At 32.2% G+C, this 102768-nt stretch overlaps 8 protein-coding genes and 1 long non-coding RNA gene across 9 annotated transcripts; 5 read left to right on the plus strand and 4 right to left on the minus strand.

Annotated features, from left to right (window-relative positions):
• The first annotated feature begins 10053 nt into the window (after positions 1-10053).
• On the plus strand, positions 10054-11595 carry LOC112327349 (uncharacterized). The gene is made up of 2 exons (XM_052447661.1): positions 10054-10357; positions 10589-11595. Exons 1-2 carry the CDS (start codon positions 10177-10179, stop codon positions 11461-11463), a joined length of 1056 nt encoding a protein of 351 aa, XP_052303621.1. The 5' UTR covers positions 10054-10176; the 3' UTR covers positions 11464-11595.
• A 204-nt stretch (positions 11596-11799) lies between these two features.
• On the minus strand, positions 11800-12913 carry LOC127904401 (glutathione S-transferase T3-like). Its single transcript, XM_052447703.1, has 2 exons — positions 12501-12913; positions 11800-12417 (listed from the first exon to the last, which is right to left on the minus strand). Exons 1-2 carry the CDS (start codon positions 12879-12881, stop codon positions 11857-11859), a joined length of 942 nt encoding a protein of 313 aa, XP_052303663.1. The 5' UTR covers positions 12882-12913; the 3' UTR covers positions 11800-11856.
• A 1328-nt stretch (positions 12914-14241) lies between these two features.
• LOC7457595 (protein COBRA) lies at positions 14242-17371 on the plus strand. The gene is made up of 6 exons (XM_002321750.4): positions 14242-14466; positions 14929-15008; positions 15164-15620; positions 16033-16195; positions 16323-16600; positions 16694-17371. The coding sequence occupies exons 1-6, from the start codon at positions 14364-14366 to the stop codon at positions 16984-16986; spliced, it is 1374 nt and encodes a 457-aa protein (XP_002321786.2). The 5' UTR covers positions 14242-14363; the 3' UTR covers positions 16987-17371.
• A 115-nt stretch (positions 17372-17486) lies between these two features.
• Positions 17487-20313, minus strand: LOC18105767 (COBRA-like protein 4). Its single transcript, XM_006374367.3, has 6 exons — positions 20047-20313; positions 19842-19921; positions 18822-19278; positions 18583-18730; positions 18127-18404; positions 17487-18023 (listed from the first exon to the last, which is right to left on the minus strand). The coding sequence occupies exons 1-6, from the start codon at positions 20159-20161 to the stop codon at positions 17740-17742; spliced, it is 1362 nt and encodes a 453-aa protein (XP_006374429.3). The 5' UTR covers positions 20162-20313; the 3' UTR covers positions 17487-17739.
• A 127-nt stretch (positions 20314-20440) lies between these two features.
• Positions 20441-21448, plus strand: LOC112324267 (uncharacterized). Its single transcript, XR_002978012.2, has 2 exons — positions 20441-20847; positions 21297-21448. It is a non-coding gene; the product is annotated as an uncharacterized LOC112324267 (long non-coding RNA).
• LOC18105768 (COBRA-like protein 4) lies at positions 21390-24297 on the minus strand. Its single transcript, XM_006374368.3, has 6 exons — positions 23941-24297; positions 23772-23851; positions 23174-23630; positions 22759-22906; positions 22173-22450; positions 21390-21891 (listed from the first exon to the last, which is right to left on the minus strand). The coding sequence occupies exons 1-6, from the start codon at positions 24008-24010 to the stop codon at positions 21605-21607; spliced, it is 1320 nt and encodes a 439-aa protein (XP_006374430.2). The 5' UTR covers positions 24011-24297; the 3' UTR covers positions 21390-21604.
• Positions 24298-44990: 20693 nt separating this feature from the next.
• On the plus strand, positions 44991-47301 carry LOC18105769 (probable UDP-arabinopyranose mutase 1). Its single transcript, XM_006374369.3, has 4 exons — positions 44991-45376; positions 46105-46355; positions 46437-46605; positions 46762-47301. Exons 1-4 carry the CDS (start codon positions 45053-45055, stop codon positions 47098-47100), a joined length of 1083 nt encoding a protein of 360 aa, XP_006374431.2. The 5' UTR covers positions 44991-45052; the 3' UTR covers positions 47101-47301.
• Positions 47302-58808: 11507 nt separating this feature from the next.
• LOC18105770 (squamosa promoter-binding-like protein 18) lies at positions 58809-63446 on the minus strand. Its single transcript, XM_006374370.3, has 4 exons — positions 63298-63446; positions 62097-63009; positions 61618-61754; positions 58809-59918 (listed from the first exon to the last, which is right to left on the minus strand). The coding sequence occupies exons 2-4, from the start codon at positions 62759-62761 to the stop codon at positions 59035-59037; spliced, it is 1686 nt and encodes a 561-aa protein (XP_006374432.1). The 5' UTR covers positions 62762-63009; positions 63298-63446; the 3' UTR covers positions 58809-59034.
• Positions 63447-100560: 37114 nt separating this feature from the next.
• LOC18105771 (late embryogenesis abundant protein ECP63) lies at positions 100561-102468 on the plus strand. Its single transcript, XM_006374371.3, has 3 exons — positions 100561-101676; positions 101767-101885; positions 101963-102468. Exons 1-3 carry the CDS (start codon positions 100906-100908, stop codon positions 102297-102299), a joined length of 1227 nt encoding a protein of 408 aa, XP_006374433.3. The 5' UTR covers positions 100561-100905; the 3' UTR covers positions 102300-102468.
• The last annotated feature ends 300 nt before the right edge of the window (positions 102469-102768 follow it).

The raw sequence follows: 102768 nt of genomic DNA on the forward strand, positions 1-102768 counted from the left end.
GTTCAATATGAAAATGGTCTTCAACAGAACATACCTGCAAGCAATGGAGAAAAAGGGCAAAGAATTAGTGAAAGAAAATACTTAATATTGGTAAAAAATTGTAATTCGGATCCAACCCCCTCTCCTAGAAAAAGAGTTGGTAACTCTCATTATCAACACTTTTAAAAGCTCATTATATGAGTACCTATTGGGAAATAGGTTTGCAAGTTTTATAAACATTGTGCCTGTGGCTGAACGAGTATAATAGGCCATCAAAACTGAAAGAGTACATGAAGCAACTGAATCTAAAAAGGCATAGATCTTTGCCAAGAAAAAAAATGCAAAGGTGCATTAGGTGGATTATTACACTTATTATCCAAATAATTATAAAAATAATCAAAATAGGCCTTTTCGCCCCTAGTTTGCCTAAAATGAAATTAACAAACAATCATGTCTAGCCATTGTATCTACCATCATATCCCATATATTATTTAATCACCATAAAAAAAAAAAAACTAATTGCAACTATGTCTGGCACATTCTCTTAAACCTTACAATTTCTAAAATACCAAAACACCCAACCTTTTGATCATTACCAATAACGACCCTACCACCAAAATACCCAATTTGCATTGTATATAGGACATTTATTCAAGTTTCACCAAAGTTTGGGGCACCATATTAATGATTGCAACGAGTTCCACTAAGATGTTGAGACCTTAATAATTCCTAGCATCCTCAAAGTTTTAAAATTATAAAGAAGCACGAGAAATTAATTTGTAGCTGCTGAAAAGGTTGAGTTTGCTTTTTATTAATACCAATTTTTGTGAGGATAGGTCACCCAAGTTGATTTTAAAGAAGTTAATATCTCATAATTTTGACATCTATCAAGCACTCCTTCATGATTATAGATATCATTTTCACACAAGATAGTCCCCTATGATCATGTAAACTTACATGGTCAAAATAAAGGATGTCATAATCTAATTTTTTACCCCTATTTTTTTATAAAAAAAAAACAAAAATTTTCATTTCAATAAATTTAGTTAATTTTAGTCATTTCATTATTTTTCATTATTTAGTTTTATGTTTCAAATTAAATTAGAAATAATCATAAAAAAGCATTATATATATATATATATATATATATATATATATATATATATTTAAAGAAGAGAAGAAAAACATATAGTTGGGGATTTGATCAGACAAATAAATGAATTTGACTACCCCAAGACTAAGTGCAAGAAAGAAAAAAATATAGGAATAATTTTGGGTGTGATTGGGGACTCAATTGAAAAGTAATTAAGAAAAAGGTTAATTTGGATTTAATTATAAGAATTAAAGGACCTAGGACTTAATTGGAGAAAAAAGCCAAATTAAAGGGTTAAATCAATTAAGGGTAAAATTTAAGAGAAAACGTGAGAATTGAGTCAAAATTGCATAATTTTAGAAACTAAGAACTAAATTGAAACAAATAGTCAAATTAAAGAGTTTTATTAATTCAATCAGTGATGAAATTGAAAAAGAAACCAAAAATGAAAAAATTGACCAACAATGTATAAATTTAAAAACCAATGATTAAATTGAAAAAAAAAGAGACAAAATTAAAAGGTTCAATTAATTCATTTAATGGTGAAATTGAAAAGAAAATCCAAGATTAAAACCCTAATTAAATGAAAATTGAAATATCAAAAAGAGAAGTACTATAATAAAAAAAAATAGAGAAACTCAAGGATCAATTTGGATTCTCAACCTTTTCCCCGAAACAATGTTGTTGTTTTTGTTTTTTGTTTTTTGTTTTTTTTTTCATTTGAGATACTAGAATTTCAACACGGATAAACCATCCGACTTTGATTATTTCTCATAATTAAATCCAAGAATTAATTCCTATAATTCTAGTCCTAAAAATACAGCAATCTTTTATTGATTCTTAGAATTAAATCCAAGAATTTCATCGTAGAAAATTCAGCAATTTGTTATTGATTCTCATAATTAAATCCTAAAAATTAATCTCATTGTCATAACCCAATTCTGGGTTATTCTCTAAAAATCAATTTTTTTTTTCAAAATAAAAATAAAAAAAATAAAATGGCTGGTAACGTGGAGAAAGCAGACCGGGAAATCAAGCTGCAATTTTTGAAGGAAATTCAAGGCCTAATTGTACTCCATTGTACCAAAAAATAGAGAAAAGAAATGCAAATTCAAGGTTAAATTAAATGATTATTGGACGAATTTACATAAAAATTAAGTCCAATGACATAATTAAATTTTTAATAGGCCAATTTGATTTGATCATGGGCCAAATTGAATTTTCATTATGTTTAAAAATTAATTTGGGTCCAATTGAAGGATTTAATTAAGTGCAAGGACTTAATTATACTTTAAATGGATCAAATTAATTTTATTTGAGACTTAATTGGTGAAAAATTAAGTTTGGGAGCCTAATTTAGGCTTAATTGAGAAGATTGGAATTTTAAAAGACCAAATTTAATTTTTATCAAGTTAATTGATTGAAAATAGGGGTAAAATTGCAAGAACATTGAAGTTTTGGGGTCAATTAGGGGCTAAATTGAAGAAATCCGAGACCGATGACCATATCGCAATAGGCGCATAACTTCGGGGCTCAAATTGAAGTTCATCAGGGGCTTAGTTGCAAAATTTTAGGGTCAATTAGAGGTTCAATTGATAGTAATTTAAAGAGGGAGGACTGAAATGAACTTTGGCTAAAATAAGAACTTTGGTACTGTTCATCTTCTTCTTTAAATCTCTGAAATAACTGCTAAGGTTACCTACTTTGCAGGTGCATTTAATGCACCTAACTTCCACCAAATTTAACCAAACATGCACGAAAATGATCCTCTATAGTTCCTCTACAGCTCCATGCTAATAGTTCAGTGTGAATGACAATTAATCGGCGCCGGCGTCGGCCTAAACATGCTAACTCATGTAGCTTTTTCTGCAGATTTGACAGTGCACCGTGCCTACTTTGAGCCAACGGATGGGATCCTTCCCAACAGAATCAAGGGCTCAAATTTTACCCTGGTGTAGACGAGATTACCCTCTTCCACCGCCTATAAATAGAGGCTCCATTGGTGACCTGATGGAGGAGAAAATCGGGTCCAAAATCAGCCAAAAAACCAGCCATTTTCCTTGTTTCTGCAATTTTTCTCTCTTTCCCCTCCCTCTCCTCTCCACCATGGCCTTCAGCCACCACCACTCTCATCACCGGTCTTCCCACCATCAGCTCCACCATAGGAAGCCAACACAACCACCAACCGACCACCAAGAGCCACCGTCGGTTTCTCTCTCCTCTCTACAGCCCCTCCCGTTTTCTTCTTCTTCTTTTGCTTCCTCTGCCACCGACCTCCACCGCCACAACTAGCTTTACCACCGTCATTTCCATCAACCCAGCTCCTCACTAGTGGTAGAGCAGCGACCGTGACCTTCTCTCTCTTCTCCTTCCAGCCTTTCTCTCTTCTCTGCAACTTTTTTCTTCTTCCTCCCACAGCCGACTTCGGCCACCATCACCTCAGCCGACACCTCCTGAGCCACCGGCCGAACCACCTCATCATGTCCAAGACCCCCACGCCAGGCAACTTCCTTCTCCCTGCTTTGCCTCTTGCTTCCTCGGCGTGGCCGCTGCATGCAGAATTCATTTCTGCATACAGCAGCTAATTAATTATTGGGTCGGGCCAGTTATGCCCCGCCCAAGTGGCTGGGTCTAGCCCGGCCCCCATTTAAAAAAAATCCAAAATTTTTTCAAAAATCATTTTAAAAAAATTTGTGATTTTTCTCGCATATTTTCCTACCAATTATGCATAATATCGGGTTGTATATTTACAATGTAAAATACAAATCCGGTATTAAAATACTCGGTTTTCTCCGAAATATTTCAAAAAAATAATAATAATATTTCAAAACATTTTCAAAAAGAAAAAAATATTTTGTTGCATACGGCCAAATCTTAAAATTTTTCCAAGCATATTTTTCATAAAAAACAAAAATTGCATCTTTTTCATGTTTAAAAAAAAATAAAAAATGAATATCGTAACCAGTTTATGATTATCCATTAGGATTTGGCCAACATGTCAAAAATCTTTTTCCAATTTTTTTTTAGGATCTAGATGTAGACTTTAATATTTGTGGGGTGTAAAATTACACAATAAAGCACACCCTCAGGTATTAAAGATACAAAGTGTAAATAAATGCGATGTTAAAATTCAAACTTTAGAAAGGTTAGGATTTAACCCAATAAGGTAGAGACTCTCTCATGAAGAGAAATCTGCCTTGAGCCTTAGAAAAGACCAACGAATAGAAATCCGACTTAGAAAAAACAATCAAATAACAATGCAGCTTACCTTAGATAGGGTGAACTAGGGGTGATGCGTTTTTCCCTTACACAACCAGTCCCTTACCCAAACTCTCGCATACCATAGGTTCCTAGTGACTATAATACTAGGTGGCGACTCCTGAACCTTAATCATAATTTTATGATTAAATACAAAAACTCTTCCCAACACAACACCTCACATAGGAGGCGCGACGAAAGCCTCCGTCGTCGCCAGACGACGTCGCCCTGTGACACCCATGATTCCAACCATTCATACACCTATAAATAACAGAGATTAGGAGACAAAAGAGAAAAAAAGAGAGAGCATAAAACACAGAAAAACTTTAATTTTTTCATATTGTATGATAAAAAATAAACACGTCGGTAACAACCTAGAATTTTTCATTATGTTTTTCTTAATTTTGGTTGTTTTACATCTACAACATCAATTTGCTAAAGTTATACGAGTATGTGAACTTTGTGGATATAAAGATTCAAAAATCTATAATCAAATTTACTCTTTCCAAAAAAGCTAAATTCAATCTTATAATTAAGTTTGACACAATTATGATCTATACCGAGATACCAAGATTATAGAAATTGAACTCCCACCTAACATCTATGAAGAGATGCAAACAAGAAGTATGAAAGACACCACGAAACTTGAGTAATTTTTTGATAAGTTAAAGCATTTCAATGAAGAACCAAATTAAGAGAATTTTTTCTCTCACATAATAAATTGTGACAATAATGTTCAACTTCATAAAAAAATATTATCTTACAAAATAATATTTATACTTGAAAAAAATAAACTTTAGTTGACCTAAAGAGCTAACATTAATCCAAATTAAAATAAGGCCCAAAACATAAAAAATAATAAAAATAATAATTCTAAAAAATTATTCTAAGTTGCCGCACTTGATAGATTAAAAAGAAACAATTATTGAATAAAATTCTTGCTTAACAAGACCTTTTAGCAAAAAATGTGTTATTGTCGCCCCTTGGAACCCAAAACAAACAAGGAAATAATTTTTTTCATTAGCCTTCTATGTTCTAACATATAATAAGGAATCCTCTCATTGTTTGGAATCCATAAAATACATGGAAACAAATAAACCTTTAGCTGCCAAAATTAATTAGTCCATGAAGTAGTGGATCAAACTCCTCTTATACGTAGATTAAGATTTGATCATCACTTGTTGAAGATGTAGCCTCTTTGAAACTCACTTTGGCCCCAAATACTCTAAATAAGCCAATTAAATACATCATTGTTCTTGATCATTTGGGGTAGTTTGGATTGAATTATTCTCTCTCTCTTTAAAAAGATTTGACCTTAAATCATCATTAACATCAAATAAAAAGAGATCAAATACATTAAAAGTAGCATTAACATCATACTCATATGATAGATCCACTTTAAAGGCATTATCATTAATTCTTTCTAAGATTTTGAGTGGATCATCTTCTCTTGGCATCAACTTAGATCTTCCTATATGCACTCAAACCCAATCAACGGTTCAAAGATAATCCATTTGCATCTCTTATTAGCTTTAAATGTATATTGCTCATTCTTTTTGTGTATTTGTCTTCGTACACTCTCATAAAGAGTCTTCACTGCCTATGATTTTATATTGTCATTAAGACTAACCCTTTTTATCAACAGGTAAATGAATCAAATCTAAAGAAGTTAAAGGATTAAAGTCATAAACAATTTCAAAAAATGAATAATCAATATTAAAATGCACACTCCTATTATAAGCAAATTCAACAAATAACAGGCAATCTTCCCAATTCTTCAATTTTTTTCAATTATAGTTCTTAACAATGTAATCAAAGTTTTATTAATTATTTTAGTTTGACTATCTATTTGTGGATGACAAGTGGTAGAAAATTACAATTTAGTTCCTATCTTACCCCACAAAACCCTTCAAAAATAGTAAAAAAATTTAGTATCATGATAAAAAAAAAATGCTTCTAAGAACCCTATGAAGCTAAACTATCTCCCTAAAGAATAGGTCCACTATGTTAGTTGCATCATCAGTTTTATGACAAAATATAAAATGTGTCATCTTAGAAAACCTATTTACAACCACTAAATTAGAATCTCTACCCCTTTTTGAACTAGGCAAACATATAATAAAATCCATAGATATATCAACTCAAGGTTCTTTAGGTACTTTTAAAGAAGTATACAAACCATGAGGTAAAACATTAGACTTGGTGTGTCTAAAAGTTATGCACCTATAATAAATTATTTGCACATTTTAGGCCAGTAAAAGTTCTCATGCAAAATTTCTAAAGTATTAGCAAACCAAAAGTTTTCTATTAAACCGTCCTTATGAGCTCCACGAATAAGCAATTCATGTATAGAACAATTAGGTACACATAGTTTTTTAAAAAAAAACAAATAACCATTAAACCTATAAAATTTATTGAGGCCATGTTTGTTTCCCGGAAAGTAGTTTCCGGGAAACCACTTTCTAAATTTTCCTGTGTTTGTTTGCCATTAGAAAAGTTGGTCAACGGAAACACTTTCCGATCAACGGAAAACACTTTCCAGTCAAAGAAAAATTTGGTTTGGTTTCCAGGAAAGTGTTTTCCCTTTTGGCTGTGTTTGTTTTCCGGAAAGTGGTTTCCGGGAAACCACTTTCTAAACTTTCTTTTGTTTGTTTGCCATTAGAAAAGATGGTCAACGGAAAACACTTTCCAGTCAAAGGAAAATTTGGCTTGGTTTTCAGGAAAGTGTTTTCCTGGAAAATTTAGGCGGAAAACACTTTCCGGAAGTTGTGAAAAATTTAGAAATGTCATTATTTGCTGATTATATCAAATTTGATCCTCAAACTTTTGATTGCTATATATAATTTGTTTTGAATATTTATTTTTCAATTTCATCTCTTAAAATTTAATTTTATATTAATTTTGGTCCTTATTTTTATAATTGCTATTTGCTTTTTCCTTATCATTTTTTTATTGAAATTTTTTATCTATCAAATTTAGTCCTCATTCTTTTAATTGTTATTTTATTTGAAATAATTTATGAAATGTTAATTATTATTATTTTAATTTCTTCATCTTTTATTTTTTAAAATTTTTTAGATTTGATCTCTATTATTTTGATTATTATTTATTTTATCTGAGATAATTTATGAAATTATATTTTTTTTCAATTTCATTCTCATTCAACTTTTTAATTTGTAAGATTTGTTCCTCATTATTTTAATAAACTTGAGAAAAATAAAACATTAATAAGTTATTTTCCAGCTCATTTTCCATGACATAACCAAACACTGGAAAGTGTTTACCAACTTATTTTTCATTACACTACCAAACATCGAAAAATACTTTCCCGGGATTCACTTTCCCCGGAATTCACTTTCTAAAAGGAAACTACTTTCCAGCAAATAACGGGGCCTGAATATTGAATTCTCACATGCTTAATAAACTTGGTTGAAATCAACATTTTTATCATATAAATCATTTACATATTCAAATCCTAATAATTTAGCATTTAAAATTGAAAGAAGTACATACCTTCATGATAGTGCATCAACCACTATATTCTCCTTACCTTACATGTATTTTATTATATATCGGAACATTTCTATGAACTTGACCCACTTGGCATGCCTACAATCCAACTTTCTTTGGCCCTTTAGATGTTTCAATGATTCATGATATGAATGGATCATAAACTATTTCGGCCACAAGTAATGTTGCCAAGTCTCAAATTCCCTCAACAAAACATAAAAATCCTTGTCATAAGTAGGATAATTCAATGATGCACCATTGAGTTTTTTTTTTTTTTTGCTAAAATAAGCTATAATCCATTTTTTTCTGTATTAAAACAACTCCAATACCTATTCTTGAGACACCATATTCAATTTCAAAAGTTTTTGTAAAGTTAGGTAATGATAAAAATAGAGCAAAATCAAGTTTTCCTTTAACAAATTAAATGAATGCTCTTACTCTTTACCTTATTTAAATTCTATTGACTTTCCAACTATTTTAATCAAATGAGGGGCTAGAATATTGAATTTTTTAACAAATCTTTTATTAAAGATAGCCTAACCATAAAAACTTCTTACCTTTATGATCAAAATAGATGTAAGCTATTATTAGATAGCCCTTATCTTTTTTATCACAAGCCATTATTGGATAGCCCTTATCTTTTTCTCACCCATCTTAATACCTTTTACATTAACAACATAACCAAGAAAGATAATTTTATTAATGCAACACGTTACTTTTTTAAAAATTGATTTTTTCCAGTTTTAACCTTTAATATTGAGTTGTTTATTGAGCTCCTTTGGTTTATTCAACTTGCTTTTAATATTGGGAATACCCCGATATCACGACCAAAACACAAATTTGGCATACTAACCCAGATGGGTCAGGTTGTTTTTTTACCTCTTTTTTTTTTCAATTTCTTTATTGTCATTATATTTTTTATTCATATTATTGAAATTATGTGAACTTATTAAACATAATCAAGTCAATGACTCAAATCTTTTTTTTTTTTGGAGAAACCTCACTGTCATTTTTTTCACAATGTAAACAATTTGGGTTGACTCACGATGTAGTACGATTTGCTTATTTAATTGATACTATAAAGCATAGTTTTTAAACTCGGCCTCGTGACCGGCCCGGTCCCAGGCTCTCGAGATATTGACATGATTGTAGATTTTTGTAGGCATCAATTCTTCTTCGCTGGAGTGCAATACAGCTCATTTCAGCTGTCCATAATTTTGTAAGAAAACTTGGCATAAGTGAGTGAAGGTCACTGCAATACGTTTAATTATTAAAATTATTGTCGGCACAGATTTATTTCATCACATTGTTCATTAAGAAAATTCATTATTGTTAAATAGCAATTAAAAGGATGCACGAAGAAGACCAATTAATTAATTAATTAAGGCTTAAAATAAAATAATACGGTGGTTAGAGAAAAGATTGAGACAATCAACGAAGACACACAAACTTCGTTTTCCCAGCTCAACAAGCCATCGATCTCTCTGTCCACCGACAGAGAGGGAGTAGGAGAGTATGCGCGCACACATGGGCCACAGCCGTTGCTGTCGGTGACTATTATTCTCAGTCTTTTTTATGGCTTAAGAGCATCTCCAATGCAAAAAGCCAAATTGAGAAGCTAAATTTAAAAAATGGCTTTTTGAATAGTATAAATATAGCTTTTTTGATTATATGCATTCCAATGGTAAAAAGCTATTTAGAAAAGCCATTTATATTTTAATATATTTCATGTTAAATTCATTTTTATATAATTATATAACTAATTTAGATATTTTATATATAATATAATTATGATGTTATTAATTATATAATAAATATGAGTAATTTATAAAAATAATATAAAATTTAATGAAATAATATGAAATTTAAAAGATATAACTTAAAATTAAACTTAAAATTTATTTATATGAATATTTTTAATTTTCAGTTTTATATGTTACTGTTAAAAATTTAATTTTTTAAAAGTAAATTCAAATTCAAACTTTGAAAAAACCATCAATATTTTAAAATTTGATTTTCAATTTTTTTTTAAAAAATTCATGCTTTGAAAAAATGACCGCCACAATTTTAAATTTTAAATTTTAAAATTTCAAATTTTGAAAAAATGACCGCCACAATTTTAAATTTTAAATTTTAAAATTTCAAATTTTGAAAAAATGACCGCCACCATTTTAAATTTTAAAATTTCAAATTTTGAAAAAATTACCGCCAACGTTCTAATATTTCAAAATTTTAAAAAATAATCCATCTATAAATATTCTCATATACCTTAACATTTTTTCTCATCATTCCATTGTTTTCTCTCCAATCAAAAATATATTTCATTAAAATTCATCATGAATCATTCTAATTTTAATTTTTATGATGCTTTTGATTTTGATGATGACACTCCTGTGTTTGCTTTTCAAGTTGCTGCTGCTGTGGTTGCTGAAGAAGAATCGAATAATCAAGGGTGGAGAACAGGGTATCGTGGCTCTATTCTTGGCCACAATATTGTCAATCGTAATAGAAAGGAAGGTGAGTTGAGGTTATATAATGATTATTTTGCTGAAAATCCTAAATTCACTGAAACTCAATTTCGAAGAAGATTTAGGATGAGTCGTCGTCTTTTTCTTCGGATTGCAAATGCAGTGGAAGCTCATAATCCATATTTCAAACAAAGGACAGATGCTCTCGGTGTTCTTGGTTTATCTTGTCTTCAAAAGGTAACTGCAGCTCACAGAATACTTGCATATGGTATTCCTGCAGATCTTACTGATGAATATCTTCAAATTGGAGAAAGCACTGCGATAGAAAGTCTTAGAGCTTTCGTCAAAGCAATCGTAGAAGTTTTTGGTGATTGGTATCTAAGAGCACCAAACGAGGCCGATGTTTGTCGATTATTATCAATTGGAGAGCAGCGTGGATTTCCAGGGATGTTAGGGAGCATTGATTGTATGCATTGGAAATGGGAGAAATGCCCAATTGCATGGCATGGGATGTATACTGGTCATTGTCGTGAACCAACTATAATTCTAGAGGCGGTGGCTTCACAAGATCTTTGGATATGGCATGCCTTTTTTGGAATGCCTGGATCATTAAATGATATTAATGTTCTTGATCGGTCACCTATCTTCGCTGCACTTGCTGAAGGTCGTACTGCTCCTGTCAATTATACAATTAATGGGCATGAATATACAATGGGATACTATTTAGCAGATGAGATTTATCCTAATTGGTCAACTTTTGTTAAGACAATCCCAAGGCCATTAGGAGCAAAGAGAAAATATTTTGCAAGTAAGCAAGAGTCTGCAAGAAAGGATGTAGAGCGGGCATTTGGAGTGCTCCAATCTCGTTTTGCAATTGTACGTGGACCTGTTCGATACTGGGATGAAGAAACGCTTGCAAATATTATGAAAGCTTGCATAATAATGCATAATATGATTATTGAAGATGAAGGAGCAATGAACCTTGGATTTGACCATGAACGTGAAGTCAATTCTTTTATATCAGTGTCACATGGTGAAATACCAGAACTACATGATTTTCTTCAAACTCATAATCGAATCAGGGATAGAGCAACTAGCTCTCAACTACAAGAAGATTTGGTTGAACATTTATGGGAACAATATGGTAACGAGTAGAATCATTAGCTTTGAACTTCTTATGTCATCATAATTTTCAAGTTTTTTATGTTTTTTTTTCATTATGGTTGTTGTCTTTTAAGTTAATTAATCCTACTTATTGTTGTTAAGTTTTTTATGTTTTTTTTTTCATTATGGTTGTTGTCTTTTAAGTTAATTAATCCTACTTATTGTTGTTAAGTGTTAGAAGAACTTCAAAAAAGTATTATGAATTAATACCACTTTTATAACAATATATTTAAAATAACCAATAAATTTCTAAATATTTAATTAAAAATACATTACATTAAACAATAAATAAATCTAGTTAATTAAAAATACATTACATTAAACAATAAATAAATCTAGTTAATTAAAAATACATTACATTAAACAATAAATAAATCTAGTTAATTAATAATTAAAACCCCTCTTTTGCATAATTTCTAACTTTCTATTTTGAAAATACGCTGCAGAAATTGGATCCAAATTAGAAATATCCATTTTCATAATTTGTTCTTCTTTCTCAATCCTGTCCAATTCTTGTTTCTCTTGACTTTGTTGAATCATCATAGCTTGTTGCTCTAACATAATTTTTCTGTCTTGTTTCTTTTGATCCTCAATTTCAACTAGAGTATCCCTGAATTGTTGTAAGATATTTGTTACAGTTGTCTCCCCAACTTTATCTTTTCCTTGTTTACGTTTAAGTCGTTCCTTTGCAGCCTTCTGACCAATTGGTCTATCTTGATAAATCAATGGTTCACTGTCTTCTCCTAAATTAACAGAATCAGGGGTAGATGGAGCTGATGAAGTCGAACTTGCATTGACATGACTTTTTTGTTTCTTGTTTGACCTTTGATGTTGACTTGCACGCTCAAATTGCCATTTGGGTTCTTTTCTTAGGATAACCCAACAATGTTCTAGTTGAAATCGTTTGCCAACGCAAGAAGCATACATTTGTCGAGCATCATTAATCTGGTAAGTAAAAAATTAGAAAAATTAAATAATGTTAAAATATATGTTAAACAATTTAACATGAAAACGAATATTAAAATTACCCTTGATTCTTCGGTCATTCCACTTTGCTGACGATTTTCAATTTGAGTAACAAATCCAACAAATTTACCGACTTCTCTATTTATTTCTTGCCATCTATTTGAGATGCTTATTTGAGAACGATTATTCAAGTTTCCTCCATTCTCTACAAAGTAAGCATGTACTCGAGCCCAGAACTGCTTTGTTTGTTGTTCAACTCCTGTAATTGGATCTTTGCTTGTATTTAGCCATGCAGAGACAAGTAAACAATCTTCCTCTGGTGAGAAGTTTTTACTTCTTTGTGACTTTTTTGTTGTATGGACATTTAAATTCGAGTATGTTAAGTCATCAATTAATTGATTAGAATCACTTGGTTGAGAGAGAATATCTTCTGACTCACTCATAAGAAAGTTGGTGAAAGAGCTTGGAAAATTTGAATCCATCTACATTAAAAAAACCTCAAGTTAAAACCTTGTAGGAGAGTATAAAAGAAGCGCACATTCAATGTCTAGCAATTTTGTAGTTTACATACATGTGAATTAATAACAAGCATTGCATTCTACTTGTTCTAACATTACAATTTGACTATTTTTTTTGAAACTAAGAGAGGATTGATATACTGGTTTAATTGCATTTTCAACAAGACAAAATATAATTAACCTCAAATTAAAACAGACAATCAAAAATAAATTTTAAATATGTCACTCTATATTTTTATCAATATTAGCTACCATTATTACTTCCTCTTAATTTTGTCAAAGATAACAACATAAATAAAAGATTGTTTTCCTTAACCCATATCAAAAACATAAAATTACAAAGAAATAAAAATCATCATAAATATCAAATTAACAACAAAAAATCTACAAAATCAAGAGATATTAAAGAGAAAATATAAAAAGCTTTTAAATAAACATACCTTTTAATTTCAGCTAATTAACACAACCGATGCTATTAATTAACCAGAGAATAATTGATTCTTGTTTTTCTAAATTTGAGAGAAGATTGAGGCACAATACAAGATTTTTAAAACAAAAACAAGTTCCTTTCCTTGCTTTTAAAGCAAAATAAAATACTGTTGACCAACGGCTATTTTTATAGCCGTTGGCAACGTTAATATGTTTTTGGCTATTTCTACAGTAAACTGTAGAAATAGCTCTTCCTAATTTAAACAGCCATTTTGGCTTCTCGGTTGGCTGCTGCATTGGAATGACAAATTAAAGGAACAAAAGCTAAAAGAACAGGTTTTTAACTTTGCCTCCTCATTTGCCTCTCCGGTTGGAGATGCTCTAATATTTAAACTTTTGTGTGTTTTTATTACCTGTTGATTTACATGAGAGGACAGAGATCTACGTCTCCTGCCGAGGTTTTTTTTTAATGTAAGAATATATTTTCAAATTAGGTGGTATTTTATATATAGTTTGTGTTAATTAAAATTAATTTCTTAAATAATCTTCTTTATAATATGAAATGGGTATACCAAACTTGAAAAACAAGCAATGCGGATCAATCTTACTTTCTTAGCTAACCTTTATTTTTACCCAAATTAAGAAAGTGACTTTCTTTTTTAATAGCTCGGAGAAAGGGAAAAATGCTTGTTAATTAAGTGCTTTGAGGATCGTATAATTAGTCCATTAATTGAACTTATCTTTCTTTAATATGGTAATTTTCGTTAATGGTAATTCAAGCTTGGAATTCTTTAACGAACTACAGTTAGTCCCCTCCCTTCCCTTGACAGCCAATAATTAAGTATTTAACCTCTCTCGGATTTTTTATACTCCTACTTGTCTTCCACAGTCGTCTCTTTCTCTCTCCCTCTCTCTGCTTTCATGCAGATCTTGAGCTGAACCAGAGGCATAAGCATCCCATTTTCAACACATCAAGAAATGGAGCCTTCTTCCTCATTAGTCACTGTATCCGTTACCAAGATTTCCGCTTTTACCATTTTGCTTCTTTTCTTGATTTCGTGCTCAACTCTCACTTCTACAGGTCAGTTTTCTTCTTTTGCTTCACTTTCTTGTTTCTTTAATTGGAAATGCTCGCTTTTCGTTCTTTTTTACTTAATTATTTGGGTTTTGCTTATCTTGCTAGGAATTATTGGTAAAATTTGAAAGACTGCAATCTTATGTCTAAGAAGCACAAATCTGTGGTTCTATTCATACATTCAACTTAAAGATCTTGGAGTTTCCTTATGTATACCGTCTTTAACACATAAGATATGGTTGCTGGTGACGTAGTTCATTAAATATTAGTCTTTTGTAATTCTAATTTCTAAAAGATGCACAAGAAACTAAAATAATCTTTGTCTTGGACCTGGATGTCTTTTAGATTGCTCTCTTGCCATCATTTTTCTCTCTTCCACTGCAATTCAGATTTTGATCTACTTTTTATACAGTATCTAATGAGAATCTTAAGGGCTAAAGTTCTCATCTTTGCTTGATGTACTTGCAGAAGCGTATGACGCTCTTGATCCAAATGGGAATATCACTATCAAATGGGACGTAATACAGTGGACTCCAGATGGCTATGTTGTAAGTGCTAGCTATTACATGATGCAATATCACATTTAGTGGATTTTTGGATAACAGAATCAAGCACTCCAATGATTTACCCTTTCTAGTCTATTGAAGTTCATCCCCGGAATCTTTTCCCTGGACTTTCTCATCTCTGTTGTTCTCATTTGCAGGCAGTTGTTACAATGTATAACTTCCAGCAATATCGCCACATTCAGGCGCCGGGTTGGACTTTGGGGTGGACATGGGCAAAGAAGGAAGTGATCTGGAACATGATGGGAGCCCAAACCACCGAACAAGGCGATTGTTCAAAATTCAAGGGAAACATACCGCATTGCTGTAAGAAGGATCCAACTGTTGTGGATTTGTTGCCAGGAACCCCTTACAACCAGCAGATTGCCAATTGCTGTAAAGGGGGAGTGATAAATTCGTGGGCACAGGACCCAGCCAATGCGGTGAGTTCCTTTCAAATTAGTGTTGGTGCAGCTGGAACCACTAACAAAACTGTTAGGGTGCCAAAGAACATCACCTTGAAAGCACCAGGGCCTGGATATACTTGTGGGCCGGCAAAGATTGTGAGACCAACTAAATTTATATCGGCTGACAAAAGGAGAATCACTCAAGCTTTAAGTAAGTTATTGTCTCAATTCTTCTAGAGTGATTTAGGGATTCATTACTTTGAATGTATTTTCTGGTGTGGACAACTGATCTAGTACCAAGATAATGCCTTGTTTTAGCGTGTGATGTTAATATAGTGACCCGTGATTATCAGAAACGTTCCCACAAATCTCTAGTTTTGGATTTTCTTAGCTTCGAAACATCATGTGATACTAGCATAGTATCTGTTTGCCAAAACATTTCTTGATTGTAGTTAGTCCCCAGAAATAAGCCTGCGTTGTTATAGTGATAATTAAGCTTGACATGGACTAGAAGTTGGAAGTATGGTGTCACTACTATGAACCATCACACTCATATAATTAATATAATTCTCAGGGTGGAAGAATAACAACCTAAGTTTATCTAACATTGTATGTTATTGCAGTGACCTGGAACATTACTTGCACTTATTCACAATTCCTTGCTCAAAAGACACCTACCTGTTGTGTTTCTCTCTCCTCCTTTTATAATGACACAATAGTAAGCTGCCCTACTTGTGCTTGTGGCTGTCAAAATACTACTGGAGCTGGGAGTGGAACTTGTGTGCAGTAAGTTTCCTCATTTGTCAGTTTATTGAAAACTTGAATTCCTGTTTTCTCTGTCGAATTTTTCAACTTAGTTCTGCTCTGCACATTCTTTTTCCCCTGATATTTTTCTCTTCATGTGTTTTTTCAGCCCGGACACTCCACACTTAGCCTCAGTTATTTCACCTCCTGGAAAATCTGACAATACACCTCTGGTCCAGTGTACCAGCCATATGTGTCCAATCCGAGTCCACTGGCATGTTAAACTCAATTACAAGGAGTATTGGCGGGTGAAGGTTACAGTCACCAATTTCAATTACCGAATGAACTACTCACTGTGGAATATGGTTGTGCAACACCCCAACTTTGATAACCTCACCAAGATTTTTAGCTTTCAGTACAAGTCACTAACTCCTTACGAAGGGCTAAGTAAGTCACCAAACTTTCTCTGCCTTTGTGTAAACTTGTATGGTTCTCTTGTTTCTTGTGTCTGAGATGTATCTATATGATTTTATTTTGCAGATGATACAGCCATGTTATGGGGTGTCAAGTTCTACAATGATTTTCTCTCACAAGCTGGTCCTCTCGGGAATGTTCAGTCAGAGCTACTGTTCCGAAAGGACAAATCAACTTTCACTTTTGAAAAGGGATGGGCTTTCCCTAGGAGGATTTACTTCAATGGTGATAATTGTGTCATGCCACCCCCAGATGCCTACCCATGGTTACCAAATGATAGTTCTCGCCCAGTTATCTCTCTACTTCTTCCAGTCATGACATTATTTTTGTCTATGGCATTCCTATTTGCTCATGTGTGATGAATCATGTCTATGCCAGTCTTTAAACTATCTGTTGTTCTAGCAATCAAGAAATCCCATCTTGTTTGAGTTACATTGCTGGGATTTAAGGGAATCCAGTCAAAGGCTTGAATGTGTAAGATCAGCAAGTTATGGCAATGCAAGTGGATTTGGAGCACCATAACCATGTTACCACCAATATGTTAATTGGCAATTAGAAATCTTTTGTCACGTTCTCTTTTTTATATTGGGAATTAGTGGTTCTTCTACATGTTTATTTATGTTGTACACTCGATCATTTTGTTTGTGGAATATCAACATATTATTTGTTCGTATCCTTGTAATAAGGAACTCCACGAAGAATTTACAGCTGATAAATGGATTTTTATTCGTAGTTTTTTTTGAAGTCCTTGTGCATATTTGCATATTTATTGTCATTGCTGTATGCCAAACACGAATGATATGCTAAAAGTTTGAGTGGTAATAAACATGTTCAGACAGAAAAGTAAGAAAGGAAACGATTTGGTTTGAGAACACCAAAAATCTTTATGTTTTGAGTGAAATATAGCTCTAGTTTGTTCATCACAAGTTCAATCACTCGTACAAAAGAATAGTACAGCTGAATGTTCCCACACCTGATTATAACTTATAGTTCACAGGTGAGGGTTAATGATGATAAATGTACCTGTTACAAAAAAGTTGTCTGGCTTTCAAAACCACAATGTATATGATCTGCTGCAAGAACATCTGAAAGTTATAATTTTCCTCTGCTGGTCACCCCATTGACAGCAATATCAGGAGCAATGAAGCTGCCATTGACAGAATTGAAGTTGGATTTGCATATGCGGAATTAGGCAGATATGGATAAGTGTCAGGTGGGGGAAGCATGCATTCATCACCGTTGAAGTAGACCTTCCTTGGAAATGCCCATCCCTGCTTCAGGCTAAAAGTGTTCTTGTCCTTCTGAAGAAGCACCTCAGATTGGACATTTCCAAAAGGGCCAGCTTCCATTAGAAGGTCATTGTAGAACTTCATGCCATAGAACATACCAGTATCATCTGCACAAAATCAGTTCCATGTGAATATCAACTTCATTCTGGAGTTTCAAAATCAGAAGAACTTCATAAGCTTTTTATCTGAACTTTAATTTTATGCACCTACTTATGGATTCATAAGGTACGAGAGGCTTGTAATCAAAGCTGAAGACTTGAGTGACATTGTTGAGATTTGGATGCTGAACAACAAGAGTCCACTCTGTGTAGTTCATCCGGTAGTTGAAATTAGTTACCGCAACCTTTGCGCGCCAATAGTCTCTGTAATTGACCTTCACATGCCAGTGCACTCGAATAGGGCACATATGATGTGTGCATTGTAGCAATGGTGTGTTGTCCTTCTTTGGCGTGTTTATCCCCTTTTTGTGGGATTCCTTCGAGTTACTCCTGCATTTTTTATATCCAGCAGCAAATTTACATTTCAAATAATGAACACATACCAGCCTTCATAATTAGCTCTATTATCATGCAGCTATACTTGTATTTACACACAACTATATCAGTTAATGTCATTGTGCAACTAGAGACGAGAGGGACGCGGAGAAACAAAATCTGTAAGCCTTACTTGACACAGCTGTTCTTGTTCTGGCAACCGCAAGCACAGGTTGGGCAAGGAGTGATTGTTTCATTGTAGAAAGATGAGAATGAAACGCAGCAGGTTGGATTTTTGGAGGCTAGAAACTGTGAGTAGGTGCAGGTGACATTCCATGTCACTGCATAAAGAAAAGTTACACTTGTAATGCGGAAATTGCAACAAACTAAAACATAAGATGTTCAGAACAAGCTTGGAGGAAATAAACTTACTGAGGGCCTGGGTTTTTCGTCTACGGTCAGGTGTTAGGAAGACCGTAGATGGCACTACCTTTGCAGGTCCACAAGTATACCCTGGTCCTGGACCAAGCAAAGTGAAGTTCTTGGGCAGTTTCACTGTTTTATTTGATGTTCCGGCAAGTCCAACGCTCACCTGAAAGGCTGAGACTGAAGCTGTAGGATCCTGGCCCCATGCCGCCATCACACCGCCCTTACAACAATTGGAGAATTGCTGGTTGTAAGGGACTCCAGGTAGCAGGTCGACAACCGTGGGGGTCTTTTTACAGCAATGCGGTATGTTTCCCTTGAACTTAGAACAGTCTCCTTGCTCTGTAGTTTGAGCCCCCACCATTGACCATAGCACTTCTTTCTTAGCCCATGACCATGATAGAGTCCAGCCAGGGCTTATAATGTGCCGGTACATTTGGAAGTTGCTCATGGTTACTGTAGCCTGTGAAAGAAAACATGATTGTGAGTTATTTTCATTCAGTTTTTGTGACACCCATGAAATATCTTAATGGTTTCTTGAAGTCACATCTTTATCTAAGAAAGAGTGAGCTTGCATCTGGATCTCCGAAAGAGTGAGGAAAATAAATGTCGACAAATACTCAAGCAACGTCCTTTCATTTTTTCTGTGATCAACGAAAGCAAGGTAATAGGGAAAGGGAATGAGATCCTGAAGGTGGTGCATGCTCTTGTTTGATTTCTATTGTTGATGGCTGGAGAGCATAGGAGACAAAATCAAAACTTGAAACCTAATTCAGGCCAGGTTTCAAAACTTAAGCAAGGCTGGCTTATTATTGTTCTGGATTTGTTCTGTTTCCTTGATCAAGTCTTTTTGAGATATTTGGGTAATATGGTTTGTGAGATATGAGAAATTAATGAAATTGAAGCAGAGGAGAATTTAGTGCTACTGTCACTTGATCAGTCAAATATATACATATGCAGAGTGTTCTTATAAGAAAAAAAAAAAAAAAAAACACACACACACACAGAGAAAGAGATGATACTCACCACATAACCGTCTGGTGTCCAGGACATTACATCCCATTTGATTGTTATGTTTCCATTTGGATCCAATGGGTCGTATGCAGCTGCAATCATGACAACAAAGCGAGACAGAAAATGAATATAGATCAGGACTTGATGTCATGAAAAACTGTGAAGAAAATCCATTTTTCGAGTTTATTATCCCGAGAAAGAAGCCTGGAGTCTATACCTGCATGAGGAACTATCATGAAAACTAGAGCAATCAAGAATATGAACTTCATTTCAGCCAACAAGGAGCGTTGCAGGGATTGATAACAATCCTTGGCAGACTTATCGAATTCCATGGTGTCAAGGTCACCTGACCAGTCGTAGCTCTTCACCAATGATTTAAAAGGCACGAGAATAAGATGAACTTCATAACAGCATTATGTTTAAAAGGAAAATTGTAGGCTTTCAAAAATGAAAATGAATGCTTTGCTTCTTGATGTCTCACCTACTGGTTGTTAGGCCATTCAGCAGATACATACACCACACCTTTTCTACACTAGGTTTCCTGAATCTCGAAGCAAAGCTTTGGTGAGAAAATGATGGAAAAGCTGGCGCGAGAGATTTTAAGAGGTTTGAACACAACAGCTCAACGGTTCTTCCCTTTCAAAGTACTACTGTTCACATACTTGCATGTTTGGGCTGCTTTGAAAACAAGTCTTCTCTTCCAGTGACTTTTTACCATTTCTCTCCTGGGTCTTCTTCACATGGTGACTTTCATACCGCCTTCACCACTCTGGATCTTTTGGGTCTCCAATTTTGTTGTTTGAGTAACCTCTACTACACGCAGGCAAGGTTTACCCATCCATGCCAATGAAATTAATAGGACCAAGCTGGTTGCTTGTTTCCAACGAATACCAAGGAGTCATACATATATATATTGCCACCGCATTAAGATTTTTGTGGAAACAAGATGCACCAGAACTTGTAATCAGATCTATCATACATACGTATATCTGCTAGGGTTCATCACGCATGGTATCAGGTTGGCCTAGTAGCATTAGCTTCTTTATTATTATTGAAATGTGCCTTACTCTCTGATTGAGTTCTTCTACTCTTCATCATATTTCACTACTGTTTCTCCGTTGTAACACGCTGTAGTTTATATGTCTGTCTGTCAAAACCTCATCCTAAATGCACAGCACTTGCTATATATAGAGAGACTTAACCAATACAAAAAGAATATGAGGGTCCAATCAAAATAATTCAAGAAGTACAAGGACCATATAAATGGGCAAAACCCCTCTTGAAATGCATGCAATAACACCAAACTGCAATATGGGATCAATTTAGGCCATCTAATCAAATACCAGAGGGGAAAACTGCAAGAAATTAACTTCTAAGCAGCCTAAATTATGCTTGTATATGCAAGGGATTTTCCATTCCATGAATTTGAATCTTTCAGCTGCCAATCACGAAATCTCAACTTTGCAGAGGAATTTGGAATGCAGCACATCTTTTTCAAGAGAATTGGATTTCTGAATATTGATGTGTACTTGTACGTTCCCATTTTGGAAGGTAGAAAGATTGTTTCCAGAGAACAGTGGATTCCATTGTAGAAAAGGAAAAACGAGTCTTAAATTCTCTATACAAGGTGCATTTTACAAACTTGTTAACAACTAGTTGCATCCTCTAGTTCCCACCTCCCAGAAGAGCACAGCACGGCACGGGCACATATCTGTTGGCGAAATAGCCTCGAACATTCAACCTGTTTACTCGAATTAATTGTTACGGTTCAATGATCACCAAAAGGCTAGCAACTCTAGAAGGAAAAATGCAGAAATAACAAATGATAACCCAATCACATTTTTTGGGGCAGAATTAGGTAAGTATGGGTAATCGTCAGGAAGGGGCATCATGCATTCATCCCCATTGAAGTAGACTTTTCTTGGGAAAGCCCATCCCTTGTTCAGTGTAAATGTGTTCTTATCCTTCTGCAGAATCAACTCTGTCTGGATATTTCCATCTGGGCCGGCTTCCATTAGGATATCATTGAAAAACTTTACACCATAAAACATTCCAGAGTCATCTGCATAAATATCATCATACAGCAACACTCAGCCTAACTTCAACAAATACCAAGTAAATAAAGAAGGAAAATTACAAGTCAGAAGAAGCACTACAAGTAAGATGGTTAGATTGCTGCTAACTTTTTCACTAAAATTTCGCTTACTTGCTGCAGGTACCATGCTAGTTTTCACTGAAATGTTTTGCATTTCCTAGTTTATGCATGGTGTCATAAGCATAATAATTCTAGTAGTGAAAAAGCTTTTCAAAGCCTTGTTCAAGTGTTATTATATATGGACTTACTTGCTGATTTATATGGCAAGAGTGGCTTGTAGGCAAAGCTAAAAACTTGAGTGATATTGTTAAGATTTGGATGCTGAGCGACAAGTGTCCACTGTGTGTAGTTCAGGCGGTAGTTGAAATTGGTGATGGAAATTTTCACTCGCCAATACTCCTTGTAGTTCAACTTCACATGCCAATGCACACGGATAGGGCAATTGTGTTTCGTGCATTGCACTAATGGGGTATTATCTTTCGTTGGTGTGTTTAGTCCTACAACGCTTTGAATCATCGAATCACTCCTGCATTATGTGAGAGTTCTTTATTATGAAGATATCCTAAAATATCAATGCAAATGTTCATGAGTCTTCAGGAAATTAATAACATCGAATTGCCAATATCTTCTTCACATTAACTAGTGGTTGCAGACATGCGATTTGGTGTGTAGAGTCAGAACACTGCAAAACCATGTAGCAGATTCCGAGGAACGCACATATATATGGACAAAGATACAGTATACATATGCAAAAAAATAGTATTTAGTAGATGGAATGTAAATGAGACTCAGTAATGCAGCTTGTTGTGTATTGATGGTTTGAAAGAGTCTTACGGAACACAAGTGCTGTTGTTCTGGCAGCCACAAGCACAAGTTCGACAAGGAGTGATGGTAGAGTTGTAAAAAGATGACATCGATACGCAACAGGTTGGATTCTTAGACGCCAACATTTGCGAGTATGTGCATGTCACATTCCATGTCACTGGAAATAACAAACGAAGGATTAAAATGATGGTAATTGTGAAAGCTACTGTAACTGCTTTGGCGTTTAGGCAATTGAAATGTTTTGATTTCAAGGTTTTTCATTAAGAAAGTGTAACACAACAGTAGCTGATTGAGTTTCCCAACTTGAATTGATCATCAACCAACACTTTCATCATTAACAACAACGAATCTTCTGGTTTGTAATGAAAATAGATTAGTGTTTTTGGTTGTCGATAAAACTTCTTTTCCCGAGAAGCAGACTTACTCATTGCTTGAGTTTTTCGACGGCCATCGGAAGTTAGAAAGACAGTGGATGGAACAATTTTTGCTTGGCTGCAAGAGTAGCCTAGTCCAGGACCGAGCAAAGTGAAGTTCTTCGGCAATCTTACTGTTTTATTAGTAGTACCAGAACGTCCAACACTCAACTGAAAAGAAGAAACTGCTGCTGAAGGGTCCTGTCCCCATGACGATACCACACCACCTTTGCAGCAATTGGCAATTTGTTGGTTGTAAGGCACCCCTGGAAGCATGTCAACGACAGTAGGATTCTTCATACAACAGTGCGGGATGTTCATTCTGAACTTGGAACAGTCTCCTTGCTCAGTGGCTTGAGCTCCCACCATTGACCAGATAACTTCTTTCTTAGCCCATGTCCATCCTACGGTCCAGCCAGGACTCATGATGTGACGATACATTTGGAAGTTGGTCATTGTCACCACTGCCTGAAAAGTCACGCAAGTAATTTTAAATCTTCTCAAGCATTTATATCAGTGCAATCTGTCGAGCAATTCTGTTCATTAATTTCCTAATCTGCAGCTATTTTAATAAGCATTAAGAAATGTTAATGAAAGATGGTTACTTACCACATAACCATCTGGAGTCCATGAGATGACGTCCCATTTGAGCGTTATGTTCCCAGTTGGGTCCAGATAGTCATATGCCTCTGAAATTGTAAATAAATTACAGTTCAAAAAATTAGTAGTACATCAGAGCTTGAATAGAGTTGAAAACCCTGAGCAGAGGCTATAGTACCTGCACGAGAGAATACCAGAATAAAGCAAACAGCAGAGAAAAATGGGGATGAAAATCTATCAAAATCCATGCCGCAAGTTCTCTAGTATCAGAAACCTTTACGCCGAAGATACAAGGGAAGGGGAATTAGCATCAAGCTGATGAAGGCTTGAACCAGTTCATTCTCATGAACTCCTTATATCAAACTCTCACCAACCAGCCTTGTTGCAAGTTCATGTCATTATCTTGACAAGTTTACTTTTGTACATTATGCGCGTGTCCATCCAGGTCTGTTACAGAAAATCTTTGTTTAGGATTGACCAAACCTCATCTGATGTAACCCTCCAATGGCCATTGCATAGCTGAAATTACATGGATACCAGTTCGTAGCTCAGACGGCAGGCAAGGATGGATGTAGGGGAAGGACATTGTTGTCAATGAATGATCAGGAGAAGCATTCAAAACTGCAAGATTAATTTTAAAAATGATTTCCGCCATTTATTTATTTAAACTCCTGTTTGTTTAGTTTTGTCTGTAAGAGGGGGCTAAAGATCTTGGTAGGAGCTGGAACAAGCAGTCAACTCCCCTCATGAGAATGACTTGTCAACAGTTCTCTCAGGCCACATTATTTCAACAGAGATATAGTTTGTTTATTTAGGCCTCTTTAGAGGTTGGTCTCTCTATATCACCACACCGCAGTCAGGCCTCTGTATCACTTTCCAATTTCAGCCAGTCAACGGACCACACGGGGGTTAAACTCTTTGCAAATTCATGCTCAATCGGATGAGATTATCAAGTTATGTAAAACATACTGTTGTTTTTAAATTGATTTTAATTCAAAATTATTTATGGTAAATAACTTCTTGTAAAAATAATTATGTTAAACGAAACAAATGACTCAAAGTAACTACTTTTAAGAGAATGGGAGGTCATATAAGTTGAAATCAATAAAGCCATTTTAGATGGTCTAACATTTTCATGTCAAGAATAGAATAGCTTTCTCAAATAAAAAAACTTCTAATTAAATATATATAAATGTTCGGTAGTTGATCAATTAAGGAACATCGAATGATACTTCCTATCTAACTCAGTTGAAAACTAAAAGATTGAGAATGAATAGAATCAATCAATCAATAATGAATGATTCTTGTTCTTCAGGAGCTGGAAAACGTGCCCTTTGATGCTTTTGATCTTGAAGAGGAGTTGTTTTCTAATTCAATGGTGGTAGTTGAGCCCATGAAATGCTTGAAAATGTCATATTTATTCGTTTAAAAATGATATCTCGATCAACTTTTGTCTACTGAAAAAGATAATAGACAGTGATGAAACGACATGTCATTCAATATCTTTATTAAAAAAACATTATCTATTTAAGCTTTTGAAATTATAGTTTTCAATTAGGATTTTGGAAAATTTTAATTTGCTTTCTATCTTTCTAATTTCAGCATATGTCTTTAATTAACCCTGAAACTTCTTAATTTTTACAATTGCACACCTGAAACCTTGATTTAAATTCTTTAATTTGAGCACCTTTTACAAATTAGTCTTTGATTTCTAGAGTATGCAATTTAACCCTTATCAACCATCAAACTTTAAATTTCTTTCAAATTGACCCTTGATTTAATTAATTTCAGTCCTCAAACTCATATACCTTTTACACTTTGTCTTGGTCTTGACAATCTTTAATTTTACTCTCAATCAACCTTCAAATTTCTTTCAATTGAACCCTGGATTGCACCAATTTAGCCTTTGAAAGTTTCAATAATGTCCCTAATCTTTTTATCTTTACGAATTGCTCCAAATTAAGCCTCCAAATTTGATTCTTCTTCATTTGAGTACTTGATTGAATCCACAAAACCCATTAGAAATTTAATTAAATCCTTAAACTTAATTAATTCTTTCTGTTTTTTCCCAATTAACTTTCAAACTTAATTTTCCTTCAATTATATCCTTAAATAAGTCAATTAAACCGGTTAGAAGTTTAATACAAAAATTGATCGCTAGAATCAATCAAATATAACATGGCAAATGATATTGTTATCCCAAAAACTGTTGACCATAGTTTTAAAAATGTTTAACGTGTTCATCGTTTCAACCAATCATTTTAATTTTAAAATAGTGTGTGCTCTGAATTTTAGATATGATGTTAAGGTTTCTCAAAACACTCCCAATACTTTATCTTCTACATAGAAGTCCTTAATCTCTTTCTCAGAGTCTTAGATATTTTCTTATAGAGATTCAAACAAGAACCCTAAATACTTTTATTCCATGCTAAGATTAAAATGACAAACTCAAGCTCTTTCCACCTAAACCTATGATCATCTCACATATCAAAACTTTATTGACTACATGCCTAATGTGAACTGATCTACAAACAGTATTTATAGGAACTTGCAGGGGAGGAACTTGTAGGGGAAATTCTAGGACCATTCTATAAAAAGGTATCTAAAGAAAAATAAGACTAATATCTTACCATAGACATCAAGAAAGAAATATTTCCCTTTTAGGGATGATCATGTAAGTCTAAATGACTAGAAAAAAAAATCCCCAATAGTCTAGTGGTGCTATAGTTAAGTATCTCAAATGGTTAGATAAAATGTAACACTATTTTAGCAACCAATGGAGGTGTCAAAATATTTTTGACATAATCTATCTATCTAAACTCTTTTCCAAATCCAATAGAGAAACTCTTAACAATATTCACCCTATTTTGGCTAAAGTTTAACAATGTGTTTATATATTCAAGTATGGAGTTTAAACCATTACTTTATATAATTTAGCCATAATAGATGATCTTTATCTAGTGAAAAGGAACTTTGTGCCTCCACATAGATTCATATTAGTTTTTTTAGGATTCTATAATACGTGCACCTGAATTTAGTATTGTTAAATAGAGAAAGAAAGAACTTGACTTTTTACCTTCAAATAGCATGTAGGTACTATATTAAATATGCAAACACCTTATAAGCTCTAATTCCAAAAAGCCTATCGAATCATACCTCAAAATGGTTGTAGCAGGGTAGGTCTATAGTTATAGGCCTCTCTGTACTAAGCTATATTTATAGCATTTTAGGAGAGTGTAATGCTAGATAAAAAAAAAAAACACCTTTTATAATGAAATACAATATCTATAGAGCGTTATGGTGTGTTCAAATATAGGTAATTATCTATTTTTTAAGGTTTAGTAATATAAGAATAAACCTTGACCCAAAATCAATCTTTTTAGGGTGTAGCTTGCTATGATCTTCATTCCAAGATTTGTCTTTCAAGGAATGTAAAAAGACTTTACTTAATTTGATATATTTGAGTGATATAGGATTATTGTCTTTATAATCAATGGGTCCAAGACCTCAATGGATTTCACTTACCCAACATTAAAGAACAAAATTTGAAAGAAAAAGATTTTATAGCATAGAGAAGCATCATAACCTATAGAGATCTATAGTGTAGGGTAATGATTAACCCTATTCCAAAGAATAACTATTGTTCTTGTGAACACTACAATCCTTTCTTTGTATTCATACAGTTAAGGTTCCTCCAATGCATAGCTTTTTCCATGCTTTATTGAGAGATTACTTGTATTTACAGAAAAACTATAATGGTAGTTGTGTAAACGATCTTTAGACTTAATTACCAAGTTATCTTATATAGAGAATGCTATGTTTTGATTCTAACTACACATTGCCTTAATCAAAGGTAATAAATGAAAAGATATTGTGTATAACATAAATTATATAAAGGTATTTAAGTGATTAAAAGATGATTTATCATCCTAGATGAATTAGAAAAAATGTTTCATATGTTATCAAATAATATTTATTGAGAAATTCATGTATAAGGTAGAATGAGATTTGAAAAAAAAGGTTTTAAATCTTCTCCAAATGATTAATGACTATGATGTTAAGAACATATATGATTTATTGAAACATAGCATATGACTTTTCTAATATTTGAGAAATCATGACACATTGTTAGACAATACTCTTGATCTTCAAGTATAAATCAATCAATTTATTGTATTGATAATAAGTTAAATTATTTAATTTATTTAATCATGTTTTATTAGGATTCTGATTTATATTTGAGTCAATATATTAAAAAATCAATGAGTCACACACATTAAAAATCATTAACAATAAATTAAACTAGGATAATAAATTAAGTATGAATTAATTATAACTAAGTTTTAGAAAATAAGGACTAAATGTAATTAATATACAAAATTATAATTCTAGATCTATAAAAATGAAGTAGAGAATTAATTGTATTAATTTATAATAATTATCCTTAATAAAATATGCTATATTTTTCAAAGCACACAAAGTGATATTTTCCTATTAATAGTTTCACAACCCAATTTGTGACCTTCTTTTCAAAATATTTGTTTAAAAATGAAAAAAATAAAAACAAATCCAAAAAAATAAATTTTTGATGTATTCATGTTATTTTTGTCATTTTCAACGTCTTTTCAAAAGAATCTGAAATTTAAAAATTTATTTTCAATGCGTTTATTTCAAAATCTTTAATTAATTTTTCTCATTGAGTTTATAGTGCCTTTAACAAAAAAAAATACTAAAAAATAAGAAAAATATAAAAATATAAAAATAGACAAAGCTAGGACTAAAAACGCAAAGAAAAAGAAATGAAAAAACCAAAATAAAATTAAGTTACTTGATGACCAAGCAATTAAAAAAAATTACTTTACCTATATAAAAAAAAAACCACAAGGGGGCATTTTTTATAAAATAAAAGCCACATACTTAGTTATCATATCAAACTCTCTTCAGAAAAATCACTAAAAGAGCGTTTGGAAACGCAGTGACACCCGTATTTTCAAAAAATTAAATTTTGTTTTGCTAAAAATTAATTTTTTTTATATGTTTTGGATCGTTTTGATACGCTGATCTCAAAAATAATTTTTTAAAAATAAAAAAAGATATTATTTTAATATATTTCAGCATAAAAAACACTTTAAAAAACAACCACAACCACAACCAAAATCACACTCCAATCACGTAAACAGTTGCCTATTCTTAGAAAAGGAGATGAAAAACGTGACCTCACTCTCCCTCATCTTCTCGAACAATAACTACACAAAAAAACACCATTACAGCTCTCTTTTCTCACATTTCTCTCACTCTCATCTTCCCCAAAAAAACCACGCCAGACGAAGCACTACCCACTACCACTTCTCTTGTCCCTGGTTCCTCCTCCTTAAACCACTCACAGACCCATCTTCCCTCTAACTATCATCATCGATTGGTTACCATCAATATCGCCATCCAATGACCCATCATCTCCATTGTCAAGTCTTAAAAACAACAGTACACAAAAACCATCAAATTTTCCTGACCTCTCAGAGCCTCCACACCAAGGATAGCTTTCTCCCTCTCTCGACTAGTAGTAGCATCAAAAATCCACCTTTGATACCTACCATCGACCATACCTTCCAACTAGTCACCAGCCCAACCAAAATCACCCTCCCACCTTCCCTCTATGACCTGAAATCTCCATCAGCCGTGTAATGACAACCATCACAACTAGCCTTATGGCTCTCCACTTTCCACGATAGCCATACGGCCCTTACTATCTTTTTCAGCCATGGTAGTAAACACTAGCAGTAGGAGCAGCGGGACCAATGAGGCTTCATTTGGCATTGTGATCAACTGTTGTTTTTTTTAATTTTAAAAATTTTTAGTTTTAAAATATTTATTTATATTTTTAAATTGATGTGATAATATTAAAAATAAATTTTAAAAAATAAAAAATATTATTTTAATATATTTTTAAATAAAAAATATTTTGAAAAATAACTTTTACTATTATTTAAAAATTTTAAAAACTTTTTGAGGGCTCTGAGACGGGGCTACAGGCAACAGTAGACTATACCACCGAACAAGCTCAAAGAAGAGTAGCTCATGATCCGCGAACACACGCGCCATTTAATTTCATCGGCAAGTGATGTTCATGCATTAGGGCTTTGGCAATGTACTATACGTGCCACACACGCCATATCATATGCCATTGCACTTCCATTAGCTCTCAACAGCTTCTAAAAACACCTAACCATATCCAGAAGGTCAATAATCGAGTCCAAACCTGAACATTATTTAACATGTCTTAGAATATGTTTGGGAAAATTTAAATTTTTTTTTTTTGCTAAAATTTAATATAGTTTGTACGTTTTGGATCGTTTTGATGTGCTGATGACAAAAATAATTTTTAAAAAATAAAAAAAAAATTATTGGCATACATTTCGGCACAAAAAGTTATTTGAAAAGCAATCGCTATCACACTGTCAAGCACCCTTTTAGATTAGAATGAGTGTGAAGTGATTTGTTGGATTTTGACCAGAATTGTATCATTAATTGCTTTATTGTGATGACGATTATAATGTTTTGTTGTTAAATGTTACAAATCCTGAACTAGTAATGCTTTTCTAATGCTTTTCAAAGTCTTAAAGTTGAAGTCTCATACTCAAGGTTTACTAATTATGTTTAATTTTATCTGTTTATATATTTTAATATGGATATGATTTGGATATGTTTAGCTAATAATTTTGAAGAAGGTTTTTTGTTCTTGAAAAGTCATAAATTAAGTTAGAGAATTGGGAACATTGTTGATTTGAAATTATTTTTTGTTGAACTTGTGATATGGTTTCTGGTTTACATGATTTATGATTTATCTTCTCATCTATAGTCAAGATATGCCTGGAGAATATGGAGAAATAATGATATGAATCGTGGGCAAAGTTTCTTGTTTTTCACTACTTTGATCTATCACAAGAAAATTTTGTCACGTGGTTCGTGTTGTTGGATTATGCTTTATTGACTTTGAAAGATTTGGGTCATGCTTATTATTTAATCCCAGGATTCCCAGCCATTTTTTGGGTCACTTTTTATGTTGTGAGCTGATCCTTTTTGCTCAAGCCTTTTTTTTTTTTTTTTTTTGTATATATATATATATATATATGGATTAAATTCATGTGGGCTTTCAGATACATGGGTTGATATTAAGGTTTAGGTCTTTAATCTGGTTTGTGTTTGAATGCTAATGATGGGCTCATGAATATGAATTTTGCATGTACTTTGATTTATTTTTTTATTTTTTATTTTTTTGGCATATGGTCAAATTCAAAAATACTTTTCATGCATATTTTTTGTAAAATAAAAACATATTTTTCTTTATATTTTTTAAGAAAAAGAAATTAATGGATTTTACCAATAATTTATAAATATTCATTAAAACTTTACCTACATTTTAAAAACACAAAAAATAATTATTTATTTTTAATGTCAAGATTTATGAACTTATATATCAGATATATTTATAATATTAAGAAAGGAAAGTTAAAACCATAATAAATAAAATAAACTTTTTTCCCTCTTTTTGTTTAATTTTAATATTTGAGAATTATGTCAATTTTCAAATCAATCTTATTAAACACACAAGATTTATACAACTCATTAAGAATATTAACAAGTCGAGGGATAAGATGTTTATACTTTAACATAATATTATTGATTGCACCTTTTATCAATGACAAACCATTATGGATCTTATCAAAAAATACATAGAACATTATGGACAATAACTTCAACTCTTTATTAGAAAGCCTTACAAAACTTCAATCATTTTGAAATTTTAACTCAAGATAAAAAAAAAATATCTAAAAACTTCTAGCAAAAGGTCAGCTTAATCCAAAGGTTAGATAAAATATCATGTTTGTTGGTATAAAGTTATGTAGTAGGATTAAATTAAAATCTGAATTTGATTGTCCTATACAATCCTCAAATTTCTGTAACAAAGATATAGCAACACTAAAAATAAAAGAATCAAGATTGTTAGTGTTAAAATATGTTTTCTTATACATAAGTAAAATCATAGACATGTCAGAAAAACAAGCACTCTTGATCTCGCTTTTTGTTTTTGTATAGAAACTCAAGCGTTTACCTATATGTTCTACGCTCTCTTCTTTTCTCCTCCTTATTTTCTTCTCTCTATTTTTGGCTTCTATTAACCTTTTTTTTCTCCATTAACCAAATCTAAGCCTTTTCTCTCCTTTCTTATTCTTTCCTTAAGACTTACTATATTTTCAATCTTTAAACTCACGATTTCACATTATTTATTTGTTTAATTGACTTTGCTTTCTCTTTTCAGCTTTAATTGGTCTTGTTTAAGCCTTCAAGACTTTCTTTTTATGAACTTTTACCTTCAATAACATTGTATAAAAATAATAGCTGATAATAATTTTAGATAAGCATACCTTACTAACCACTTTCGTATATATTTTTGAATGATAACCACGACTTCACATTGTTATATTACCATTTCAACTTCACTTTTCTTTTTCAATTTCAATTGGTCTTTATAAACCTGTCTAGGTGACAATGATGCAAGTGTTTATGTCCTTCCATCATTTTCAAGAAAATACCTATTTTTAAGTTCATCACACTTGTCCTTCCTATCAAATTGACAATGTCTCCCTAACAGTAAATGACTAGCATGCATTGGAATCATGTCACACAAAACATCATCCTTATACTTTCAATCAAAAAAGAAATCAAAACATGTTTAATCATCATAACTTCACCACATTCATTCAATTATTGAAGCTTATAAGGTCTATTATGCTTAACAATTCTCATATTCAATTTCTTAACAATTATAGTACTAGCAACGTTAGCACAACTTTCACTATTAATAATCTTACAACACACCTTGTTACTAATGTGACATCTAATATAAAATATGTTCTCTTTGTGTTGCTCCTTTACCAATTTCATAGCAACTTTCTAATCATCAACCTTTGAAAACTTATTTTCTTTATCTTTAGCTTTAGAAGGTTGAATTTTAATTTTTCTTCCCTTCTGCATCAAGAACGGTTTGGATTTGTTCCTTTTGCAATTTAGCATCTCTTTTATCTATAAGATTAAGACCATCACGTAAACTAGCAATAAAAGTCTATTGTATATCCATTATGTTCATGACCTCCTCAAATCTTAAGGCTATCATATCCAATTTCCTTTCTATAGCCTTGTTACCCTTTAGTGATGAACCATTTTTGGCGGATATTTTAATTTTTAAAAATAAACATTAGCAACAAAGATATATATATATATATTCTAACACACTCTCTCACGTGTTTACTCTCAAATTAATGTCTCTCCTATCGTGTTTCACAAAATTTTTATAGGTTTTTCACTCAAATATACTCACTACCCTTTTACCTCTCAATCCCCAACTTTCAATCCTTAAAAGTAACTAGCACAATAATCAAATAAATCAACTAACCAAAGTATCAGTTTCTAATTAATTATTGACTCAAGAAGAAAATATTTAACTAACAACTAGCAAATTGACAAAACTAAGAATGTGAATTTTACAAGTAACAATGTAAATTTCATGCGAGATATATGACGATATGAAGACACAAATAAAATTATAAAATCAAGAAAAATCAACAAACTAAAGATTTTTTTAATACTAACCCAATAAAATTTCAAGAATCAAATCAAAATAACTCAAAGATCAAAAAAAAAAAATTCTCTTAAACTTTTGGCCAAATTAGCAAATTTCAATTTCTCTTCCTTTGTTTTTAATTAAGCAAACTCAATATAATATAAGATCCAACTTTTTTATATATATACATTTCCTCTAGTAATCAAAAATCCATAAAACTCAAACTAAGTTTTTTTTTTTATGCTAACAATATGCAAATTAAGAAAATATAAGAATTTTTTTAAAAAATAAAAACTAGTCGAAACTAAGACATAGAGAATCAAGAAAAATAATATGAAATAAAAGAACATGAATTGAAAAGATATAACTTGAAATTAAAGCAAGCTCTTATACTAATTGATGCAGGTTGAAGCTAAAGACAGCAACAAATAAAGAGCTTAAAGTCTTTTTTGAGCAAACGGTGTTGCAGATGTAAATCCTAAATGCGTAGGTTTATTCTCTCTAAAATAATAATATTAAATTTTTCCTTCTTAGGAGATTTACAAAGCCTTTTGGTCCAAGCTTCTACTATAAAGAAAAAATATAAAATATAATAAAATTTTATTTGACTTTAGAATGGTTAGGCTTGACCTATAAAGCCATGATTCACCTTACTGAGGTGGATCCATTTTAACTAATAGATCCTTAGTAATAATCAGACAAATAAACAATATAATTTATCTTAGGTAAAGTGTATTAAGAATGATATTATCATCCCTATATACAATTAGTTCTATTATCTAGACTCTATAAACCAATTAAGGTTCCTAGTAGGTGACGATTCCAAACCTTTAAACCATGAAATAACAAAAATTACTTGTTCTTTCCACACCTACAAATCCTAATTCCAAAGAATGATTGTCACGACACCCTAGATATACGAAAAATAAGGTTATAAGATTTTTCTTATAAATAAATTATTATACCTCATATTATTATAAAGTATAATACAACATACAAGAAAGAAAAATAAAAGATCTAAGACAAGGCATAATAATCCATCTTGTTTAAAAGAGTTTAAAATATTTTTTTTATCTAATAATTCATGTGGATTACTTATAGGTCAGATATTTGGATGGTTTGTGGCTTGTGACAACTCAACCTTGAAAAATTAATCAAACACTAGAAGAAAGAATTGATATTCAAGTAATCTTTACACAAATCCCAAACAACGTTGTATTTTCTAACAGGATCCAAGAGACTCATAAAAAATTAAAAATACTATTTTTTTTTGTTCATGTCTTTTAAGAAACCCAACAAGTACACCTTCCTTTTAATTTGGTCAGTATTGGGGATGATATAAATTATACATTAGTTGGTTGAAAATTTCCTCATTTCTTTTGATCTTTAAAAAGTATTTGTGTTTTCTTCAACCACTTTGGTAGCTTTTATATCTTTATTATCACTTCAACAACTTCTATAGGCTTTCTTGATCTCGTGATCTCAAATAGTCTCCATTCTTTCATTTTTCCAACTAGGTATGTTTCCCTAAATGGTTTTTCTCTACTCATTATGCCAATATCTTCTTATAAAGAGCATCTTCTCCAAAATGATTTTAATGCATTTTTGCTCTATTATAGTTATGGATTCTTTTGCACTAATTAGGAAATTTGTGTATTAAGGGCTATCATGCCCAAGTTGGGTTGTTGGTATTATGTCTGATATATTGGTATATTTCCTAACACATGGGGCATAATAGTTTCAAAAATAAAAAAACTTTAGTTTTGGGACTTGCCGCTAAGTGTATAGGCCTATGGTACTTCATACCTGTTTTGTTGCAATTTATTATTGATTAGACTCAATTAATAAAAAATAGTTAACATATTTTTATTGATTATCACAATATTGTTATGGTACGTCATGTTTGTTATGTTCTTCATCTTTGTCTGGATAGCCCTTATATATGCATTAAAAATATTTAAAGGCCAAAAGAAGGATGCCTTTTCAAGAGCTACATGGTTGGATGGATGATACTCGTTACTGTTGGTTATGACTACCTTATAATGCCATCTGACCCATAAAAAAAGGATATGCATGGCTATGTTTAAGGCATAAATACACCTAAATAGGAACCTATAGTTAATGGTGATGACATAGTTGGAAGAGGTGGAAATAATAATGACTACTTGGGGACAATAAGGTTATGTTCAGATGTAGTTCTATATTGTAGGGATGAGATAGATCCCTATCACATTACATCTAAAACTAGTTAATCCATATGAATATATAGTGATAAAGGAATACCAGGTTCCTAACTACCAAGAAATTGGCCCTTCTATATTACTTTTACTAATTGTTCATCAAGTGTAGCAATAACTAGTTTACCTGTATTATTATTTGGTGGCATATCTACTAGTTAATAGAAGAAATATTGGATCTTTCTCACTAGCCATGTTATTCTATTGATCATAGATACAGATGCTTGTAAATCAATCACGTTACATATTCTTTGTTTCTTCCTTATAACAAGGACAAACTATAATTGGAAACTTAATATTGAACAATAGGTAATCGCCTTATAAAATCAAACAAAGTGTAGGTATATCAAACTTTGAACCTTAATATCTTAATGACCCATCCTCTTTCCTAAAAAGAAAGGCTCTTTGGTTTTAAAAGGGGGGAAAAGGTCTAAGACTTATGTGATATATGAAGGAGTCGCCACCTAGTATTATGATCACTAGAAACCCTAACTGGTTTTTCAGAGTTCTAAGATGAGGGACTAGTTATGTTAAAAAGAATATACTATTACTCTAAAGTATCCTACTTGAGGTAAGCTCTTCTATTTGTAATTGGTATGTTGTGCCTAATTTACTAATAATCTATCTATATGGATCGAAATAGGTCTACTACAATAAGTTAAAATGCTTGGTGGATGGTTGGAGTAATTCTATCCTTTCTAAAATCCATGTGATCTTTTCCACTCCTAATTGCTACTACAATGATTATCGATGTTGGCTTCACTAATTTTAATAATAGTTAGTGAATTAACCTATTTACAACCAATTACTTATGATCAAGACCTATGACTAGTAATGGTCTACCAAGTGAAGTCAGTGAATAATTAGATGTGCCTATATTGGGCTCAATGAACCTGACTCTAAACCTAGGAAGAGTTATCGCTAAATACTTTGTTTCTACAAGTATGGTCCATGGACAACAACAAATGAAAGTTCATTTATCCTATGGTATTGAATTCATCATATTTTAATAAATGAGGTTTTATACTCGAGGCCTAAATATCAAAACAATAACCATTATAGGTTCATCTATTTAGAGATAGGATTTAGTGGTATGAATGTTCTTTTTGGATTAACTTTGGATAATAACTCTATGGATTCATTTGTCTTAAAGTGTGTTTTGATGTTTAACAATCACATTGGTATCTTATTTTTAAAGAATTGCGCTGAATCAATATTTTTTTCATATCAATTGAGAAGACTCATCTATTGATTATTGGTATGCATTTGGCGACTCATTAAGAAACTTAGTGCCCCCAATTAACACTTAGGTGCTTATTTAAGTTCAACAACATATTGTTTTTGAGTTTTTTTTTTTAAGAAGACATCAACATGAAAAAAAAATCATAAAATAGGTGTGCGAATGAAAAATAATGTTCTTTTTAAAAAACAAATTGCTTTTTTTTTTTGAAAAATATTTTGGAAATGAAGGTTGAAATTAGGTTACGACAATATTCGTTACATAATTTTATATTTATTCTTTATAATTCTTTTCTTGCATCAAAATGAGCTACTTGTTTTTGCAATTTCAAGTGTTAATAAAAGAGCTACAACTTTCAAATAAAGGTAACAATCAAACATCATCTAGACCTTAAGTAATATAGTTGGGCCTATGATAAGAAGTGATTTTGAGCAGTCAGATGTGGATCTGTCACAACTATATGAAGATTTGCTCCAATCAGATTACATGAATAGCCTAACAAATACATTTATGAACTAGTGGAATAGGTTAGATCCAAGAGGAGATCTGGTCACGCCACAACATAATAACATCTCAAAAGGACAATAGCTTTTGATCCGATCGTTGGATCATGTTTAAATTTTTTTCAGGACTTTTTGGAAATTGTTTTCTCTATAGTAACCACTATGTTGCTATGCGGATCGTTAGATTTTTAGATATTAAAAATCTTGTTGAGGTCCTTGGTTTGGAAAGTTTTGTGATTTTCCTTGTTATTTTTTGATTTCGTGCTTATTTAGGATTTTATGCTTCTTTCCTTTGTAATTTTGGATTTTGTTTTGTTTTCTAGTTTAGGTGGAGTTTCTGGCCTGTTTAAGGCTTTCTAAACCTCCTAAGGAAGAAAACTTCATTATTAGTATTTAGAGAGAATAAACTTGCGAATTTAGGGCTCATATCTGCAGCCCTTTTCATCCATAAAAATATTATGTGTTTTTTGTTTAATTGTTGTTTTTAGTTGAAGCTTGCATCATTGACCTAGGAATTCATGTGATCATGTGTTAGAAAATAATATAAATCATATCCTGGGACCTCACCTAACAGTTTAAGTTATTGGGTTGAATTGGTTCTTTGACATGGTATCAGAGCCTTGAAGACCAAGCAGTCATGAGTTCAAATCTCACCATCCTCATTTATTTGATAAAAATCAAGCACAAGGTAATGTAGGTTTATGCAAGTTTCAAGCCCAAAGGGCTTTCACTTGAGGGGGCATGTTAGAGAATAATATAAATCATATCTTAGGACCTCACCTAACAGTTTAAGCTATTATGTTGAGATGGTTCTTTGACATCATGAATGTTGTTTCAGCTCTCTCTTACTCAGATTCATGTTTCCTATATTAAAATCATTGTTTCTAAATTTTATCGATGTATATACTTTGTTTGCAATAGAGGAGATAATCGAGTTTTGTTTCACGAACGCATGCAGAGAGATGCAACTATATTCCTTAATACAAATTAAATAGCATGGTGATGTATGATTAATTGACGATAAGTTCTTCAAGATGCATGAAAGCAAAAGGCTGTAATGAGCTTTAATAATCGCTTAGCTGACAAAGTTTATTGACCGATTATAATGATAGCATTACTTCATTTGATAAAACATCCATTTATCGTCTTTTGAAGTGATTGGGTAGGGAGAGGGGGGGAGGTAAAGTGTCCTATAGTTAATACTTGGTGCAATAAGCTTCCTTGAACGATAAAGTCTGCCTCTTAAGATCATATCCCTATCAAGAAGTTCACTTCCTACATGTTACCATAGACTGCACAGTCAGATGCAAATGCAAAAGAAAAGCAAATAACATCCTCAACCATTTTAATAAAGGTCTGCAAAGAATTCAGTTTCACGTCTGCATCGGTAAAGTGCATTGTGATAATGGGAATGTTGAGATGATTTTTAGCATTGTAGCAAAGACTTAGTTCTTAAATAAGGTGATCAATCGGTTTCAAACGCATGAATTTGAACGATCCTCTGGCAGATATGTTAATGTGGTTCTCGAATCAATGATAATGTTGTCATTTGTAAATGCTGTGCGAAAAATTTCTGCTAGATTCTATTCTCTTTCCTTCTACACTAATCCCTTCTAGTGTAAGGAAGTAGTATGAATCTGTGTCTCCTGAAATTGCTGGTGTAGAAACCGCTCCAGGTCTTGAAACCACACATTTTCCACCAAAATTCAACTTGTTAGGGGTGCTTGATCTATCAAATTATTCATTCTAGTAACTAAGGAAACTGCTGCTCCACATCCAAGGCCAACTACGCCAGTTCCATCAAAATTTATTATAGGGAACTCAATTCAAAAGGTCATGGAGGACAACCACCAATCATTGATTGGAAACCACCAACTATAGCCACCGACCACTTAGATACTGCCACTTACCATTATCTTTCACACATGGAACTTTATTTTTCATTATTTTATTTTGTGTATAAATAGGTAACAAAGTTTATGTTATTGAGTGTGGAAAATAAAATAGAGAAACACTAGAGAGAAAGAGAGGGTGAGAGTTTAAGAGTTTGTAATTTTATCTAAGCTTGTTATTTATGAAATAAAACATATTTTTATCTCCTTTGAGTAATTCAAAACCACCATCAGTTGTCTCTCCGACCAATAATTATTATCAGAGCATTGTTCGTCACATAGGAGTTTTTGAAATGCGCTTGAATTTTCAATGTTGTCAAAAACATATTTTTATCTTTCCATAGTGTAATTCTTTAATACAAACTCAACGATGCAAAAATTAGCCTTATCGAAGCAAGGGGTACACTACACGCGCCACCTGAAGACACTACTTCTATCAACCACGTGCATCCCACATGTGCCATATTTGAGCCAAGTTGAGCCACTTAAGCCAATCCATAAGCCGAGCCTCCAAGCCATTTAGGCGAGCCGTGATTTGTGCAGAGCCAAGCCATCAAACCATTGACTGAATAATATTCCTAGGATATTCCCAGTTCAACCCTAACGAACCGACCGATGTTCAGAATCGGTTTTTTGACTAGTTTAACCTATTTTTAACTCATTTTCAACCAATTCAGACTATTCTGGATTCATACGCAGTATCTGTTTTGTCAAATTCATCTTCAATCATCTCAAAGCTAACCAAAGATAATTATGATAAATGATGTACCAAACTGAAGGCATTTCTTGGCTCACAAAAATGTATAGAGATTGTGGAATATGGTAATGATGAACCGGATACCAAAGAAATAAAAGATTCTCTACAAGAGGCACAAAAGCAAGTTCTCAAAGCCAATATAAAAAAGACAACAAAGCCAAGACCATTATTTATCAAGGTCTCGATGAAGTCACATTTGAGATCATCGCTTTCACATAAACCTCAAAGGAAATATGAGAGGCTCTCCAAACAAAATACAAAGGTGCTGACAGAATAAAAAAGATTCATCTCCAATCTTTGTGAGGTGAATTTAAATCATTGAAAATGAAGTTCTCAGAATCTATTTCTGATTATCACTCAAGAATTATGGTGATAATTAATCAGATGAGTTGAAATTAATAATCCTTCACAAATTCTCAGGTTACTAATAAACTTTTAAGATCCCTAGATCTAAGATTTGATTATGTTGTTGTTACTATTAAAGAGTCTAAAAAAGTGGACAAGTTGGTGGTGGATGAGCTTATGGGTCTTTATAAGCTCATAAACAAAAGATTGTGAAAAGAAATGGAGATAAGACAATAAAGCATGTCTTGTAATCAAAACTATCCCTCAAAGAAGATAAATACGAGTAAAGAGGGACTTCAACAAGTGGATTTACCACTTGAGGAAGAGGTGAACAAAAACAAGAAGGATTTCACTGATTTCAAGGAAAAGGATCTTGGGATATAAGATCAAGAGGTAGAAATGTTAAAAACAACACTAAAAGAGGATGAGGACAACAAACATTTACTCATAGAGGAAGAGGAGGCGATTACAATAACCATGACAAGAGGAATATCTAGTGTTATAGCTGCAATCAGTTTGGGCACTATAGCACTGAATGTTAAAGGAAAGCTCTATTAGATGTACATGAACAACTCAATTATACAAAGGAAAATACCACCATAAAAGGATCACCTACATTATTTATCCAAAATGGAATCGATAAGAATCAAGAGAATTTCAGTATCTAGATTATGGAGCTAGCAATCGTATATGTGAACAATGAGACCTGTTTGGTGCTCTAAATGAGACTATACAAGGACAAGTCACTTTTGGAGATACCTCAAAAATTTTAGTAGAAGGTAAAGGCAACATCCCAATCATGTTAAAGAATGAAAATCATAACTACATCACAAATGTTTATTATATTCCAGCCATAAAGCACAACATGCTGAGTGTAAGCCAACTTATAGAAAAAGATTATTCTTTTTTCATGAAGGATTATAATCTTACATTCAAAGACTACAATGAGAGATTAATTTCCTTTATGAAGATGTCTAAGAATAAGATGTTTTCTCTAAACATCTATATGATGCAACAATGTGTTTGATTATCATCACTAACCATAAAAAGTGGCTCTAGCACTTAAGGCTTTGATATATCAATTTTACAAATATGAAGATGCTAGCAAGCAAGGAGATGATCAACACATAAAAGTGAGTCATTTCATCACTAATAATGGCCCTAAAGGTCCTAAATGTAGTAAAAATATTCTTTTAAAGAAAATTAAGGATAATTTTTCGGTCATTAGTAGGAGTTGCAATCATTTTAATCCAATTTTATACATAATCCACTACTAGAAGAATGTATTTGTTATTGTAAGATGAAGAAAATAGTCCCACAAAAATACCCCAAACAATAAACACCTTCATATTTAGAATATTCTATAAGGGCATCTCATTTTATCTAGAGATGTTCCCAGAATTCTGGTATCTATCATATGTTATAATAAAAGCATGAGCATCCTTTAACAAGTTTGGCCAATAAAATCCTAATTGAAGAACTTTAGTTGTTGTTTGACAAGCTCCAAAGTGCCCTTCACATTCAACTATGTGGAAATGCTTTAGAATATCTACCATCTCCTATTCTAGAACACATCGCTGAATAACTTGATCTACACTGCTTATAGAGTATTAGTTACTCCTAACAATAGTGTTTTACTTCTAAGAAAATTTTCTTCTTTTGTTGGTAAGAGAATTCTAAAGGAATGACCTTACCTACAAGAAAATTGATATACTTTACATACCAAGTAGAGGGTTGTTAGAAGGAGTAGCTAAATGTTTCTCATCTAGAAAATTATCATTTATGAACATAAAAAAAAACAATGACTAAACATTCAATTTTGCAGTTCGAACTTCAAAATCAATATCAACTAGGAATCATGTATCTATAAGGCTGGTTTTGTAATAGTTGTACCTACAATTTGTTCACTTCACTGTTTATAAACATGAGTCCATCACATTCACATATATGGCTTTCAATTCCATAATAAGTTGGACAAAGAAACTAACAAGTGACACTAACAACATGAAGATTTTAAAATTCTTTTCATTTTATTTGATAACAAAAGGAATTTTTTAATCAATTTAAACATTAATAAAATTAATTGAAAACCCCACAAGGATGATGTTCTTTTCAAATATGATGATTAGACTAAAAAGTTGAAAATGGATTGCTAGACATCAAAATAATGAAACAAAACAATTCTTGGGTTAGGTTTAAAAAACTTTTTTCAATTCAGATGTAAGAGGAAAGAAGTCTTAAAGGCTATATTGTGTATGTATTTACAGAGTTTAAAAAAAATATGATTATTGGTTAAAGAAAAAAAAGAATGGAAGACAAGAAATTGAAACCTCTTATTTAATGGGTTATGAAAGTTTATATAGTCATGAACTACACCAACTTGCATAGAAACAATAATAAAGAAGGAAAACTATTGTGGCACCTATCTATAGACAATCTTTTTAAATATTAGTCTCTAATTGTTGATAGTTCACTATTAAGTGGGAAAAAAATAACATCATTAGGTTATTCATTAGATATAGGCATATCTTAACACCATTTAATGGGCTTAGTTATTATAGGAGAATGTGTGAGCATTTAATACTTGATACCAATTATACAGAGGGTAGGTGAAGTAGTTCAAGTGCTACTTCGAGGTGAACTACTGCTGTTGGGGTGTATTTGTATGAGATTTAGCTGTTAGAGTGTTGTCTTATTAGGCTATGTGAACACTTGAGCCCAATCTAGAGACTAGTTTGTTGTAAGCCTATTAGGTTAATAAGGCTTCTTGAAAGTTGAGGCATCCTTTTTAGATTTAGTGTGTTTCAAAAATATTTTTAATCTAAAAGCATTTTAAAATAATTTTTTTTATTTTCGATATTAGCACATTTTAACTATTAGAAAATACTAAAAATTTGCATTAATTTGATGTTTTTAAAACTAAATATAATTTTAAAATCCACCAGAATAAAATTCACAAGACGAAAACAAACTTAAGTAGAGCGATGATCCACTAACTTGCAATGAGACCTTACATGCTGGGAGAGGATTCATGACCTATTATGCTTTGGATTAGAAGGTAGTGTGGGTCTTGCCTTATGTTGTATGTCATGGATTAGGTGATTAAAGATGCAAATTTGAAACTCATTAAGAGGTGCAAAAGATATTGAAAATACACTTGTAAAATCAATCTAGTTAAGAAATTCTCTTCAATGTTGTATTCAAAATATAAAATTCTTCTACCAGTACTGACAAGGAGATAGAATTAACAGGCATCTGATAAATTAATCGCCGGTAGCCGGCTTTCCAAGTGGAAAAACTAGATGTCGATGACTGCAAGTGTAGCAATGTACAAAAGAAAAGATACAAATTTTATAATCTTACACGGTGGAGTAGAGAGGAACAAGTAATATGCACGGAGCAGGCCATGGCTGACCTTTTTGTATTCCACTCCTTTGGCTTTGAGTACTTGAAATCACATCACGTCAAAATTCAAAAAAGTTTGTATTCAAAACGACAGCAAGAAAGGCATCCCTCTAAAATCCAAATTTAGCTAAGAAAATATCACATTAACATATACATGCTAATATTATTAAAAAATATATATTACATTAACATATATACTAGCATAAATAATTAGCATCAACATATTAAAAAGTATATTTATAATTAAATAAACAAACTTTTAATATAATATTCTTAAAATAAAAAAATATTAAAAACAAGGATAATAAAATAACAAATTGTTCTAAAGATAAATAATTTAACATAGAAGATATAAGATGATAACATCCAAACTCCACTTTGCATTAGAATCCATAAATCAACATCCTCAACTGCATAAAAAAAATAAAAGATTTTAGAACATGTTGAACATTTAATACACTTTTTCTAAAGTAAAATTTAAAAAGAAAAAAAATACTAAAGTAGAAGATCTCATTAGAATAATCACAATTTTTTCTAACACAATAATATTTTTATTTTTGGTTGAATATAAGTATTAAATTATGCAGTGTACATAGGATCAAAATTTAAATAATATAAACTTAGATTCTACACTTGAACAAAATTAAAATTGAGCCTCGTTTAAATCTAAAGAAAATTGAATTTTAGATTTTAAAAACGAAAAAGCTATTTAATGATCTTAAAACACTTGTTAAGCCTGAACAAAATGTATATATAGGATACCATTTATTGTTGGATTAATATGAAAAAATATAAAAAATAATATCTAAATAAAAATAAATGATATTTATTATAAATATTTAGGTGTTAATATTATAGTTATATATTTAAGTGTTGACGATAAATTATATATAAAATGAAAATGAAAATTAATTTAAAACATTAATTATTGAAAATCCTTGATGAGAATATATAGAAAGACGTACCACTTGATCAATGTTTGTTTGCAAAATGTGTTTTTTATTGTATTTGAATATGTTTTAAAAATATAATTTTCTTAAAAAAAATGATTTTTTTAAATATTTTCTAATGATTTTAATGTATTAATATTAAAAAAAACTAAAAAAATTATTTTAATATATTTTTAAATAAAAAATATTTTAAAAATAGACAATTCTAAACTCGCACTATATCTACGCTGTTCGCGTTCTCTCTCTCTCTCTCTCTCTCTCTCTCTGCAAGTACGTACAAGGTCATAAGCATAAGAAAAACGCCAAATCTGTCCACTCTTCCTCTCTCACTATTGTGCAACAATGGCTGAGACCAGTGCCTCTCCGACTCTTCTTTTGAAAGATGAGCTTGACATTGTAATCCCGACAATAAGAAACCTTGATTTCTTGGAGATGTGGAGGCCATTCTTTCAGCCATACCATCTTATCATAGTCCAAGATGGTGACCCTTCAAAAATCATCAAAGTCCCTGGAGGCTTTGATTATGAGCTTTATAATAGGAATGATATTAATAGGATTTTGGGTCCTAAAGCCTCTTGCATTTCCTTCAAGGATTCTGCCTGTAGGTGCTTTGGTTACTTGGTTTCTAAGAAGAAGTACATCTTCACTATTGATGATGATTGCTTTGTAAGTATTATACCATGATTCTTCTTTCTTCTTCTTCTTTTCTTCTTCTTGAATGCATTTTTATTTTTGGGTACAATTTTGGATCTTTATGCATGTTCAAATTGGACTTGGGATCTGTTTTCTTGTTTATAGCTAGTAGCAATCTTCTCATGGAATAATAACAGATCGGCTTTTGATTAGTATATTGATCTTTTTCAATGCTGACAGACCAATCCATCAGAATGCAACCCAACATTAAATCATTTCATGTTTCTCTTACATTTAACATGTCTTATCTCGTCATCTAGATCTGTTGTTTGCACAAGCTGAGAATTCTTTATGGTTTTAAGTTCAGCATTAACAAATGACAATATTCTAGCTTTGCTACTAGCTCATTATTTTCGACCTTCAGTTTGTGCACGGAAATATATTATATCACAGAGTCAAATAAGAAGCTTAAAACTTCGCAATAGAAGACACTCTTGCTATATGACTTTCAACAATTTTCTTTTGTATTTATTCATGCCTATTAACCCTGCACCAATCTGCTTTCTCACCAATATTTATCCGTATCTTTTAAGTTTTCAAATCTTAGAAGGATGCATTATGCATAGAGAGATCTGCCAAAGCGAGTTCTCCTACTGTCCCTGCATTATTTCTCTGCTACCTTGGAAATACTGAGGATATGTGCTTTAAAATTTGAAATTGGAAGTGAGATCCAAAGTTGAACATCCTTTATGCGATTGCAGGTGGCTAAAGATCCATCTGGCAAAGAAATTAATGCTCTTCAGCAGCACATAAAGAACCTTCTGGCTCCATCCACTCCATTTTTCTTCAACACCCTGTATGACCCATACCGAGAGGGTACAGATTTTGTTCGTGGGTATCCATTCAGCCTTCGCGAGGGTGTCCCCACTGCTGTATCTCATGGCCTTTGGCTCAACATCCCAGATTACGATGCTCCCACCCAGCTTGTCAAGCCCCTTGAGAAGAACACTCGGTAGGAAGATCCTTAATGCACCTCTAGGTCATTTTTTTATGTTCATTTAACAGAAATATTAACTTTCCATATGTTTGTAAGGTTTGTGGATGCTGTTATGACAATACCAAAAGGAACCCTCTTCCCAATGTGTGGCATGAATCTGGCCTTTAACCGCGAGTTGATTGGTCCTGCAATGTACTTTGGTCTCATGGGTGATGGTCAGCCAATTGGACGCTATGATGATATGTGGGCTGGCTGGTGCACCAAGGTTTCTACCCTTCTTACAGAGCACCTTTCTTTCTCTCTGTGTGTTGTTCACTGTCCAGTGATGTACATTCTTTAGGCTTTAAATCAGCTTGCTCTATGGCCAGCAAATTTCATATCTGTTGCAGCTCAAATAAGAGATGTTTTCCTGACCTTGTAGGTTATCTGCGACCACATGGGCTGGGGAGTCAAGACAGGATTGCCTTACATCTGGCACAGTAAAGCAAGCAACCCATTTGTGAACCTTAAGAAAGAATACAAAGGAATCTATTGGCAAGAAGAACTGATCCCATTTTTCCAGTCTGCTATCCTTCCGAAGGACTGCACCACTGTTCAGAAGTGCTATATTGAACTCTCCAAGCAAGTTAGGGCAAAACTTGGTAAAGTTGATGAATACTTTATCAAGCTAGCAGATGCAATGGTCACATGGGTTGAGGCATGGGATGAGCTGAACCAAACCGGAAAGTCCAGTGAAGTACCCAATGGTGCTGCAAAATAGACTTCATGGATAATGCAAGGAGGTGACAGTCGTTATCAGGTCATGGATGTTTTCTTCTCATCCATAGTTGTAGCCTGGTGTTTTGAGCAGCTTTTTCTCTTCTTGTCAAAGCATTTCCTCTGAAGCTTGGATTATTTATTTTGCAGGCAGGGAATATATATGACCCTATTTATCTTAATATTATTATTGAGTTTAGAACAATATTAAGAAATTATGGTTTCTGTAGCCAATTAGATTGAATGGTTAAATTATCTAAATTAACAATGATGGAGTACGTAGAGTTAATGACTTCTGGAAATCCGTATCAAATTATCAATTATTCTTGTCAAAATGTTAGGTTTCTATCTTTTTGTCTGTTGATAGCTATTCCAAACGTCTTGCTCGTTGTCAACAATGTGAAGTGGGAGATTTCTACCGAACATCCTGCCATCTTTTCAAAGCAAAATGCTTCAAGCTCTGCAATACTGAGATGCAATTATGTATGTTTTTATATTTTAAAAATATTTTTTAAAAAATTTAAATTCTTTTTCAAATGAATATTTTTTGGGTGTTTTTAAATCACTTTGACGTGCTGATGTTAAAAATAATTTTAAAAAATAAAAAATATTTTAATGTATTTTTAAGCAAAAAAACACTTTGAAAAACAATTACTATCATATTCTCAAACACACCCTAAATTTAGGTAGTTAGAATTTACGTTTTAAAGAAAGTTTTTAAAAGAAATGATTTTTTCTAAAAATTAATGTTTTATGTTTTTTTAATTATTTTAATATATTGATATTAAAAATAAATTTTTAAAAATAAAAAATATATTATTTTAATATATTTTTAAATAAAAATATTTTAAAAAATAACTACCATAGAAAACAGCCACGACAACTTGGCCATACTTCGTTAACGCTTATATAGCATGCGCTAGCGTGTGGATGATCCTCGCGCAATTCAGGTGGCGTGTGTGGGGTCATCCCATCAATAAACAATGCCTTCTTGAATAAACAATGCCTTCTTGAATGGTGTTTAGAAGGTCTTGGCACCTCAATGCAATAAAAAGGTATATATCCCTAATGCACCTTAAGTTACGTGCATAAGATTTTTTTTAAAAAAAAATTATTGTTTTTACAATTTTACTATTTAATATTAAATTTTTTAATAAATATTAGATTTTTTAATAAACAGAATAGTTTTAGGTCTTCTTCTTTTTACATTTTTCTGTTGATATTTTTTCATATTTTTTAAATTATGAATTGAACTAATCAATTGAGTCTCGGATTTTTTATCCTTGCGATTTTTTATACAAAAAAAAAAAATTGTCCGGCCCTTGGCGAGACCGTAAGCGACAAAACTAGTACTTTCAATGTATATTTCTTTGGAGCTGATGGGTAGACGTGTGGCATCTTACTTGTAAAATACCAATTGGCAAATAAAAGGGTCTGATTTATCCTCCAGTCCGAAAAAACCCTTTATTTTTTTTAGCTACTTCTTTTGATACTTAGCATGCCACTTGAGATAGCCCAACGGTTAATGCTTTGCCATCTCTCCGAAATGTTTCCTACAATTGCAAAGGCTTTAAAACCAATTTGATCTCTTTCCAACCTCTGCTGTAAATCTTACCAGCCCTTTCCATCGCTGGTATCAATTGGTCTTGATCGTGTTAATTTCAATTTATTCTGTAGTTACACCAACGGAGAGTTTTGGTTCAGAAACTAAGCAAAGGCCAAGAAAAAAAGAATCTTCGAAGGAGAATGAGTTAAATTTAGCCTATAAAGAAATCCACTTTCAGCACCAGAAAAGGACAGTCAGGAACGAGAATGGGAAGCACTAAAGTACTTCAGGCAAACCTAATATATATATCGGCAGCCAACAAGGATTGCATTGAAAACGTTTCGTATTGTATGATGGCCATGAAATGAGAGCTTTGTGATCATGGAGCACACAGCTTAAGGAAATGATTCCTAAGGAACTTACCACGCAAAAGCCTAAAACTTTGCGACAAAGGTTTAGTCTTGCGGTAGACACCTCATGCCACTAAGGGTAGGGAAAGGGAAGTGATGATGAGCACTCCTACTATATATAGGCAGTAGGATATATTCATTCAACGCAAGATGAGGTTTAGAATGCACTGAACGTAGTGCCTTTACACGACAACGAAAAAGAAAGATGGATTAATCATTCTTGCATGAACAAAAGGGCCTTCATAGTTTGCTGGACAATGATATCCCACAAGTGCTCTAAATGATTTTTTCATGGCCGCACAGAAGGTTTAATTGATTATAGAAGTGCAAAGGGCCTTCATAGTTTGTAGGGTCTTTCATTATTATTATTATTATTGCAATGAGCTCACAATTTAATTGACATTCATACCCTTCTTCTCCAAAGAAATTTCAGGTTCAGTGATTATGATATTAAGCAGATGTTGAGAGCCAAGAGTCATCTTTGGAATCTATGTAGTTGCATAGTCAGCCTTGACATAATTTAATTTTCCATAATATTTTTTGGCATTAAAAACAGAGGGCATCTTTTGATTATTATTTTGTTTATGGAAACAACAGCAACAACAACAAGAGCTCCCCCAACACTCTCACAAAACAACGTAGTTGGTTCTTGTTTCCATCGCCATAGAACATATATATATATATGGAATTCGTGCCCCACATAGCTTTGCATTGCTCAGCTCTACTATGAATTCATGTCTCATTATGGAGTTGTCGTTTTCCATGTGCATATATGACGCTTAATTCCAAGAGATTGATTCGGTGATCATATATCCAAGTACATTCCCTTCTTTTTTCAAAAAAAAAAAACAGTTTTTGGAAAAGAATTTTTTTTTTCAATACACTAAATTAAAGGCATTAATTTCTTCTTTAAATTATGTCTCAATTGATTCTTAAAAGTAATTTCAAAATACCCTTATAATAAATATAACAAAAAAGCTAATTCTACCACTTAATGTTTCCTTAATGATTTAAATTCTGGAATGAAAAATATATTTTTTCATTCAAAATTCTCTCTTTTGATTTATTTGACAAAACCATGCTTCTTTTTTTTTTTATCAATAGTATGGTTTTTAGAATAAAATTCAAAGCAATTAAAATAAATAATTATAAGAATTCAAATGGTTTAAATTTATGAGGAAAAATGTATTTTTTTTTTTTGCAAAAACATCATTTTCATTATTCATTTATTTATTTGAAAACAAAATGTTTAAACACACAAGATACTTTTCCTCTTATATTTATTCAAAGCAATTAAAATTAAGAATCACTTAAACTACATTTTAGTGAACAATTATCTAATTTTTTAATTGAAATATACCAAAAATTAAGGAAAAATTTAGCTTTCGAAACTACATGTTTGATTACTAACTTTAATTAATGGATGATCGGATCTAATATAGTAAAGATGTTTTAGAATAACTCTTCATCGGAAATAACATTGCAGGAGAAAATAATTAAAATTATTATAATAGTTTAAAGAAAATATATTTATTCTCTTTTCAATGAAAAAGTGTCAATTCCTCCAATTAAGTACATTATAAATTAATTCTTCTAGTTTTATAAAATAAATTAAATAGTTCGTCTAGTTTTAAAAAATTAATAAATTAATCCCTTAACCAATGTTAGTTATGCTTAAATTATATTACTTTATTTAAAAAATATTTCTTTCCTCATCGGCCTTTCCATATTATTTATTTATTTCTATATTATTTTGTTATTTTCTAATAAAATAAAATAAATTGAAAAAGAATATAAAATTGATTAAAAGTATTAAGTCACAAATAGATTTAAAAATATAAAAACTAATTAATTAGTTTTTTAAACTAATTAATTATTTATAAGAACTAATCGATACTAGGGAATGGGCCTGGATTGATTGTGGTCGGTGAGGGATAAAAAATGTGTCAATTTATAGAGGCTTACCTTGACACCATTATGAAACTTGGTCAATAATTGAGAGAAAAATAGAGAAGAGGTGGTGGTTAGTGAAGAAAAAGGAAAACTATTTATGGTGTTTGTGTTATATTATATATAAGGGTAATTTGATCAATTCATTTAATTTCAAATTTTAGGTTGACTCGTGATATTAAAATGTAATTTAAGAAAGTATAGAGAGAAACACGATCAAGCTATAAGAGATTTTTTATAATTATCCTATAATTTTGAGATAAATTACAATAATCTCTATAAAGCATTATAGAATTAAAAAATAAATAAAACAAATAGTATCTAAAAAAGGTGAACTAAAATTTTAAAAAATAAGAGTTAGGGTATTAATTATAAATTACATAGAAAATTTATTACAAAGTAAAAAAGAAAAGGATAGGTAGTAATTAAATTTAAAAAAGTAATAAAAAAACAAAAGAAGTCAAACACTATTATAATGGGCCAAAAACCCAAAAGCCTAGGCATCCCTAGAAAAAAAATGTTTTTAAGAAGTGGACGACACATCATCCGTTCAATTTCTTTTCTTTTATTTTACATAGATGATAAGTCATTCTTTGTTGTTGTTCTCTAGTGACCAAAATATTAGGGTTCGAGTTTTGAAATCCCAAAAAACCATTTTCAACTTGTTTTTATTTGAAACGCCTAAAAATACCTTAAAATCTTTACAAACTTGTTTTGAGCCCAAAATAGTTTACTCTCTCTAAAAAAAATTAAATGAATAAAAAAAACTTTGGGATAATTACAAAAAAACAAAAACTCCTATACCCAGGTCTGTTTTTTGTTTTTAATCTATTATTTGAGAAATTATGATTTGTCCCTATTGTCAGCAGGATAAATCAAATTATATGAAAAGATATTTTTGCCCTCGTATATAATAAATGCAAATCTACATAATTTTCTCAGTAACCTGATTTCTTTCTTCCAACATAATTTCTCACTCTAGTCTCTCTAATAACACAACACACCCACATAGAAACACTAAATATGAAGCAAGATCTTTGTTATTTTATATACTTAATCTCTTTGTATGATCCCGACTGAACAATAGCCTGTTGAAGTATTAGTGTATGAATTTTAGAAAGTGATATATGTATTTGCAAATCATATGGTTTTGATTTGTCTAGGCATTTATTTATCTAGCATTTCTACATTTGCTTAACTTGTAACATGTCCCACTTCTCACAAACCACCTACCATTAGCTGTGGTAAGGTAAATTGAATTCTCTGCTAATTATTTTCTAGTTTTGGAGGGATTGTTATTCTTTTTAAAGTTTTGGGTATATATTTTTATTCTTTAGTTTTAGAGTTGGGATGATGAATAAACTTATTTTTGTTTGTTCATAAATATAGCATAAAACCTCAAGCTCCTAAGTTTTATTTTGCTCTAAAGATCGATTATCTGAAGGACAAAGTTTAGCTAACCTTTATTAAAGAACATCAAGATAAGATGGTTTGTTTGTAGTCAGTGTAGACCTATATAATTCTATGATTCTATGATTATTGTTTTGTCTTTGATAGAGAGAATTTGAAGAATTCAAGGTTGGGATAAATGCAATTGTAGCAAAAGCATAGAAGATGGCCTAGAAACAATACCAGGGATTACCCTAGTATGATTCAAGTATTTCCTGGTCATAGTGGAGGTCATGAAATTGAAGAAAATGATTTCCCTAGTTTTTCACATCATAAGAAGATCGATGCCATGAAAGGAATGCCCATAAATTGTTTGATGAAATGCCTGAAAGGAATCTATGTTCATGAAACTATTGTAATTATGGAATAATGCCTATGTATGACATTATTTTAATTATAAATTATGGATGAAAATTTTGTTTTGTTGAAGCTCTAGGGGCTTTTTAGTTATTAAAATGAATATAATAGCAAACCTGTCAATAATCAGATATTTGTTTTTGATTTGTTTTTAGAATGTTAAGTGTTAGTGCTTTTATAAATTTAGAAGACAATCCATAACTTCTTAAACCTTAAATTGAAAATGAAAAATGGACCAAAGTATAGGAGGTTTTTTTTAATTATTCTAAAAGCTTTAGTGGCTTCGATTTACTTTTTTCAGTATGTCTAGAGAGGAAAAACACTTTCATGAAATTTCCCTTGGAAACACAAACCTATTGATACTAATATCATTCTTTTTAGTGGATTGAATGTTGACATTCGACCACTTTTTCTCTCATCTATATTTTCTAGCGACACTCTCTTTTCTCTCAACTTTCAAAGACTAAAATGAAAAAAAGTAAGTTTTGGACTGAAAGTGAAATTATAAAATATCAGGGGTCACACAATAGATAAATTAAAAAATACAAGGAGCAAAATGAAGTTTTCCATGCCAATATCAAAATGAGGTTTGTTTTGTTTATGCTTTTTTTGTTACATTTAGTTCTTCTTCTTTTAATTTCTATGTTTGGATTGAAATGTGAAATTATAAAATAATAGGGACCACACAAGAAATAACTAAAAACTATACGAATGAAAATGAAGTTTTTCATGCCAATATAAAAAAGAGGTCTGTTTTTGTTTTTGTTTTTTTTTAAATGATCATTCTTCTTTTAGTTTCTATGCTTATCTATATATAAATTTGGTTTTTCAAAATTATTATTTAATTCATTGCCAAAATATCCCTAACTACTTTATATGCATGAGAAAATACAAATCAAAAGACATCTTTGTTAGGTTTTTCAAAACTCTTATACATAGCAGAAACGATAATTTAAAAATATTTTTGGGAGTTCCAAAGACTCTATTAGACAATCTAGGGTTGTCTAGAGTTTGAGTGAAGATTATATGAAGATCACATCTTTTTTTTAGGTTAGATCAACTTCTTCAAGGTTTGGTTGTCACAACCACAAACCTTCCAAGTGTTTGGCCTCTAACAATAATACACACAAACCACTATAGAGAAATCTCCTAAAACCCTTTTAGAAGAGATGAATCATTGTGCTTTTGAGAGTTAGCTCTTTCTTTTATGTTTTCAGATGTTTTCGTATTGTTTATAACTTACATAGTTTTTCTCTATACAGAAAATATAAGGCATAACATTCTATTTATAGAAAAACATGATAACCCTATAAATAACAAAACATCGATTTTACACCGAATAATATGATATATTATTTCATGATAATTTTAAAAATTTATTCAATCAAGTTCATACTTGATTTTTCTAGGTCTATAATTGAATCTCTTATATTAATTACATTTTAGTTCTCAATTTCTAAAACTTATTTACAATCAAGACACTTGCTAATTTAATTTCTAACCAAATTTGTTTTTATATGTGTGACCCATTAGTTTTCCTAATATGTTGGCCCAAATATAAATCACAATCCTAAATAAAATAAGACTAAATAAATTAAATAATTCAACTTATTATCAATTCAATAAATTGATTGATTTATATTTAAAGATCAAGTACAATATCTAGCAATGTGTCATAATCCCCTAAATATTAGGAAAGTAATAAGTGATTTGACTTAACCTTTCAAAAATTTGTTTGTCAGTGTAGTTATTATCTCTTCATCAAGAATTTGATAATTTACATATTATAGAATAAAGTGTGTTTTCTTTATCAAATCATGTTTGTTCTCAACACCGTAGTCATTGATTATTTGAATAAGATTTGAAACTATTTTCAAGTCTCATTCCACCTTACATAAAGATTTTACAATCAATACTTTTTAAGAACAGATGAAAGATTTTTTCTAAATTATAGGGCGATGAATCATGTATTGATCACTTACATACATTTATATAGCTTATGTTATACATAATATTTGCCCACTTGATACCTTTAATCAGGGAAACATATAGTTATGAGCAAAACATAATGTTCTGTATATAAGATAACTTGATGATCTTAAGTCTAAAGATTACATACACAACTGTCACATGAGTCTTTTCATAGATAAAAATGATCTATCCACATGGAATCCTCATACATGTCAGTTCAATGTACATATCATCTAACAATAAATTATATATTAGTTTTAAGTATCCCTTATTTCTTAGTTTATGAGAACAACTATTTTCTTTCTTAAAAGAAAGAATATAGTATGTATTAGTATTAACAACTCTAGAAATTACCCAGTCTTAATAGAACTTCGGTCAGGAACATTTAGGAACAATATCTTGATGCAATAAGAATTTCATAATTATAACAACTTTATAATTTTTGTCCTAAGAACTTTATATTTACTCTAGATTCATTAATTAAACATTAGACTCATTAATAAAATATAAATGAATATTAAATATAAAGAAAACCTTTATTAATAATAAATATGATTTTATATCAACAAAGTTGGTATCACGTGTAATTAATTGATTGACTACATGGCATATACATTAATAGTCTTAGCATATAAAAGCATGTTAATCTGACTTAGAAGGATGAATTGCAATTAAAAAATTTCAATGACTAAAACAAAAAAAAGAAAGATTGATATGGATAGTAACCGGCCTATATCTGTATATGAACAATAATCGACCCTGGATCTTCTAGTGTATATAGTAATAGTAATTCACTACATAATTGATTCACGCTACATCATGGATCAGATTAATTTTTTTAATGTAAAAAAATGTCTAGACATTGTAAATGTATTTTTTAGCAACATGAAAAATCTTAATTATTAACTTAAAATCTGAGGTATATGTTTAATAAAATAGATCAAGAATTATATGCCCTAATAAATTTTAAAATAGATCTTAACACTAACTAACAACTAAGTTGCGATGTTAAAAAATAGATAGAAATAAATATATCATATCATATGATATATGCTATAGAGAGCCCTTTATTTTTATGAACTTCATTATATGACACTAATATTTTTTTATAAAAAAAGTAATAATTTAAATTCTATTAAAATAAAATAATATTATAGTAAAAATCTTTCTTTTCTGATTAATATCTATAACATAAACAAAAAAAAAAAAAACCTAACATGTTTTTCTATCATTTATTTAATAAAACCTAAAAGTGTTAACATTGTATCTCATTTTTCAAGAGATGATTTAAAATAAAAAGAAGAAGATACCTGTCAAACTAAAAGTATGTATCTTATTTTTCATGAGAATATTTATTTTCTAGACAATATTATATCATTATTTCAAAAACAATTTTATTTATAAGAAACGGAACCCTAATAATTTTAAAACAAGTGTGTTAAAAAAACATAAGAGTAATACAATGTTTTGTATGTTATCGTGGAAATATATTAAAAAAAAATTTAAAAATTATTTTTATATCATAATATCAAAATAAACCAAAAACATTAAAATATTTCAATTTTAGCAAATTTTTATTTAGACTATACTCCCAAACAAATGCTTAATAAGGTTTAACCCCCATTCCCAAGAAAACAAATGAAAACAAATGAGGTCTAATAAAATAGGTTTTGAAGTCAATATTACCTCCTACACGTACGTTTAAATAAGTGAAAGAAAAAAAAAACACTTAGTTCTCTGTAAATATTTATGAGATGATTTTTGCCTCAAATTCTATTTGTTTTTATATTATAAAAATATTTTAAAAAAACAATTAAACAATTTTTACTTCAAATTAATCTATTTTTAATGTTGTGATATCATTTTGATATGCTGATATGAAAAATATTTTTTTTAAATAAAAAATTTAATATATTTTTAAATAAAAAATACTTTAAAAAACAATTACTACAATAATACTAAAAAATATCTCAAAAAGACTTGATCTTGCTCGTAAAAGTTTCCAATAATTTCATAGATACAAGCATGGAGCAGAATGCCTCATTCAAGGTGGCCTTGTTGATGATTCTCTTTAGTCAATCATCTGGTTAGGATCTTCTAGCGTGAGCGATATATTAACAAAGAAAATAAATCATGTTACGATATTACTGTTCATCCAGACTCATGCAACTGTGGATTGTAACAGTTGCTTCAGCCCACATATCTTTTTTTTTTATTTGTGCACGCATGCCCTTTCTTTTCTTTTGGTTTCTGCATTATTAAATGAGTGGGCTAGTACCTTTTCTTCAGCATGTATTTGTTGTCAATTGGTGCATTAAATAAGTGAGGCAGTGACATAATTGATATGTTGTTTGTTGTCATATTGGTCTCTTTATAATATTGGGAGAGTTGTCTGGTTTGTTTGGGAAATAGTGTCATGTTTGTTAGAGATAAGATTCTGCACTCTTTGCATGTGATTCATTGTACAACAATTGTGTTATGTTTTTCGTCTGACCAGAAATTGAAAATTCCCTATTTGTTTTTAGTTTACAGCCAAATACCTTTTCTTTTGGTTTGTCTGTTTCAATGCATGTGATGGACTTCAACTGGGGGTGTTTTTGGATTTTCCTTTGTGCTTTTTTTCGTTGGCCAGATGTCAATTCTAGAGAGTTATTATGGCAATTGTTTTTCTTGCGTGTGGGTTCCTTTTGTTTCTCTTATATTCAAGTCCGTGCATTTCTTTGCCCACCAGTTGTTGCACTCTCTTTTGTTTTTCTCCATTGCCTCTCCTGCTGGTTGTTGCACCATCAATTTAGTCTTTTTTCCCTCTCTCCATTGTCTCTCTTACTATCTTTGTTTAGTTTGTTTTTTGATACATCCATAATTAATCTGTGTAGTGCCTCTGTTTTCATCAGATTTGTTGAACTTTTTTAGTATATATATATAGCAAGTCAGTTGAAGTCGGTGGAAAGTGAATGTTTTTTCCGGTCTCGAGCTCCAAATATATTGATTTCTTTTTTCATGCCCATAAAAACCGGAATGTATGGAAACACTTATTAAAATTAAAATTAAAAAACACTAAAACAAAACCCTCTTTCACTTTAATTTGCATTCTATTTCATGCGAGAAGTGTCTCGAAATGGTCCATCTATCAATTGAAATTAAAATTTATGAAAGACTTTTAATTTATTGCCGGAGAAAAATTTGAAAGAAAAATGATCAGAATTATAGAAAAAACATGCATTTTATTTTTATTGTTCAAAAGGCATGAAAAACTATAGTTGGATCTCTAAGATTTTAAACTTGTATATTTATTTGGTCCCTATTGTATATTTAAATCCTAAATTTTACTTTGTTTACTTTTTTATTCCTAAATTGATGTATGAAAGAGAAAAATATCAAAAAGAAAAAGAAAAAAGAAAATGTTCGATCGTCGATATTATAGCAATGAAAAGGGTTGATTTTGATGGTTTGGAACTTTCAACTTGCTGGAAAAAAAAAAGATTCAAGCTAAGAAATGTTTTTTAAATTGGTAATTGTTTTTTATTGATTTTATGCTATTTTGGGGTAAAAAAAATAAGAACATTAATAAATAATTTTTTAGCTTATTTTTCATGGAATAATCAAATACTAAAAAATACTTTTAAACTTGTTTTTCATCACACTACCAAATATATAAAATACACACACACACTTACTTTATAGGAATCCAATTTCCAAAACAAACGAGTCCTCGTGCCGTGTAAAATGATAGTATATAGCTTCAAAGCAAAGATGGCTAAGCATACCAATGAAGTGTTGGTTTAGCGGTTAAGGTGCTGTTATATCCCTACAAGAAAGAGAACACAAGTTTGATCTTCAGAAAGCACACTTATTAGGAGGGGCAACCACGAACCTCGAACGGGACTGGTCTTATCTTTTAAAAATATGTGAGGATACCCGGGTAAGAATCAAAAAATAAAAAAGATGACTAAGGATCCTTTCCTTCTGCTCATGTCAAACACCATTAGAGTAAGCAAATGAATGCAACTAATGTCAATAAACAAAGCGTTGAGAATAGAAGAGAAGATTCTCATTCAAGAGGAGGAGAGTTTGCAAGAGAAGATAATCGTGTCCAATAGTTCCAAATCAAAAGAAAACAAGTCAATTGTAGGGAAATTTATTGCCTCTTGAGCTATTATAATTGTCAGTTTCAGTGTTGCACTGTCATTCTGGTGACAAGAGCGTACAATATTTCAAGAGGCATGATGGTGATTGACCGTCTTTATTCCATTCATCAAAGAAATTTACTGGCCTTTTTGAGTGATGCCGGGGCAGCTGAAAGGATCATTTCCTGTTTCTCTTGCATTGATTGCTTTTGATGTTCCACTCGCTGAAGCTGTGACGACAGTTGAAGCAAGTCAATAGTCGTGTCATCTTCACTGCCAAAGTGATCTTTGGCATTAAATCCATGGTATACCCCATCTGTTATATCAAAGTTGACGACATGACTATTTTCAGGTATCGGCATTGGACCCAAATGACTCCCCTTGACGGAACTCGTCACCCATGAAGGGAACTTATTTGGTACCCCAGTACTTGAAGAAACCTGTGAGCTAACTCCTATGATTTGATCCATGCTGTAACATGTATTTCTGCATGAAACTAGCAGCTGCTGGGCCATAGGAATTCCTGATGAATGGCTTGAAGAATTTTGTGATTGAGATGACAGAAGAGAGCGAGCACAGCCAGAAGCTGTGATCCCCGATAACTCTTGAATGGTTGATGCTGCATCAAAAGCAGCGAATTCATCATTTCCCAAAGACGTATCCTGGAGAAACGAATGTGAACTAGAAGTTCTGCATCCCATAACATCTGGATATCTATGAGTGCTCTCATTGAAAATGCTTCCTGATGCAGTGCTAGCTCCATCTTCATGAAAAGTTGGAAACATTTTCTCAGAATTATTAGAAGGGAAGAGGGGCTTTGAGTGCAGATATGCATTTGTAATGGGAATTGCTGATGGTGGACTAAAACCAGTCCCATCTTCAATTTTTACACGCTTGCACCAATCATTTGCTCCATATTTATCAGGATGCGATAGGCCACTCTGGAGTATGTCTTGGCAGATAAAAGATGTTGTTGGTAACACAGTTTCGTGAAACCTACTGCTGGAAAAGCCTGCACCATGTTGGGGAAAAGATTTCAGGTTTCCAAAATAATATGTCTAACAAATCAGCAAAGGATATAAAACAAGAAATTGTTGCATAGAGCACTAGGAAGTCCTGATTCTAGAAGAAAATTTGGCACAGAAACAATAAGCTATCTTTTCTCTACAAAGAGGCAAGCATACTGCATCCATTGTTTCATCATGTCCCTGGGAAACAGAAACGATCCAAAGCCTTACAATAGATGTGTCTAGCTGAAGTTATCCAATAGTCATATTTTTCTTTTCTTGATTTTGGTTAGAACCATCGAGAATGTTACTTAAAAATGCTATATTACACTAATAATGTGCAAAATATAGGCGTATTACTTGATCTGCAGGTCACGTAAGGCTATTACTACCACAGAATTACCAAGTGCTAGCACAACCTAACTAAGGTCTGGGAAGGATGTTCCGTATGTAATCCTAAATTAGATGCTCTAAAGATCAAAACCATGCAGTCCAAAAGGCTCAGTTCCTCTTTATCTTCCCAGCAATTATGGGGTTGCTACTTGCGTGGTTCCAATGGGATACTTGAAACAAGTCTGTACACAAAACAATCAAGTATTGAGTCAGCATGGCTATGAAAAGCAAATGAGCCTTTCATGACTGATGAGCATGACCTTAGAGTGACATTTCAAGGAAGAACAGTCCCTGCTGTAGCTTATCTGGATGATATCTGAAGAAATGCAGCATCTGAAGGTGACAATAACAATTTCCAACATGGTAAAAATTCTGTACTTAATTTTAGCAATCAGAAGCAAGTTTTCAGAAGAAATGGTTCCTGATTTCATTTTAATTCAAATTGGGTATCCAAAAGGTTTGCTCATATGTTACGTCTGCAGAGTGAAGCATAGCCTGGCAGTTTAAGTTCTTCCAGGAAGTGAAACAAAATATTGATGTTAATTCCGTGAACATGCTTCTGAAGGCATGCATTTGTACACAGGTTCCCAAAAACAGACCAAAATATTCCAGCATAAACTAGGATGAAATCAGAGAAAGCTGCATTATTTATCTACTAGCAAACAAGACATCAGAAAAAAAATTTGACACACAAAAAAGCGAGTCAATTTTGATAAAGAAAATGTAGGAGAAAAAAAAAACAGCAAGTTCAGTTAAGATCAACATGTTAAAAATTCTTTTGTATACATTAAAACGAGAATAACAAAACCAAGAATTCTTGGAAAGGATAGATATGACAGGGAGTTCCTCCAATACCACAGCCGACTACCATGATTCAAGCTGAGAAAGAAATATAATTTCACCCTCACTTCCTTGAACAAAGTCTAACTACCTAAGAAATTATCAAGTAGTGCATGTATCAACTTCTGAACGACTGCATGAGATAGGAAAAGGTTAAAAAATACGGAAATTGTACAGAGATACTGGTGCAACCAACCTAGATGAAGAATACCATTGATTTATTAAGAGTTACCTTAGATATTAACTTTATAGAGGTAACTGAACATCTAGGAAGTAAAATTCAAGGGCTAACATATCAAAAATTTTCTACAGCTTGATAAGAAGTTAAGGTGAAGATGACCTTAACGAGACATCCAGACCACGACCAAATATAGCATTCTCTAAACTGAAAGCTAAAGCAGTAAGCTGCTGCTATAAACTTAAGCAGAGAAAATACAGTAAAGATAGTAATAGATATTATGCATGTTTTACCACTGTAAGGGTGAAGTAGCCTTCCAGTTCGTCCAGATTGAAGACCAACTTGAGGCTTTCTCCTTCGCTCATTGTGGCCTGCAAGGCGTTTGCGACAGCTGCGCTTACCATCATCAAATTCAGCGAGCAAATGAAACCTAGGCAAGTCAAAAACTAGTGCATATTATAGTGGGAATAATGGACTAGTATAGAGCCATTGTGAAAATATTTAACAGGAATTAAGAATTTACGTTTATACTTCAATGATGATATCTGAAACAAAGATCCCTAACAGGCAAAAGCTAAAAGATAAATCTGAACTTATTGAGATGTTTGAATTGGGAAAACGCATAGACCTTTATGGAAGAGGAAATGCAAGAATTTAAAGAGAGAGAAAATGCAGAAGAAGAACATTCGAGGAGAGAGGGACACAAGAAAACAAGTACAGCTTCAACCCTTCTACCAGTGAAAAAAAAAAGCATAATGTAAACATGACAAACCTGCTGCATTGCTGACAGAACCTCTGTTCTATTCCATTGACAATGACTTTGGCAGTCCTGGAGTGAACTTCACATACTTTATGTCTCTTGTGATACTCTTTTGAGGAGCTGAGATCCTTGTTACAATCATAAACTTGGCAATAGGCAGTATGGGAATTCATTCCTGCTCGATGCCTTCTTGGAGGTGCAGATGACTTAGATGGGGACACGATAGATGTGCTTTTGGGAATTCTTCTGCAATTCTGTACATCTCTAGGATCACCAAACCTCCCAAGATTCAAATCAATGAATGCAGAAACCCTGCAATCAGAGTCCATCGCAGTGCTTGAAAGCCTGGAAGTGGACTCATCTTCTAAGGAGAATGAATTTGGGGTTACCACAAAGGGATTGATGTTTTTTCTACCAGACACCTCACTTATTAAGGCATTCCTGATTGAGGTGTCAGGTGCATGTTTCTCTATCAATTGCTGATAACCTAGTTCCCCTCGAGCTCCATTCTCAATAGCTTGTGAACCTGAGGCTAAGAAGTTATATTCAAAATTACATTGATTTTTCAAATCGCAACTCATCAAAACATTTTTGCTTCTTGAAAACGTATCAGAAGATGATGTTGGCTCATTGGATACATGACCCTTCCCTCCAAGAACATAGCTCCCAGACTCCATTACAGATGACAAAACCACAGTTTATTAAAATCCACTTTCAAAATTAAGCAAGAAAATCACCCCCTTAACACTTAATCACTAAAAAAGGCAAAAACCAAGTTAAATTGTATCTCCTAAACCACAAGGGGCTTCAAACAAAAAACAAACCACGTGTGACTGATTGTTCAAGAATCTTGCTGAGCTCTGCGCACACTAACTAAAAAAAGCCCAACTCTTTCCAGCCTCCGATTTACGGAACAAATCAGTTCCTGAGACATCAAATGGATCACATAAGAAAACCCATCAAAGACGCCTCAAATTCCAGAGATTTGAACAACAGAAAAATGACACTGAACCAAAGACGAGGGGTTTGAAAAAGAAGAATTACTGTGCAGAACTAGACTAAAATTTTAAGACTGGCGAAAATCTTTAACACAGAGGAAATGAAAAGTTCAGATAGCAAGGCAGCTGAAGAAAGCAATTTTAGTTGAAAACATGTGTGTGCTTTAATAGTTTGGAGTGGAGAAGTGGAATGGTGAAATGAGGTGGTTGGTTACCTTTAGGCAGACCCAATTCACTGAAAATGATTTTTCATAGTTGTGTTCCCCGAGACTCCATGAATCAGAGCCAGTAGTAGTTGCTCATTTTGGAGAGAGAAAACAGACATTGACTCAAATGACAAATGATTCTCAAACTCCTTTTTACTTTGTTTAGTAATTAAGTTAGTTACTATATGGTTACCAAATCAAGAATATAAATTAAATATTATAAAAGTTAGTTACTAGATGCCATTTCTTACACTGTAACACGATATGTTCAAAAGAAGAAACTTCTCTTCCTTAATCTAATAAATTTCTAATTTTCTTGTTTCTTTAAGGTAGTTTATTCCATTTACCGACCTTCGCTGCTGCAAGTTATACTGTTTTTCTTTTGAAACATAAAAAAAAATATAAAGATTGTTTGAATTTGTTTTCTAGTAACATCATTAAACTCGGAAAATTATTCGATAAACAATAATATGGTTTGCATTTAAAAAAAAATTAGGTTGATAAAAAATCCTATAAAAAATAAATCAAAACTAATTAATTTTATAGAAACCAAAATAAAATATATCTTGAAAACTAATTCAAAATAAACCAAATGCTTAAAAAAAAATTTCAGTATTGCATTTAAAAAAAAAAACAATTACATAACACCATATTTGATCAATTTGATCTTTGCAATCTAAAATGTCAAACTCATGATTCAGGTCATGGAATTCAATGAGTTTAATAACTTTTCTCTTCAATATATTTTTTCTTAATTATAGGATAAAAAAAAAGTTATTTAAAAAGAACTAAATGATGAAATTCAAAGAAAATAAAGTAATGAAATAAAAAAAAATCTACAAAAATGACTCTTTGTTTGAAAAAAATATTGACGTAGTGACATATTGAAGTGACTTAGGTCAACTCATGTCAACATATTATACCTGCAACTCGAATTATTAGACTGTGAAAACCATGTAAAGATTAGATTTGAACAAATTAATCACATAAAAAAAGAAATACATCACGAGGAAAAATAAAAAAAATGCTTAAAAAATATATCAATCTAAATTTTTTTTTATAAAAAAATATTCTAATGAAAAAATATTAGATCGAGCCGAACTTTGTAGATTAATCTGTCAAACCTGCGATCGAAAAGAGTTTAATGATTTTTTTAATAAATTTATTCTTTACCAAAATATAAAATAAATAAAAAATCCAAAAAGAAGCCCTGGCATGTGGGCCTTAAAAAGAAAAGCTCAGAACTGTGGGCCTATCAGCCTAACTTGTGTTCTTTTACCTGATTTATATATTCTTTAATTTTTTTCAATGGGAGAACAACATATCATTTACCCATATCCATTTGTTTTTTCTAAAAAAAGGGACATGACTCGTCATTTTCTCTTTGTAGAATCCAACAACTAAGGAGTGGCTGGAAAATCAGTGCTTCGATTTTGTTTTGCTAGAAAACCTCATTTTCAATCTATTTTTGAATCAAAATATGGAAAACTACATAAACACCTTGATAAAACTATTTATGATCTTAATACATCTAAAAAACGACTCAAAAACCTGAAATACTATTTTTCTTAAAAAAATCCCTTCCTTAATCTAATGAATTTCTACTTTTCTTTTTTCTTTAGGGTAGTCTAGTCCATTTACCAACACTTCGCTATGAGATATACTATTTTTCTTTTGAAAAATAAAAAAAAAATATCAAGATTGTTTAAATTTTTTTGGTGTCATTAAACTCGGCAAACTATACGATCAATAATAATGTGGTTTGGATTTTTAAAAAATCAAGATAATAAAAAACCCAATAAAAAACAAATCAAAACCAATTAATCTTATAGAAATCAAAACAAACATATCTTCAAGACTAATTCAAAATAAACTGAATGCTTAAAATTTTTTTAGTATTGCATCTTTTTTTAAAAAAAAATTACACAACAACATATTTAATCGATTCGATCTTTGAGACCTAAAATATCAAATTCATGATTCGAGTCATGGAATTCAATGGGTTTAATTTCTTTTATTTTTAATATATTTTTTTCTTAATTATAGGATAAAAAAAGTTATTTAAAAAAACTAAAGGATGAAATTCAAAGAAAATAAAGGAACAAAAAAATCTACAAAATGACTTAAAAAAATTACACTTGCAACCTGAATTATTAGGTTGTGACAACCATGTAAAAATTTGATTTGAACAAATTAATCCTAAAAAAATACATCACAAAGAAAAATTAAAAAAAAAATGCTTAAAAGAATATATCAATCTAACATATTTTTCATAAAACAAACATTTTGACGATAAAATATTAGATTAAACTGAACTTTTTAGATTAACTTATCAAACTTACAACCCAAATGGGTTTAAAGATTTTTTTAATAAACTCCATAAACACCTTGATAAAACTATTTATGATCTCAATCAACTTAAAAAACAACTCAAAAACCTTAAATCAATTTCAACCCAAAAATCTTAACGCAATTGAGAAGGAGAAGGAAAAATAATACCTAGGTGAAACTCTCCTTATCAAGTGAAACTCATTGATATCAAGACTGGCCATTTTTTATAGTAAAAATCAGTGTATATAATGACTTTCTCTCTTTACATCGAGATTTAGTGACTCTCTCCCTCTCCTCTCACCAAAAAAAAAAAAGAACTAAAAACAAGGAAATAAAGTTTGGTATTAAATTTGCATTGCTAACAACTAAAGGAAATGATCATTTATTAATTGAAAAGTAAAGGGACCAAATTGAACATTTCTTATGAAATTCTAAGTTAGTTTACCCACTTTTTTTTGTCATATGTATTTTAATTTCATCATTCCTTAAGAAATTAGAAGCAATTGGTATGGCTTTAATAGTTGCTATAGTTACTGGGGAAGAAGCTACACCCTATCAAAATGTAAATTTAGGAAGATGAAGGATTAGCTCTAGACCCTTCGACCTTCAGTTGCTAACTAGATCATGTAGGCACTGCGTTATTATTGGGATCAATTCTTTTTAATGAAAAAAAACTATCCAAATAATATGTTTTCTGATAAAATAAATTTTAATCATAAATTTAAAATATATTGCATATTAGATGATATTTTTTTAAAAAAATTAATACAAGGACATATTGAATGATATTTAAAAAAAAAATATTAAGACTGTGATATATTAACTTTTTGAATCTATAACCCGAGTCATGAGATGGTGATAACCTTGTAGAAACCAAATCCAAATGAATTATGAAAATTAATCCCTACTCAATCCAATGTTAAAAGACAAAATTAAAAAAAATTAAAAATTGATAAGAAAAACTAGTTGAATAAACTCAGGTTAACATGTCAAATCTGCAGATCGGGTCATGAGATTGAAATAATTTTATAGAAAGCAAATCGAAAAAAATCATAAAACTTAATTTCTAACGAACTCAATATTAAAGGATGAAATAAATAAATAATTAAAAAAACAGCTTAAAAAACAACCTGAATCAACTCGGGTTAACATATTAAATCTATAACCTGAATAATGAGATCAAAATAAATTTATAAAAAGCAAATAATAAATTTTTTTATAAGGCTTCATTTCCGATAGATATAATATGGAAGTTTGAATTTGAGTTAAAAAAATATCTGGAGACTATTATATAACAGACAAAAAAATAAAAAATATAATTCAGAAATATAATTTAATATTAAATAATTAAATTAAAAAAATGGATTGTTTTTAGGTTAAATTACAAAAATATAAGAAAAAAAAAGTGGGTTTAACTAAAGTAATATAACCGCACTTTTTAATGTTTTTTTTTCAACAATAATAATAATAATAAAAAGGTCTAAATTGTACGAACTGCAAACACGTTAAGTAACTTACTTTGGGGAAGCAGACATTTTACAGATACCTTTAAGGAGACCCACTGGGACCAACTATTTCTACATTATTGATACTTCCTGCCTGCGATATCGGTAACCTGTCTTGTAGTGCCATAGTTTCTTTCTTTCTTTTTATTTTTTCATGATTCTGCAGCTTCTTAATTTTTCTACTCGATTAAAGGAGAAGAGACGATGACTAGATAGTAAACATTCTGACTTGAGCCTCAATTTCTGGGAAAAGTGTTCTTGCAGGTGATACCCAGATGGCAGTGTGGAGCCTAGACCTTCTCTAATTCTCTCAACCAGTTCAACTCCTTTTCTTACCATATAAAAATTCAAGAGGTTGTACCATATTCTTTATTGACTATTAAGTTTATTTTTTTGTTAAAAAAACTATAGTTTTTGAATTTTTTCCTAAAGTAATTCAATTTCTTTTCCACAATTTAAAACGCCCTTTGCATATGAAATAATTATTTGTCACGACCTGACATCATGGTGATTAAGGAAAAGAAAAAACATATTTTAGTGTATTCTTTTTGAAAATGGTTAAACTTGAAAAAAGAAATCGCCACCTAATATTATTAATATTATAATTACTAAAAATTCTAATTGGTTTTCAAAAATTTATGGTAAGGGACATGTTATGCGTAAGAAAAGATAACATTAATAGTAGAAAACATATTCTTATTATAAGCAAATTCGAATGATAGCAGATAATCTTTTTAATTTTTTAAATTCTTTTGAATGATAGTTCTTAATAATATAGTTAAATTTATATTAACTACTTCAGTTTGACTTTCTATTTGTGGATGATAAGTAGTAGAAAATAACAATTTAATTCTTAATTTCCCTCAGAAAACTTTTCAGAAGCAGCTAAGAAATTTAATATCATGGTCAAACACAATGCTCCTAGATATCTCATGGAGCCAAATCATCTCTCTAAAAAACATTTGCTATGTTAGTTGTAGGGCTGAACATTTTCGGTTCGGTCCGGTTTTGGACCAAAATAAACAACCAAACCAATTTTTTTTTTAGTTTTTGAATCGAACCGAACCAAAAACCGGTTCAAACCGATTAATTTCGGTTCGGTTCGGTTCGGTTTTTTTCCTTTCCAAACCGGTCAGTTCGGTTCACTTTTAGCAACCCAATCCTTATCAAGAATCTGTACAAGCCAAAACAGGGGTTTGAATCCTTATTAAGTATCAAGAATCTGTACAAGTCAAAACAGGGGTTTGAATCCTTATTAAGTATCAAGAATCTGTACAAGTCAAAACAGGGGTTTGAATTCTTATCAAGATCTGTACAAGCCAAAACAAGGGTTTGCTTTTAACAACCCAATCCTTATCAAGCCAAAACAGGGGTTTGCTTTTAGCAACCCAATCCTTATCAAGAATCTGTACATCAGTCATGGCACAACCTTTTGCATGTAAAGGATTGTCTTGTTTTTTTTTGCTATCGCATGAAAGCTTCAATAGCAACTGAAGAATCTGTACATCAGCCATGGCACAACCATAGCTCGTTTGAGTTGAAAATTTAGTGTGTTCGAGTTCGATGAAGAAGAAGAAAAAGTCGAGGAGAAGTCTATCTGTGAGGTTTATCAAGTAGGTGTTTGTGTGTGTGCCTGTGGGGGGGTTGCTAGTTAAGATCTAGAGAAGGAGAAATGCAAAGAGCAAAGACAAAGGGAGGGCTTGCTGAAGATCCAGAAAAGGAGAGAATTGAGAGATGCAGAGACCAAAGGCAAAGGGAGGGCTTGCTGAAGATCCAGAGAAGGAGAGAATGGAAGGGAGAGATGCAGAAAGCGGTGGCTGGTTTTGTGTTTAGGAATGCTACTTTAGGTTTAGGGTTAAAACATTTCCTATTTACACTTTTTTTTTTTTAGTGTTGGTCTGGTTGAACCGGTTCGATTCGGTTCGGTTCAATTGGTTTCAGACTTTAGAAACCGAAACCGAACCGAACCAGAACTTTTTGTGATTTTTTAATCGGTTAATTCGGTTTTTTTTTTCGGTTTGGTTTTTCCGGTTATTTTTTTCCCGGTTTTTTCGGTTTATCGGTTTTTTTGGTCACCCCTAGTTAGTTGCATCATCAATTTTATGACAATATATGAAATATTCTATCTTAGAAAACTTATCCACAACTATAAAAATAGAATTTCTACCCCTTTTTGACCTAGGCAAACCTAACATAAAATCCATAGATATATCAACTCATGGTTCCCTAAGCACTAGCAAAGGAGTATATAAAATCTTGAGATAAAACTTTAGACTTATCTTATCTACATGTTGTGAATCTATCACAAATCTTTGCACATCTCATTTCATCTTAGGTCAATAAAAGTATTAATGCAAAATATCTAAAGTCTTAGCAACCCCAAAATGTCTCATTAATCTGTCTAAATAAGCTTCACACACTAGCAATTCATACAAAAAATAATTAAGCACACACAATCTCTTTTCTTTAAATATATATCCATCAATCCTATAAAACTTATCAAATGCCAAATGTTCACATAAAACATATACTTGATCGAAATCAAAATCCTCAATAAATAAATATTTCACAAACTCAAATCCTAATAATTTAGTGTTTAGAGTTGAAAGAAGTACATACCTTTTCAATAATACATCAATCACTATATTTTCCTTACCTTGCTAGTAGCTAATCACGTATAGGAATGTTTGAATGAACTTTATCCATTTAAGATCTCGATGGTTTAACTTCCTTTGCCCTTAAGATTTTTTAATGATTCATGATCGGTATAGATCATGAACTCCTTAGGCCACAAGTAATATTACCAACTTTCCAAAGTTCTTACCAAAGCGTAAATCTCTTGGTTATAAGTTGGATAATTCAATGATGCACCATTGAGATTTTTACTAAAATAAGATATCATAACCTAATTTTGACCACCTATAACTCTAAATATTTTTTTAAATTAAAAAATTAAAAAAATATGTTCTTGATGTATTTGTGTTATTTTCAGCATTTTCAATGTCTTTTCAAAATAATTCAAAATCCAGAATTTTGCTTTCAACGCGTTCAGCTATTAACACGCACATTTCAAAATCATTGATTAATTCTTCTCATTGAGTCAATGTTGTTATTGTCTTTTAAAAAAAAATTGAAATACAAACAAATAAGAAAAAAAATATGGATAAGGGGACCAAAAGTGCAAGGAAAAAAATGAGGGATTAAAATGAGAACACCTCACCATACACAAACCACCACAGTCCCAACCCTTTTTATAGTAGCGTTACCTCCACACAGCAACAACACACTTCCCAGTAGTCGTCTCTTCCAAAACTCACCGCCAACCATACACAAATTGAAAATAAAAAGCCATCATGAGCGGTCCACATTCAGCTCCTCCCTCATGACTAGCCACCATGCTAATCAGCCCTTGAGATTCCCTTTTTTTTTCATCATCATCACCAACAGCCTTCTTCCACAAACCGATAACCTCACTCTCTACAAACTTGTGAGCCCTCCACATCCAGTATTGTTCTTGAGTTTCCAACAACTTCTCTGATTTATTCCGACCTTCGGTAGGTCCATTTTATAAATTCTAAATGTTTAATATGTGTGTTAATTGTTTTGAATTTTAGTGGTTTGTAAAAAAGTAATTATAGGATGTATGAGTAAAACAAAATATATTAAAAAAGAATGTGTTTGTGTGTTGCCTTCTCTTTTTGTTTTTTTATTTTATGTTAAATAAATGGTAAAAAAAGGGAAAAGATAAAAAGATAAAAAATTATTAATGAAATGTTTTAATAGCATACGACCAAATCTTAAAGGTTTTTCATGCATATCTTCTATAAAGATAAAATTGTATTTTTATCATGTTTTAAAAATACAAAATGGATATTATAGCCAGTTTATGATTATCTATTAGGATTTGGTCAAAACACCAAAAATCCCACAACAATTAAATTATTTAATTAATATTCGGAGTATTAGGATTTAGGTGTAGACTTTTATTTTTTAGGGTATAAAATTACACTGTAAAGTATATTATCAGGTATTAAAGATATAAAATAGAAAATAAATGCGATGTTAAAATTAGGGCCTTGGAATGATTAGAATTTAACCTTATAAAGTAGAAACTTCCTCACGATGTGAGATTTGTCATGAACCTTAGATGAGACCAACAAATAGAAACATGACTTAGATTAATAATTAATCAACAATGTAGCTTACTTTAGGTATGGTGCATTGGAGGTGATGCGTCTTTCCCTTACACAACTAGTCTCCTTACCCAGACTGTTGCAGACCATGGGTATCCTAGTGACCTTGATATTAGGTGGTGGCTCCCTCTAATTATAGCTTTATGATTAAATTTAAACCCTTTCATTTCAGGAAGTAGCTCCGCCACTCGATGTCGTTCATGCCATGACAGGCTGGCGACTCCACTAGGGACTTGTCTGGTTGGATTGAGCTTTGCTTGTTTGCTTGTTTATTTTTGTTGGTCTGTGTAATTTAGTTTTTTTTTTTTTTTGCATATTGCTCATGCATAAGTACATTGTATATGGATTAATTCCTTCATACACTTTAATTTTTGAATAAACCTAATTCTAGGTTAGGTGAGGAGTAACAGTCTTCCTTATGATTTTTAGTCGGAGTTCAAATTCGTGAAACATCCAACTATGAGTTAAGTGTTTACTTGGTAATGGTCATATTATGCCCCAATCATTCCTTATAAACTCCTATACTGCCTTCAGGAAAGGTGGTCATTAAGCAAATCATAGACCATTTTAAGACCAGGTAGTGAGCCTACCCCTCATGTAGCGGCTTAGAACCTGCCCTTAGGATATTGACTCCTTATTAATTCATTTTACATCAAGGAAGACTTTATCAATAATTCTAAACTTCGCAAGATTTTATGAGTTAAGACCATGACTTTTTCTTAATATAGGCAAGAATGTGAGATGATGTAACTAGCTGGGAGGGAATTGCCCAAAGACAAAGGCTAGGAAATTACCGTATATAAAAACCATTTTGTCTTTTTCAATGAAAGGGGTTTAAACCCACCTATTTTATAATTTCCAAAGTGTATGAGATTTAACTGAGATTTAACTGAGATGAGGACTTGGAAAAGATCTTTTTAGATTAATCAGACTATGAAGTTTTGCCTGTATTGAACAAAGAAGTAATGAATTAGCCCTTTAAACAAGTTAATTCATATTTAATGTACGTGTACATACACTTGCATTCATACATTCATTCATGTTTAAATGGCACGCGTGCATACACAGGTAGAAATATAGGTCCCTAAAAAGTTCCAATCTGCAAAGTTTACAACACCTGATTGCGACAAAGATGTATGAAGGATAAAAAACAACATGCTCATTGTGATGCCCACTTCCAAGAGGAGTTGGACTCCCTAAAAGCTAGCATGGCTCGCATCACAAGCTTGCTTGAATAGACACTCAGACACCTCTCTAGTTAAAACCCGTTTAATCGTTCTGTTATTTTTGCAACAATTCAGCTTGAAGAAAGGATGGGAGGACAAGCTTAGGACCCCTAGTGTAGCACAACCTTTGTGCAGTCCATAATACCTACGTTGACCCCAACATCCGTTGACATATTTTCCAGCAAGCCTTAGAAAATGAAGTATGTTAAGGGCATTAACTATAATAATATAGCAGCACTAGAAGCAAGAGTGAAGGCTATCGAGGGAGCAAACTTGTATAACCTTTCACAAGCTATAAAAATATGTGTAGTCCTGAATGTGAGTGCACCAAAGAATTTCCATGTACTTGAGTTCATAAAGTACACAGGTACTCAATGCCCTGCCACTCACCTCAAGTGCTATTGCAACAAGATGACAAAAGTTGTGCATGATGAAAAATTATTAATGCACTTTTTTCAAGAAAGCCTGAATAGAGTAGCACTAAGTTGGCACATGAGCCTATATAATTTAGTGTTTAAAGTTGAAAGAAGTACATACCTTTAGGATAGTATATCAGCCACTATGTCTTCTTTGTCTTGATTGAACTTAATCACATATTATCGTTTCATGAACTCTACCCATTTGGCTTGCTGACAGTTTAGCTTCCTTTGCCCTTAAGATGTTTTAATGACTCATGATAGGTATGGATCATGAACTCCTTAGGCCATAAGTAATTTTACCAACTTTTCAAAGTTCTTACCAAAGTGTAAAACTCTTTATCATAAGTAGGATAATTCAATGTTGCACCATTGAGCTTTTCGCTAAAATAAGCTATGAGTTTTTTTTCCTGTATTAAAACAATTCTAATACCTATCCTTGAGATATCACATTTGATCTCCAAAGTTTTTGTAAAACTAGGCTATGATAATAATGGAGCTGAATTTTTTTTCCTTTAATAAACTAGTCATATTTTTGGATTAACATATAAATATTCTTTTTGCAAAACAACTAATACATTCCTTCAATATTCAAAATGCTCCTCTAAATTCTTGCTATAAATCAAAATATCATCAAAATAAACTACAACAAACTTAACTATAAAATTTCACAAAACATGGTTCATTAATCTTATGAAAGTACTAGTTGCATTAGTAAGTCTAAAAGACATAACTAAGCACTCATACAAATTATATTTAGTTTTGAAGGCAATTTTCCATTCATTTCCTCTTCCTTTATTATTTAATGATATATACTTTTCAAATCAATCTTAGGAAACACACAAGACCTATGCAACTCATCTAACATATCATCAAGTCTATGAAGTGGGTGTCTATACTTTACCATAATATTATTGATGGCATGACAATAAACACACATCCTTCAAGTCCATGCTTTTTCAGTATTAACAATACTTGAACTACACATGAACCCATGTTTTCTCTTATGTACCCTTTTCTCATCAATTCTTCCACTTACCTTTGAAGTTTCTTTATCTCTTTGTCATTCATTTTTAAAATTACATTGATCATGTCCCTTATATAAATTGATATATTATTGGCAATGCACCAGTAAATATGACTTAAGAATATCTCGATATATACTCTCATAACCTAATTTTTTATCCTCTCGGAAAAAAAAAAATTCCATACAAAAATATATATTTCAAAAAATAAATTAAAAAAAGAAAAAAATAACTATAAAAATGCAATTAGAGATGAAATCAAGAAGAAAAATTATGATAGGGGTTAAAGTTAACTAAAAATGAAAAATTGCAAAGCCAAAGACTAAAGTGGAAAAGGAGGCAACATGCAAGGACAAGAAAAATAAAATCAGTGATGGAATTATGAGGAAAATAGGTGCAATTGGCCAAAAATACAAAAATATAAATCCAATGACTAAATTGGAAGATGCAATATACAAAGGTTGTTAAATTGTGCACTTACGAACTAAATTGAAAGGAATTATGAGAAACAAATTACAATTGATCAAGAAAATGCAAAAATAAAAATCTAAGGACCAAAATAAAAAAGAAGGCAAACTCAGAGGATCAACTTAAAAACCCTAAACTTCCCCCCTTTTAGGCAAAATGACATTGTTTTGGTGTGAAAAATAGCATTTTATTTTTCCTTCCTTAGGCACCTGCAGTAATTTCCTTTTGTTTTCTTGTTCTTGGCTTGACCTTAGCCACTTCATTCTCTCTCCCACACCCATAAAAAAACACCTAAATACACTCAATCCCTTCTTTGATATCTCATCTCCCATGACCCCCCCACAAACAAAGAAACATTTGAAACCACTACAAAATAAGGCTAAAGTAGACCACTCAATCATAATTTCTTGAAAAGACAACTTACATGAAGGGTTGAGATTCATCGTAAAGGACCAAGGGTCCTAATCAAGCCATCTAGGAGGGATTCTAGAAGCTTTTCCCCTTATAAATAAAGGTAGAAGTATAAAAATAGGAGGAGGGCACATAAAAAGAGAAACTCGAAGAGAGAGAGAGAAAAAAGAAAGAAAGAAAGATTTTTTTTATATTGAGAAAATGAGTGTTATTTGAGATAGGAGACAAGAGATGAAGAGGAGGAAGAAGAAAAGGTGCAAGAAAAATTCAAGGAAGAAGAAGAAAAAAAGAAAACTGAAGTTAGAAAGAGAGAAGCCCAAAGAGCAAGAGAGAAGAAAAAAGAGTTTTTTAGTTGAAAATGGAGGAGTTTTGACTATTAGATGGGAGAGAAGAAAAAGAAAAAAAAAAGGAAAAAGGAAAAAGAAAAAAAGTAGAATAAAAAATAAAATCCAAAGTTAAAGAGACAAAAACCACCCTCTATTGCCAGCCCCACCACGATCTCCACCATCGATAACAACCGCAACATATCCTCCTCGTCTAGAACTAGCTTTAAAGTTAGCTTGATGCTTTTTCCTTCTCTTTTATTTTTCTTCCAATATGCATGTATGAAAACACTATTCAAAATGCAAAATAACATATATGTTACTATTCATGCATGATCATTATTCACTTATGTATTTTTATTTTATCTTTATTTGCTTCGTGTTAATGTTATTTTTATTTTGTATGTAAGTATGTTTAAAAAATATTTTCAAGAAAGGAAAAAAAATAACGTCGACATATTTTTGTCAAATTAGTGTCATGTTCTTGATGGGCTTTAATAGCTTAGTCAACTTGTCTCCTAGTTTTTAGAGACCGATATAGGCCTAATGTGATATTTTTTTAACCTAATAATTAAGCTCATAAATCCATCAACGAGTTTTCATCAAGTTTTGTTTGAGTTCTTTAAACTATTAGATCGATGAATCTCCTAGTTTTAGACTCCGATATAGACCTAACACGATGTTTTTAGCCTTAAAAGGAGTTCAAAAGTGCGTCAATGATTTTTCAAGTTTTCATTAACTTGGCAACGTTTTGGTTTAAGCTTGTTTTTTTAATGGCTAGGTCAACGTGTCTTCTTCTATTAGGGACTTATATAGGCCTAACATATTTTTTTACTAAAAATAAAAATAAATATAAGAAAAAAATCATCAAGTTGTGAGGCTCTTGATTTAGGGCTCGACGTTAACTTTGACAAATATCAATCAATAAATAACTTGTGAATAAGATCAAAAAAATAATTTTAACAATTAATGAAACGCATATTTGAGAGAAAACACATAGCCAATGTAACTTCTTTTTTTAAGAAAGGATGCGATAAGGTGATGTTTATCTTTCCTTAAGAATAACCAACCCCTTATTCAAATCTTTAAAACCAATGCATATTTAGGACTCTTTGTCTCCTTTAAAAACTAGTTGGAGACTCTATTTTTTTATATTTTCCTTTTAATTTCAGATGGGCCAAAGAATAATTTCACAACAAACTCGAACCCAAGCTCAAAACAAGTTGTAAACCAAAACCTAAACCCAAGCCTAAGCCTAGGACATAAGACCTATGACCCAAGGCTAAAAGCTCGTGGCCTAAGGCCTGAGCCCAAGACCGAGCCCAATTAAGTGAGCATGCATTTATGGATTAAGCACAAGCCTATTTTATTTAGGTCCTCTCTCCTTTAAAATCTTTGGTGCTCTAAGAACCTATTTTTAACTCTTCAACTTCTCACTACATCAATTACAAGAAATTTTGTATTCTTTTCATATGGGATAAAGAGTTTTAGGTTTTAAAAAAATATATCAACTAAGGGTTCTTTGAGATCAATTTTTATTTACCCATAATTTTTTTAATCATGTTAATGTTTCATGTTAAATAAATTTTGTTAGAGAATAATTTTTAATAAAGTCTTAAACCGAAAAGTGAGTTTATCTCACTTCTAATTTGGCCAATGTGCTTACTAACCATATTTTAAAAACAAATTTCTAACATCCCCCACGTGAATAGAAATTGTCTAACCACTATATAAAGACTCAAGGATTTATAGAGAGATAATAAGTTTTATAGATCACTACATCATGATAGATAACTTTTGGCTTTGAACCTTAGTGAACACGATGTCTTCAACTATATAACCTTTTATATAAACTATGACAATATACTCATATAGTTTTTAACCTAGAGATTTTCTTTGGTTCTCATGGTTGTATTCATTTTGGCATTGAAAAACATTCGAATACATGAGTGCTTTAAAGAATTAAGTCTTTTCAAAATTCTCAAAGAAATAATCATATTTCTTACTTATATAGGTAATATTTCATAAGGAGTATTTTTTTTATACTCCACTTGGTATTCCAAGATATAAAAATCACTAAGAGCACAACTCACCCTTTATCACATTGCAGCTATCACCTTTTTCATCATAGGAATATACATGTTTGAAATAATAAGTTCTAAGTTCTACAAAGAATGTTATATGACTTAGTTTTCTCTTTGAACATAGAAATTATTATCTTCAGTTCACTAGGTAGGGTTACCATCATTACACTATTTCATCTTTAAAGGATTTAAACTTATTCCTTTTGATGAATTTTATATAAGCTCTCTTGACAAAACTTTAGTTAGTGGATCCATAATATTTTTCTTTGATTTTATATAGTTAATGAAATAATCTCATTTGAGAACAAGTGCTTAATAGTGCTGCTTAATAGTATTATGTCTACGATGTATATTTTTAGACTTACCATTTTATACATGCTACTTCATGCTCTTCTAATGACTGACTAATTATTGCAATGGACACCAATTATTAGCACTAGTTTTGGCCAATATGGAGTATCTTCTAATAATTTTTAAAGTCACTTAGATTTTTCTCTAGCTTTATCAAGAATAGTAAACTCTAATTTCATCATAAATCTTACGATACATGTTTTCTTGAAAGATTTTTATCACACAAATGTTGTATTGAATGTGAAGACATATATCCACTAGTAGATTTGAAATCCTTTGTATCATATATCTAATTTGCATAAGTATACCTTTCCAGCATGCAATATTGACCTTTTGACTAACTAAAAAGTAAAAACCACACTTGAATATTTTATAAACTACAAAATGGAATGACCTCTCATTAGATCAATAAAAGTAGCAAAACACAGTTGTCGATAAATGAAAGTAGCAAAAAAATAGTAGAAAAAAAAAATAAAAACAAACAAATACACTCCTCCAAAAAAGTAAAAAGTAAAAATAAAAGTAGTCAAATAAGAAAGGGTAAAGGAAGTTTCAAAAAAAAAAGAAAAAAAGATCAATAGAGTTTAGTGAATAAGGAGATGATGTATAAGAATTATGAACAAAAGCTAATTAGACAGTGAAAAGCACTAAGCTAAACACTAGTCATTGAAACAATATTTTCATGATTTTGTCTTTTCCACCAAAATTCTTAATATTGGCTATTGGGGCATTTAACTCTTTTTACAAGACCTATTAGTTATTACCAAATTGATCGAGGATAAATATATTTTTTTTTATTTTAAAAGCACAGTGAAACAACTAAAATATTATTGGAAGCAAAAAAATATAAACTAGCATCAACAAGTATTTTTTTTATTTTTTAAAATGATTTTTTTGTTATTATAAAGTTAGCTGAAATGATGTTAAGGCGTTTATTTGTATTTTTATCATCTTAACTTACGAGCAATTTGATATTCGACTAGATATAAAAAATAATAAGGAAACAAAAAGGTTACATCTTTTCTATCGAGTTATCCCAATCTTATGACTTGGGTCACAGGTTTGGTGGGAGAACCTGAATTGCTCTGCCCTAATTATCGGCATTATAGGTTTTTCATGCTAATCAAGTTGACTTTTGCTGATTTTTTAGGTTTTATTTTCATCCAAATTTATTTTTTTATATATATATTTAATGGGCAGAAAATTAAATAATATTATTTTTACATCATTTTTCATGAAAATAAATAATAACCATGCTCGCGGATGAGCATTTGTCCATAACTAGTGATTATCTTAAAATGCAACGTGTGTCAAAGCTTTTTTGTTTTTTTGGTTAGAAGATTGTCTTAAGGGTAACATGATAAAAGCATAATAACCATTTTATTTATCATTAAATATTAAAGAAAAAGGTTTTTGTTGAATGCAATTGCATGAGATTTTTCCAAACAGAGGATTTAAGTTCAAAAGAGGTAGTATTTAGTTTTACTTCAAGAAATAAATTTAATTTTATTGTGAACTTGTTTCTAAAGATGTTAGGTCTCTTCTGGTAATGTGATACATATGCTTTTATACAGGTTTTTTTATTTAAAAAAAAGTCTAATAAATGCTTTTTGATGATTTCTTCATCTTTTTATCATAATCTTCCATAAAATTAAAAAAAAAAAGCATGAATTTGATATATGTTTATTTAAAAGTCACTTCAAAACACAATTTTAAAAACAATATAACCACAGTACTAAAGGGACACTTAAACTCGAAAAGTTACAAGCAGAAACATATTGAGCTGGGAAGAAGAACAAATTTACTAGCTTTGCTTCTCGAGTAAGAAAGCCTAAAAGTGCGGTTCGATGGGTGAAGAGGGGGCAAGAAACGTGGATGCCACCAATCAGGAAGCTCGGGGACACATATGAGAAAGCTGCCCCTCCCCACTATCTTCCATTGAGTGAAAGCGATGTGCTATTCCCCCATTGTTACGTATCTCAATGATAAAAAGGATAGGGTTTGGAGAATGGTGTAATAATTATTTTCAAAGTTTTTTTTTTGTGTTGAGAGATATTAAAATAATATATATTTTTTTATTTTTTAAATTTATTTCTAACATTGACCCATCAAAATAATAAAAAAATTAATTTTAAAAAAACTCTATTATTGAAAAAAGGAAAGGGAAGGATAAGCGTTGAGTGGACAGGGAATTCTTCCATTAATTAAAATTGGACCCACAACAGTATTGTCTCAGGAGGGCATGCCAAGAGGAAGCTGTAGATTGCACCTTTCACATTCAGCTAGGTACCTTTCTTTCTTCCGTGACTGGTGCGAGATGGGTCTGTGGAGAAGCCAAATTGTCTAAGTAATCTCTCTTGTACCAAATAATAATAATATTAACAATTTTTTTTCTGAAGAGACGTGGACAGCTTTGAGTCACATAGCAATAACAAAGCGCAAGAATTAGGAAACCTCATCTGAGAAGAAATATTGGAATTATTTGATCCATTTTGGTTGTACTTTTTGTCCCAAATGTGTGAAAACTATAGAAATTAAAGCATGCAAAAAGGATTGTCCTTTTCTCTTTTAGGTTATGTTTATTTGTTTATTGGGTGAAATATTTTTTTCTCCATATTTGATTCATCTAAAAAAAACATGGTCAATGCAATATTTTTTACAATTAAAAGAAAAATAAATTTAAAATAAGAAAAAACAACCTTCATTCTCAATAAATAAAAATACGGTACAAAACTGTCATTGAGATAAAATAGTCTTTATCTGTCATAGACAGTTTGTATAAGATTAAGATTTTATGTTTATATGAAATTTTATATTTGTAACAATATAAATAGGTCTTTCAATAGCTTCGAACAATAGTCAACCTCATATACACAATTTATTTTGTAAATTGTCCATAAGCTTTCTACTATTTATCACTTTACTATTTTATTGCAATTTAGAAAACTTTACTTTTTATTGCAATTTAGAAATCTCTTTATAACTTTTTGGTATCTTTATTTTACTTTGTGTTTTTCCAGTTTATAGTCTTGGCATTACCTTTTTTTTTATTTTAAACTTTTTAGGATCAACTTTACAACTTCACATTATGTTTGATTAGCGAGGTTGTTATCTACATCCACTCAAAATTAAGTTTCTAAGTATAGTTTCTCCTCAATGGATGGAAAAACTGAAGAATAGATAGCGTATTATTCAAAAAATCAATGATTGATTAGTAGGTTGATGATAATCAATCATAAGATTATATGTCAAATAAACAAATGAGATATCTAGTGGGACAAGTTTGGTAACATCATTAATAAACTTGTAATCATCCTAAAAAGACTAACTAGAAAGAATGTCGCTATAAAAATGATGATTATGAAGTACATGAAACTAATTAAGGCCATTCAATATACATGCCACATGATGGCTCTTCTTTATTGACTAATTTCCCATAATAATAAAAGACTACATTTGAGAAAAAAAGCTAGTGTTCATATATATATAGTCCCTCATGCTCCCACCTTTTTAAATATCATTACCCCTACTAACTTCTGACTAATATATTGGTGCTTTGGTGCCTCCAACATAGTCCTATACTTATCTTTTTTGGGGACCCGATGACATGATCAGGTGGTCATAACCAATTTTCCAATCAACTAGTAGCGGCTCCTTCTACAGGAAAGAGTCTTTTTATGATGATCCAAACCTATCTAACATGATTTAATATATATCCTATTGAGGATGAAAAATACAACCGTCATAATTTACCACAATAATAATATGGCAGTAATAAAACCATCTAAGACAAAACTGATCAATTCAATCAAATCCAGAATGAGTTCTAATAAAGCATATCTAACACTTTTTTTATTCAGACACCTAGGGGCAAATCCCACTAAATTTTGTAATAACAAGCACTTTGATAGGAATGTTTAGAGCTTCTTAACTTCATTTTAAATGTTACATATATGTAGAGCAAGCATCGTAACATGCTCAATCCAATCCAGGAATGAACACATATGAGGTACCACCTATCCTATAAGTTTATAAGTTACATGGCTCAACAACCTTATATATAACTAGCATAACCTATAATTAGGTAGTTCAATAGCCTATAAGTTGGCAATCTCAATATTTTTATATCTCAAACACTTATATGTTGCATCCAATTCTGAAAAGAATAAACTATTTGAATTTAAACTTCTTTTTAAAGAGAATAACCAATCAATAAGGGAACATATTGCTAATTTTAATAATTAATTGTAAATCCTTTCTTGAAACTCATATTATGTAATTCATCATTGACCAAAATTATCCCGAGAAAAAATGAAAGTTTACATGAGATCTTCTATGGAACAAATGTAGAAGTGAAATTGGCTGACTTAACCAAGATAGTCCAAGACCCATAAGTTTCCATAAAAAGATATGCTTTTAGTTTAAAGACTTTAATAACTAAATGCACTACAATGATAATAGAGTAAGAATGCATTATGTTAATTCTAGATGGGATATAGTAGAAACTAAAAACAAAAGGTTTGTGGGAACAAAATATTTTAATATCTACACCTTTATATTTGATGTTGCTCAATATGAAAAGATGTTGTCAAAGCAAGCAAATAATTAGCTATTTAGGGGAATATACCCTTTTAACTATTTGAATGAGATTGTAATGACCCGTTCATGGTAGATTTGGGCTTTGTTGAGGAATTTGAAAAATTTATACAATAGTTTATATCAGATGATGAACTTAAGGATAAAAAACCATTTGAGGTTGTTGCATTAAAAAAAACTAAAAAAGGCAAACAAACCTATTGGTAAAGAAGCAACAACAACTGAAACAACTCGTGAAAATAAAGAGTACTCATTTGAAATCAAGAGAATAGAAGATATATTTAATCAATTGATACAAGAAAGTAACTCAAACTCCTAGAAATCATACAATTCAATTCATGGTTGATATTGTTGCATGAGTTATCAACTAAGAAATTAGGTAAAGTTTGGTCTTTACCTATTTTTTTATGGCATATAAACTAGATTAAATTCAGACTATGTTAATGTTCATTTTCCAATATGACCTCTTAAAAAAGGTTTCGACATCATTTATTTAATTAAGTATGTTTTATAGATTATATAAACATCAAATGGTAATATATAACAACATAATTTAAAACTAACAAAATACAAAGACATATATATATAAAACCTATGTGAGTACACGACTAAAGTAATACATAGTTTGTTCATGCACAATGTCATTTTCCTGTAATCCTACTTGTTGATCCTTATATTACTAAAATATACAATTTAAAGGCTTCTCAAGCTTTGGTGGAGCCAGTACTAGAGGTTTAGCTAGAAAAGTCTTTATATATTAAAAGGTAATGTCAAAACCCAAATTTGGGTTATTCCCAAAAAATCATTTTTTTTTCAAAATAAAAATCAAAAAAATAAAATAAAAGCTAGCAACATGGAGAAAGCAGGCTGAGGAGGATTTCAAAAATACAGAAAAATCAAGCTGCAATTTTGGAGAAAATTCGAAACCTAATTGTACCCCATTATGCTTAAAAATGAAGAAAAAAGATGCAAATTTAAGGTCAGATTAAATGATTATTGGATAAATTTGTATAAAAATTAAATCTAAAGACATAATTAAATTTTTAATAAGCCAATTTGATTTAATCATGGGCAAAATAAATTTTAATTATGTTTAAGAATTAATTTTGGTCCAATTCAAGTATTTAATTAAGTGCAAGGACTTAATTATACTTTAAATGAGTCAAATTAATTTTATTAGGGCATTAATTGGTGAAAAATTATGTTGGGGAGCCCAATTTGAGCTTAATTGATAATAGATTTTTAAGAGATCAAATTTAATTTTTACCAAGTTATTTGATTGAAATCAGGGGCAAAATCGTAAAACAATTGAAGTTTTAGGGTCAATTAGGAGTCAAATTGAAAATTTTCGCAGTCAAGGACCAATTTGCAAAAGGCGTCGGACTATAAGGGCTTAATTGATAAAAACTAGGGGTTGAATTGAAGAAAATTAAAAGTTTAATGACAAATTAGGGGTTAAATTACATAAATTTAAGACAAAGGATCAAAGTGCAAAAAGCGCGTAAATATGGGGTTCAAATTGAAGTTCGGCAAGTGTTAAATTGCATTAAATCAAATGTTTAGGGTTAATTAGGGTTACAATCGAATAATAGTGAATGATGAAGGACAACATTGAAGTTGGAAAAAAATCCCTAATTTAACCCTAAACGACGCCGTTTTGAATTAAGAAAAAAAGACCAGACAACGTGTCGTCTGGTCACTGTTTATTGTCTTCCCTGATTTTTGCTCGAGAATGCTGCTTGTGTGGCTACTTTTTATGTGCATTTAATGCCTTATATGCCCACCAAAATTGATAACACATGAACGAAAATGGTAACCTGATCACTACCAGAAATTCGCTAAATACCAACGGATTTATCGACGGAATATTTTTTGTCGGTATTTTGAGGTCGAAATTACCGACGGCCACTTTCCGTCCGTAATTCAGTCGGTAAAAACCGACGCAAACTTTTCCGTCCGTAATTCAGTCGGTAAATACCGACGGAAATTTTCCTTCGGTATTTACCAACTGAATTACGGACGGAAAAGTTTCCGAATTTAAAAAAAAGGCGGGTCGCTGACGTGAAGGTTTTGGTGGGTTATTTTTTTTTCCGATGGATTCAAAATGACTGCTCGTACAGTGCCCGTAAAGTGATGTGACCGGTTCGCCGTTTACATTTCCAACGGACTCACCGAGGGATTTGAAATGGTAGATCCGTACGGTGACATGTCTATGTTTCCGTCAGAATCACCGACGTAATAACCGACGGAGTGTCCGTCGGTAAAACCGTTGGAAAAAGTTAATATATGACAGCTCTGCCGACCCTCTCATCCTCTATTTCTCCTTCTTCTTCCTCATCCCAACTCTCCCCATCTGCAAACAACCAGCCCCCCCTCCCCCCCAAAAAAAAAATCTTCTTCATATCAGCACAACAAGTTATATTTCTTGAAGTTTTGTGGTCACAGCATCCGCGTATGTTCTGATTTACCGACGGATTTTTATCAATTTTTGTAAGTAATTATATCTTTTTAAATTTTAACATTTAATTAAATGTCAATTTTATTGTTTTTTTAGTATATGTATTTTGTTAGTAGATGTACATGTTTTATTGTTATTTCTCAAACAAACTTGTAGTATATGAATGTATAATTTTGTACCTGTTATGGTTTGTTTTAGATTTTGTAAGATTGTATTTGTTTGTAAATTGTTATTTCTTTATGGAATTACCGAATTACATGTGCTATTTTGAAATAATTAATAGCTTGCTTAATGGGCCCGTTTAAAGTTTTATCAATGGTATTGCGGAGTGGTAATTTCTGTAAATTTATATATTTTAATTCGTATGGACGTTGATAAATGATAATGAATATTTAATATTTATGAGAAGTTGTGATTGGTTTGTTGGATAATCTCGAGTTAAAGTAATATTTTTACAAGTTTATTTACCTAACTTAGTTAATTAATACATGATGTCATCATAATTTTATAGAGGTTCGATATAAGTCATGGATGATCGTTCATGGATGTATCGAGATTCACCCCAAGGATTGCGGAGGATGGATTATTGTAATGGGGTTCATGGTTTTATTAATTTCACAACATCTATTCCCATAAATTTTACTGGAGGCGGTATTAGGTGTCCATGCAGGAAGTGTGAAAATAAAAAGTATCTGCATCCAGATGTTGTAATGATGCATCTTCTACACAAAGGGTTTATGGAGAATTACCAGTGTTGGTATGCACATGGAGAAGTATTTGTTAGCGAGAGTGAGAGGAGAATGGAAGAAACGGTGGTTGGGTCTACTTCTAGTGCTAGCAACGTGCATGAAACGGCAAATGACAACACTAATCCTTACAGAAATATGGTTATGGATGCAATGAGAATGAATCAAGGTAATGGCAGTCAATGTCCAATCGTAGAAGAAGAACCTAATGTAGATGCAGCTAGGTTTTTTGATTTGTTGAAAGATTCTGACGAACCATTATGGGATGGCTGCACGAACCACAGTAAATTATCGGCCGTAGCACAGGTGTTCACCATCAAGTCAGATCACAGGTTGAGTGAGGCCGGGTATGACAAGATTATTGAATGGGCAAGAAGCATTTTACCTGAAGGGAACAGGCTGAAAGAGAACTTCTATGCTGCAAAGTCCATGATGAAACCCCTCGGTTTAGGATACCAGAAAATTGACATGTGCCCTAACTTCTGCATGTTATACTACCTTGAAAATGCTGAGATGACCGAGTGCATGACATGCGGGCATTCCCGTTACAAACCTAGAACTGGCAGGGGAAAGACTCTAGTGGCATATAAAAAACTTAGATATTTCCCGATCACACCTAGACTGCAGAGGTTATTCATGTCACCAAGGACTGCTGAGCACATGACATGGCACCAAGCACATCATGCGATTGATGGAGTAATGGTTCATCCTTCTGACGGCGAAGCATGGAAACGCTTTAACAGTGTTCATCCTCACTTTTCAGATGAATCAAGGAATGTGCGTCTTGGGTTGTGTACAGACGGATTCAACCCATTTGGGTCATTTGCTGCTCCTTATTCTTGTTGGCCGGTCATACTCACAGTTTATAACTTGCCATCGGGAATGTGTATGAGGCCGGAGTTCATGTTTTTATCTACTGTCATACCCGGTCCAAGAAACCCGGGGCGGAATATAGATGTTTGTCTTCGACCGTTGATTGATGAGTTGGCGCAGTTGTGGTCCTCCGGAGCTCTAACTTATGATATATCGAGGAAACAAAATTTCCTTTTGAGGGCGGCATTGATGTGGACTATCAATGATTTTCCAGCTTATGGAATGCTTTCTGGTTAGAGCACGCATGGGAAACTCGCATGTCCATACTGCATGGAAAACAACAAGACATTCACGCTAGCAAATAGAGGTAAAACTATTTTTTTTTACTGTCACCGTCGCTTCTTGCCACTTCATCACAGGTACAGAAAGAACAGAAAAGATTTCTTTGTTGGCAGAGTTGAAAAAGATGTTGCATCCCCGCGTCTTTCTAGTGAAGAATTGCATGATGTTGTCTCAGAGTACGGTGACATTGTGTTTGGCCTTCAATCAGGTAAGCAAAAGTTTCCTAGTTTTGGTTTGACCCATAATTGGGTAAAGCGAAGTATCTTTTTTGAGCTTCCTTATTGGAAGACCAATCTGCTTCGCCATAACCTTGACGTCATGCACATCGAAAAGAACATGTTTGAGAATATTTTCAACACCATCATGGATGTGAAGAGGAAGACAAAGGACAACATCAAGGCTAGATTGGATATAGCTTTATACTGTAACCGTAAAAATATGAAGTTGGTTTATGATGAGTCACGGGTCGCAAAACCAAGAGCAAGCTTCGTGTTAGAGAAAAACGCACAACTGCTAGTCTACAAATGGCTTAAGAGTCTGCGTTTTCCGGATGGACATGCATCGAACATATCAAGGCTGGTTAATATAGAGGACTGTAGATTGTATGGAATGAAGAGTCATGACTGCCACGTGTTTATGCAAACACTCATCCCATTAGCTTTTCGTGATTTGTTGCCAAAGGGAATATGGGATGCACTCACGGAGATAAGTCATTTCTTCAAAGATATATGCTCCAGCAAGTTGAATGTTGATCACATTGAGAGGCTTCAAACGAATATCGTCGAGACACTATGCAAACTTGAGATGATATTCCCTCCATCATTTTTTGACTCAATGGAGCATCTCCCTATACATCTACCGTTCGAGGCAAAAGCTGGAGGACCAGTCCAATATAGATGGATGTACCCATTCGAACGGTTAGATATTACAGTTGCAATGTAATTCATATATAAAAGTATTTTCTATGTTTTTCTTAATTGAAAATACTTAATTAATTCAATACAGGTACTTGTTTAATCTCAAGAAAAAGGTTAAGAACAAGGCGCATGTTGAGGCTTCGATATGTGAGGCCTATATTGTTGAGGAGATCTCAACATTTATCTCGTACTATTTCGAACCTCATCTGAGAACGAGAATCAATCGCGTTCCACGGCATGATGATGGCGGTGAAGTGCCTTCCGGTGGGAACTTGTCAATATTCTCCAATACTGGACGACCCACACCTAAAAATGCCGTAAGAGGAAGATATTTGTCGGAAATAGAGTTCAAACAAGCACACAACTATGTTCTATTTAACTGTGATGAGCTGAGACCTTTTATTCAGTAAGTTTATACTAATTAAACTTTGTTAGTAATATACTGTTAATTATATATTGTAATATCATACACTCATTATCACTTGCAGGCAACATCGTCAATATTTGCTCTCCAATAACTCACAGCTGACTGAATCCCAGATCTTTCAATTACAAGATGAGCAGTTTGCCACGTGGTTCAGAACACATGTAAGCACTATCACAAACTCATTCTAACTTGCAAAATTACTGTATGTATGCATGTCATTACGAGATTCTCGTTCATTTACTGTTTATTGATGTACATTACATGCAAGGTTTATCAAATGGGAAGGAGTGCACCTAAGTCATTGTCTTTACTAAGCCTGGGGCCTGAAAGAAAATGTAAGTGCTACAACGGGTATTTTATCAATGGATATGTTTTCCATACTGAAGAATACGGGCAAGGAAGAAAGACATACAACAGCGGTGTTTGTGTTAAGGGATCTACTAGTAGTGAGTTAGAAGTTGACTACTATGGTAGATTAGAAGAGGTCGTCGAACTGCAATATCATAACGAGCAGAATATAGTGTTTTTATTCAAATGCTATTGGTATGACACGACTGACAGAGGAATCAGAGTTGATCCGCACTATGGTCTGGTCGAAATCAACTCAAAAGCTAGACTCCGCAACATAAACGATGTCTTTGTTTTCGTAAAGCAATGTCAACAAGTTTATTACACATACACCCCTTCATTTAGAAAGGATCGATCAAGAGTGGATTGGTTGTCCGTTTTAAAAACGAAACCCCGGGGTCGTGTCGAGGTTGTTCAGGATGAGAACGAAGACACAAGTGTGCGAGATGAAGTCTTTCAAGTTAGTGAGGTGGTTGAACCATATCGAGTTGCTCCTTCGATTGAATTGGAAGAAAATTCAAATTTTCGTGTTTTCGATGATAGTCTTGTTGATGTTGACGCAGATGAGTTAAATTTTGTTTTGAGCTCTAGCGGACAATCAAATATCGATGAAGAAGATGATATTCATATTGAAGATTGCGATGAAGGTGATGACAATTCAATTGATGACGAAGAAGAAGAAAATTCTGACTAACTACCAAAATGAAGCCCTATGTAAAACCCTTTTTTTCATGTAATTTAGATTATGAATGATATATATTTTGAAACACAAAATATTTATTACTTGAAATAATTAGTTGAAATGCCACAATTATGATGGATGATATATTTTGTGACATGAAATAATTACTTGAAATGCCACCCTATCACCGACGGCCACACCGACGGACTTAGTCCGTCGGCATTTCACAAAGAGTTTGAAAATAATTACTTGAAATGCCACCCGATCACCGACGGCCACACCGACAAATTTAAATACGTCGGTAAGTTGTCGGCGGTTCAATTTTACCGACAACATTACCGACGGACCCCGTGAATTTCAAAGGGTTGCGCATTAAATGCGCCTCTGACCACGTAATATTGCCGACGGAATTACCGACGGACCATGAAAAATATGGAGGGTCATTAAAAATTTTGGTGCGAAATTCAAAATTTACCGACGGATTTTTAACACATCACCGACGGAATAAATTAAAATAATAATTAATTTTATATCCGTCGGTGAATCCGTCGGTAAAACTGCCATATAAGTTCAAGTGACCGCCCGTTCAGTTCATTTTTTCTTCTCCTTCGTTTCTCACCTTAAGCTTTTGATTTTTTTTCTCTCCATTCTTCAAAGCTTTCACCTCCAATCTCTAGCAAGTTTTCTTCATCATCTTCATCAGTTTAAAAGGTTAGTGTTTCCTCTATTTCATTTTACTTTAATAGTTTTGTTTTGCTATTTTTTTTGTTATTTTTTTTTGTTTTGGTGTATTTTTTGTAATGTAGATAAAGTCTATAGTTTTTTTTTTTTTGCATAATTCATTGCTAAAGTATATAGTTTTTTTTTTAATTTATTGAATATTTTTTATTGTTGTATTGGCATAATTATTATTAGTTAATTTGTTGAATTTTATTGTTAATGTTGAATTTACCATAGAATTAGTAATTGAATATGTTGGAATAATTATTAATTTTACTTTATTATTGCATGATTTGTGTTTAATTTGTTCCATTTATTTTGATTGTTATTCTAGAGTTTTTTTTTTAATTTATTGTTTTGTTGTATTGGCATAATTATTGAATAATTACTTGAATTGTAATTGTTAATGTTGAATTTACCGTAGAATTAGTAATTGAATATGTTGGAATAATTATTAGTTTTACTCTATTATTGCATGCTTTGTGTTTAATTTTTTCCATTTATTTTGATTGTTATTCTAGAGTTTTTTTTTTTTATTGTTTTGTTGTATTGGCATAATTATTGAATAATTACTTGAATTGTAATTCTTAATGTTGAATTTACCTTAGGATTAGTAATTGAATATGTTGGAATAATTAGTATAGATTGGGTAAATTGGTTGTGGCTATTGTTAATATGTGCAGGTTTGTGGATTTGGGTAGTATCCGGTATAGGGGAGGTGCTGTCGAATTTTTTTTTTACATTTGAATTTAATTATATAATTATTTGTATCAAATTGTGTAGATGCGTAGAACGAAAACCAGAGCTGGTCGCTCAGGTGCGGTCGCAGCTAGTTCGTCTAGCAGCGAGGATGATATTTCCTTAGGTGCCTCTCAAGAAGAGGCACCTACACCACCTGCGCCGTCAACCGATGCTGCCGCTTCCAGCGCAGAGGCGGCGTGCCTTCGCAACGGAATCAATTTACCCGCAAGTACGAGGCACAATGGAAGGACGACCTTTCAATGTAAGTTTGTTAAGGTTTTAGTTTTTTTAAAAAAAAATTACAAGATAATTTATCAAGTAATCACTATTGAATTTATTTCATTTATTTTCAGGTTCACAAACATTGAAGCCGCCCGAGTAATATCATCGGCGTTTAAATCGTCGATGGAGATTCCATTGTTTCAATGGAGTCAGATATCCAAGCATCCTGAATGGATGCCTCAAATCAATGCATGGTTTAACAGGTTTGAGGTTGATATTAATTTATAATTTTCAGCTTATTAATATAATTGTAAATAAATTATTATTTTTATTTAAACTTGTTTATTTATACAAAGCACAAATTTTGCTGGGACATTGAGCATAACGCTGTTGTGAGGAGGGTGTGGGAAAATCACGCGGCAACTAGGTAAGATCGAAAACAATACAGGATTTTTTTTAGACAAAAATTTATGTTTCGAAATGTAATTTTTGGTTGCGTGAAGCAGGTTGCGTGATTTTTGGTATGAAGCACAGAAAAAGGCAAAAAAAACCGCGAGGGATAGGGGTTTCCAAGGCTGGAACGATGTTGCGGTTTGGAGGCATTTCAAACCGATATACATCCCGGAAGATATATGGTCGCACTATCTTGAGCACGTGACGTCTGAGCGGTTCACACGACGCTCACAGTCCGGTGCTGGCAACCGGAATCGGCCAATTCATGGCGGGGTGACAACTCACACTGGCGGCTCCGTTCCGTTTGCTGCACATGCGAAACGGATGGTAAGATTAATTTAAATGAAATATATCGTTAAAATTCAGTTGTTGTTAATATATCTTTTTTCATTATAGGCTGCGTCTCTTGGACGTGAGCTGAGCCCGATGGAGCTGTTTGTGGAGACGCACGTGCGGAGTCAAGACCGCCAGAAGGGGGCGCAATAGTTCGTTGATAACCGTGCTCAGCATTTCGTGGTATGTTTGTTCAACCATTTTATTTTGTAAGTTATTATGTAAGTTATTATGTTTATTGTATTGAATATGATGATTACTTTTTTATTTTTATTTTCAGGAGACCTATAATAATCGGTTGAGGGAGAGATACGGGGACGATACTTTGACCCATCCGGAATTCGATCCGGATTTGTGGATGGAGGTTGGCTCGTCAGGTGGACCCGATAAAAATCGGGTTTACGGGCTCTACAACTCTACGGCCGACAACTTGCGGTCGACCCGTAGTGTTTCAACCGTTGGGAGCTCCCAATCAATATCGAGCTCCCAATCTAAGGAGTTCGTGGCTTTGCAGCAACTCACCGAGAAATACGATAACCTACAAGCGGAGTACGCACAACTCAAAGTGTCTCATGCACAACAAAGAGCGGAACAAAGAGCGGAGTCTGAGCAATTCAAAGCGTCTCAAGCACAACAAAAAGCGGAGTATGAAGCGGCTCAGGAACAGCAAAAAGCGGCTTATGACCAGCTTTACGAAATGATTATGAAATTGTCAAATAGCAGAACATGTGCGCCTAATCCTTTTTGGCCGTATAACCACCAGCCTCCGCCAGGATCTCCTCCTCCTCCTCAAGCTCCATCATCTTTATATTAATTTGTAATCAACATTATTTACCTTTAAAACTTCATTTATTATTTTTCTTGAAACATATTCAGTTTGTAATGAATATTATTTAACTTTGTTTTTTTTTTTTTATGTTTAATAAAAAATTTATTTGCATAATTGGTTTGTATAACAATTAATTTATATAGTTTTATATTATATATCCTAAATAATTTTTTAAAAACAAATTAAGAAAAAAACTATTACCAAGGATTTTACCGACGGATGAATTCGGTCGGTATTTTAAACGTTCACTGACAGACTTTCCGACGGACTTCATCCGTCGCCATTTAACAGTAGCTTCCACAAGTACCGACGAATTTACAGACGGACATATTCCGTCGGTATTTCATACATTCACCGACCGATGTAACGACGGATATTTTCCGTCGGTAATTTCAATGTCACCGACATAATGAAAATCCGTCGGTATATTTCAAGCGGGAATCTTTTTTTTTTTGGCGCGTACTTTCCGTCTGTAAAACCTTCGGTAAATGGTTTTTTTGTTTTTCCGACTGATATACCGACGAAATGGGGAATCACCGACGAAGGTAAAGCCGACGGAATAATTCCGTCGGTGATGACGTCGGTAAAAAAATCACCGACGAACTTCTAATCACACACCGACGGAATTTGTCCGTCGGTAAAACTGTGAAATCTTGTAGTGTGACATCCCTATATCCCCTAGTATGGTCCGTTCAGGCTTATTAACATCACAACAGCCGCGATGTCGGTCTAAAGAGACCAACTCAGGCAGCCTTGAACTATCAGATTTGATAGTTCATGGTACCTACTTTGAACCAACGGTTGGGATCGTTCCCAACCGAATCAAGGGCTGGAATATTTTCCTTGTAGACAAGATTACCCTCTTTAACCTCCTATAAATAAGAGTGGATTTCATGTCCTGAGCATGAAGAAAATTGGGTCCAAAATAGGTAAAAAATCAGCCTCTCCCCAGTTTTTCCCTCCCTAGCCGACACTACCCTCTGTTCCTTATCTCTCTCATCGCTGCCTCTTCAGCCGCCCACCACTCTCATTACCGGTCTAACCACCACCATTTCCACCATAAGTCGCCACTTGAACACCTCTGTTCAACAACAGCGGCCACAACTCTCACTCTTCTTCTTCCTCTCCTCCTTCTCCCCTCTACAGATTTTCTTCTTCTTCCTTTTCTTTCTCTGTCATCCACCTCCAAATTCCATCGTTGCCATCGCTAGCACCTCGTCACCCTTCATGCCCAGACCACCGCCGCACTAGGTAGCTTTCTTCTTCTTCTTCTTCATTCTTTGTTCACAGCGTGAATAGTAAACGTGAATTATAATTAACGTCCTATCGTTCACACATGAATAGTGGACGTGAATTATAATTCATTTTCAATAAATCTAGTCAATTCTAATCATTTCATACTTTTTTCATCAATTTTGTTTATTTTTGTGTGACTAGTTAAGTTATAAATATTCAAAAAATAATCCAAAATAAAAATGATGAAAAACATAGTAAAAATAAAATAAAATAAAATAAAAAATAATAATAAAATAGAAGGGTAGAAATACAATTGGAGATAAAAATTGAATAGATAATTGAATTTAACAAGCCAAAGACCGAGTTGAAAAAGGTAAAAAATATCAAGAATAATTTAGGATGCAATTGAGAAAATAATTGATAAGAAAATGGGTTGGATAGGTTGAAATTAAAAGTATTGAAGGACCAAGGGTGAATTTGTAACAAAATGCCAAATCTAAAGTTTAATTGATTTAATTAGGGATAAATTAAAGTGATAAAGGAGAATTAGGGTAAAATTGACCCATAACACAATTATAAAACAAGAACTAAACTGAAATAAGTGGCCAAATTCAAGAGTTAACCTAATTTATTTCAGAATGAAATTGAAAATAAGATCCAAAATTAAACCTCTAATCAAAATTAAAAAATCAAAAAGCTATGGACTGTAATGAAAAAAGATGAAGATTTTGAAGACTCAATTGAATTCTTGGATTTTCCAATAATAACATCTTTTTTACTACATTATTTATTTTCTTTATCAAAATACAAATCACACTAACTATAATTTTTTTCACCATTAAAATTGGCCAAAATCACATAAATACAACCCTAAAATCCTAGTCTCAATCCTATAAACTCATCCCCTCATTCCTAGAAACTTAGCCCTATAATCTCAGTCTTAACACTAGTTTTAGACATTTTTTTTTCCATTTAAAAACCAAAAACAACATAAAGACCATAAGAGGAAGAGTCTCCATTTCATTCCCTCTTTTAATAATTCGTCATCCAAAATTGTTTCTCCAGACTGCTACCACCAACAATACCTCTCCCACTTATACATCAACCATAACCTATTTATCCCTTCCCTTCCATTAATTCACCACAATAACCTCTTAGTAGAAGCCACCACAATTATCTTATTTAACCTATTAACTCTATATTTTCTAATTCAGTCAACCAAGTCCCTCTCCTCCATTCAGAAATTGACTAAGTAACCACCATCTAAATCCATAATAACAGCACTGATATGGTGACCATTGTTCGCTTCTTTAACTAAACCTAAGACAACAATAAAAAACATCACCACACCACTTGCCCAACCCTGTTTTCCATCAGATTAACAAAGCCCATAAAAAAACCACCGCAAATTGCTTTTTCCCCACCACAAAACATTGAACCCAACAATGACAGATCAACCTTGAAATTAGTCCATAATAACCTCATCGCCTTTTCTCATCCCTAGTTATCGTCAACCGCAAAAGATAAAAAACACCAACATTCTTGTCCTAGTTTGGCCAAACTCAAGCTCCCAAGTATTTATTCGTTGCTTGTATTTTTTTTGTAAGATTTGATACAGAATATGTGCTACATGCACCATCACTGTCCAATTCCCTCCTCCACTGCCCACGTATGCAAGCCATGTGCTGCCACTACCTTGATTTGTTCCATTATTTTTGGATCAACTCTAGTCGCTTTCGAGACTATTTTTGATTTTCCATACACTGTCTTGGATTGATTATCAACTCTAGTTTTTATGATTGAACATGTATATATATGTTTAAATTTGCATGTAGACTTGTATAAATTTATGTTTGGACTTGTTTTAATTTGGTGAGAATGAATCCAAATTTGAGTATGGACACATCTAAATTTGGTGAACATTAGCTTCGTTGTATAAGGTTGAAATTTATCTTTTGCATCAGAATAATTATATGAGAAAATGTTTGATTTGTTTGTGTGAAAAAAATATTATTTGTTTTCATATGATTTCATGTGTGTGTCTGATTCTATGGGTGAAAATATACGAATGTTATTTGCTTGGATGAATTTATTTGCATTTTTATACATTTTATATTTTTATATGAATGTGAGTCTGAATATCCCTAATAATAATATTATTATAAAAATAAAAAAAATAAAAATGATTTATTTTATAGGCATGAGTTTGTTTTTGGATGTTGTGCAATATTCTTTCATCGATGAAATATAATAATTTAAACTGAGTGAACGTGATCCTACATAGGTTCAAATAAGTATGACTCGCACCTTTTAGACCTATTTTGGACTTAGTTAAAAGAATGAGGTAAAAGCCTAATTTTTACCATCCTTATGAGTTGAACACTTATTTCACAAATGTCTAATTCGACATGTCTCACATGTCTCCTTTTTTAAGAGGTCGACATCACATTTTTCAAAAACAATTTAATTGACAAATCTTATTTTCTAAGTGATCAATGTCTTATTTTTCACAAATAATTAAAATAAATTGCAAATAAAGCTCAAAAGATAATTAAGACTTTTTATGGAAATTAAAAGACAAATTTAAAAGAAAACACTTAATAAAGGTTAACCTTTCATTTGAAAGGATACGATAAGGACGACCTTATTCTTCCTTTAAGCATAACTAATCTCTTTTCTAAATCTCTAGAACCAATGTTTATTTTTAGGACTTTTAGTTCCTTGTAATTACTAGGTGATAACTATATTTTTCACATCTTTTATCTTTTATTTTGGAGAGTCCTATTTATTTGCAGGTGCAACAACATGGTTTGACAAATATTAAGGTGTTTGTTTTGTTTTGTTTTATATCAATAACCCTATTTATGATTCTAAGAAAGGACATTTTTAGTTCAAGCATTGTCATCAAGAAGTTAAAACGATGTTATCAGGAAGTTCAAGCTTTGCCATTAGAAAGTTTAGCCCTGTCATCTGGAAGTTGCAGACCTATCATCCAGAACTTGAAGCCTTGTGATAAGGAAGTTCTAAGCCCTATCATTAGGAAGTTTGAAGCCTTGTCATCGATAAGTTTAAGCTTTATCATCTAAAGTTCAAACTATGCCATTTATAAGTCTAGCCCTGTAATCAAGAAGTTTAGGCTTTGTTACTATGAAGTTAAAGCTCTGTCATCAGGAATTTAAACCCTGGTCATCATGAAGTTTCAAGCTCTGTCATCATGAAGTTTCAAGCTCTGTAATCAGGAATTTCAAACCTTTATGAGAAAGTTCAAGCTATGCAATAAAAAAGATCAACAATGTTATCAAGAAGTTCAAGCTCTCCTATCAGAAATTTAAGCCCTTCAATTAGGAGTTCAAGCACTATCATCAAGAAGTTTTAACCCTATTATCAGGAAGTCCAAGGTTTTCCATTAGAAAGTTCAACCCTATAATAAGGAAGTTTAAGCCTTGTCATAAAAAAGTTCAAGTTATTTGGCTCAACTCTGATCTTTTACACAACACAATGTCACCATAACATTACTCACAAGAATCCTCTCAATTGATCACAAATCCTCATCAAAAACCTTTCCACGTCATGAATCTCCACTCAACCAAACCCAATAAAAACCCCTATTTGAAATGAAACGTACTGAAATCAATTAAACCTCAGGTTACCAAGTCACCACAAATTCTAATCCATCTTTTGTCCAAAGATCCAAGTTTTAAGTTAGTGTGTTTTTTGTTTTATTTTCTTACAAGTTTTAAATAGGCGTGTGAGAATTACATGCCCCATCTTCAACAATACTCTAGGCTCTAGTGCATGGGTGCATGCATCGTTGTTGTGTCTCTCTTTGTTCTAACAACTTCAATCCAATTCCAGCCAACTCCAGCAACTTGCAAAAGTCAATTTTGAACCTTAATATGTGATTTAATTATTTTTAAAATAATTTATAACGCATGTGTTGGTTTTTTATTCTTGAATGTGTATTTTCTTGTATGTTGTTATTTATTTTGTTTTGTTTAATTTGCGACGTGTGCATGATTTTTGTGTTAGATTATATTCATTTCTATTAACTAGTTGTGTTGAATTATTTCTAATATGTGAATAATATTCTTATACATATAGACATATTTATGGACCATGTTGAGACTTGCATTTTAATGGCAATTATATGGACTTTGTTGTGTAATGTTGATTGATCATTATGGAGTTGGGAATCATGTAATCCTCGAAAGGGAATTATGTCTTTGAGAAATTAAATTATATCATCTAAAAGTTTGATTTTTTTTTTGTCAAAAAGATTAAATAAAAGAAATTTTTATTAAAGAATCAATATGTGGACAATATAATCCTTAAAAGGATTCCATCCTAACAAGTTGAGTTTTGTCGTTTAAAAAAATATATATAACCTTGCTTTCTCTAAAGATTTACGTAAATAAAATGTTGTTTTATTTTAGTCCAAGAGTTAACCCATGAGTGGTATGATACTCAAAGGGTTTTGTTCCCGAGAAGTTGAAACTTTGTAGTTTTTCAAAAGAAAATATAAGGTTTTGTTTTCATCAAAGAATTAACTCGAGATGGTAAAATCTTTAAAAGAGTTATATCCTTGTGAATTCAAATTTTTTGAAATAAAATCACAAATTGCATAATAAAAAGAAACATGCCAAAACCTAATTTATCATCTTCTTTCAAATCTGGCATCTGTATTTTAAAAGTGAGGATTAGACTTTGTTGCTAGGCTTGGATCCCAAATTAATGACTTAGGTCTATAAATTTTTAATGAGTGAACACACATGTATTAGTTTATGCAAACCCATAGTATAAACATAATAGATATCTTTATCATTAAAAAAATTATCTTAGATAAGATGTTTTAGGGTGATTTTTATCTTCTTTTAATATAACTTTTCTCTTACCTATAATCTCTAGAAAACTAGTTAGGGTTCTTAATTACCATAAAATTAGATGGTGATTTATTTTATTTTATTTCAAACCTCTTAAATATAGCTCACTGATATGTTCCTTGCGACACGAATAATAATTGGCATTAAGTATCTGGTCAACACAAACTTTATCATGAGATTCAATAAACTGATCTTTTCCTTATGTCTCAAGTTCTCAACTCCATGCTTAACCCCAAAGGCTTGTAAAGAAATGACACAACGCCATACAACTGTGTTTCCTGTTAACTTTGTTTCTTTATGCTGTTAATTTAGTATAGTAAAGGGAATCGTATTTATTCTATAGCTTATTTTTGCATAATAGTTGTATATGCCCTATATAGAGGCCAAGTGATAGGTTGCATGAACCAGATTTTTTGTTTAATCAATCTTTAATAATTCCATCTTTGGTTGTGTGCTCAAACAATATCTGCAAATAATTAATGGGAATTCTAAAAAATTAAGCATTAATTAGTAGTTATTCCCAGAGAACAACCAAAAGTACAAACCAAAATGTTCCTCTTTTATTACTCGTTAGGACAAAGAAAATAATAGAAAGGCTCCTGATTTGAACCATGTAGTAAGACTCCTGTATAACAAGAGGCTGCAGACTTTTAAGCCTTTCAATTGTTTAACTCTAATGATTAAACCACGACAATCTTCACCCCTACTTGCCTGGTGCACAAATAAAGACGACATGCTACAAAACAAATCTCCAACGATAAAATGTCTAACATTAGTAGGTGATTTGAGGCCTAAGCTAATATTTGAACAATTTTTACGCAGATGGTGACGATAGACTTCATGAAAAGCAACAAAGAAAGAAGAAGAAAAGGCCCACAAATAGGCAACCACATGCCTCTCGGCTGTGCTTTGAAGAAGAAAAAGCCCACAAATAGGCAACCACATGCCTCTCGGCTGTCTTTTTATGTAGAGAAATTAAAGATCAATATTAGCAGGTGATTAATTTGAGGTCTAAGTTATAAATTTTGCAGTTTTATTAGAATCTTTTGTTTAGATGTTGTGTTAATCTCTTTTATTGCTGTGATATGTGGCTTTTTGTGTGGCAGATGGATGTAAATCTTGATTAGTTTATTAGAGGATGGATACTCAAAGAGAGGAATCTTAGGAAAAATGGTCCCTCGTGGATTTTAAAGTCGAAGGAATGGCCTTCCCTGGTGATTTTGAAGAGTTCTTATTATACTTGATTAGTACTTGACGAGCCCTCATTTTACACACCATCCTTCGCCAAGCCAGTCCATACCCATTATGACCATAAGACTTAAAGCCAAAACCCTAGAAACAAAACAGAAGCACTCAATTTGAAACCCTAATTTCAAAATAAAGAAACAAAAAGGCCCACTATTAGTTTAGTTTCTTAAGCATTTTGCATAAACTGAAACAAAATCGCGGAATAATAATTTCAAAAATTTATTTGAATTAAATATCATAGAAAAAACTATCAAAATAAGAAAACCATGAAATTACTTGATAAGTTCTCTGTTGGCAGAATCAAAATAACACTTCATCCACTGCATAAACTCCAAGTTATATTGATCGGCCTGCCATTCACCAGCTTAGTAACCTCTACATCCTACCTAAAACTAATTTAAAAATAAATCAAATCAACGAGACATTAAAGAAATTTGTAAAATCAAATTGCACACACAAACCCTAGAAATTCTAAACTTGTTATACACAAAATTCATCACTAACATCTAATAAAGACTAAAAAAAAAAAAAAAACAAAAACAAAGAAGATGTAGAAAAAGAGAGACTGTGTTGAAAGGAAAGGCAGGCGTGAAGGAAAGAAAAAAAAAATTCCCTCCCAATAATTTAAAATCCTTTTAATTTCGTAGTTCTTGAACGTTATTTTATAGAGGTAAATTTATTTTCTAATATTTTCTTTTCTTTTTAATATTTGAATTTTAAAAAATTGAAAAATCATTTTCTGAAGCTATTTCTCTTTAAAACATGAAAATTAGATCAAATTAAGGACAATGAAATTAATATCTACAAAAAATTAACCTGCCAAGAAATTAATTCTCTATATTTGCGTTGTTCTTGGGAAAATATTTAGAAGCCATTGTTGAAGGCCGAGAAAGGTCCCTGGTCCAAGATGAAAGACCTTTCAGGCTATAACAACAGAACAGAGCGATCTTCATGTTCCATGTGGCAGGACAGGTGTAAGTGCTTAGCCTTCAACACCAAAGTAGCTGTCCTTACATACACGACATATTCGCCGCTTTGCATGAACAACGACGTCTCTCAGCTCTCCAGCAGGTCCAATACGTGTCAGTCACCTAAGAAACCAATTCTACTCGTCATCTTCACATAAGATGTTACTGTTATGAGCCACGAATATATATCGGAGCAACTCTAAGACCTAATCTAAACTAGCGAGCAAGAGTCATAAGAGAAGTTAAAAAGAGAAAAAGTTCACCTAGTAATCTTCTCTTCTTTGTTTATTTTTCTGTACAACCTTTTGTTTTCAGTGATTGAGTCATGGCATCCAGGCACGAGAAGGAGGAGAGGGCTGAGGCAGCAGCATGGCAAGCAGCATCTGATCTCAGGGACGTTAATAGAGAAAGAGAATGCTATGAAGAACGAGAAGCCAAAATGGCCACAGATCAACCACAACAAGAAAGACCAGGGGTTATTGGATCGGTGTTAAGATCAGTTGCTGACACTTTGGGGCATGCTAAAGATGCTGTTGTTGGTATGAGCTTTGAGGCTGCAGAGCAAACAACGGAAACTGCTGATGCAGCTGAAGAGAAGGCTAGAGAGAATAAGGATTCTGTTGCAGAGAAGGCAAAGGGGTATAAAAATTGTACGACTCAGAAGGCGAAAGAGACTACAGATTCTGCTGCATGTAAGATAGATGAAACCAAGGAATCAGCAAAGCAAAAGATTGGGGAGTATGAAGATAAGGCGAAAGAGTACAAAGATTATGCCGCTCAGAAAGCCAAAGACACTAAGGATTCGGTGATGGGAAAGGTCGATGAGTACAAAGATTATGCAACAGAGAAAGCTAAGGAAACAAAGAATTCTGCTTTAGAGAAGACAGGTGAGTATAAGGATTACGCTGCAGAGAAGTCAAAGGAAACGAAGGATTATACAGCAGAGAAAGCAAAGGAAGGAAAGGATGTTACTGTTAGTAAGCTCGGCGGGCTCACAGAGTCGGCTAAAGATGCTGCAAGAAAAGCCGTGGACTTCTTATCTGGTAAAAAAGAGGAAGTGAAAGAGAAAGCAGCAGAGACTACAGAGGCAACCAAGGTTTGTCAATCATGTGGATAATTTTAACAACGATTCTCGTATGACGACATATTACTATTAATCAAATCCTATTGATTTTTGGTACTTCAGGAGAAATTGAGTGAAACCGAGGAGGCGGCAAGGAGGAAAACGGAGGGGATGAAGCTGAGAGGTGAAGAACATAGAGAGGAAGCTGCCCAAAAAGAAGCTAAAGACATTGAAGCTGAAAGGTACAAGCGATCGAGCTAGCCGAGCTTAAGCATTGTTTTCCTTAATGAATCTAATTGCTCTTGCGTTTTTTTGCTAGAGGAACTACAACAAGAGAGACAATCTTTGACAGTCTTGGGTTTGGGTCAATTAAGGACAGCATAAGAGGGAAGTTGACAACGGCAGAGGACATTGCTGAAGAAACAAGGGCTGCACGTGAGCGCGGAGGTACCGGACGAAAGTGTTTAAATAAAGATACTGGGAAGGAGGAGATGGTGATCCCCATTGAAGAGAATGCCACGGGAGCTGTGGCATCCATCCTAAAAGCGTCCGATCAGATGAGTGGTCAAACTTTCAATGATGTTGGACGAATGGATGATGAGGGAGTCATTCGAGTGGAAATGGAACGCACTCCAAAATTGAGCAAAGATCGCTGAGAGTTGAGGCAGAGATATATATTATGCAGTATAACATCCAATGTTGATGATCTTTCTTTCTCTGTTCTTGGATTTGTGTATTTAGTTTTCAGTTGGCTGATGGGCAATGGATCAGATGTGGGAACTCGGCTCTAATGCTATCTAATGGAGAAGGCATATGTTTTTCTCTTTTAAGCTCTTCACACCCTATTAGAACCCATTTTGAATTCTCACTTGTGTTTGGAACAAATTCAAAGTAGAACTGAGTTGAATTATACTATTTTAAATCTTTTAATAATATATATATATATTTTTTCAAATGAAATTCCTCTTACAATATTTACAATATGAATCCTAAGCTCACATACATTCAGACTTGAAAAATATTAACTCTTCTAGCTTTTAACATACATTAAGACTCTATTTATAGCTTATTTGATTTTAACCAATCAAATATAGCATCAACTTGATTTATATCAAATAAGTAATG

This window comes from Populus trichocarpa, chromosome 15 (assembly GCF_000002775.5).
Source record: "Populus trichocarpa isolate Nisqually-1 chromosome 15, P.trichocarpa_v4.1, whole genome shotgun sequence".
Lineage (NCBI taxonomy): Eukaryota > Viridiplantae > Streptophyta > Magnoliopsida > Malpighiales > Salicaceae > Populus > Populus trichocarpa.

Coding starts and splice junctions, on each gene's coding strand:
- LOC18105767 (XM_006374367.3), bottom strand. CDS start 20,161: ATGGAATTCGATAAGTCTGCCAAGGATTGTTATCAATCCCTGCAACGC. Junction 19,279..19,841: donor GGACACCAGACGGTTATGTG/GTGAGTATCATC, acceptor TTTCTTTCACAG/GCTACAGTAACCATGAGCAA. Junction 18,405..18,582: donor AACAAGAACAGCTGTGTCAA/GTAAGGCTTACA, acceptor TAAAAAATGCAG/GAGTAACTCGAAGGAATCCC.
- LOC18105769 (XM_006374369.3), top strand. CDS start 45,053: ATGGCTGAGACCAGTGCCTCTCCGACTCTTCTTTTGAAAGATGAGCTT. Junction 45,377..46,104: donor CTATTGATGATGATTGCTTT/GTAAGTATTATA, acceptor ATGCGATTGCAG/GTGGCTAAAGATCCATCTGG. Junction 46,606..46,761: donor GGGCTGGCTGGTGCACCAAG/GTTTCTACCCTT, acceptor CTGACCTTGTAG/GTTATCTGCGACCACATGGG.
- LOC18105770 (XM_006374370.3), bottom strand. CDS start 62,761: ATGGAGTCTGGGAGCTATGTTCTTGGAGGGAAGGGTCATGTATCCAAT. Junction 61,755..62,096: donor TTCTGTCAGCAATGCAGCAG/GTTTGTCATGTT, acceptor TGACTTGCCTAG/GTTTCATTTGCTCGCTGAAT. Junction 59,919..61,617: donor GCTACTTCACCCTTACAGTG/GTAAAACATGCA, acceptor AACATGGTGCAG/GCTTTTCCAGCAGTAGGTTT.
- LOC112327349 (XM_052447661.1), top strand. CDS start 10,177: ATGAATCATTCTAATTTTAATTTTTATGATGCTTTTGATTTTGATGAT. Junction 10,358..10,588: donor CAATCGTAATAGAAAGGAAG/GTGAGTTGAGGT, acceptor GTATTCCTGCAG/ATCTTACTGATGAATATCTT.
- LOC7457595 (XM_002321750.4), top strand. CDS start 14,364: ATGGAGCCTTCTTCCTCATTAGTCACTGTATCCGTTACCAAGATTTCC. Junction 14,467..14,928: donor CTCAACTCTCACTTCTACAG/GTCAGTTTTCTT, acceptor ATGTACTTGCAG/AAGCGTATGACGCTCTTGAT. Junction 15,009..15,163: donor GGACTCCAGATGGCTATGTT/GTAAGTGCTAGC, acceptor TCTCATTTGCAG/GCAGTTGTTACAATGTATAA.
- LOC18105768 (XM_006374368.3), bottom strand. CDS start 24,010: ATGGATTTTGATAGATTTTCATCCCCATTTTTCTCTGCTGTTTGCTTT. Junction 22,451..22,758: donor AACAACAGCACTTGTGTTCC/GTAAGACTCTTT, acceptor CACATAATGCAG/GAGTGATTCGATGATTCAAA. Junction 21,892..22,172: donor CTTGCCATATAAATCAGCAA/GTAAGTCCATAT, acceptor ATATTTATGCAG/ATGACTCTGGAATGTTTTAT.
- LOC127904401 (XM_052447703.1), bottom strand. CDS start 12,881: ATGAGTGAGTCAGAAGATATTCTCTCTCAACCAAGTGATTCTAATCAA. Junction 12,418..12,500: donor GAATGACCGAAGAATCAAGG/GTAATTTTAATA, acceptor TTTACTTACCAG/ATTAATGATGCTCGACAAAT.
- LOC18105771 (XM_006374371.3), top strand. CDS start 100,906: ATGGCATCCAGGCACGAGAAGGAGGAGAGGGCTGAGGCAGCAGCATGG. Junction 101,677..101,766: donor AGACTACAGAGGCAACCAAG/GTTTGTCAATCA, acceptor TTGGTACTTCAG/GAGAAATTGAGTGAAACCGA. Junction 101,886..101,962: donor AAAGACATTGAAGCTGAAAG/GTACAAGCGATC, acceptor TTTTTTTGCTAG/AGGAACTACAACAAGAGAGA.